The sequence below is a fragment of the Puccinia triticina genome, chromosome 3A (genome assembly GCF_026914185.1).
Source record: "Puccinia triticina chromosome 3A, complete sequence".
NCBI classification, from domain to species: Eukaryota; Fungi; Basidiomycota; class Pucciniomycetes; order Pucciniales; family Pucciniaceae; genus Puccinia; species Puccinia triticina.
Genome location: NC_070560.1, coordinates 291,478 through 434,616, shown reverse-complemented (window position 1 = coordinate 434,616; position 143,139 = coordinate 291,478). Strand labels below are relative to the sequence as shown.

General features: G+C 47.4%; 12 protein-coding genes across 12 annotated transcripts; 3 read left to right on the top strand and 9 right to left on the bottom strand.

The window, feature by feature from the left end:
• Window positions 1–43,490: 43,490 nt before the first annotated feature.
• PtA15_3A39 (uncharacterized protein) lies at window positions 43,491–44,140 on the bottom strand (the record flags this gene model as incomplete). The annotated part of the gene is made up of 2 exons (XM_053167364.1): window positions 43,491–43,637; window positions 43,952–44,140. 2 exons carry the CDS (start codon window positions 44,138–44,140, stop codon window positions 43,491–43,493), a joined length of 336 nt encoding a protein of 111 aa, XP_053018231.1.
• Window positions 44,141–49,904: 5,764 nt separating this feature from the next.
• PtA15_3A38 (uncharacterized protein) lies at window positions 49,905–50,221 on the bottom strand (the record flags this gene model as incomplete). The annotated part of the gene is made up of 2 exons (XM_053167353.1): window positions 49,905–49,921; window positions 49,957–50,221. The coding sequence occupies 2 exons, from the start codon at window positions 50,219–50,221 to the stop codon at window positions 49,905–49,907; spliced, it is 282 nt and encodes a 93-aa protein (XP_053018230.1).
• Window positions 50,222–59,942: 9,721 nt separating this feature from the next.
• PtA15_3A37 (uncharacterized protein) lies at window positions 59,943–60,776 on the bottom strand (the record flags this gene model as incomplete). Its single annotated transcript, XM_053167342.1, has 5 exons — window positions 59,943–60,031; window positions 60,125–60,233; window positions 60,310–60,554; window positions 60,639–60,667; window positions 60,730–60,776. The coding sequence occupies 5 exons, from the start codon at window positions 60,774–60,776 to the stop codon at window positions 59,943–59,945; spliced, it is 519 nt and encodes a 172-aa protein (XP_053018229.1).
• Window positions 60,777–75,809: 15,033 nt separating this feature from the next.
• On the top strand, window positions 75,810–76,296 carry PtA15_3A36 (uncharacterized protein; the record flags this gene model as incomplete). The annotated part of the gene is made up of 3 exons (XM_053167331.1): window positions 75,810–75,863; window positions 75,942–76,114; window positions 76,185–76,296. The coding sequence occupies 3 exons, from the start codon at window positions 75,810–75,812 to the stop codon at window positions 76,294–76,296; spliced, it is 339 nt and encodes a 112-aa protein (XP_053018228.1).
• Window positions 76,297–82,013: 5,717 nt separating this feature from the next.
• Window positions 82,014–82,382, top strand: PtA15_3A35 (uncharacterized protein; the record flags this gene model as incomplete). Its single annotated transcript, XM_053167320.1, has 1 exon — window positions 82,014–82,382. The coding sequence occupies one exon, from the start codon at window positions 82,014–82,016 to the stop codon at window positions 82,380–82,382; it is 369 nt and encodes a 122-aa protein (XP_053018227.1).
• Window positions 82,383–82,413: 31 nt separating this feature from the next.
• PtA15_3A34 (uncharacterized protein) lies at window positions 82,414–82,933 on the bottom strand (the record flags this gene model as incomplete). The annotated part of the gene is made up of 3 exons (XM_053167309.1): window positions 82,414–82,694; window positions 82,766–82,822; window positions 82,903–82,933. The coding sequence occupies 3 exons, from the start codon at window positions 82,931–82,933 to the stop codon at window positions 82,414–82,416; spliced, it is 369 nt and encodes a 122-aa protein (XP_053018226.1).
• Window positions 82,934–99,153: 16,220 nt separating this feature from the next.
• PtA15_3A33 (uncharacterized protein) lies at window positions 99,154–99,855 on the bottom strand (the record flags this gene model as incomplete). Its single annotated transcript, XM_053167298.1, has 3 exons — window positions 99,154–99,203; window positions 99,307–99,404; window positions 99,497–99,855. 3 exons carry the CDS (start codon window positions 99,853–99,855, stop codon window positions 99,154–99,156), a joined length of 507 nt encoding a protein of 168 aa, XP_053018225.1.
• Window positions 99,856–101,828: 1,973 nt separating this feature from the next.
• Window positions 101,829–107,771, bottom strand: PtA15_3A32 (uncharacterized protein; the record flags this gene model as incomplete). The annotated part of the gene is made up of 19 exons (XM_053167287.1): window positions 101,829–101,962; window positions 102,031–102,167; window positions 102,241–102,334; window positions 102,401–102,568; window positions 102,641–102,854; window positions 102,940–103,151; window positions 103,230–104,001; window positions 104,080–104,454; window positions 104,521–104,701; window positions 104,761–104,856; window positions 104,934–105,133; window positions 105,235–105,386; window positions 105,469–105,691; window positions 105,760–106,343; window positions 106,429–106,594; window positions 106,683–106,701; window positions 106,811–107,193; window positions 107,292–107,376; window positions 107,521–107,771. The coding sequence occupies 19 exons, from the start codon at window positions 107,769–107,771 to the stop codon at window positions 101,829–101,831; spliced, it is 4,446 nt and encodes a 1,481-aa protein (XP_053018224.1).
• Window positions 107,772–110,771: 3,000 nt separating this feature from the next.
• PtA15_3A31 (uncharacterized protein) lies at window positions 110,772–114,534 on the bottom strand (the record flags this gene model as incomplete). Its single annotated transcript, XM_053167276.1, has 11 exons — window positions 110,772–111,307; window positions 111,395–111,626; window positions 111,695–111,754; window positions 111,849–111,953; window positions 112,050–112,187; window positions 112,265–112,555; window positions 112,685–113,194; window positions 113,294–113,862; window positions 113,956–114,168; window positions 114,241–114,428; window positions 114,500–114,534. The coding sequence occupies 11 exons, from the start codon at window positions 114,532–114,534 to the stop codon at window positions 110,772–110,774; spliced, it is 2,877 nt and encodes a 958-aa protein (XP_053018223.1).
• Window positions 114,535–114,805: 271 nt separating this feature from the next.
• On the bottom strand, window positions 114,806–120,654 carry PtA15_3A30 (uncharacterized protein; the record flags this gene model as incomplete). The annotated part of the gene is made up of 22 exons (XM_053167266.1): window positions 114,806–114,939; window positions 115,003–115,139; window positions 115,198–115,291; window positions 115,363–115,530; window positions 115,591–115,804; window positions 115,892–116,103; window positions 116,162–116,514; window positions 116,593–116,677; window positions 116,752–116,856; window positions 116,916–117,144; window positions 117,203–117,577; window positions 117,649–117,829; window positions 117,898–117,993; window positions 118,067–118,266; window positions 118,344–118,495; window positions 118,560–118,782; window positions 118,866–119,449; window positions 119,525–119,690; window positions 119,770–119,788; window positions 119,883–120,265; window positions 120,348–120,429; window positions 120,503–120,654. 22 exons carry the CDS (start codon window positions 120,652–120,654, stop codon window positions 114,806–114,808), a joined length of 4,344 nt encoding a protein of 1,447 aa, XP_053018222.1.
• A 1,081-nt stretch (window positions 120,655–121,735) lies between these two features.
• PtA15_3A29 (uncharacterized protein) lies at window positions 121,736–122,224 on the top strand (the record flags this gene model as incomplete). The annotated part of the gene is made up of 1 exon (XM_053167254.1): window positions 121,736–122,224. One exon carries the CDS (start codon window positions 121,736–121,738, stop codon window positions 122,222–122,224), a length of 489 nt encoding a protein of 162 aa, XP_053018221.1.
• A 9,527-nt stretch (window positions 122,225–131,751) lies between these two features.
• On the bottom strand, window positions 131,752–133,962 carry PtA15_3A28 (uncharacterized protein; the record flags this gene model as incomplete). The annotated part of the gene is made up of 5 exons (XM_053167243.1): window positions 131,752–132,248; window positions 132,319–132,414; window positions 132,495–133,452; window positions 133,564–133,857; window positions 133,945–133,962. The coding sequence occupies 5 exons, from the start codon at window positions 133,960–133,962 to the stop codon at window positions 131,752–131,754; spliced, it is 1,863 nt and encodes a 620-aa protein (XP_053018220.1).
• Window positions 133,963–143,139: the final 9,177 nt, after the last annotated feature.

The window sequence follows — 143,139 nt, the reverse complement described above, 5'->3', positions numbered from 1 at the left end:
CTTCAAGGTGCAATGTGAAAGAGAAAGTCATTTAAACATAACATTGTGTGACCGTGTTTGCCCCAACCATTACACCACGGGCGCACTTTCTCGAATCGGGACCATTGGTCCCGCAGCCGAGCTCTTCGACCGTCTCGCCAACCCCTCAGGCGTTGGCAAACTGGTGAGAAACCCCGGTTGGTGGCTCCACGGTGGTCAGACCGTTGGTCAACCGGTTGCTTTGAAACCAAAGACCAAACAGATTGAGCCGTGAATTGCCACCGCCGCCGGCTGTTGGCAAATTTGCTTTTGCCAGCACCGAGGCTTGAACTGGGGTCGGCTGCCCCCAGTACATGTAGCCCTGGAGCAAGGCAGCTTGCCAAGCTCACTACACTCGTCCAGTGGCATCGGCACTGCTTGCAGCCAAGCCACTGGCAGGAACATGCGTATTGGTGCCTGCCGATTGGGCCCCGAGAAGGTGGCGGTGGCGGCCCGGGCCACCAGGCCTCCCGCGGTGACGAGGTGACCCGGGTACATTTTGCACCCGCTCCGGGGATTACCTCCAACGCCCAGCCAACGGCTTGGTTGGCCCAACGTTTACCCAAACATACAGCCATTCCGAAAAAGCTTGGCTTTTTTGGAGGGAATTTCCAGCAGAAATTCTTTTTGGAATTTCCAACTTGTGTGTATCCAACAACAAGGTTGGACAGATGGATATCCATCCCCACAAGCGCAGTCGCTTAGAGGACGCTACCGGCCAAGCCGTTCGGTAGTGAAAAAAAATGCTGGACGCGGGGGGACCGGCATCTTGACACCTGGGTGCGTCCATTGTGATGGCAGACCGGGGTAAAGATTGGTCAAGGATTCCAATTCTGGAATCAAAAATGGGGGGAAATGAGTACAATTCAGTGATTGAGCTCACCTGCTCGTGATATAGGTGTCCTGCATATACCAATGATGTAGGCATAGATATCCAAATGTCCAACCTTGATACTTCTTTGCATACAAGGTTGGAAAATCCCATTGGAAATTCCTTTCAAAGGAACCAAGCTTTTTCGGAATGGCTGTACATGTGTACCAATCTCCAACGGTTGTTGCCGCGGGCAGACAAACCATCAGAACAACGGCAGCGCATACCTCCAGATGATGTTCTGGTGCGCCTGTGGTGTAACTGGCTGGCATTGCTGTTTGACCAACAATGAACCGCTCACCAAACCTGATGGTCAATGAACTGGTCACGGCTCTCTGACGGATCCGCGGGGCTGGCTGTTGGTCGATTGGTCAGCCTTTGGGCGCTGATCAGCATTGCTGTCTGAATGACAATAAACGGTTCACCTTTTGTCTGAATTAAAATCAAGCGCTCGCCAAGCCAGACCATCAATGAGCCCAGAAAATGGAATAGATGCCAACACCAACTTACCCAATTCAGCCCGTGATGAAACCCCTAATCTAGCCAATGCTGCGTTAACCCACGTTGAGACACCTGATCTAGCCGAAGCCGAGTTACGGTACCCGCAAAATCTAGCCCATGCCAAGTTACCGTACCCGGCAAATATTCCTCCAAAATGCCACCGTTTGAAGGCTTTCCTCAGGTGGTGGCTCCGGATGGAGCCAAAACCATCGTCCTGCCGCACAGGATTTCAGCATGAGCGAGTTCCTCCAGTTGTGTCGCGTTGATAGTTCTAATGCTCAAATTCAAGGCCTCCTGGAGCGCCACTTGATATTCCATTGGCGCGCTTTCGTTGGACAGTCTGCTGAAAGGCTAGAGCAACTTGGCTTTCCCTTTGGTCCAAGTGTTTTGATTGTCGCGGGTACTTTACTGGCCATAAGCCAAACAAACTGAAAATTGCAGCTAAAAATTTGTTTTGATGTTTCAATTATTTGAACTTTTTATACAATCATTCACTGCCACTCATGAAATCTCCTTTACTAAATGCCTTGAGATTGGACCGGACTTTCACAATTTTTTTGTTGAATTGTAGCTAGATGGGATTAAGTAAAATTTCCTCTAGCTTATTCCAAAACAAAAAAACCAATGAACTGCCTTGCTCGCCATGACATGAACTCCCTTTCAGTGTTTGAGCTGTTTCACACACAATTTCCACATTATTGATACTGGTTGAGCCGTGTTTCAGAATGTTGAGTGGTGCTTCTGGACCATGAGCGGTGTTACAGGAGCTTGAGCGGCCAGAACCGGCTGGCCAGACCAGCCTGTTCCAGCAACGCTCAAGTTGGGGGACCTCGCCGTCGAGGAGAATTTTTGGTTGATGTAAACGTCTTTCTGACGTTCAATCACCCGTCCCAGCAACACAAGCATCCTGTCAACCATTGGGTTGCCACAAACGTCATTTGGACATTCGGAATGTTTGTTCTGGCAAACCAAGCATTACACCAACTGTGTGGCTTCGCCGAAGGACCTCCGGACGGTGGTGGAAACGTTGGGGGAACTCACGTATCCACAGGATGGCTGGGTTCTGGCTGTTGTCCACCTAACGTTTATTCATTCGTTAGAAGGACATTAACGTCCCAGAAACCCCAGATCCCGCAACCATTGCGGTTGATGAGGACGTCAATGAATACATTGCGTCTAAAATCTGTCCTGCGGCCATCAAGACAACCACAACGTTCCCCCGCGGTCCTAGTGGTTGCCAGGACGCGTGATTCCTGCGACTGTTTGGGCAACGTCCCAACTTCTCTTGATCGCTCCTGTGGTGTAGATCGAAAGAAAGAGCAGCGGTTGAGAGAAAAGCCAGAAAGGTCGGAAAAAACAAAGAGACTGTGAAAAAAAGAGGTGTCTGAAAAGGCCATAGCTTTGCGAGTAAGCGGCCAAGGATCTCAAATTTTGAATGTTTTTTTTTGGGCATGAGGCCAGGGTGATGGAATCCCAAAATTTGGAATACACAGTTTGATTCAGAAAAACACAAGCTTTGGATGATCCAGATGAAAAATGAACTTATCAAAAACTGTGGTCTGCAGGTGGTGTTGACATTGGCCACCACCCAAAGTTGCAAATTCTCTCAGGCCAAAAAGCCTGATAATTCCCAAGTCCTCTCCCTGCGGGAGAGATCTCGATGCTATGCATCTCAACCAGGCCAAATGGGTTCCCCCCAGCCGCTGCGGGGACGAGGGGCTTAGTTAGGTTCGCCCTGCCTGTATCTCAAGCTGACAGGGCATAGCACATCGAATTGAATCGATTTGAGTATTCGTATTCGAATTCGATTCGAGTCGAATGATGCCTGGGCAAATTTAAGCTTGAATATTCAAAAAAATTTGAATAATGGCTCAAAGGGGCGCGTAGAGGGCCAATGCAAGCTTCTCTGGGGCCCAAAGGCCCCAGATGAGTTTGCACAGGCCCTATACCAGCCCCTTTGATGCAACACAAAAAAAATCTGCCTCTGGCACTTTGAAAAGTGCGTCCGCCACTACAATAGGTGCGTCTGCCACTATGCAAAGTGCGTCCGCCACGTTGAAAAGTGTGTCCGCCACTTTGAAAAGTGCGCCCACCACTTTGAAAAGTGTGTCTGCCACTATGAAAAGTGATTCCGCCACTATCCATAGTGTGACCAGCACTCTGAATAGTGAGTCCGCCACTATCAAAATTGCATCTGTCACTATGAAAAGTGCGTCCGCCACTATGAAGAGTGCGTCCAGCACTATCAAAAGTGCGTCCGGCACTATCAAAAGTGCATCTGGCACTATCAAAAGTACATCCGGCACTATCAAAAGTGCGTTTGGCACTATCAAAAGTGTGTCCAGAACTCTGAATAGTGAGTCCACCACTATCAAAAATGCGTCCGCCACTATGAAAAGTGTGTTTGGCACTATCAAAAGTGCGTCCGGCACTCTGAATAGTGCGTCCGCCATTATGTGATATGCCTCTGGCAATATTATAAGCGCCTTTGGCACCATTATATGTTTGAAGGATGACCCCCTCAAAATTATATGGCCCAGAAATGGTCCAAAATAAGTCAAAAACACAAAAAATGTAATTTTTTGGTGTTTTCAATGTATTTTGGAAGTTTTTCCGTTGAATATCTCCGAATACTCGAATATTGGGCGAATCAGTATTCGAGGGGCCCAAAAAACGCGTCGAATACCACCGTGCTATGCCCTGCAAGCTGAGTCTATCTAGCAAAAACCAATACTTTGGTTGAAGCAGATCTACTGTGAGCCTGAGTCTCTATAGTGACAGCAGGACACAAGAAATGGGGGGGCAATAGTTGGATTTCTTGGGATAAAGAAAATACAACTATAAGAGAGAGAGAGAAAGAGAAAAGAGAAAACAGAACAGGATCAAGATGGAGAGAAGTACTAGGTTAATCTAGTAGGAATGCACGTCCACTGGCAATGCTACTCTTCAGAAGAGTGCTGCTAATCTGTGCTAAGAAGTGCTACAGCTTCCTCTCAGGAGGGTATCTGAATTAGATAAGTTTAATCCAGCCACAATTTTTTAGCTTCCTTCTGGATAGTCAAGGTTCTTAAAGGGAAACCTGAGGGACAGCCCTGAACCTAGATTTTGAGGCAAAGACCAAGTGATTATAAGGGACAGCCCTGTGATCAAGATAGAGGCAAAGGCCTGTAGAATTGGAGGGACAGCCCTGTGATCAAGAAGGAGGCAAAACCAGAAGAAAAAGCAGATCAAGCAAGACACAGAGTTGTACCTCTGAGATAAACAAGGTTCAGTGAAAGAGGTTACTTACTGTCAATATCCTAGGCGCCTGTGACGGTAGGTATACTGGGAGTATAGTAGGCTCTTTGGTGGTGATCCTGGAGTTATCTGGGTGGTGGTTCTGGTGTGCTGGAGTCTGTAGATCCGCCTCAGGCAAGGGGGATCCTGACTACGAAAATTTTCACAGTTTGCTTATGTAATTTACATATGTACATGTGGTTTGGCGCGCCTGGTAGCGCTGACACGTCACAACTGCGCATGCGCGCCACAACCTAATAACTCAGGGAAGGAGTATAGTTACAAAAAATTTGTGAGTTGTAACTAGGGTGAAAATTGCATGAGGAAACAGAATATGAAGTCAAAACAAGGTTATCACTTAAGATGAAAAAGATATGAAGTAATTCATATGTAAAAAGTAGATAAAGGCAGACTTTAGGTCAGCTGTGATGACTCTAAGGCTGACATCTACGGTCAAGATCTTCCCCTGGGACACCCGTTCTTCTTTGACCGTGCACAACAAAGATCTTGATCATCAACCCAAGCCAAGAAACCCTCCATGATGGCCAGGCCTCCGACTCACCTATTGTCCAGCCCAGCCTGCCAATCACATTCATCTGCAGCATATTCATGAGCATGTTTGTCTCTCTCTGATCTTTAATTCCTTGTCTTGGTGAGGACAGAGGTCTATATTAAAATTCATAATTCAATCTCTTGAATGCTGGATCTTCAGAAATGAACTCTTCAATGAACTTTGTGCTTCCAGATCCACAACCAAGCTCAATTCCACGAGAATGTTGTCCCGCTCACAAATTTTATCATTCAAATCACCTGCCACAAAGCTGTTTTTGCAAACGGAAAAAAACAAAACTAAAATAATTGTCAGCCTTAGAGATACATCAAGTATCCAAAAGACTGCAATAACTTAGTAAATAATAATAATAATTAAATTATTATTGCAGAATCAGATTCCTCATCATAAATTAAGGGGGGTCACCCACTCAAAGTAACCCCTTATTCCTACTCCTTCATGTACTAATTGTATAAATAAGAATTGGCCCCAGAAAGCGCCCAAAAATAGTATTACATTCAAAAATTTAGTAAAACAAACAAAGTACATAAAAATAAACTGTTGTAAATTAAATAGTAATATTACTCGTGTAAAAATACCCCGTGAAAGTATTATGTAGACTTCTACTGAAGCTCTTTCACATGACAATTGGTTATAAACATGTCATGTGACAGAGTCAGGGAAATTAGTCTATTATAATACAAATAATTTGCCCACAGCCAAGCCCTGTTCACGGCTACACCTCAGGATACTCCCATAGGGAGAAAAGGACTTAGTGGTTGCGCCCACTGAAGTCCCCTCTATAAATAGAGGCCTATTTGGCCCTCAGGAAAAGATCCCCCAGACCATTCACCACCCATAAACCGTAAGTTTGCCGTGAATATTCTCCTCTGCTACTACTGTAGCCCCTTTTCCCTTTAAAACCATCCGCAGCACGCAAAATCCACTGGATTAAACCTTTTAAATATCCAAAATCCCTTATTAGCATATTTGAAACCTTATCCTTATAAGTAGTTGCCGTAAGACCACCGCCTCTGTCAAGCAGCCAATCAGTTTAAGCGCTGACCACCTACTTTTATGCCAAATTAATTCACTGTAATTAATAATTACATATTATTAATTACATAATTAATCCCTCTTCTGTTACAGAGTGTTAAAACCCTTGTAGTGGCTATATTTGCCACGTAACAAGTTTGGTAATTTAAATTACCAGTGTTTACATCAGCACAGTTATAGTGCTAGGGCCCAAAACCCTTATTTTGACGGGGTTTTTGCCCTAAGCTTCATAAACACAGCTGTCAATAATAATATCACTGCAACTATCAACTTTTTGTACGTACATTGATTGCGGCCCTGGGTGGATACTGAGCGGAAGGTGCCTGCTATGCTGAATTTTTGACACTGGCTTGAATTCAAATTTCAGGTCATCAAGCAACATGATTGAAATCACTTGGTCCTCTATAACCATTTGACTTCCTGGCCAAGACTCTAGAATTTAAGTATTGCTATGGGAGTTTTGAGATGGAGACTATGCTGATGAAGTTTTGGAGCTATAAAATGTGGCTAGATTTCCAAGGAATCCTTAAAATAAGGATCCAAGATCACAGTCAAGATATGTTGTCCATTTCATCAAGTCACATGGGAGGCTCTTGCAAGTTGCTTTGTCGAGGTGTGATAACACATCTCTGGCAGAGTGGGTGATTTGAATACATGTAGCAAGGGGAGAAGACTTGGAATTGCTATTCTTCCCCTTGTCAGTTTATGTTTCAAGCAATCAAATCAGCAAGTACCTCAACAAAAATAAAAACCTATAAAAACCTACCAATCAGTATGATTGTGTGTTCTGGCCGGGGAATTCATGTCCCTCTCCTCCAGGATTCCGTTGTGGCAACCAAAACCACACCAACCATTTCTTTTGTGGTAATTTCTGACAGCGTCAGAACTTTGTCCCCTGCGGAGGAAATCAACGTTCGGGGGACGCGGAGGCAGGTTGTCAACAGAACGTTGACCTGCACCGGTGGTGTACCTCTCCCTCTCAGCGATAGAAAAACTCCGACATTGCTCTGAATCAGAAAATGTTTGTTGACCCACACCCAAAAACGGTAAAGATGCCTTCCGCCTCCCGGTAAGCTTCTCAACCGGGAGGGATCCCTCCAAGGCAGGGAGTCGAATGGGAGGGATTCCTCCTGGTCAACAACACAGTCTTGTCTCAATCGAGAGCTATTCCTTCCGGTCAAAGAAACAGTGTCGCCTCAACCGGAAGGGATTCCTCCCGGTCAAAAAGACAGTATGAAGTCGTCCGGGAGGGAGTCCTCCCTGTCAAGAAGAGAGTTTGACCGGGAGGGATTCATACCGTTCAATGTGACAATCTTGTTTTGAACGGGAGGGATTCTGGTCAACATACAGGTTGCGTCGACCGGGAGGGATTCCTCCCGGCAAAGAGTGAGTGTCAGATAGTGCTTCCTCCCGGAGTTCCGGTCAATCAGCAAGATTGTATTGTTGGCCGGGAGGGATCCCTCCAATATGAATTGCTTAACTGGAGGGATCCCTCCCGCCAACTCACTTACTGGGAAGAATCCCTCACGATTGACTCGCTTGGGTGGAGGGAAATTTTTTCACATGTTTGCAGTTAATCAAAGAGGTATGGCATTAATGGGTGTCAGGCTTGGTGATGCCAAGAGTATGAATACTCCTCTAGCTACACCGGCGCGCAGCAAATGCGCAGTAGAAGTGCAAAGTAGCTTAGAAAAAGCTACTTCTAATGAACCCAAAAAAAAGGGGTTAACGGAGGGGCCAGGGGCGCCTGGGGTGGTTTAGTGCCCTCCGCAGTTCTTACAGGGCCTGCGCACAAGATGCGCAGGGGTGTTTGTAGCCTGTGACGTCTGGGGCCCTTAACAAGGGGGTATTTATGCAATAAATCGCTCCCAGGAGATATGTGGGGATAGAGATCCCGATAGAAAGGAAGAAACGCAGACTTACTTCTTAAAAGGAAGTCTGCGGCAAAAAAACTCAATTGATCTGATAGAAACCGAATTCAAGGCGAGGTCAGGCTGGCGAACTGGTCGGTGATACGAGTGGCGAGACTGGCGAGGCGTCGAACTGGTTATATAAGGTATCTGGGGGACCTTTAATCACCCAAAGGCCCCCATTTATATAGACAAGCTACAACCGGTAGGGTTGTAGCTCTATGTGGTTACGCTTCCTTTGGCTTGTCGGCCGGAGGAATAGAGCGTGGACAGGAGCGTCCGAGGATTCTATGATCCAAGTCGCTCCTGTCATTCGTCTATTGGAGATGACGGGTTCTCTCCCTTGAACCAAGGGCGGTTTTTACTGTTCATCTGCGGCCGGAGATGTTCAGTAGTTCACTTTTACTACTAAATTCCTCCGGCCGTTTCACACTAGTTCTTCTGTTGACATTTCTCTTAGTTCGATCAAACTGGAGAATGTCTCGCGACCCGTTCTCTTAGCTTGAGAGCGGGTTTTTGACAGGTTCTATGCTTATTCTCCGGCCGATTCCTTCGGCTGGAGTTCTTCCACCTGCTCCTTGGTTCATAGTCGCTAAGGCCGGTTGGATTTAGCGACTTCTCGGCGCTCTGCGCCGCAGTTATCATGTAAGAGCATCCACCCTTGTTGCAGTAAATCTTTAGGTAGCCAGCGAGTCCCGCGAGGCTCGGTTGCTTAGCTAAAGAAAAAATCCACCCTCATCGCTAGGTAGCGGCTCGGTGGGCTATACAGATTTAGATAAAGACACCGCCGCCACCCTCGTGTCTACATAAATATGTATGTATGTATATAAGCACAACACAGCTCACATATTCGGAAGAATATAGGCCAATGACCCGATGCCCGGACTGTCATCCTTTCAACTACATAGGTCATCCCAATGACCGGTTGTGCTATCCAATGACCGGTCATCCTATCAATGACGGCCTGACCGTCTATTGATGGATCATCTTATCGATGACCAGTCATCATATTGATGTCCGGTTGTTCTATCCAATGACCGGTCTATCAATGTCCGGCCATCCTATCATTGACCGGTAATCCCATTGATGACCAGTCAATCAAGGACCGGTCCAGCCATCCTATCATTGACCGGTTGATTGATGACCGGTCATCCCATTGATGACCGGTCAATCAAGGACCGGTCAATCACTGACTGGTTGATCAATGACCGGTCAATCAAAGTGTTATATTTTATTGTTTGTTTGTTTTTCTGGGGGGCGGTGTGAGAATAAAAGCTGGTTAGTTGGTGAAAACTGTCGGCTAACCGCCTCCTTCAAGATATATTGATGTCCGGGCTGTGTGATTGTCGGTAACTCGGCTCCGCACTGCTACTTTCCGCTAGCCTTCAGCGCTCCTCTACTGAGCCTGATCTATAGCGTAATAATCCGCAGGTGAATAAAGCTCCGCACTTCGTAGCACAAACTCCGCAAGTATCTCTCTAAAAAGAATAAGAACACAGGTAATCTCCTAATACTCTAGTACGTCCGTCGTTGTAAGTACAATAGTGAGTAATCCGTAAGATGATAGGATTCAAGATAAAGAAAGGAAAGGAGAAAACCCTCAGCCACCCCATCCTTCCCTCCACGCATGTCACCGTTCCCACCCGATCCCGCACGTCTGACAATTTCCCGCACTAGTCCTCCAGCTCCGCCCGCTATCCCGCTCGTCACTCTCCCAGACTCCGCTCCTCTCCGACGCTTGTCCTCCCACCGTCCTCTGTCTAGCCCCCGTCAGTCGTTCTCTCGCCTCCGCCTTCACCCCGGTTCCACCCGCTAGTGGAACCCGCTCCGGCTGTCGTGGCTCACCCGCTGACGCGCCGCTGCTACCAGTCCACGTGTGTAGTCCCGCCGCAGTCCAGCCCTGTCTTTTCCGCTCCGATCCGAAACCCGCGATCCGTGCATTCCAATCCGCACGTGACTTTCCGTAAGCTTTCCTAGCGTGCTTTCCTGACCTAATCCTCAGTGCTTATGTCACCGGAATGCACCGGCTTTGTGCATTCCCGCCCGCGCTATCCCCGCGTGGACATTTCTGCCACGCTCGCCTATATAAATCACCACATCCGCCCCAGTTTTGAAGTCCTGCCCCCAGGATCTTCCCACACATTCATCCGCTCCCACACTCGTCACACATACCCCATACACATCATCCTCCTTTCCCACCCATCTCTTCCCGTTCAAACATGGTAGCTTGCGATCGCTGCACTCGACTCGGACTACCCTGCGTCTACTCCCGCGCTGGTCGTGCGTGTAACAACTGTAGAGATTCGAAGCGGCGCTGCTCCGCCTTCACTCCCAAATCCGACAGCTCCTGCAGAAATCGCGGATTCCAAAACCGTCCGCCGCCGTCTGGATCCCAAAGTTCTCGTGCGGAACGCTCCCCATCTGTTATCTCGGTTAGTTCCTGCACCAAGTCGCCCACCGCACACGGTGAAGACCTCATGACTCCGCCACCCAATCGCGCCGACTGTGCAAACGTCAAAGAATACGTCCAACAAGCCAAGGCGTGGGCTACTAAGCACGGCGTCAACAAGCCTTTGGTCAACGAGCGTCTCAAACGTCCTCAAGAACCTGCATCGACCTCAGCCGCTGGACCCTCATCGTCTGCCAGGCCTTTTCCCGCTACTGGTTCGAAGCGCCCCTCTGCGGATTCTACGGATCAGTCCTCTAAGCGCCCGTGCCCCTCCGGTCTGCAAACCCTCGGTCTCGCGGCCCGGTTTTCCGCTCGTCCGCGTGATCCAACGCCGATTGTTCTTTCTCCAGAACCCGCGTTTTCCCAGGCTCCCGGTAAGCAATCTTTCCGCTTCTGCCTGTCGCATTGCCGCTGACCATTGACCGTTTCTTTTCGCTCCAGCCACCCCAGCAAGGGACACCGAGATGGCACCTGAAGACCCGTCCCATACTCCTTCCGGCTCACCGCCCAGTTCCCCGCAATCCGCTCCGCACGCCGAAATCCCGCAGGCCAGAACCGCCCGCGCCGCCTCCGTCCATACGCTAGAGTCCACGGACCCACCGTATCCGCCGGCCGAGACCACCCCAAAGGCGCCTTGACTCCTTGCCCCGCCAGCCGCTACTGTTCGATCCGCGTCCCGTGACTCTCCGACTCCGCGTCCTCGAGCCTCGTCGGTACCTATCCATTTACCGCCGCCTAACGAGCCTGCCCCGGACACCGCAGCTGGGTCGCTTAATCGTGAAATCTCGGAGATTGCCCGCGACTTGCGCGACACCTTCCCCGAAAATCCCCTCTGGGAGGAAGCGGTCTTCCCCGCCGCCGCCGTACTCGAATGCGTAGGCGCTTTCTGCGATATGTACCGTGCTCTACTTCACCTCTCTGCGGTAACGCCCGCACAACGCCGCCGTAGGTACGCAGTCTTCATCGTCGGCATCAACCGGCTCATCGATCGCCTTGAGCTAGCCGTCATCGTTCCCACTGACGAACGTACTCTTCGAGCTCGACAGAACTTAGAGGAAACCTTGCGAAATGAGCCACACCCCGCGCAACCCACCGTCGCAGACTACGACCTCCCTATCCCTGCGGAGCGCCTCCAAACTGAGCGTACCCGCCGCTTCTCCAACACCCAACTTCCCTAGCTTCCCTTATTCCGCTTCCTCTTCTCCTCTTCTGTTGTCGTCTCCCCCCTTGTATATACTCCTATACGCGGAAACAATGCTCAAAATACACGCGCATTCTGAGCTCTGCACCTGGATGATTGCCACCTAGGGAGAGAAAACTACTGAGAATCCAAAGCAAAGTGAGCAAAAAGGTCCGCCTTCCCGAAAAAAAAACTATTTTTTTTTTATAAGTGCCTGGACCGCCCCTCCAATCCTGTCGCTACCGTTCCGCGTGGGTTTGGGCTGAGTAACCTCTTTGGTACTCAGCCGTTGTGGGTTTTCTCTTTGCAAACTTGTGTTGTATAAGATTGCCTAGGTGACCCGGGAGTTGCCCTTACAACTCCCCAAGCCGCCTGAGTATGGGAAAGGGGCCTCTTCTCATCCTCCTTCCTTTTTGCCGCGCCTCTTCTCTCGTGACGGAGGGCTTGGCGCGACGGAAATATGAGTTGGGGGAGTGGCCACTGCTCTTAGGGAGTATGGCCTCTCCTCCCATGTGAGCACTAAGATGCGGGGGTCTGAGCCCGAGGGCGGGCGGGACCCCCAACTGGGTGGGCGGGTGGGGGCGAAAATTTGTCCATGAGTTCTGGCGATATCGTGTTTGGCGTATCGTGCACTGTTGCCGGTTCTGGATTGCTGGCCCTAGCCGGTACCGGTTGCTCCTCAATCAACTAGGTTTGGGCCCAGCTGGGCGCGCCTCGGCTGCGGACTGCGGGGGGCCTCTGTGCGCGCGCCTCGCGCTGGCTCCACTACCGCTGTCCCTTGGACTCGGCCCACCTCCCGCTGCGCTCCCGGTAAGCGCACAAGAATGAGAACCACTTTAGTCCCCGCACTACGTTTCCTATTTTATCCTTCTTTTTTTTTTTTTTTTTTTTTTATATATCCACCACCCTTTTACCGTAACACAATCCATAAAGAAACCGCAATCCACAAGATAAAACCAGAGAAAATTCCGCAATCCACGAGAGAAATTCCGCAAGGTACCTGGTCCGCCCCAGAAGGATTTTCCCACAAAAATCCCCGTACCCCGCACCTAGAAATACAGATAGACAACAAGCCAGTGAAACGTATAACAAACTGATAACGAAAATTCTGGGGTGGCTATGTAACCTGGCTGTAGACCAGATAGCGCACCCCCTCACCAATAATCACTTGTGGCGTTTGCCTGCCACGGCCTTCCCCGCCCCAGCGGTCCGCAAACGCCGACTCCGTCGCAAAGGCGGAGGTGCCAGATCCGCATCTTCCTCCTCCGACACAGCTTCCGAACCGGAATCCTCGTCGCTAGCCGCCGCGCCCGTGTCCTCCGCACCTTCTGAGCTTGCTGAAGACAAGGCGTCCTCAGGAACCCGCACCTCCTCTTCAGAGTCACCAGATTCCGTGGTCTGATCGAAATCCGTAGAACCCCGCGCGTAAAACCGCTTGACGTGCGTCGCCGCCGCCCTCCGCTTCAGAAGCGTCCCTTCCAGTTCCTCCAGCTGATAACTTCCACCAGGAAATTGCGAAACGACACGATAAGGACCATTTCACCTGTTAGCAAACAGCTTGCCCCACTGAGACTCAAGGCTACGGTTGTAAAGAAGAACCAATTCCCCCTTGCGGAGGGAATCCCGCAAGCAATGGGAACACCGACGGTCCCAATAGCGGACCGCCTTAGCACGGCTCTCCTTAAGGCGCGCCGCCGCCTTCGCAATAACAGAATCCCGCCGCAACAGCTGCTCCGCTCGTGCCAAAAGCAAGTCGTCCGCCGATTTAACTTTCCACCAGTCTACCGCCAGATACGTGAACATCTCGATATCTATGGGCAAAACTGGCTGGCACCCGAATAACATCTCGTATGGCGAATACCCTGTTGTCCGCTTAGTAGAAATCCGATCTGCGAATAAAACGGCGGGCAGATACTGCTGCCACTTCTTACCATCCTTGCCACACAATTTCACCAGGGCGTTCTTGATCGGCTGATGGCCATGCTCGATCATTCCCGCACCCTCCGGATAGTACTCCGTTACTTTACCGAATATAGCGCCACATGACTCCACCAATTTCCGCAAGCCGCCACAAAATTCCGCGCCGCCGTCCACCGTGATAAGCCGCACGCTCCCGAACCGCGCAAACCAATCCTCTTCCAGAAACTGTTTGACTTTTGCCGCCGTAAGATTCATCAGAGGCTGCGCTTCTACCCAGCCGGAGAGATCATCCCGCGCTACAATTAGGTACTTGAATTTCCCTGCCTTAATGTGCACCGCATCCATCGATATCCTGCTGAACAACGTGTCCGTTTCCGTAGGTTTCCCGATCTCCTTAGGTAGACGCTGACTACGCCTCTGGCATTGCTCGCAACTCCGCACCCATTGCCGCACGCTCCTCGCAACACCCGGCCACCAAAATCGCGCCTGAACTCGCCGTCTCGTTTCCGCTTCACCTCGATGACCAAGTTCCTTGTGCAAACTCCGCAGTACAGCCTCCTGATCAATTCGCCGCGTTACTACCACCAAGTGCACCGGTGCGCTCCGACGCCATAGTTGACCCTCATGCACGAAGAAATTCGCCGCCTTACGCTTGATCCAGCGCTGAACTATCGGCCCAATCCCCACAGGGTAGCAAAGGGTCGTCAGAAACACCACCAAGTACTCGTACCTCAGCGTCTGAGTCACTGGCAAGCCTCCGCCCTCCTTCACGACCGCGTCCTTCGCCATTCGCACATCAAGAATCCGCCGCTCCACATCCAGCTGTTCCGCCAGCGCGAATCGATCCTCATTGTCACCAAGGGGAATGCGGGAAAGCACATCCGGTAACGTGAACGCCTTGCCCGGCACGTGCACCACTTCGAAAGAAAACAGCTGCAAGAATGCCACCCACCTCGTCATAGGGGCATTAGGCAACGATGGACAGTTGATCATCCGCACCAACGCCTCCGCATCGACCAGTAACTCGAAATAGACGCCCCACAGTATGTGTTGCAATCTCCGCACGATTTTTGTCACTCCGCACAGCTCCAACTTCGGCTGAGAATACCGCGATTCCACGTCCGTAAACGTCACCGATTCATACAGTACGGGCCGATCCTTCCCGTCCTCTTCCTGGGTGAGTACTCCGCCCGCACCAAACTCACTTGAGTCCACTGCCAAACGAATTCCGCCGTTATCGTAGTCGAGTTCCTTCAACAAAATCTGTCGACCCACGATGTCCTTCAGCATTGCAAACGCCTCGTCACACTCTCGAGTCCAATTCCATTCCGCATTCTTGCGGGTCAACCTCCGCATTGGGCTCGCAATCTCCGCAAACCTCTCGATAAACATGCGCACAAAACTACATAACCCGAGGAACTGCAGGATGTGAGACGCCGTCTGTGGCTTCGGCCAATCCAGGATCTTGTTCCGCTTCGGTTCCGCAACCCGCCGCCCGTCTTTAGACACTTCGTGCCCTAGGACCTCCAGCGCCGGTACACAAACCGCAAACTTCTTTCCGGAAACCGTAAGGCCCGCTTCCTTGATCCTAAACAAAACCCGCTCCAGAGCCACCGCGCATTCCCAGACAAACCAACAAATATTGGGATTCTCCGCCAAGTTCGCTCCGCCGTAGTCACTCCTTGGTCCTTTCACAGCCGCATCGTCAATAAATATCTGCGCCGTATGAGGTAACTCGTCCTGTAGAATCCAAGACATCTGCGCCTGATACACCGCCACCGAATTTGTAGCTCCCTGCGGAAGCCGAGTAAGCTGCAAGCGCCCCAGTCGCGTCTCGAACGCCGTCAGCGGCCTCGACTCCGTGTGCAATTCCCGCTGGTCATATCCGCCCATGACGTCCACCAGGATGTAGCAAACCCGCCCCGCCATAGTATCAATGAACTCTTCTAAGCGTGGCGGCAACCCAGCATCCCGTATAGTGACCGAATTAAGCCGTTGCAAATCGTGCACGATCCGCAGACTCTTCTTGTCCTGCTTAATTACCGCAAAGATAGGACTAGAATAGCTGGAGCATGATTGCTCATACAACCCCGCCCGCAACCGTTCCCGCACCAGTTCCGTCATCTCTCCACAAATTGCCGCCGGTATGGGGATGGGCCGTATCTGCCAAGGCTCGTGCGGAACCGTGGGTATTCGATAGGGGTCACCAATACTTCGCTTGAGTAAGCCCCGATCCTCCGGTCCGAACGACAACACCTTCTCCCGCAATGTGATGGCTTCGGCCAATAAGTGGAACTCCTCCTTGTGAAGCCATTCCGGTGGCCCAAAGTTGAGACTGGCCATCCGTTCCGCCGTAATCCGCCCCTTCGGCTCAAACCTCGGCGGAACCCGATGCAGAGGTGTCTTGAACGGGTCCCGACTCCACTTGATTTCCCTCAATGGCGGGTTGAGATCCTGCGGCATCGCCACATTCCGCGGCCGCACCTTCTTCGCCACCGGCTTATACCTTCCGCCGTTGACCCGGCCCAATCTCGCTCCACCGTCGTTGCCGATTGTCCTAGCCACAATAAAACCCCTGCGCGGACGTCTCATTTCGCTCACGACCGTGGCACAATGGTAGGGTTTCGTAGAAAGCCGACTCGGTAGTGCATACTTAGGAGGCACTGCTCGCCTCCACCGCGCAGTTTCCGATTTCCGCACCATTTATTCCGCTCTTGTCCATTCCCGCTTCCCGCTCGTCACTTGTCCCTGTCGCAGAGTCACGGCTCACCACAGTGGCGCTGTGGTAGTGCTTTGATCCTTCCGCACTCAGAGATGCACACGATGGAAAGCTCACTTTGGTATTGACCCGCCTCGCCGTACCTTTGCCAATACCCTCCCGCTTCTTAAATGTCGACCGTCCAGGTTGAGTCGAAGCTCCCTCCGCCCGGATAGCTTGGCCGACAACTAAAAATCCTCCGCGGGAGGCTCTGCACAGTGATGCGGTGCCCCATCGCCCACTTCCGTCACCCAATCTCCGCTTTGAGGCTGACAGATGATTGTCTCGTACTGCTTTCCGTGAGTCCCTTCCACCCGCATCACTTCCTCTTGCCTTGCGGGGCAGAAGCGCAGTTGCGCTCGAAAAGCAAAGAGTGCTGGTCGACCAAGAATAATCTCGTGAGACCTGGTCACCAAGAACGATAACTTCTTGGTCACCTTCGCCACCTCCACCGTCTCCGCCTCCGCTATCCCGTCCACTTCACAAGTAAACCCGCCCATTGTGCGGATTTTTATGTGAGTCTTCCGCAGCACCAAGTTAGCCTCCGACGCCAAATCCGCCGGGAGAATGTTGATCATGGACCCTGTGTCGATCATAGCCCATTTCGTGACGTTTCCCACCCTCATACTAACGTATCCCAGTGGACAGGACACGGCCGTAGACGGTAGAACGGGAATTGAATCCAGCGAGTGTCCAAACTCCGCACACTTAACCTCCGCAGCTTCCGTGTTAGTGGTAACAGCCGTCGCCGCTGGCCTCCTTTCCCCTGACGCCTCTTTCAGCACGCTGATCATCTCATCCGCCATCACCGGGGAAATTGCCGCCAGCTCCCTCAAGGTAAGAGCTACCGTGGTTTCCGCGCCCATTGCTCGCCGTGCAACTTCTGCCGCCTTTTTCTTGTTGCCCCCCACCACCGGAGCTGCCGGAAGCTGCTTGACCGGCTCCGGCCTGGCTTTAGGAGCGGGAACGGGATCCAAATCCATCTTCTCCAAACGCTCCCCCAAAAAGACTTCCCCCGTTTGCACGCACTTCACGCTGCTGGCCACTGCCGGCGGCTTCCACACCATGCCCTTAACCATCCCGATATTCACTTTCCCTTCCGCCTCTTTTCCTTTCGCCAAAGGTTGTCCGGCCCGCACCACATCTCTCGGGATCGGTCCATCTACTGGCGTACGATCCGGCCAAAAGAACGCGCCTGTCCGTTTTGAAATACTCGCACTGATTCCGCATGTGGCCAGTTTCCTTGCAATAGTCGCACACGGGAGGTCCTCGCCTCCACGGCGGCATCCCGCCAGCCTGCGGAGCAACATCCGCCTGAGGAGCCGCGGGAGCAGCTGCTGGTGCCACGGCCGCCTGTTGCTCCTTCGGCTTGTGCGCCGCTTTCTGCATGAACAGCTTCAACTCTTTCAGCGTATCTGCCAGGTCACTCAAGTCTTTGACCGTCACCGGCGCCTGCGGAGCCGGGTCCGCCTTCACGACCGCATCTCCTTGACTGTCGTTCATGAGCTCCAACACTTCAAGTTCCGCCTTAACGGCGGACCGCATCTCCTTCATGCTGGGCAACAGTTTTGGCCCGCCGAGTCGTGGTTTGACCATCAGTCCCCGCTCGTTAAGCCCCCGCAGTACCTTCTCAGTGAAAGTCCGGTCAAATCCCTTCAAGAAAATCCGCGTCGTTGTACCCATATCGGCCGTCACGATCTCGTTCCGCTCCAAGTACCATAGAACCTGATCGAAACTGGTAATGTAGGACACATACTCCGCTCTTGTCCGCACACCGCCCTTTTCCGCACGCTCCAAGGCCACTTTCTCCAAGTCACTCTCCCAATATCTGGGCCCGCGATCTTCCCACCTCTCAAGTATCTCTTCCTTGAGCTTGGTCCAATCCTTACTCTCGAACCCCTTCATGTCCTCCACTTCCCGCAAGTCCTCGCCTTCCGGAAAGAAGTTGACCACCTGATACGCTTTATCCGCATCCGTCAGACCTTCTTCCAAAGCCGCTCTTTCGAACCGGTTGATAAAACGCTCCACCTCCGCCTCTGAAAACTTAAGGTGCGGATAATCCCTGGGCCGTATCTTCGCTCCGCTTGGCGCTGGAGCCGCGGGTCGTTGCCCTCCTAGCGCGTCTTCCATGTTCTCGTCTTCCGTCTCTTCTGGTCGAACTCCGTAAGTTCCGCTCGTCGATCCTCCCGCTGGCACCGCTGGTCGATCGTTCAGAATGCTCCGCTGATACAACTGTCGCCTCCTCGATGCAATTGACTGATTGGGCAAAAACTGACTCCGCGCCGACGAAAAAGATGTCTGTCCTAATCTCGGTCCCCCCGCTAATCCCAACCACGATTGTCTTTTGGCTGGTCTTGAAGCAGAACCTTCCCCGCTTTCCGCAGTTACTGTGTCTCCGCTGTTCGAGCCGCCTGACCCGATCTGAGATTCTTCGTCGCCTGGAGTGAAGAATTCGTCTTCCAAAGGGTTCATTCAACGTTTCCGCGCAAGTCTAGTTCCCAAGTATCCAATAACGACACAAAGTTGGGTTCCCGGCCAGACCCCCACTTGTGAGAATAAAAGCTGGTTAGTTGGTGAAAACTGTCCGCTAACCGCCTCCTTCAAGATATATTGATGTCCGGGCTGTGTGATTGTCGGTAACTCGGCTCCGCACTGCTACTTTCCGCTAGCCTTCAGCGCTCCTCTACTGAGCCTGATCTATAGCGTAATAATCCGCAGGTGAATAAAGCTCCGCACTTTGTAGCACAAACTCCGCAAGTATCTCTCTAAAAAGAATAAGAACACAGGTAATCTCCTAATACTCTAGTACGTCCGTCGTTGTAAGTACAATAGCAAGTAATCCGTAAGATGATAGGATTCAGGATAAAGAAAGGAAAGGAGAAAACCCTCAGCCACCCCATCCTTCCCTCCACGCATGTCACCGTTCCCACCCGATCCCGCACTAGTCCTCCAGCTCCGCCCGCTATCCCGCTCGTCACTCTCCCAGACTCCGCTCCTCTCCGACGCTTGTCCTCCCACCGTCCTCTGTCTAGCCCCCGTCAGTCGTTCTCTCGCCTCCGCCTTCACCCCGGTTCCACCCGCTAGTGGAACCCGCTCCGGCTGTCGTGGCTCACCCGCTGACGCGCCGCTGCTACCAGTCCACGTGTGTAGTCCCGCCGCAGTCCAGCCCTGTCTTTTCCGCTCCGATCCGAAACCCGCGATCCGTGCATTCCAATCCGCGCGTGACTTTCCGTAAGCTTTCCTAGCGTGCTTTCCTGACCTAATCCTCAGTGCTTATGTCACCGGAATGCACCGGCTTTGTGCATTCCCGCCCGCGCTATCCCCGCGTGGACATTTCTGCCACGCTCGCCTATATAAATCACCACAGCGGGGGGTGGAGAGGGGTTGGCATGTACTTACAATATCTGTTGTGTAGTATGTATGTACTTGGGTTTGGCGAGGGGTTGGCAGGCCTCGTCAAAATTTTCCTTACAGAGGCTCTGTAGGGCTTGGTAAATCTAGCGAGTCTTAAAGATTTACCGAACAAACATTTAGCTAAAGAGCCCTAAAGAGGGCACGGGGGTGGAAAATCCCTTACCTGCTCTGTAAATCTGCCTTACCGAGCGGGTTTACAGAGACAAGGGTGGATGCTCTAAAGTTACTAAGACTGCTAGATTAGTTAGCCGGGCTCTAACTTATTATAGTAGCCCGGCTGACAATGGGCGTCAATTAATTAAAATCAATGAGGCAGAAGAGAAAACCATAAAGGTCCAATGAGACTTCAAGAATTTGATGATTTCAAAAAAAGATAGAAAAACAACAAATAATAATGGAGAGAAGCTACATATGTAGGAATGGAGACAAGATGCCAGCACTCAGCTGGGATAGATGAAGGATAGCAGAAAATGCATTGACTAGTTTATAAGTGAGGAGGAAGAAAAGCTACGGTTATTTTCAAGATTCTCTGTGCGCTTACCGGGAGCGCAGCGGGAGTTGGGACGAGTCCAGGAGCGCTAACGGGAGAGGCGGCACCCCGCGGACAGCGCAGTAGAGAGCACCGGCAAGAGCACGCAGACGACTCCCGCCCACAAGGGAGCACTGCGCTCCGCAACAGAGGTCGCAGCAGCCGAGCACTGAAACCTAGTTGATCGGGGAGCAACCGGTACCGGTCAGCAGTAGCCAACACGGAACCAGAACATCACCGATTCCCGCCGATAGCAGGTTGCCACCAAGGACTCGCCAATCAAGGACCAAAATTTTTGCCGCCGATCAAGGACCAATTTTTTTTTGCTTTGCTAGATTGGAAAGCGGAAGAGACTGACAAAATGTCCAACTTAATAGCAGCAGCTACCGCAACCGTAAAGCAGATCGCGGGGATCAACAAGGATCAAACCGAGTCGCAGGGGCAAGATGGTGAAGCGGAGCCAGGACCCACTCAGGTGGTGTCCGCCAACCAACGGAGCCAGCAGGAGGAGGTTGAACTCGACGAGCAAGACCAGTCAAAGACACAAGCTCCCCCAACGAAGAAGACAAAGAAAGTAACCATCCAGAAGGCCTCAACAAGGAAGATTTGGACTAGGTCAACATCGCGAGCCCCGGAAGGAGACGAGGGGGAGGTCGGAGACGGCGAAGAGGGAAGAGAGAAAGGGGGAACAAATGGACTGGAGGAAATCTGGGAGGTGGTAGAGAGAGGAGGAAAGGCAGGGACAAAAACGATCGAACTCAAGAATGGTAAGCTTATAGACGTTTCATAGGTTTTGGGGTTAGAGGAGAGAGGTTGTGATGCTGAGATTGTCTGCTACGCTTACACCGTTATGCAGATAATCCAGTAGGAGCAATGTGAGAGATAGGAGAAGGCTTGGTCGGCGCGAGGAAAGGGACGCTGGACCTCAGGGAAGCGATGCTAGTGGCGTTCAAAAGGGGATGGCGGCGGATGAAGAAGGGAAGGCAAGCCAGGCAGAAGTCTTCTATCAAATCTGAGCCGGCCTCGGCCGGACGGCCACAGATGGATCAGAACGTGCGACCGCAACTCCCACCCAGACCAGCACCAACACTTCGAAAGACTACCAAGCCAGCCGACCCCCCAACGCTAACCAACCTCATCCAACGCCGTACCGTCACCCGTCACCAACCCCCCTCATGGTGACCGACTTTCCGCCCATCCCAGGCTTCAAGGTTCCTGTCCCGACTCAAGCAAGTATCCCCCGGACCCGGGACTTCGACGAGATGATGGTGGGATAATACCACCTGGGGGCTCCCGTCATATTCAACGATGCCGCAATCCCCACCAACGACGACCTGGGCTTCACGCCTGTCTTCAAAAGGAACCTCCTTGCGTTCCGAGCACCGTTCCCCCTCACCATAGTCAACAAAGTCTGGCAAGACCGGGCGCTGGCACATCAAGCTGAGAAGAGGATCAAGTCGGATAGCGGGGACAAGGATTGCTACAGTGGCTACCCCTACCCGTGCGAGTCGATTCAGAAAGAACTTAAAGCCAAACGGATGTTTGGACCTTTCACGTACAATCAAGTGGCCAAGTGTTTCCCATTCTTCCGCACGAACCCACTAGGGGCAGTGATAAACGGCGATGGCTTGCTCAGACCAATCAATGATCTCTCTTTCCCTCACGGTAGTGCCAAGATCCCTTCGGTGAATTCCTTCGTAGACGCAAAGAATTTTCAGACAACATGGGACGACTTTAACATCGTGGCAAACTTCATTAAAAACCTGAAGTATCCAGTGCTCCTAGCCATCTTCGACTGGGAAAAGGCATACCGCCAGATACCCACGGCCCCGGACCAATGGCCCTATCTAATGGTACGAGACTTTGACGACGGCCTACTTCTAGATACACGAATCACCTTTGGGGGCTTTGCCGGATGCCGCTCCTTTGGCAGGCCAGCGGATGCGTGGAAGAAGGTCATGCTAGCGGAATTTGATGTGGTGAATATCTTCCGATGGGTGGACGACAACCTCTTCATAAAGAAGGTCAGCTCCCCAACCCTGATGACAGATGTGGTGAAACAATCAGACAAGCTAGGGGTGAAAACCAACACCACAAAATACTCCCCGTTCTTAGAAGAACAGAAGTATGTCAGTTTCATTTGGAATGGGACCAAGAAAACTGTGAGACTCCCGGATGAAAAACTCGCAAAACGTATTCGGCAAGTTCAGCACTTCCTTGAAATAGGCGCAAATTTCTCGTACAGCAAGGTCGAGGTCATCGCTGGACGCCTAAACCACGTATCATACATCTTACCACAGCTCCGATGTTTCCTTTGCGGCATATACTGGTGGCTAATGGATTGGGTCCACAAAGAGAAAAGGCGGCCAATCCCAAAGGATGCTGAGGAAGATCTGCACAAGTGGTTAACAACTCTCAAGAATTTCACGCCGACCAGACTGATCCCGCGACAAGAGCCGACAGAGGTCGGATGGGTGGGGGATGCCTCGACCAGCTACGGCATTGGGGTACTGATAGGCAAACGCTGGGCGCAATTTCGCTTACAATCCATGGTCGTCCTGGACAGAGGACTAGAAGAAGGTCCTGAAGAGGAAGAACGGATTGCCAGGCTAGAGACGGTAGCTGTCCAACTAGGCCTATTAATGCTTCTGAAACTCGGCACCAGGAAAGGGAAAACATTCATAGTGTGGATGGATAACACCACAACAGAAAGTGTGGTCCTAAAATGGCAGTTGAAGGACCGCTTTGTCAACAACGAGTGGAAGAAGATACAGAAAGTACTGATCGAACAGCAGATTAACCTGGTCGCGAAACAGGTAGTATCCGCGGAAAACCGCGCGGACACACTATCTAGGGGTCAACGGCAAGGCCACAGGAACCAAGATCAACTAAGGATTGAGGTCCCAAGGGACCTAGAAGAGCTGATCATGCAGATAACAGAAGCAGATTGAAAGGGAAAACAGTAATAGGTAGTAGTTAGGTGCAATGCATACTAACTGTTGCAGAGTTGCGCTAAGAACAAATTCCCCAGATGCACTCCAAGAGCCTAGAGTGGTAGGCTGGCCTCAGACAAGGAGCTTAGAAGGGATAAAGGGTCATTTAGGTCTGAGCTGGCTCCAGGCCCCTGGAGTTTTGGGACGGGCTCAGACCTTACGGCTGAAGAGCTCCTAATGAGGAGCTACACTACACCACCCGTTGAGGGGGTGCAAGAGCTCTTCCCTACTCACTATTTCTTCTCCCTTGGGTCACAAGAACCTAAGGGCAAGAAGACACAGAGGAGGAGGAAGAGGAAGGAGCCTCTTCCCTTTATCCCATACCGGGGTGACTTGGGGAGGTAGAGAAGATACTCCCGGGTCATCCCAGACTTAGCCAAGGAAGCCAAAGGTTCCATCCCGCCACGGAGGGCACGTGTGTCACCAATAGTGGCCACAGGATTATCCTTGGCTCTCATTACCGCCTAGGAAGTGTCAGTAGACTGGATCACACAAGAATCTCGTTGTTAGTCATAATCCCCGCTTATGTACACCTACGGCTCCGCGGTGCCGCGGGCTTTGTTACGCTCGCAGTAAGGGGGCAATCATGTTTGGGTGTCTAGTTGACTTCTCAATGGTCACAATAGATGTAAGCCATCGTGGTTCCGGAGCCTGATGCGGGACAGCCCATCCCTCAATTAGCCATCCGCATCCCTTATTCATGGCCCCTGGTTTACGGGGCTCTCAAACGTGAGAGAAGACAAGTACTGGAGCAATGAGGTCAAAAGCAGAGCCCTCGCGAGGGGACCACCCATTGGCAGGGCATCTAGATTAGGATGGAGTCATGAATGTTAAGTTCGGCAAAAAACGCAATGCAAAAGTTAAAGACCCCTTCATGTGTGCAAAACCAAAAATGCAATTGGGTCAATCAAATACAATACATGAAAAGTGAAATCTGGGCTACTTAGGATTACAAATAAATAAATTCTTCAATGAATAGTACTGGTGCACAACTGCAGCCCTTGACCAAGCTAACTAAACAGTGCTAATCACATTCTCAGATATGATTCATTTTTTTAGAGCTTGCGTTTAGCTTGATTGTCAGCCTGTGCAGTGTTCTTGGAGATCGCGTCCCTATAACCAGCAGCGTCTTGCTTGATACATCCATACCCAACCGGCTCCTTGAGCCTTTTGATAGTGTCTTCCAGTAAGCAGGGTCTTCAAGAGCCTGCTTGCTCGAAGAAAATGCAGGTAACTGAGGAAAGGATATTACACATTTCATCTTTTGACTTGGCGTCTTGACAAAAATTTTCATGCAGTTGGTTAACAAACTCCAGACACAGAGGAATAAGGGTGATGTAACGTGAATCAAAAACTTACAATTTTTGTGCATTAACTAAAGTAGTTCTTCGTGATTGGTGCTCATTGGGACCTCCATCCCATGCATAGGCAGCCACCCGCGCACTTGATTGTCTGACCAACTGACGTATTCACTTGACTTCAAGGCAAAATTGGAATACTTCTTTGAAAAAAGTCTAAGATCTCTTTCTTGGCCTAGGAGTCAGACTTCAGAAATACATTATCAATTAACCAATTGAAATGTAGAGAAAATAAGATTATCATTGTCAGTCACCATCCATGAACAGCGGGATTATTAAAGGCAAACCTGTCTCATTTGGCTTTTGCTCCATCTACCAGATGTTTAGCAATACCATGACATTCCAACCAAGATCAAAGAGAGAATTTGTTCCAGCTGGTGTAAGATTTGTTACAAGCGCTATAGTAGTTGTTCGTACCCAAGAAGAGATAACTACAAAACGTTCCAAAGATGATTAATTTTGTATTGCAGCTAAACGGATTGTTAACAGTGTTAGGACTCAAAACATATTTTTCCTTCTGGGTACCTGGTTTGATGATTCCTTTCCTCTCAAAGCAGCTGTGTAGTAAAAAAACCCCCAAGTGACTGGAAACAAGTAGGCGGGCAAGCGCAGCAGTGGCAAGTATTGACGGAAAGAAAGATGGTGGGAGCGCTTGGTCCATTGAGCTGATGGAAGGGGTGAGTTAAGAACAACAGGGAAAAACACATGACCAGCGTGGGCTTGTGTGTAGGAAAGCAACAATTGCGTCTAGAACGGGCGTGGGATGAGCAAGGCGGCGCGGGAGCTGTATGGTTAGAAAAACTGTTGGCCAAGGGGCACATTTGTGCAACCAATTTTTATTTCAGTAGACAGCTGTGGGGTGAAGACAAGGAACGCAGGTGAGGGGAGTAACCAACCGGCGGTGAATGGACAACAAGCTGAGTTGGTTGGAAAATTGGCTGGAAGGTGCTGGGTTGGTACGGTGATGGTAGCACTGGCAACTCGTAACAACCAGGGCATTAGCAACAAGCGGTCAGGGGTGTGCAGTGTTGAATGCTGGTGGCATAAGGCCCAGCATGATTATTTAAAGGAGAGGGAGTTGCACCGGTTTATCCCCCCAGGGGATCCGGTTTTGTCCTACCCCCTCCCTGGGAGCCCCCTAACCACTTGGTTAGGCCCTCAATGGACACCTTTAACAACCGGCCCACTTTTGCTTGTTGCTACGGCACAGCTTGAGGGTCATCCATAGGGCCTTTGGGCCTTTGGGGATTTCAACTTGTGCCTTTGTTTAACTGTTTTGTGTGCTATTTTTTGTTGTAAATTTGTAAAAAAAAAACACCCCAAAACTTAGATCCAGAAGTCTAGGATTTTGTGGATTTAAGAAAGTGGGATAAAGCAAGATGTTGTGGAGGGGGAGGGCTTCTTTCTTTTTGGAAATCTATTCACAATTTTGAATATTTATTTACTGAACTCATTACTTGTCAGACTTACCATTTCCTAATGAATATAATGAGAGGAAGGCGCTAAAACTTGTCTGCTGGTGAAAACTTGATCTTGATAAGTTTCAACAAGCCAGTCAGATTTAGCTATTCCCTCTAGATTGGGAATTTTAGCCAAACAGAAGTCCTCCAATCAAAATTTATGAATGTGTATGAGATAATCTTAAGCCTAATTTGGAGGCGCCTGGAAGGGAATGACTATGCCAAGGGAGAAATGGTGGGTGGGCCCTTATAAAGTTGACACAGGGTTTTGGGCCCTGCAGCGGCGCAGCCGCCTTGGCCTCTAGTTAACACATAAAAGACACAAATGATTAAAGGGGTATGTATGCATGAAAGGGGTATGTGCAGTAAGGGGTCTTTGAACATTAAAGGGATATGTAAACATCACCTGAATGATGAAAGGGGTATTGAAAGGGATGTAAAAACCTCAAAGGGGACATGTAAAAATCAAAGGTTCATGAATGCAAGATGAAAAGGGTATGTACACATTGTGAAAGGGATACATGAGGGTAGAGAATGTCAACCAGTACCCGGCACCCGTGGGCGGGTACCGCCCGCACCCGCCGCGCACCCGCCAGGCGGTGCCGGATGCGGTGCCGGTGTGGAACTACTCAAGGGGGAGAATAGAGCTTGGAAGGGAAATGGATAGCAACACTAGTACTAATGTAAGCTATGCAAGGGTGCTGATGAGGCTGCCTTCCTGACTAATGCTGAGGGGATGAGAGTAACACTAAGAAAAAGAAGAAAAAGGTGTGGCTGATTTCTGCTTGATCTTAGGAGCTAGTACTATGAGCTTTAACTACTGACTACTGAGGGTAAGAGAGTTGGAGGAGTGATGAGAGAGGGGAATGCAATGGCAAGGTTTAATGGCAAGGGGTTGATGAGAATGGGCACTTATAATTTCTGTATCTAAAATTATCTATAAATTCTGCATATAGTTCTCTGCATAGGGTACAAGTGAGGGGGGAAGGACAGTTCTTATATGAAGAAAGGATGAGCACAGACAGTGGAGGCATTCTGACTATGGGAATAAAGGAATGTACAAATGGGGAAGAGTGATGAGAACATAGTAACAGTATGTAATGATGAGCAATGCTGAAAGGGGAATGTTGGTTATGGGAATAAAAGAATGTACTAATGGGGAAGAGTGATGAGAACATAGTAACAACTTGTAATGATGATCACTACTGAAAAGGGTAAGCACAGATCCAATGATGTAATGTGTACAATGGGCATAGTACATGATGAGCAATGTATGTAAAGGATTTAGTATGTGAGAATAACTATGTAAAAGGAATGTACTGTAATGATTCAAGTAGGTTACTAATGAAATGATTATTGTAACTAATGAAGACTGTAGGGTTTCTGTAAGTCTTATATCCTCTATAACTATTGAACCATTGAATATAAGGGGGTACTAGGTATAAGTGACTATAGGTGAAATTTGGCGTAGAATCTGAATATGCAATAATAATGAGGTTTTTGTAAAGGGGTGATGGGGTAATAGGCAATGTAATGATGAATATATGTAAAGGAAAGCAATAAAATACTACTTATGGTTTGGAATGGAGCACCACATCCTCCCCCAACTTATTGTCTGTCCCCAGGCAATGCACCAAAGAGAAGGGTGATCCAGAAAGAGTTGAAGAATGTTGAGTCCAAGAGTCCAAAGTCCAAAGTCCAGTGTTCTTCCTCCAAAAGGTGAAGTCCAAAATCCTGAGTAGCAGTCCAAATCCAAAGTCCAGTGTCCAAAGCCAATAGAATCCAAGTATAATCCAAGTCCAGTATATCTGAGTCCAAGGTATCCAAGTCCAATCCAAAGTCCAATAGTCCTATGTATCCAAAGTATCCATAGTCCAGTATCCAATCCAAAGAGTCCAGTATCCAAAAGAAGGTCCAATTATCAATGAGGGGTGAATGTTTAAGAAGATCTAACTCTGCTGAAGGCAATATCCTTGAGACAGACACATATTAGACTAGATTCCATTCTGAAGAATACACTAATTTTCCTGCCTAACTGAGGCAAATGGAAGAATGCAATGATTGATGATGATTGATTGATGGGGTTGATAATTGTAATTTCTGAAGGTTGTGAATGATTTGAAGTTGAATGACTGAATTTCTGAGTATCTGAATATTTATTGTAGAGTTCTGTGAAGAGAAGTTGAAGTCCAGAGAAGTTGATAAGTTGTCCAAAGAATATTCTTGCTCAAATTGAGTGGTTTCTGAGCTGCCATGTGTTGGAAGAAATTGATTATAATGGTGAATGAATGACTGTTTGAATTGATGGTTCAATAATTCTTAGAATACATGGTGAAGATGATGAGGAAATTCCAGTATTGAGGTGGTTGGATGTCCAGTAATTGCTATGGGATGGTAAGGAATGATGATGGATGATTGGATGATTGATAATTGTCAATGAGGAATGAATGAATGATTTCTTCTTTTCTTTCTGATGATGGAGGGGAAAAAATCCCTCATATCCCCCCGGGAGGAATCATTGATAATGGTCTTTTATTTCAACATTTCTACGAAAAAAAAGCCTTGAATTTTGTCCAGATGAGGAATGGAACCTGGGTCCATGCGCGTGTGCTGTCGCAAGAGGGGTCCTGATGTCTGAGCAGGGGCTCCGTGCGGGAGGCGCGCATGCGGACTGACGAAAAGAAAAGTAGGAAATGGTCGACCTGTATCTTCGGAACGGCTCGATGAAATTTCTTGAAATCGAGTTCATTCGAAAGATACGATTCTCTAGATTAAAATGGTATATACTAATCATTTTTAAGGGTTGAGTATTGATTGTGTAGGGCCGGTTAAAGATCCAAGCGAGATCCGCGGGTGCGCGTAGTAGTAACACCGCGTCAATATAAGGCAAACTGTTTTCGGATATAACTCAGCTTTCAGTCGATGGAATTGTCTAATTCCGGATTCGTTTGAAAGAACGGAAAGGGAAGATGAATTAAGGATCACGGTATATTTAGAATTAATTCGACCGATAGGTCGCCGTGAATACTGAATGAAAGTTGTGAATGAGCCCGTGGAAACACTAGGGTGACTTTGAGCGCGTATAATTCCGAAACCGCTCGATATAATCGGCTGAAACCGAGTTCAAACAAAAGGTGAGATCGGGAAGATGAAAACTGGAAAGATTAATGTTAATTTTGAGGTCGGCCGAATCGTTATTGGAATGGTTCAAAGTTTCATTATGATTTCCGCGGTTTCCGCCGCAAGGGAGTTGAAATTAAAGGAATACATAATGAAATAAGCCAAAGGTACCGCCGAGAAACTGTCCAAATGGACTCCTGAAGCTGGCCATTCGACTGAAAAAGATTTTAGGAATAATGAATGACGTGTAGGCGATCCAAAAGTGATCCAAGGATTAATTAAACTGGGTCGAACACCAGAGTCAATAATAAAGAAATGAAAGAAAAACCGCGCCAAATGCTTCTGAAATGTGAAGGCGTCCATAGTGACGTCATAGAATGAAGAGGAGAACGTAAATATAAGGCCCTGGTCATTGGCCAACGGAAAGTTCCGTTATCCATCATTATCCGTAATGTTATTCTTCAACGCCTCCTCCCCGCCATCGTCGTCTCAAGAAAACCTTAGTACTCCTGTGAATCACCCGTCAGATACCTCCGTCTCGTCATCGCATCTAGACGAAGAGGCCGCCGTTAGACCGTCTTATGAAATACCGTTCTCTATTCAAAGAGCGCACTCGTTCGTCGACAACGTCCACGCGTACAACGCTGGCATGCGGGATAGCTTCAAGCCCGAAGAGGTCGATGCCTTGCGCCGTTACATACAACAAGGACTCCTTTCCTTTGCTCGCGAGGACCTGGACGACCCGGTTGCCGCACGAAACGCACGCCTTAGGTTGTATAGCCGGTTCCACGACGCTTTTGCACATGTATGTTGACTTGATTCTGTATGTATATGAAGAGAATTTTTAGAGAGAGAGATTTGATTACAATACTAATATTTTTTATTCCTGTTTTATTTTGATTTTTAGATGGATACTCATTCCATCATAGAGGCCATGGTTGAGGAAACTGAGGAGAGGAATGCCCTGGAGCTATTAAGGATGAGGGACCAAGTGGAAGAGGAAGAAGATGGTTGGAGGGTAGAAGCAGAAATGGAGAGGATAAGAGCTGAAGGTAAGTTCTAATATATTCTATTTTTATTCTTTATTGAGGATTTTTACTAATGTTATGCTTTAATTTTATTTTTATGTCTTTTGATTTTATTTTTTTATTTTTAGATAAGGAGAAGGGAAAAGAGAAGGAGAAGGAGAAGGAGGAAAGTGAAATGGAAGAGGGTGATGTAATGATAAAAGAAGAAGAGGTGAGCTTTTGATTCTATATTTAGTTATTTTATTTGAGATTGTTTGCAGCTGATTTATATTGATTTGTTTCTGATTTGTTTCTGATTTGTTTATAGATTTGATTTGATTTTGTTTTTATGTTATTGTGTAAGAAGATGAGAAAGAGAAAAAGAGAAGAGAAATGCATTGATTATTCCTTGTTTATTGTTTTCACCTGGAGTGGTATTCCTTGACATGAACTGCAGCAAACCTTCTGGCTAATTCTGTGCCATCTAATTCTTCCAAGATGTAAGATCCTCCTGGTTTTTGAGCCTTGATTCTGTAAGGGCCATTCCATTTGTTTTCAAAGAGTTTGCCAAACTGAGAGTCCAAAGATTTATTATACACTACTACTAATTGACCTTTCTTTAGTGGCTGTCTTGATGTTTTCTTCTTGTTCCAATAGTCCACAGAGTTCTTCCTGGAATCCATAAGCTGATGGTGTGCTTGCTGCAAGATGGTATCCCTGTTTTCAAGCTGCTGAGTCCTAGCCAATAAAAGATCCTGAGTTGATTCTACCTTTGACCAATCCACTCCAAAGAAGGTTTCCAATTCTAGGTCAATGGGTAAGATGGGAGGCTGTCCAAGAACTAGTTCATAAGGTGAGTAACCAGTTGATCTTTGGGTGGAAATTCTGTCTGCAAATAAAACTAAAGGTAAATAATTCCTCCACTTCTTGCCTTCTTTTCCACAGAGCTTGACCAAGGTATCCTTAATTGCCTGATGTCCTCTTTCTACCATACCATTTGCTTCAGGATAATAAGGGGTGGTGACTTTGATTTTGATTCCAGATTCCAGAAGGGATTTTTGAAATTGTTGTCCAAATTCAGAGCCTCCATCCACAGTGACTGACCAAGGGGCTCCATATCTGTAGATCCAGTTGTCCAAGAACCACTGAGAGATTTTCTTTGCTTGAATCTTTTCTAGTCCAACTGCTTCTACCCATCCAGAAAGGTCATCTCTTGCAATTACCAGGTATTTCCATTTGCCAGCTTTGATGTGAACTGTATCCAAACTGACTCTTCCAAAGATGGTTGCTGCTCCTGTAGGTTTCTTGGGTTCCATTGGCAATTTTGAACTCCTCTTCTGGCAAGCTTCACAAGACTGGACCCACCTGGTAACACCTCTCTTGAGACCTGGCCACCAAAATCTAAGTTTAATTCTTCTGTAGGTTTCAGCAATACCTCTGTGGCCTAAAGATTCATGAAGGGAATTGAGGATGGAATTCTGAGCTGAAGGAGAGGTGACTACTATCTGAGAGAATGGTTTGTTGATCCTGTGCAAGACTCCATTGGAAAGGAAGAAGTTGGCTGATTTATGCAAAATTTGCTTGAATTCCAGGCTGCTGCATCCTGGAGGTTTGTTCATGGTTGAAAGGTATTCCTGGAGGTGCTTCCAAATTCCTTGCTGCAAGTTAATTACCCCCTCCCCCAACTTAGCTGATGTCCCCAGAAGCAGGCCAAAAGAAGAATGTTTAGTTCCAAATCCAGGGTGAGGTTTGATCCAGGTTTCATCTTCATCAAAGCTAGGACAATCATCTTCATCAGAATCAGGGGGTCTTCTTGAAAGTCCATCAGGTAAGGTGAAAGTTTTTCCAGGAGTGTGAACAAGGTCATAGGAGAATAACTGAATAAATCCAATCCATCTGTTCATAGGGGCATTGGGAAGTGAAGGGTTGTTGATCATTCCAATAAGGCACTGGGCATCCACTCTGAGTTGAAAATGTTGACCCCACAGTTTGGTTTGAAGTTTCTCGAGGATCTTGGCAACACCACAGAGTTCTAATTTGGATTGTGAGTACTTTGATTCCCTGGGTGAAAAGACTACTGACTCATATAACACAGGCCTATCCAATCCATCAGAATCCTGTTGAGTAAGAACAGCACCTGCAGCAATAACACTGGAGTCCACTGAGAGTTTGATTAAGCCAGCATCAGGTCCATAGTCCAATTTCTTTAGGGTGATATCAGTTCCAACAATCCTTTTAAGGTCCTCAAAGGCATCCTGGCAATCTTCAGTCCAATCCCAAGAGGAGTCCTTCCTGGTGAGTCTTCTGAGTGGAGCAGTAATGGTTGAGTAATTTTTAATGAACATTCTAACATATACACAGATACCTAGGAATCCTCTGACATCTGAAGGAGTGGTGGGAGTTGGCCAGGTTTCAATTTTGTTGAGCTTCTTGATGGATATCCTTCTGCCTTCCTTACAAACCACATGGCCAACCAGATCCAGAGCAGGTACACAGCAAGCAAATTTCTTCCCAGAGATGGTGAGTCCAGCTTCTTCAATCCTGATAGAATCCTTTCCAGAGTAATGGCATATTCATAGATAAATCTTCTGATCTGGGGGTTGTCCTTTAGAGTTTCTTCATTGTAGTCAGAGGTTGGTCCCTTTATACCTCCATCATCCACAAAGATTCCCATATGTTGAGGTAATTCATCCTGGAGTATCCACATCATTTGGGCCTGGTAAACTGCAACTGAATTGGTGGCTCCTTGGGGTAATCTGGTAAGTTGAAATCTTCCAAGGGGTGTTTCAAAGGTGGTCAAAGGTCTGGATTCTGGAGCTAATTCTCTTTCATCATATCCTCCCATAATATCACCTAGTCCATAGCAAGCCCTTCCAGTGAATGATTCAATGAGTTCCTCTGTCTTTGGTGGTAGTCCAGCGTCCTTAATGGTGACTTTGTTGAGTTTCTGAAGGTCATGTACAATTCTGAGCTTACCATCCTGCTTCTTTACACAAAATATAGGGCTGGAATAACTGGAAAAGGATTGTTCATAGAGGCCAGTGCTGAGTCTTTCTCTTACCAATTCTATAACCTGGTCTTTGATGGGTGCAGGGATTGGAATTGGTTTCTGTTGCCAAGGTTCATGGGGAATGACTGGAATGATATAAGGCTGTCCATAGGTGTGTTTAAGAAGGCCTCTTTCTGTTTCTACAAAAGCCAAAGCACCTTTTCTAATCACAATTACCCATACCAGCAGGAGATATTCTTGAGGAGAAAGCCATCCAGGAGGTCCAAAATTGATGAGGTCCAGCCTTTCTTGAGTAATCTTGGAGGTAGGAGTGAATGGTGGAGGAAAAGGGCTTAAAGGAGTGAGGTAAGGATCTCTTGAGAGTGGTGGCCTTGATAATGGGGGATTGAGAGATAATGGCATTGGTTGGTTTACTGGTTTTATTTTTTTTAGAGTTGATTTATACTTTGCTGAATGAGTGACTACAGTTTGTTGCTTTTGGTTGTTTTCCAGGGTTGCAGTTGTAAGGGAAGGGAACTGAAAACCTGGTCTCAATCTAAAAAATTTACCAGTCCAGAATTGGAAGGTATGCTGGTTTCCCACTTCTGATTACTGGGGAGTATGATTGGAACCAAAAAAATCTGACCAGCTGAATCCATGATTGAAAGTGCTTCTCCTCTGGCTCCATTGTAGTTGATGTTAGCTGAGACATCCATCAAGAAAGGCTTTCCAATAATCATCTGAACTGGTCCTTTGGCTACCCAGAAATGAACTGTCCTGACTACTTTCCCAATGGTTACCTCCACATCTTCAGCAATTCCAGGTATATCAGTAAGGTGACCTCCAATTCCTTTGAGCTTCATAGATTTAGCAGTGAGTACTAATCCAAGTTTATGTGCAAGAGTTTCAGGAATAATGTTGACCATAGAGCCAGTATCCAAGAGTGCTTGATGTTTCTCTCCTCCAATAGTGATGGTGATGTATCCAAGGGGGCAGGAGTAGTGAGTAGTGGGTTGCTCCTGTGCTGGTTCTTCTCCATCCTCCATGTCTGTGAAGTTTGCTGATTTGACACCATCCAATGGGACCCTTCTGTTGGTTATCTTCTTCCTGATACAGTCAGTAACTCCTGGTGATATAGCAAAGATTTCTCCAAAGGCCAACTCCATCTTTCCTGCAGTCAACATCCTACTAGCCACTTCCTCCTCAATTCCTGGGTACTCCTTGGCCAAAGTCTTTTCCAAATAGGTCTTCTTAACTGGTTTGTCCTTAGGTGCAGTGGTTGAATCCTTGTCCTTATCCTGGAATCTGACTTGAGGGGAGCCTTTTGAAGTAGGGGATTTGGAAGCACTAGGAGTAGGGGGCTGTGTCATGTGAAGTAATTCCTCTGTATCCATGTCCATTAGGTCCTGTTTCTCCTTCCTGATCCTTTTGTCTGACTTGGCTGGTTCCTCCTCATCCTGATCCTTAGAGTTGTTTCTGGTCCTCTTTCCAAGGTCTGCTTCATAACTGTGGGTTTGATAATAGGCTGGGTCCTCCTCTAGTTGGCCAAAAAAAGATGTGAGCTTAGTTTTAGAGTACTCTTCCACTGGGGTTCCGATTGGTCTGCTTGGAATCCATGGAATAACTGATTTGTCTGGAAGTTTGTAATCTCTTCCATCCTTGATAACAGCACCACTAGACATGTCCTGGGCAAGTTGAGAGCAGCTGTTGGTTCCATGGGTTTCCTGATGACAATAATAGCATTTGAATGGCCAGGTCCTAGCAGGTTTGTCCATGTGGGGAGGTAGTCCTTTGCCAGCAGTGAGGGATGCAAGTTGTTTGGTAAGGAGTTCCACTTGTTTGTCCAGAGAAATAGAAGCAGTAGGAGCAGCTCCCTGAGTAGCAGGTGTGGGTTTGAAGGTCCTAGGTGAGTTGTCCAAAGTGAATTTCTCTTCTGCCCTCCATTCAGTCCTTCTGTTGACCACTGATCTTGAGTAAACTTCCTGGTGAATGTAGGTAAGAAGAGTTTCAGTGTCTGGCAAGATATCACCTCCATCCTTTGAGGCTAGCATTTGATTGTCCCTCATCAAGCTCCTAGTAACTCTTTGATCCAGATCCTTGTGAAGAGTTTCCAAAAGAAGGTGTCTGAATTCCTCCAGGCTGGTACTGAACCCCATTCTTACCAAGTAGTGAGTGATGGTTTCAAACTTGTTTCTGAATGTGTTGAAGGTTTCCAAGGTGCTGATTCCTCCATCCTGGGCAGATTTGTAGACTAGTTTCCTGAGATCCTCCCTGGTATATCTGACCAATGGCTGAGAAGTTCCAAACCTGGTGAGTAGCTGTTTCTTCAGGGTTTCCCAATCCAAGTTTTCATGGCCTGACATGTCTTCCACTTCATCCTTAAGGTCCAACCCTTTGATAAAAGCAATGATTTGTCCAGCCAGTTCCTTAGAGTTAGCACCATCATCTCTTCCAGCACTTTCATACCTTCTAATGAACTTCTCCACAGGCATGTTGGTTCCATCAAAGAAGAGCTCTTTGTCCATGGGTTTGATCTTTACTCCTCTGCTGACAGGATCCTCATACCTAGGCATAGCTGGTTCCCTATTTAAAAAGTGAGTGTTGGACCTGGTAGAGTGTGTTGAGTCATCCCTTTGGCGCTGGAACCTGGGAAAGCGGGGTGGTGGTGCATTTAAATCTTCTGAATCTTCTGAAAGCTGATTGGTATCTCTATATCCTGTGTATCTAGGGATACTGGAAGTCTGAGGTCCAGGTGGAGGTCTGTAAGAACTGGAGTTGACTTGTGGAGTAGAAGAACCCTGGGGATCTGGAGCATTGGAAGAAGGTTGATAACCTGGACCATTGGGAGGAACCTGAGTCTGACCAGTGTTGGAAGTGGTGGAGTCCTGAACTGCAGCATTACTGGATGGATCCACTGGAGGGTAAAGACTGGGAGCAACATTGGTGTTGGGAGATCCTTGGGCAGACATGATTGAAGCAGATAAGTTGACTCTAAATCTGAAGGGTGTTGAAGGTTGATAGTGGAGATGCTGATAGTGTTACTGTTGGTTGAAGTTGATTCTAAAAGCAGGGAGTTGATTTGTAAAGAAAGGAGTATGAGGAGTGTAGGTGAAGTAGTATGTAGCTGATGGTAAGAGTGTTACTAGAGCTGAAGATATCTGAAGTATAGAAAGGCCACTGTTGCGACACCACTTGTGGAACTACTCAAGGGGGAGAATAGAGCTTGGAAGGGAAATGGATAGCAACACTAGTACTAATGTAAGCTATGCAAGGGTGCTGATGAGGCTTCCTTCCTGACTAATGCTGAGGGGATGAGAGTAACACTAAGAAAAAGAATAAAAAGGTGTGGCTGATTTCTGCTTGATCTTAGGAGCTAGTACTATGAGCTTTAAATACTGACTACTGAGGGTAAGAGAGTTGGAGGAGTGATGAGAGAGGGGAATGCAATGGCAAGGTTTAATGGCAAGGGGTTGATGAGAATGGGCACTTATAATTTCTGTATCTAAAATTATCTATAAATTCTGCATATAGTTCTCTGCATAGGGTACAAGTGAGGGGGGAAGGACAGTTCTTATATGAAGAAAGGATGAGCACAGACAGTGGAGGCATTCTGACTATGGGAATAAAGGAATGTACAAATGGGGAAGAGTGATGAGAACATAGTAACAGTATGTAATGATGAGCAATGCTGAAAGGGGAATGTTGGTTATGGGAATAAAAGAATGTACGAATGGGGAAGAGTGATGAGAACATAGTAACAACTTGTAATGATGAGCACTACTGAAAAGGGTAAGCACAGATCCAATGATGTAATGTGTACAATAGGCATAGTACATGATGAGCAATGTATGTAAAGGATTTAGTATGTGAGAATAACTATGTAAAAGGAATGTACTGTAATGATTCAAGTAGGTTACTAATGAAATGATTATTGTAACTAATGAAGACTGTAGGGTTTCTGTAAGTCTTATATCCTTATATAACTACTGAACCATTGAAGATAAGGGGGTACTATGTATGAGTGACTATAGGTGAAATTTGGCGTAGAATCTGAATATGCAATAATAATGAAGTTTTTGTGAAGGGGTGATGGGGTAATAGGCAATGTAATGATGAATATATGTAAAGGAAAGCAATAAAATACTACTTATGGTTTGGAATGGAGCACCACACCGGGTGCCCGTTTTTTCCGAAAAAGCGGTGCAGTACCCGGGTACCGCCCCCAAGTACCGCTTTCCCCCGCCGGGTTAATTGGGTAACCCCCGCCCCCCCCGCCCCTTGGCCCGCTCTGAGCTGCCCTCAATGACTGACAATAAACTGGTCATTGGCCAGGACCGTCATCAAGGACGGTCCCTGGTGCAATCATCGAGGGTAGTTGTCACTTCCCTCAATGACAAGTGCGTGCTGGTTGTTGGGGGAGCACCCTCAATGACCATGACCAACCTGTTTGATGACCGGAACAGGTCGGTCATTGCTTTTCTGGTCATTGAAAGGTCCTCCCCTCAATGAACAACCTGTTGCGGTCATCGAGGGGAGGACCTCTTGATGACGCGTCCATTCCGGTCATCAAGGAAACCTCTTGGTGACCTTTTTGATGAAAAAAAGCTGGCGGGTACCGCTGGTACCCGCCTAAAAGACCTCTGGTACCCGCCAGGCGGTGCCGGGTGCCTGTTTTTGGAAAAAAACATGCGGGTACCGGCGGTGTAAATTATACCCAGGTCCGTTTTGACATTCTCTACATGAGGGATACACACACATGAAAGGGGTATGCGCACATAAAGGGGTATGTACACATTATGAAAGGGGTAAATGCATAAAGAAGGGAAATCTGCACATGAATAGGGTATGTGCACATGAAAGGGGAATTTTCACATGAAAGGGGAATTTTCACATGAAAGGGCAATTTTCACATGAAAGGGCAATTTGCATAGGTATCAACTCAGTATTTTGGAGCCTGCATGTACTCAGTTTTTTTTACCTCAGACTCACTCTTGCATAAATTATACAATGTGCATGGAATCAACCAGTGCTTGATTCTTGCATGAGGCACAGCTTACCTTGAGCTCTTGCATCTCAACTGCAAGCAGTTCCCAGATTTTTTCTTGCAGTGAATGGTGTGTGCTACTGTGAGCGCATGTTGGCAGGTGTCCTACTAAGTAACACCACCAAAGCCTTATCCAAACCCATTCCTAGGGTGTTCTAATGGATTTCAGCAACTGTGGGCCGCTATTCTATTTCAGCGCTACGCATTAGCGTAGCGGCAAAAAGCGCCTGCCAATTTTGAATAGCGTTAGCGCCGCTACGCTGCGTTAATTTTCAGTGGCGCTAACAGCGCGCCAATTCTTTGTTAGTTTTAGCGCACCGCTAAAGTCGCTAAGCTACGCTACGCTGCGCTACAGCTCTTTGAGCGGAAAAACAGGCCTTTTTTCCGCTAAAAGCGCTGTACAGTAGCGCGCGCTCTTTGGCGCCCTCTGTGTGTAGTGTTAGTGCAATTTCTTGCATCTGCGCTAACGCTACGCTAACAGCTAAATTAGCTGCGCACCCTGTGCGCGTAGGGTTAGCTCGGAGACGGTGCAATTCCGCTAACGCTATGCTAAAAGTTAGCACAATTCAGCTACACCACGCCACACTAATGCTACGATTAGTCTATCTGGCCCACCATTGCTTTCAGCTGATCATCATGTTTTTCCCAGAGCTTAATCTCTGCACTGTAAAATTTTTGGACTCTTTGGGGCACTGTTGTCAAGATAAAATTGTGTCGCCTGATGAGAATTGGCACTAAACCTCCCTCTAAGATAACTCCGGGTTTGAATGGTCACCAGCACTGGGTTTCTGCGACGTAAAGATCTCTTCAGCACTCCGCAATGAGCCTGATATGACCTGCCTAGTCTGTGTAAGCTTCATCTGTTCTGTCCGCAGGTAGCAAAACTCCGCAAGTAAGTAAGAATGTGTTTGAGTGGTAAAAACTCTCTGCGTTGTAGCAATACGCACAAGCTCCGCAAGAATTTCTCCAACTACAATAATACCGTAATATCCGTAGTAAGATAGTAAGATAGCAAGATCAATGATGATCCAAAGAGAAAAGCCCCCCAATGTCCTAGTTCCTCCACTCCCTCCACTCCCTCCACTCACATAACTGCGCTCCCAGCCAACATTGCCCCCCTCTTTCCTTTCCCGCCCTTGTCAAACTCCGCATGCATCACTTTCCAGCCTAGCACATCTCCGACGCTTGCTCTCCCGCACCCTCTGACTAGCCTCCAACCCCAGTCTCTACCTGGTGTGTCCACACCAATGTCATCCGCTTCCACTGCCCCAGTTCACGCAGTGCCGGTCCACACTACTCAGTCCGTCTGTGAGATCCCCCAAAGTCCTACTCCGACTATCCCGCTAAGTCCGCTTGTCAGCCTTAGAGATACATCAAGTATCCAAAAGACTGCAATAACTTAGTAAATAATAATTATTATTAAATTATTATTGCAGAATCAGATTCCTCATCATAAATTAAGGGGGGTCACCCACTTAAAGTACCCCCTTATTCCTATTCCTTCATGTACTAATTATATAAATAAGAATTGGCCCCAGAAAGCGCCCAAAAATAGTACGGACCTACTTCGCGCAGCAGCGGAAAACTCTTCGCGCACAGAATTGACCGTCCCCCGACGTTGAGCCCGCTGTGCGCGCAAGCCAAAAAATACTTTGCGCACAGTGACTTCCCCCGAAAGAAGGAGGTGATTTTTCCGGATTTTTTTTTGATTGATAAAAAGAGGGGGTCTTACTTGCCCCCTCCAAAAAATATTGGATTTTTTGAAGGTGTCCTTGTGATGCAAAAAAAAATCATAATATTAATCCAAAAAAAGGCACCTGCTACCCCAATAGCCCACCCCGGGGCCTTTGTACCTGCTCAAACTTAAGCGGTCGGGTACCCAGCCCCTCGAAAACAAAGTTCGAGGGGCAGCAGCTCCGGGCCCGGCTATCCCCCAGCCGCCGTGCCGATAGCCGGCACAGGCCATCGAGCGGAGTTGCACACTCCCCCGATGACCGGCCAGCACATGCGTGCATGTGGCACAAATTACCGGTCATTGAGGGGATTATGTATACCTCTCGATGGCCAATCTATCCCGGTCATCGAGTGGAGTACATACTTCCCTCGATGACCGGGTCCGTTCCGGTCATTGAGGGGAGTACATACTTCCCTCAATGACCGGATCCGTCCCAGTCATCGAGGGGAGTGTTCACTCCTCTCAATGACCGGAGCAATCTGGTCATCGAGGGGAGTATGTACTCCTCTCGATGACCGGGTCCATGCCGGTCATCAAGAGGAGTACATCCTTCCCCCGATGACCAGGTCCGTTCCGGTCATCGAGAGGAATGTTCACTCCTCTCAACGACCGGAGCTTGGTGACCTGGTTGCTCCGGTTGGCGAGAGGAGTGAACACTCCCCTCGATGACCGGAACGGACTCGGTCATCGAGGGAAGGATGATGTACTCCTCTGGAGAGGAGTACACTCCCCTCAGTGACCCAATTACTCCGGTCGTCGAGAGGAGTGAACATTCCTCTCGATGACCCGAACGGACCCGGTCATTGAGGGAAGGATGTACTCCTCTCGATGACCGGAATGGACCCGGTCATCGAGGGAAGGATGTACTCCTCTCGATGACCGGCATGGACCCGGTCATCGAGAGGAGTACATACTCCCCCGATGACCAGATTGCTCCGGTCATCGAGAGGAGTGAACACTCCCCTCAATGACCGGAACGGACCCGGTCATCGAGGGAAGTATGTACTCCACTCGATGACGGGGACAGAGTGGCCATCGAGAGGAGTACACAATCCCCTCGATGACCGGTAAATAGTGCTAGATGCACACATGTGTGCTGGCCGGCCGGTTATTGGGGGAGTGTGCAACTCCGCTCGATGGCCTGTGCCGGCCATCGGCACGGCGGCTGGGGGATAGCCGGGCCCGGAGCTGCTGCCCCTCGAACTTTCTTTTTGAGGGGCTGGGTACCCGACCGCTTAAGTATTAGCAGGTGAAAAGTCCCCGGGGTGGGCTATCGGGGTAGCGGGTGCCTTTTGTTTGGATATTAATTATGTTTTTTTTTTTACATGACAAGGACACCTCCAAAAAAACCAATATTTTTTGGAGAGGGCAGTTAAGACCCCCTCTTTTGATTAATCAAAAAAAAATTGAGAAAAATCCCCTCCTTCTTTCGGGGGAAGTCGCTGTGCGCGAATTATTTTTTGGCTTGCGCGCACAGCGGGCTTGACTTCGGGGGACGGTCAATTCTGTGCGCGAAGAGTTTTTCGCTGCTGCGCGAAGTAGGTCCGAAATAGTATTACATACATAAATTTAGTAAAACAAACAATGTACATAAAATTAAACTGTTGTACATTAATGATTAATATTACTTGTGTAAAAATACCCCGTGAAAGTATCATGTAGACTTCTACTGAAGCTCTTTCACATGACAATTGGTTATAAACATGTCATGTGACAGAGTCAGGGAAATTAGTCTATTACAATACAATTAAATTACCCACAGCCAAGCCCTTTTCACGGCTACACCCCTGGATACTCCCATAGGGAGAAAAGGACTCAGTGTTTACGCCCATTGAAGTCCCCTCTATAAATAGAGACCTATTTGGCCCTCAGGAAAAGATCCCCCAGACCATTCACCGCCCATAAACCGTAAGTTTGCCGTGAATATTCTCCCCTGCTACTATTGTAGCCCCTTTTCCCTTTAAACCATCCCCTGCACGTAAAATCCACTGGATTAAACCTTTAAATATCAAAAATCCCTTATTAGCATATTTACAAGCTTTATCCTTATAAGTAGTTGCCGTAAGACCTCCGCCTCTGACAAGCAGCCAATCAGCTTAAGCGCTTACCACCTACTTTTTACGCCAAATTTATTCCCTGTAATTAATAATTACTAGAGGCCAATGCGGCTGCGCCGCTGCAGAATTTACTTTCCACATTTACTCCCCAGCTCAAGTGGACATAAACCATTAGGTTGAAACTCATCCCACAATAATTTTACTTTGGATAGTCAGGGTATCATTGTTAAAGTTACTGCTAAGAATATCCACTTACTGGATGCTTTGAGTGACAGTATTGTTCCTGGCAAAATGGTTGAATTTTTTGGACATCTCACACAGAGGAGTTCAGAAAATGGTTTGATCAAAGTGGATGTTAGTAAAGTCCCCTAATACTGGTTATTACTCATTTAACTGATCCAGAAAGATTTTATGACTTGCAATATCATAAGTCTGCTCTGGATAATGCTTGCAGCTAGATAAATGAGAGCTATCAAATTGAATTCTCTGCTTCCACTTTTTTCATGTCAATTTTTTCATAAATATATCTGATTTTGCCTTCTTCATATGCTTGTGTTCTAAATAAATATTACTTGAAACCTAGCACATTTGATAAATCCCATGGTCAGAAAAACAATTTTACTTTTTGAAGAAAGAGTCTTTATAATTATGGCTCTCAAACTGGGTGATCATAAGGAGTAGCATGCTGATAATGCATAATAGATTATATTTGAAAATTGATGAAGTGAAGAAAGCACAAAGATTATCTGTTCAACACCAAGCATTTTTTTCAACACTATTTTCTGCTTCTCCATTGAAAAGCTCTCAAGAAATATTACAGAAGTGGAGAGTGAATAAAGCAATAAAACAGTATTCAGGAAAACCCTTTCCTCATCTCAAATAGTTGCACCTCAAAAAACCCATGTCAAGAGGAGAAGATTTCAGATGTTGGCAAGCTGGATCAATCCATCATTCCAACTACAAACTCTGGTCAAATATGCTTGGGGTTGGTGCACCCCAATCCACTACAATGGTTCTTTGAGGCAACCACATCACACTCCAAAAACTTCTGTTCCATGCAACCTTTGGAAAATATACAGTCTAGACAGTTTAAACTTGGAGAGCATTAACCCTGTGCCCATAAGTATTTCTTTACGTACAGTTCCACAATTTTTGTAATTCTTATTGTTTGTGCAATAAAAATCTCTTCACCTCTAGTCAAATGTTGGAACTGACATATTGGCACATGGCAGGGGTTTCCGTGTGAAATTTTGGGCCATATGCAAGGTGTTTGTGACCTGAATCAAACAAAATTCTCAAAGGCCACACAATTTATGGTGGTATGAGATTGTGAGGGCCTTGCTATCCCGGGGTTTGAGGAACTTGTGAGATATTTTGATGGAAGGATGAAACAATTGGACAACATGGATAGCCACTTTCAGCACCTTCCAGAGCACGAGAATCTGTCCCGGAAAAAGACAGATTGGGTGTGTTAGCAAGAGAGAGAAAGGGAGAGAGAGAGAGAGAGAGGTGTGAGAGGATGGAGACGGACTTCAAGCTGGCCACCCCAACAGGCTGAGCCTGCAACTTGGTCGCAATGCTCCTGGTACTCCTTCAGACTTATCAGCCCCACCAACAGCCCCTCATCCTGGCCCGGCAAGTAATGCATGAACTCATCCACATGACCCCGCATATAGCGGCTATCTTCCGACGCTGAACATATTAACCTTTTTGTTTTTCTCTCTCTCTAGCAAGAAAAAGTTGATGGTAAACTGACCTTGAAGATCTGCAGTTTTAGAGCACTGCAAGTCCGGAGCAGCTGCTTGTTTTCAAGATTCCGGAGGTCAATTTTGGGCAAGAGCTGGGAATGAAGTTGGGCGCCGAGCTGGGCCTGGAGCTGCGCAGCGTTTTGTTTGGTGATCTTGAGCTTGATCCTGTTATATTTCTTGCGCAGGGAGGTGGTCATTGAGAGTTTGGATGGGAGGGCGCGGAGGATGTTTTGTTGGGAGTAGAGACGGAGGGCGAGGCGGCGGCGGCGGCGGAGGAGGCGCATGAGATCATCAAGAAGCAGACGGCATGGGCCACCTCCTTGATTCCTTTGTTGAGCAACAAGCTACCGCCAGTCTTTGTGTGCTCTCAACTCGATCACCGGAAGAAGTGTCACAGAGCATATCACAAGATACGAGGATCACGCGAACGTGTGAGCTTGACATTGACGATCCCCGACTCCCCGAACTACAGGAATTGGAACATGCGGAGCATGTTTGGATGGCTTTCAGTCAACGCCAAAAGCAATACAAACAGCGGAAAGCGAACCAGCAAGATAAAAGCTCAAGGAAAGAGCTATCAGAGCATATAGACATGAATGCAAAGGATATCGCGAGAAAAGTAAAAGCGGCAATGAGATTAAATGCACGTAAGAGGAAAGCTCATTGGGCTGAGTCCGCGATACCCAAGAGGCGTCGAATAACGCTTGGAAAGTACAGGTTGCGACCAGTGAGTAGCACTGAGAAAGCATCTATACTTAAATGCTTTAATAGACGAGGAGGTCCTCGTGGGCTTGTGCATACCCACCAATGGTGGGCGTTGGTATAAATAGACACTGGCATGAAGCCAAGCAGAGTTGTTCCTTTCATTCATTCACTCTCATCATCATCACATCTTATCATTATCATCATCACATTGTATATACATCGCACAGTCTGGTAGCCTCAGCTCAACAGACTTAGTAAATAGAAATAGAAATATTCATCGCACAAATTTAAATATTCATATCATCAACTTAACACATTATCAGTACGGATCAGTACGGACCATCAAGGGTTATTCGCTTAGACCAGCTTATCAAAACAGCATATCTCAAACCAAGGTCCTCAAATGGAAGGCAACACCGAGACCAAGCGATACCGACTCAACAACAAGAACTACGCAACATGGGCTACCATGATGCGTGCGGAAATGTACAGTCTAGGGTGTTTACCTCTAATCAAGCGGCAACCGGTCGAAGGCGCTGCGGAAAAGAACATGAAGTTATACGTGCTCATAATGAAGCACCTCGACGAAGAGCATATCGCTATCGTCAACAGCGAGCTTGGGACCGATAAGGAAGGCGAAGGCCTCGAGCTTTGGGAGCTGTTTAAAAAGAAATACGCGGGCAGCGAGGCCCATCATCAAATGCTAGCACTAGGAGAATTCATAGACCTTGAATTCAAAGAAACTAAAGAATTTGTTAAAGAAATACGTAACGGTATCAGCAAGATCCGCACCTCAGGATTGGACGTCAAAGAACAGGTTTTGGCGCTACTAATACTAAAGAAATTACCAAAGGAGTTCGAATCATTGGTTCGCATTATCATCCAAGACAGCGGCACATTGAAAACTGAAGAAGTTATAAATAAAATCGAGAAAGACTACTTACAGTTCAAGTTAAAGAAAGCGGATAAAGTGGTGATGGTCGGCCAACAAACGGCAAAACGAGCGGGCAAGTGTTACAATTGTGACATCATCGGCCACTCAGCCAAGGAGTGTCGAAAGCCCTGGACTAACTATAAATATGCACCACCCAGAGCTAATGTTGGAGAAACAGAAGGTATCAGCATATCCTTCTTAGCAGTAAAGGACATCAGCGAAGAAGAAGATCAAGAGGAGATAAGCTTCTATGACCCAATTGCGATGGAAATCGAGATCTTTGGGGACCTAGGAGATGACAAATTCTACAGTCAAGAGAAAATCGATCAGGCCATGACCGAGCATCAAGCTATGACCGGGGTTATATCCGCCAACCACGTTATGGCACCAGGAGACGCGATCATTCTCGATTCTGGGGCTTCCGACCATATGTTTAATAAAAAGGAAGACTTCATTAATTATACAGATCACATTGGGAAGGTAGAAATCGGCGAGGTTGGAAGGAGCGTTGAGATTGTAGGAAGAGGAGACGTTGTACTTACTGCCGACAACAATACTATCACTCTTCGTAATGCATACCATGTTCCATCTTTGCCGTACTGCTTGATATCCCAAACTGCGCTCTGGAATAAAGGAGCCCAAATTGTGAAAACCGAAGGCGATAATTTTGAAGTCAGGATAAACAATAAGAACTTGTTTTTCGGAAAAATCAAGAATCGTTTACCTTTTCCGAGATTAGAAAGAAAACAAAACACCTGCCAGATATCCATGGAAGAACACCGAAGATTAGGACACCCGGGAGGTCAGCAGGATTGCCAGTCATGCCGACTAGGTAAACAAACACGACAGCCGTTTGCAAACCATAGAGAAAGGACTAACGTTGCCGGAGAAGAATTATCAGCAGATGTTGTGGGACCGATTGATCCCGTTTCGTTAGGTGGGGCCAGATATTTTCTCACGGTGGTTGACACAGCTAGTCAGTATGCTTGGTTAAGGATACTGAAGGTCAAGAGTCAAGCGGAACAAGAATTAAAATTCATTGTTAACCAGATAGAAAACAAAAACAAGAAAGGGGTCAAGCGCATCATCACTGAGGGAGGTGGAGAATTTTTGAATCAAGACATGAAAGCGTGGATTGGGGAAAAGGGTATATCTCACCTTGTTACTACTAGGAACACCCCCCAACACAACGGTACGGCAGAACGGATGAACAGGACCATCATGGAGAAGGCCCGGACCATCCGTATCGATGCTGGTTTGGGAAAGAACCTCTGGGCTGAATTGGTATCAACAGCCGTTTTTCTGTACAACCGTAATCAGAAGACAAATCCATACCGTCGCATGTGGGGAGTTGATCCCAAACTCGATGCCATTAAACCTGTTGGCACTGAAGTGTTTTATAGCATACATCATTATGCATCTGTCGGAAAGCTGGATCCACGTTGTCGTAAAGGAGTACTGATTGGGTTCGACGAGGAAATGAAGTCCTACCGCATCTGGGATCCCGAGACAAATAAGGTCGTTAGGTCCAGGGATGTGTCGTTTGAGCTAACTGGTGGCGATACCGGCGAGATATTCCTCGACGAGTTTGAAGCAAGCAAGGCCGGGGAGGAACAAAACACAGAGCAACCAGAAGAACCAACCAGAACAACAAGCAACGCAGAAGAGGAGCAGAGCACGGAACAGCCAGAGCAACCAACTATAAATCAAGGGGGGGAAGAAAGTAGTAAAAATGAAATGATTTATAGCCAACCCGTTAATCAAAACACCCGAATGAGTAAACAAGAAAAGAAACCAGTCGAAAGATATGGAAATTGGGTAACATACCTTGCTATCAAAGCAGAAATCGAGGAGGAAAACAAAGACGATCTGTTTTTCGAAGCGATGGCGTTACAAACATTTGTAAAAGAAAATGCAGTCATCCCAGACAGCTTCAAAACAGCAAAGAACTCGGCAGAATGGCAGTTATGGAGAAAAGCCATATTCACTGAGCTTGATTCTATCATCGAAAACGGAGTCTTTGATATAGTACCTAAAGAAGAACGGGATAAAACCAAAACATTGATCAATACTCGATGGGTATTAAACAAGAAATTCGACACTGAGGGGGTACTAAAAAGATACAAAGCAAGGTGCGTAGCTAGAGGATTCAAGCAAAAAGAAGGAATCGATTATGAAGAAACATTCTCACCTACTGGGCGACTCAGCACCATGCGCTACATACTGTACCAAGCGACTCAGAGAGGAATCAAGCCAAGGCAAGCTGATTTTGCCACGGCCTACCTTAATTCAAAGTTAGAAGACAACGAAGCGGTTTATATCAGCTTACCTGAGGGATTTGTCGAGTGGCTAAAAGAAACAAAACAGGAAGCTTACACAAAGGACTTGGCCAGATCGCTTATTGATGAACCCAACCGATTTGTCATAAAACTAAAAAAGACACTCTACGGACTGAAGCAAGCGGCAAGAGGATGGTATACCACCATGACTAATTGGTTTATCAAGAACGGGTACAGAATCAGTGATGCGGACCCTTGTCTATTGATTTCGAACCAAGGAGATTTAGCTTTTGCATGGGTTGACGATTTAATACTAGTCGGAAATAACACAGATGAACTCATCAGTAAGCTAGGCAAAGATTTCAAAATCAAAGACTTGGGAATAGCCCAACACATACTTGGTATGAAGATAGATTGCCTTGACGGAAACAGAATGTTCATAAATCAAGCACATTACATTAAGACCCTGGTTGAAGAATACGGCTTAGAAGATGGTAAGACAACCGGAACGCCAATGCAATCTAATGTCAAACTCACTAAGTCGTCACCAGAGGAAGCCGCAAGATTCAAAGAGCGAGGACTCGACTATTGATCAGCTATTGGTTCGCTGAATTATCTATCACAGTGCACCCGACCGGATATAACCTACGCTGTGGGAAAACTGTCACAGTTTTTGGAAGGTCCGGATGATATACACTGGGCCGCGTTCAAAAGAGTTGTCAGATACCTTAAAGGATTGCAAGACTGGGGAATATTGTACCAACCAAACAGCGGGCATGAAATAATTGGATATGTCAACTCGAGCTGGGCCGAAGACGACCAGAGTTTGTCAACCAGCGGGTATAGTTTCCATTGTGGGAGCGGACTTGTGTCATGGAGGAGTGAGAAGCTAGGAGGACCAAGCTCGTCATCAACGGAAGCCGAGTATCGAGCATATTTAGCAGCGTCACAAGAGGCGCAGTGGCTACGGAAGTTGACATTTGATGTACACGGAAACGTCCCCGAGAAAACAAGAGTCTGGTCAGACAATCAAGGGGCAATACAGTTAGCAAAAAACCCGGTGTATCATTCCAGAACCAAACACATTGGAGTACATTATAACTTCACCAAAGATCTTGTGATTAATCGAGAAATTAGTATTGAATACGTACCAACAGAAGATATGATCGCGGACATATTCACCAAGGCGTTGGATCGGGAAAAACACACAAAGTTCTCGTCAATGATGGGACTTTTGCCATTGTCGATGATCGAGCCAAGAGCAAGGGGGTGTGTTGAGCAACAAGCTACCGCCAGTCTTTGTGTGCTCTCAACTCGATCACCGGAAGAAGTGTCACAGAGCATATCACAAGATACGAGGATCACGCGAACGTGTGAGCTTGACATTGACGATCCCCGACTCCCCGAACTACAGGAATTGGAACATGCGGAGCATGTTTGGATGGCTTTCAGTCAACGCCAAAAGCAATACAAACAGCGGAAAGCGAACCAGCAAGATAAAAGCTCAAGGAAAGAGCTATCAGAGCATATAGACATGAATGCAAAGGATATCGCGAGAAAAGTAAAAGCGGCAATGAGATTAAATGCACGTAAGAGGAAAGCTCATTGGGCTGAGTCCGCGATACCCAAGAGGCGTCGAATAACGCTTGGAAAGTACAGGTTGCGACCAGTGAGTAGCACTGAGAAAGCATCTATACTTAAATGCTTTAATAGACGAGGAGGTCCTCGTGGGCTTGTGCATACCCACCAATGGTGGGCGTTGGTATAAATAGACACTGGCATGAAGCCAAGCAGAGTTGTTCCTTTCATTCATTCACTCTCATCATCATCACATCTTATCATTATCATCATCACATTGTATATACATCGCACAGTCTGGTAGCCTCAGCTCAACAGACTTAGTAAATAGAAATAGAAATATTCATCGCACAAATTTAAATATTCATATCATCAACTTAACATCCTTCTCCCAGATCATGCAGCTTTTGCGAGGTTGTGTGCTTTTGCGAGGTCGTGTTGCTCCTGGTATGGTTACCTCTATTACTACTCGGTCGATCGGTCTGGGTTTTCAAGGGTGATGGAGGGGGCAAGAGACTGGTCTGGTTTGCGAGCTGCTTGTTGTCAATTGTCTGGCCTTCTGCTCCTCCTGATTCCTCTTTGTCGACCCTGGTGATTGCTTCCTGCTGGGGTTGCTTGGAAGCCGTTAGTTTCTTCTTCAGTGGCAGACGCGGCCGAGACCAGATGTCCGCCGCCGTCTTGGCACCGGTCTTCTTCTGAGCCTGTTTGATGGCTTTCTCCTGATGGGCCTGTTCGTCGATGGCTCCGTTTGGGTCTCCTTTGGGGCAATCAGCGGAAAACATTAGTTCTACTTGGGTGTAATCAAACTAATCGCGAACTAAAATCGCCGTGGTTGATAAAGACTGGGTAGTTTGCTTATTGGCTGTGTAAATTCCTGTTTTTTTTCGGTCAAAAACAACGCAACAACTGCCCTAGTGGGGAATGGCAGGCCAAAGAAAAAAACCGGTACACGTTTACAGTTGAAATGTGGTTTGCATTGCGCATAGTTTTCATGTTCTACTTGAAGGGCTGTTCAGATCCATCAATGGATACTGGAGTACCGAGAAATGGGGATGAAAATGGCAATGGCCGGGGCGAGTTGGTTTGGTGACAATAGCGGCTGGGTCAATGTGATGCTTGAGCGCCCTAGTTTGACCGTAAGCTACATCAGTTGAAATGTGGTCCGGTTGCCTCCAGGTGACAAAATGTCCACAATGACCAAGGTACATAAAAAGGAAGCGGATACTGGAATACCAACGAATGGAGATGAGCGTGGCGAGTTGGCTTGGTGACAATGGTGGCTACATCAATTCAACAAAGGACTGGAACGGTGGCGCTGCCAAGATATTGCAAGTGTATGTGGAGCAGGGGTTCGGTTATAATGGGATGGCAATGGTTGCGGTGCAGGTGACGGGGATAGAAACGCGTGCACGAGACAGCAATGGCAACTGGAGTTGTGGGGAACGCACCACAGGAGCTTAAATAGCTGGATTCAACGGTTTTGTTTTCCCCAGGGCGATTGGAGATGCTGAAATTCCAGCTATCCATTGCCCTCAACCCCTCCGCTGTTGCACATGCGCAGTCTGAGGGGCAAAGAGTGGGCCCCCCACGGGTCCGTAGCCTTAGCTGCGGGCCGGGGGCCTTCACGTCCATCACTTTTGAACCGTGCGCTTGACACGGGCTGGGTGTTGCGCCTGTGGACACGGCTTTGCCGATGTTGGAAGGCTGGTTGAGAATTTAGAGTGCTTTGTAATTTTTTTTTGATGTGTAATATTGTTTGAGGAAAAGTTACAAATTTTAGATTGTTTTTTTGTACAACAAAACCCTTGATTTTTTTTCTTATTTTGTGTATTTACAGGGGGAACCCTTGATTTTTTTTTTCAGGATTCTGGCAAAACTGTGTATTTAATAAACTTGGATATATTGACAATTACATAATAAATCCTCCTCTTTTTAAAGAGTGTTTAAAACCCTTGTAGTGGCCTTATTTACCACGTAACAAGTTTAGTAATTTACATTACTAGTGTTTAAATCAGTACAGTTATAGTGCTAGGGCCCAAAACCCTTAATTTTGACGGGTTTTTGCCCTAAGCTTCATAAACAGAGCTGTTACCGCTTGTCCAGATTGTGGCTCAAACCCCGGCTCCCTCATCCCTTGACGAGTCCCCATTTGCAGACTTCCCGCGTACTTTCTCAGCAGTGCATTCAAGGTTCCACTCAGTCTACATATCAGAGGCATTAGCATGCATGCTTATCCCCGTTGTTTGGATATGTAGACTGAGCATTTGCTCAGCCGCCCCACTGCATTCCCGCACGTGCTGTGTTTGAGCGGACATTTTACGCCTCTAGCCCCATATAAATCGCCACACCGTGGCTATGGTTTTGGTGGTGCTCCTTAGTAGGAGACCAGCCAAAATGCACACACAGTAGTGTAAGAGCTGAGAGGCTCTTCACTCATCTGTTTGGCAGTCCGTACAACAAGGCTGAGGATCAGCCTTGAGGGAGAATTCTAGAACCTGAGTGTGTATTGCTAGCACGGTAGAATGTAATGAAGGCAATCCGTATCAGTATCTAAAAGAGCAGTCTGGAAAGAGAGGAGGAAAGGAAAGGGAAAGAAGGAACTGAAGTTGCTTACCTAGCATGGTAGAATGTAATGAAGGCAGTCCGGGAATTCTACCAAGCTAGGAAGGAGGGGGAAAGGCTGAGACTATGTAGGCTAGGCTTATGTAATCTTGTCTTGTGAAAGCTCAGGGAGGGCAGAGGTTTCACAAGTATTACACTCCATTCCTGGGGTGTAAAAATGCCATGCATCTGAAAACATTGACTTCAGGGCTTTTTCTGTGCACTTTAAAATTCTGGGACCCTTTGGGGCACCATGGCTATGGTTTTGGTGGTGTTCCTTAGTAGGACACTGGCCAAAATAGGTGCACAGTAGCAGACCACCTTCCTGGGGTGTAATCATGCCATGCAGCTAACCCTATTCTTTTCAGAGCTTAATATGTGCACTGTAAAATTTTGGGACCCTTTGGGGCACCGTGGCTATGGTTTTGGTGGTGTTCCTTAGTAGGACACCGGGCAAAATGCGCGCACCGTAGCACACCCCATTCCTGATGTGTGCTAATGCCATGCAGCTCACCATGTGCCCTTGAGATTTTTTTCTTCCCTCTGTAAATTTTGGCGGGGCTTGGGCGCCGGAGAGAGGAGTTACGATTTTTAATTTTTGCCACTTTTTCAAAAATTGTAAATCCAACTTACCTTTTGGTATTTCCATTTTCTACTTCCAACTATGGAGGCCCTGACGCGCCAATCTTGCCATAAGAAATCAAAAACCCTGATTTCCCGCCCCTTGAAATGACAAACTTGCCACAATTTTCTCATAACATGCCCCTGGCCCGCCATACTTGCCAGGCTGATATTGATCTCATCCGCCATACATGCCAAGTTTCAGGAAGAATCACTGTTTCACGGTGTTGGGCCGCCAACTGTGCCACAACCGACCCCCAAGATGCTAGACTTGCCATCACCCTTCCCCAATCGTCCGTCCCGCCCTGTGTCTCATCCCCTCCGCTCCCATACACGGAGCATGATACAAAATATACAGAATATAAGGCTATGCCCCATCGCTAATGTTACCCTCATGGTAGGGCTGGACCCCGACCAAGGCCAGTCGGGTATACCTGACTATCCAACTGAGTCAGTGAGCAGGAGGATGTTTATATATCTCCCCCCGCACCACAGATGCCAACGCCGGCGCCAGCGTTGACTGACGCGTGTCCCGCGGCCCATCCGACTGTGTCGCATAGTCAGGTATACCCGACTGGCGGTCGGGGCTCAGCTGTAAACCTGGCTGCCTTGTCAAGAAGTCCTTTCGGCGGAGTCCTTTCGACGAGTTGGATATATGTACCCAGCTCGAGCTCGCTGGGATCCTTTCGTCCCACCCAGCGAGCTAGAATGACATCCCTTGCCGAGGAGTCCCCCCAGCAAGCTGAATGTGTCCAGCTCTTCGGGAGTGTAGGAAATCAGGATCAGACCCAAACCCGCAGCAACCTCCTAGGAAGCTCGCGCGGCTAGACCAAGGCGCAAGCCCAGCTGCCATAAAAGGTTAGACCCCTTTTGCAGTCCAGACCAAGACCTAACCACGGCAAAGCTAACTGTTGTGTATCGCCCCGTCGACCGCAGATGCCGAGCAAGCGAGAACCTTAACGGTCACAGCCCCCAGACAAGCCCAAACGCAAACCAGAACCTTGTACGTCCCGAGAGTAGCGAAAAGCAGACTTAATCTTAAGGCTGACTTTATTGTGTTCACTTGTAGAACTCTCGCGGAACGACTTGGATCCAGAACCCAGGCAGACCTGCTCTCAAGACTATCGTCTGAGGCACCGGTTACGCGTAAGCACAGAAATAGCAAACAAACAGCACAGCACAAAACAAAGAAAAACTAACGTTGCAAAACTGCTCCTAAACAAACAGAACAAGAGCGTATAGACCCGTACAGACAAGACAAGACGAAGTTACTTCAGTAACTCGGCTTACACCCATAAGTGGGAATAGACCAGAAGACAGACTCATCGCATAGAGAGACTAACATTGGTTGTGCCCATTGGAGTGCAGGATTCAATAGAACACCCCTTAACGCACGAAGACGGCACAAGCGTGCACTCAACCCAGTACCCGGGCACCTCCTGCCCTGCCTTCAGGTACAAGCCCGGTCTTATCTCTCTACTCACATCATAATCATATGTTGTCAATGCGATTGTATATACAGAGCTCTAATAGAAATAAACCCTTCAGTTGCTCTAAAATTTTCAGATTTACAGTCTCGGCCCCGCTCAATTAAATCACCTCCACAAGCAACCGAAGGCAGGCCAGGATGGCAAACACTCGCAATCAAGGCCCAAGTCAAGGCGTCGTACGAACCCCCATCCCAGCTAAGAGCGACGCTTACAGCCCCGACAAGGACCACGTCAATGTCCCGAAGTTCGACGGATCAAACTTCCCACTCTGGGAAAGGAAGATCAAAATGCACCTCCGTCCCCGTCATCTTGAAACCTACATCGAGGAACCACTGTCAGAAGATCCCGACGACGACGAGCTGCAGGGAGCACTCAGGACTTGCGGAATTCTAAGCGAAGCGATATCCAACGCTATCTTCACCAGCGTCATAAATGACGATAACGAAAAGGACCCATTTGCTATCTGGACCAATATCAAGACGATCTACGCCTCCGACTCCTTACTCTCTGTGTTCCAAGTATGGAACAAGTGGCTAGACATTCAGTACAATAAAGACCTTAATTCGTACATAGTAGAAATGGAAGAGAGCTTAGCTGAATTCAGCTCGTTAGGCCTAAAAGTACCGGAAGTTCTGGTCGGATGCGGGATTGTCGGAAAAATTACAAAGCGACGCCCCATGCTCATGCAAGCCCTTTTCGCCGATCTCAAGGCGTTGGCGAAACCCAAGGAAATCATAGCCAAGCTACGAGACATCGGACGTCACGAGACGGCAACCAAGCGCAAATTCGTCGATGACACTGAACCAACCTCTACTTCGACAGCTCTTGCCACCGGACCCTCTCGAAAGCCTAGAAGACAAGGTGGGCCCCCCGGAGGCTCTGTGGGAGGAATCATTCGGTGTAGCCACGGGAAGCACAACCCAAAAGCTACCTCACATGTCAAAGCAGACTGTTGGACTATTCATCCGACCTCTCGCCCGCCAGACAAGCCCCTCATGCCTCAGCCAGAACGCAATCCAAAGAGGCAACAAACTTCCTACCACACAAATGCCAAGGAAGCCGAAGATGAAGAGGAAGAAGCGCATCATGCGTCGATAGCCAAGCCCTCTTTTACCTACAACACCACCAAACCCGGCAGCCCACTGTCAACAATCCTTGACTCGGGAGCGAGCAATCATATGCTCAACTCCCTGGACTACTTCAGCCACACCACCCCAGTCCATATCAGCATTGTAACGGGTAGCGGCAAATCCGAGCTCATCGCAGTAGCCAGAGGAAGAGCCCAACTTCACCTCTTGTCCGGCCAAACTCTAGACCTACCCGACGCCCTCTTCGTGCCAAAGCTCACCCGCAACTTGGTGTCAATGGTCCAACTCATGAGCCACAGAGCACTCATCAGCGAGCGCAACGGCGTCTTCGAGGTTCAGCTGGATGACAAAAAGGTGTTCCAAGTCAGTACAGACAACGACCTTCTAGAGATCGTCGGTGCTACTCCCTCCTCTAAGCCGGCCGTCGGCATGGCAACAGTAGCCGCACCTCAGCTTTCAGAGTTCCAGAAATGGAATAACCGGTTAGGTCATGCAAGCTCCAGTTGAATCGCGCAAGTCGTACCTGACAAACCAGACCTCACCAAAACCCACTCGTGCACCGCCTGCATGAAAGGCAAGCTGACCCGGATTCCATGCAAAGGTAAATTCAAAACAACAGATGCCCCACTCTCTATCATTCACTGCGACCTGGTTGGACCCATATCTCCCCCGACGAACGGAGGAGCCCAATACTTCCTCACCTTAGTAGATCAGTTCACGGGGTACATACACACCACAATCCTCAAAGAGAAAAGCCAAGCGAACCAGGCCATTCTTGACTTCAAAGCATTTTTCGAGAAGCAAACTGGATTTCAACTAAAGAAGCTCATATCGGACGGCGGAGGAGAGTTTGTCAACAGCACGCTGGGAGAACATCTTTGAGCAGAAGGAATCCAACACAACGTGGCTCCCGCGTACACTCCGCAAAACAACGGCATGGCCGAGCGCGCCAACCGCACGATCATCGACATGACAAGGTGTCTAATGATGCAAGCAAATCTGGCACCGGAGTGGTGGGCCGAGGCGGTCAAGACCGCAACAGCAATGACAAACTGCCTACCATCTCTCGCCAGGAGCAAGGCATCGCCGCTCGAGCTGATGTTTAAAGCAAAGCCCAACATCACCTTCTTCCGTCCATTCGGCTGTCGAGTGTGGATCGTCAAGCCAAAACAAAAGAGAGATACCAAGTTCTCCTCTATCGCTTGGGAAGGAGTCTTTCTGGGATATGATAATGATTACTCGTCATATAGGGTTTACCGGATTGAAGATAAAGCAATTCTGACGGCCAAACATGTACATTTCGATGAAGCCCACTTCCCCGACTGTCCGGCGCTAAACAAAAGCCATCTACTCATGAACTCGGATAAACTACCTAGCTTCAACTCACAAGATCCATTACCATTCAGCGAGGAGGAATCACTGCAAGAATACCTTGAGGCGGCCCGCGATGCTAGCGAGCTAGAAGAAGAAGAACAGGACATATCTCGGATCATCCAACGCATCCGCTCGCCAACCCCCTCAAGCCACCCTCAACCCCTTGACTCTTCTGCTCCCCAAGAATCACGCGAGCAACAACACCCTAGAACCCAAAGGTACGCCTGGACAACGGCGCCCCCACCAAAGGAGATATCTAGCGGAATTGACGCCGCTAACATAATTCACGGAAAGCGATCTCGCCAAGCATTTCTGATCGAGATTGAAGTTGACCCAAAAAATCATAAGCAGGCCATGAATAGTTCCGATCAAATTTGCTGGACCGAGGCCGAGCAGAAGGAAATCAAGAACATGCTCAAACATCAGGTCTGGGTAGTCCGTCAGCGGCTCGCATCAGATGAGCCCATCCCCTCCACCTGGGCATACAGACGAAAGTTAGGCGCCTCAAACGAGGTCATAGAGTTCAAGGCACGCATCTGCGCGCAAGGTTTCCGACAAATACACGGAAGAAACTTCAACGTGATCTACGCCCCGACAGGCAAAGCTGCGTCATTGCGACTTCTAATCTTGTTTGCCGTAAACCATGGACTGAAAATACACCAGCTAGATGTACGAAGCGCTTTTCTCACTTGCCCACTGGAAGACACGGTCACATTACTGCCTCCGCAGGGCTACCAATGCCCCCCCAACTCAGTTCTACACCTGAAGAAGGCCCCAAACGAACTTGAACAGGAGGTCTACAAACTGGACCTCCTCAAACAGAAGGATTTCAAATTTAAAGAGTTCGTCCAACGGGTCGGCGCGTGTTATGAGGCTCTCCCCAAGAAAACCGCCAAGAATCGCTTTGGCCAGTCATCCGGCGGTTCCCAACAAACCGCGAACACCTCGGCCGTTCCGAATCTGCCCAAGGAAGAGTACGTCTGGCGGATCCACTCCTACCTCGACTCGCTCGGTAAGTGCCATCATTGCAAGCAGCACTGTGGCTACGCAGCTGGCACTTGTCCCGTACCAGTCTACCGCGGTCCTGGCAAGATTCCCACCAGCTTCATCGTCCCCCCGAAGCCCGCGGATTATGTGGCCCCCAAGGCCTGGACGAAAGCACAGGCGATGGGACAGCGTTTGACTTCCGCACAGCCGGGCCGGCCAGTGGGGAAACCGGCAGGAGTAGCCGGAGTGGAAGAGGATCGTGGCTCTCCGACAGAGATGGAGTACGAGGATTACTATACGGCGGCGATCTCTTCACTTTCGGATATCGAGGCTACGCTACGGACGGATGTCGAGGCTACGCTACAGATGAACGACGGAGCGGAATTGTTGCCCACTCAGGCACAGGTAGCGGCCACGGCAGAGCTGCTCGACTTGGAGCGGAGGCTTTTCTGGCAGGGCGAAGCGATGGAGGCGAATGTTCCATTATTCGACACAGGTTTGTTCGACGAGTTGACTCAAGGCTTTGCAGTGGACGCTTCCGGAGATGAGGGGTATGTCCCCTCTCACCCAACCCACGATAAGAATCCAGCCCGAGTGCTCCATCAGTTCCATGCCGGTAGATGCTTACGCGGTACCCTTGACACAGTACGGAAGACACGGCTACCGACGCTCAATAACAACAAATTCCTGACCATCAAGCTACACTCCTCAGTGCCCACTTTTTTTGTTTGCCCCACGCCTTCCCTTCCCGTCCCACCGACCCCACCAGAGTCAACACTACTCCCGCTGTCATCTCCCCAACCTCAAACTTCTGCCTCTCCCGCCCTTTACATAAACTCTCCCTCCCAGCCAAAACTGCCCTCCTCCTCTGTTTCTTCTCACTCTTTCCTCCACTCTTCCTTATTTATTATAGGGGGGGAGACTGTAAACCCCCCGCGCCGCGGACGCTATGGAGTTCACAAACATGTCACCAGAACAACAACAGTTCCTTATAGTCCCGCCGTCACCGCTCCTCCTAGCTCAGCAGAGACCCGACCCCTGACTGACTGTCTCTCTGAGCTAGTTAAGTTTCTCTTGTTTCCATTCTCCTCTTCCTTCCCCTTGAGACCCATTGTATATAGCAGAGACCCAACCCCTGACTGACTGTCTCTCTGAGCTAGTTCCCCATTTGCAATCAAGCCCGACGTTGGTATCAGAACTCAGGAGAACGGTGTCTCCCCTGTGCCAACGCCATAGCTCAGTGAAGAGCTTCGGCTCTTACATTTACTATTAGCGCTAACGCCTGAGCGCAGTAACGGCAAGAGTTACGCTACGCGGATAACAGCGGTTATCGTAGCGTATCGTAACTACCCACCGCTGATCAAGTCTTGCATAAAATATTATTCAAAGAATCAGCCATTGCCTTTCTGTTGGACCTGATACTGCGCAGAAATGAAGCAAGTTGCCCTTCTCTACTCCTGGTAAAAGGAAGAGTGTGTCCACCTCCTTTCTCCCCTCACTTTTGGAAAGAATCTGTGGTGCAGCCAATCATGGCAAGCACCAGCCAGAATGGATTGGAGGGGAATGATCAGGCAGCAGCAAGTTCCCCTTTCTATGAATGCAGGAAGTGGAATTGGTGTCTGCTGCGATCCATTCAGCAGGGGGACAAGTACAAGGTCATGTGTCATGCCTGCAAGGACAGCCCTTGCTGTATTAGATTCATGTGAAATATGTCACTGGCATTCAGACAGAGTTGCAAGCTCACCGCTTCAGGCTGTCTCCCTCGGTGACCATCAGAGCATCATTAAACTTCCGGACAATCACACTGCTTCTAGCTAATATCACCGGTCCAAAAACAGAGGCAATGCCAATGTGTGCACATTGCCTTTGCTTTGGGCCCAGTGTATCATGAAAAATACTTGCTGGGGAGCAAATTTAATAACTACAAAAAAATCAGCCAGGGCAAAACATTCTCAACAGAGCCACCAAGTGTATGGCTTTAGCATGGACAACTGAGAGTTGATCATTGTATGGGATACTGGCCAGTTTTTTAGAAATATCCCCCTTTAAAAACAATCAAATTTCATGGAGAGTAATGAGGGCATCAGCAGATTCAACAATATTCTCTCCATTGTTTAAGCGTCTGCGCTATAATTGGTGACACTCTGTTGGCAGCTGGGTCAGCATCATTGGCCGCGGCCTTCTGGTATGCGAGCAAACAAGGCATACAATCAAATGTACTTACAGCAGCGACCCATGGTCAGCTTTCCCAGGGGTCAAGGCAGCCTTTTTGAGATCAAGCAGGCTTAGTGGTTGAGGATGCGGACTGCAAACGCGGTGCCACAGAAATATGAAGAAAAAATTTACATGTACCATAGCATCGCCAAAGCCTCCAGTCTTGGCTTGCAGCTCTTGTTTGCCTTCTTCAACACCCCATCCAGCAGCATCTTTCCTGTTGTTATTGTTATAGAAGCAGGAGATAGTATCAATTTGGCCAGTCAATTCCAGTTGAGAGAGCTCAAATGGGGTATGAAGAGGCGCTGACTATTTTCCAGTTGTGCTCTGGCGATTGGGATGCTCATCACGTCCTTTACCATGATCACAGCGGGGACCGCGGCCTCTAGCCCCACGTCTTTCACGGACACCACCACGACCTGTGTTTTAGGGAGGGATGATCTCACAGCATTCAGCAGAGGAACTCAGGTATGGCATGTGAGTCGAGGGACTAACGCTCGGCTTGGTCATCGTGTCCTTGCTTGGTTTATCCGGCAGGGTTGGGGCCGATGACTTCAGCATCAGCGCCGACAGGCTGGCCGCCGTAAACCTTGCGCGAAGCGTCGCGGGACGGGTAATCAGGTCCCGCTTTGCCTGCTGTCCAGGAATGGACTTCTTGGGTTGAGGGCAAACCGCGACGGGTGTTTTGGTTGATTTGACGGCGGCTGATCGGACGGCACCCCTTTCGTCGTATGAATCACCTGAAGACAATCGGACGCACGGGGCAATCATGAGAGAATCAGGGATCGGCAGCTCGCACAGAAGTTTGATGAGGGACAACTTACCACTGCTTGAGCAAGCAAAAGGGCTGGAACTGATTATAGACGTTGAGGTGGGGAGCAGGAGTGAGGGGAGAAGAAAACTTGCGCTGCTTACCTGAAAAGGTCAAGTTCAACCAACCACTGCTGTTTGCGTATGTACATAGCCGAGTGAAACAATAGGGTTGAATCAAATTTTTCCTGAAGCATTCTGTTGCAAGTCCGACCCCAACTCATGACTACAAGCCCCGCAATATGATACGAGAGGCGCAGGAAGCGTTGTCATGTAAGTTTATCTCTTCGCGTCCCTTTTGGTACGCACCCTCGAAACCAGTGTTTGTCGCCAGTTGAAAAAGCAAATGGAATCCAGGGCCGAGACGACCCACGCCTCCTGATGTCAGGTTACTGAGCCCGACGCCATAAATGGGTGTCGTATTTCTGAAGTAGGAGGGGCTTGTTTCATCCTTCCCATAGCGCATCAAGCGCAAACAGACCCGCGAAGCGTCTTGTGAGCGTTTTTCATCCAATCCAGCAAGGAATAACCCCTTCTTCGAGGAAAATACCACGACGCCGAAGAAATTGAATAGGGTTTGTTTATCAGCGTCGAGTTTCCTTGGGTGGCAACCCGCCGGCTATTTAATAGGGGAGGGGGAGGGGTGTTTCCCCCCCAGGGGATCCGGTTTCGTCCTACCCCCTCCCTGGAGCCCACTAATCATTTGATTAGGGCCTTCTTGATATCATTTTTGACCGGCCTTTTTTTGCCTGTTGCTCTTGCACTGGCTGGAAGGTCAATCCGAGGCTCCCTCCAGGAGTTTGGGGATTATTTTTCAACATTTGGGGGCTTTTTGCTAAAGAACACAGGCCAAAACCATGTACTTGCCCGTGGTGATTCTGTGATTTTAATAAACTTGGATTAATTAAAATCTATTCAAACTAGATACAGATATAAGAATTTAGAATGGAACCTCAACCTCCACCAATAAATTTATACGCTAATCCTGGTCAATTTCAAAATCCAGCTCCTCCGTCATCTGCCGCGTCCTTCCATCCCTTAGATCACGCGGAGGATATACGTGAATAGGCTAGAAGCCCTGACTCTGATGATGCCGAGTTTCTTCCTTTTTTGGAAAGAGAGGCGGAAATGCCGCGATACGAGGCGCCGGTACCTGGAGCTCGAATAGTTAAAATTAAACCTATTGATAAAGATTTATTTTTTGATGGAACAAACATACCAATCAACAAGTTTATTTCGCGATATGAGGAAGCCGGCCGAACGGATGGAGCGGGACCTAGAGAATTAGCAAAACAATTAATTAGTTTTATGAAAGGTTTAGACTTAAAAGATGAACTAGAAGCGATGACGGGTTATGAAGACGCCGACTGTGAATTATTGAAGAAGCATTTAATTGCGCGGTTTGGGAAATTGCAGCCTTTAGTTAAATATTCGAAAAGAGATTTGCGCAAATTAGTGAATTCTTCCGCGCAAAAGGGTGGAATTCGAACTCAAGAAGAATTTAATATATTCAAGAATAAATTTGAAACAATTACTCACTATCTCGTGCGGATGGGATATAGCTCTGATTTAGAAGAGTATCGGGAGATGTTAATGGAGGCTTTAAGCCCGGAGCTAGAGGAGGCTACGACAAAAGCGTTACTTAACAAAAATCAGATGAAAGCATCCTGTGATGGAGGCGACATCTTACTGCGTACTGTAGTCATTGTCTACTTTATTCAAAGAGAATTAAAATCAGCTTCTATTATGGTCAGGCAAGGATTGGCGGAATCTACCTTTTTTCCTGGAGATACTTCCATTAAGAAAGAAGAATCCAAAACCGCAACGATAGCGCAACCCATAAAAGCCTTTGAAAAGAAATTAGAAGACATAACAAAGCAATTAGCTTCATTGACCGCGGGAAAGATGACCCCACCTCATATGTCATTAGATCTTAAAGTTCCGCAGCCTCCCGCGGCGGTAAACATACCTTATAAAAGAATACCGGGGTTCAAGTGCTACTATTGTTTCCAAGAAACTCATGGAAGCAATAGGTGTGGCTTATTTGCATAGGATGAATCTAACGGATTGGTAAAGAGGGATGGAAAAGATTATAAGCTTCCAAATGGAGCGGTTATACCTTGGGATACAAGTCGACCATTGAAGCAAGAGGTAGATAAGTTTGCTAAAGCTTCGGCAGTGGTTACGGCTTCGGCGTCCTTCGGCGAACTAGAAGAATGCGAAGAGGAGGACCGGGTATTGGCTGAAGTGGATATTGGTAAGCAGTCTCGATCGGAAAAGGATCAGAATGGATCTATCGGGGTAAAACGGACCAGAAGCGGAAAAGAAACTGTTATGGATATCGACGCCGAGGACCTAATCAAAAAAGCCACGGCTTTGAAGCCTATTCAAATCCAACCTAAAGCAAAAAGTCAATCTAAAGTTAGGTTTGAAGAAAGTCAAGAAGAAAATAAGGAAAAGGAAAAGCCAGTGAGAAAAACTACCTTAGAAAAACCGCTAGCTAAAGAGTTTCCTGGATTAGAAGAAGATACGGCTAGAAGAATGCTTTTGGAAGGGAAAATGACCCTGAGCTATGGGGAAATATTCGCAATTTCGAGCGGCTTGGTTGATGTTTTCAAAAAGAAGATATCTAATCGTCGAATTCCGGCGGAAGAAGGTAAAACGGCGAATTATTCTTCATTCAAAGACGATTTAGTAGAAGTTCCAACGACGCATTATTCATGTCCGTTGGGTTATATTAAACTAGTAATTGAAGGTCAAAATAATGAAGCCTTGTTAGATACTGGATCAATGGTTAACCTGATGCCAGAACAATTAGCGCAGCAGCTTGGGTTAGTTATAACTGAAAAGCCGATGAATTTAAAGGGTATAGGTGGCCATCATACCAGTATTTTGGGAATTGCCGAAGGAGTCGAAGTCGAGATAGGGAAAATAACGAGACCTGTGCATTTCTGGGTGGCAAAAGGGCCAGTTCAGTTTATCTTAGGCAAACCATTCCTTATGGATTCAGCTGCTACAATTAAGTATAATGGTGATGGTGGCGAATCATTAGCTATTTTGGATCCAAAGGGACATACATATTTAATTCCAATTCTTTTGCCCACTCAACACAAATGGGAAACTACTCTTCCTTCAAATTCTTCAGCGCGTAATTTTTTAGAATAGACCCTGGGCTTTCAAAGTCAATGGATAGCCTGGGGAGAATCAATGTAGTTAATGCCGCAAAATATAAAACTGTTGCAAAAAAAAATCAAACCAGTAAATATTCCAATGCCAATCGCTATTCATCCCCCTCTTCGACGGCCGCCATTATCGCGAGATCCTTATTTAACTCCATTAACGCCTAACCCTCCTGAATTCAAAGAAACAAAGAAGGTCACATGGGAACGGTTAAAAATAATTAATTTTGGGCCACCAGGCTATTTAAATCCCGCTGAATTGAATTTATTTTATCATCTAATATCCTTACGGGAGAAGGCGCTGGCCTTCGATGAAACCAAACGTGGATTATTAAAGCATAGTTACGGCTTGCCTTACGTAATTCCTGTTGTACCACATGAACCATGGCAAATTAGGCCAATACCTATACCGGCTCCAATAAAAGCTACCTTTATCAAGTTGGTCCGTGAAAGATTAAAAGCAGGGCTTTATGAGCAATCAAGCTCAAGTTATTCGAGTCCTATATTCTGCATTAAAAAACAGGATGGGAAATTGCAAATTGTGCACAACTTACAACCTTTGAATAAGGTTACTATAAAAGATGCCGGGTTACCGCCTTTGCCGGAAGATCTAGTACAATCTTTTACAGGTCGAGCATGTTATGGGCTAGGGGATATAATGGGGGGATACGAAGAGCGTGAATTAGCGCTGGAGTCTCGTCCCATGACAACACTAGAGGCTAAGGCGGCTGCGCCGCTGTAGGGTTTGATTCCACTCTCAATTATACCCCTCTGTCAACACTGGGTCGCTACGCTAACCATAGCGGTTAGCGTAGCGTAGCGCAGCGCAAATGCGCTATTTTTTAGCGTAGTGTTAGCGCAATTGCACGCATATGCGCTAACGCTACGCGCACGCGGTGCGCAGCTATTTTAGCTGATAGCGTAGCGTTAGCGCAGATGCGCGCAATTGCGCTAACGCTAAACATGCAGGGCGCAAAAGAGCGCGCGCTACGCTGCGCTACAGCGCCTTTAGCGGGAAAAAAGGGCTTTTTTTCCGCTAAAAGCGCTGTAGCGCAGCGCAGCGTAGCGTAGCGACTGTAGCGGCGCGCTAACGCTAACAAAGAATTGGCGCGCTGTTAGCGCCGCTGAAAATTAGCGTAGCGTAGCGGCGCTAACAGCGCGCTAACGCTATGCAAAATAGCCGGGCGCTTTTTGCCGCTACGCTAACGCGTAGCGCTGAAATAGCGTAGCGTAGCGTAGCGACCCAGTGTTGCCTCTGTGTTTTTCTTGAAGTGTTATTTTTTAGAGAATCTCCAACGGAGCCGCTGTTGCGCGGTCTGAGTCCAACTTTGGCGGGCCGGAGTTTGATTTTGGCCTCCAGCGGAGCTGCTGATCAAAGCCGACCTCAGCTGCTTTCTTTGGCAGCTTGGGCCTGTACTGGCAGTGTGGGATACACCCCCGCCTGAATCAACAGTTTGTAATACAGACTGCTGTGACACATTAGTGACAGCTCAGGACATCTGCTTGCAGGCTGCTAAAGGCAAGCCAATCCACCCCTGGACTGTTGGAGATGCTCTTAGGGGCTTACTTTGCACACTTCAAATAGCTGTTTGTGCACTCTGCAGTGCACACAGTTTTCAAACACTTCACACACTGCGGGTGAAGGAAGCAACTTAAGAAGTTCCAAAATATTCAAATAAATATTTATCACAATTCACTAAATTTTTTGGATTTTTTGGCCTGTGGGAACATGGATTCCAGGTCCCCAAATGACTATCCTTTTCTTTTCTTAGTGGGCTTTTTAAGCATACAAGGAAGCTTCCAAAAACTCCCAAAACATTTAGAGACAACAATAAAAGGCTTGCCTATTGATTGGTCAAAAATATTGAAAAAGTTGCTTCCTACACCCACACTGCACAAAGTGTTTGGAAATTGAGTGCACTGCACAGTCACCAGTGTGTGAACAGTTTTCTGCATTGTCCAATTCAAAGTAATTTCAATGTTTTATTTGTGTTTGGGTTTTCCCAAGCTTTTAATCTTCCCCCCGTACCCATCTTGTGTTTGGATAGTTGGTCTAAAGGTATAAATAAATTTTGTTGTATACACAAGTTTGCCTGTTTCTCAACTCTGTTGCTATAGATACAGCCAACAGTATGGTGCTGTTGTTCGGGCTAAGCTCACAGTTCAGAAGTAACAATGCAACTCTGGCTAAGTAATGTCAGACTTGAGAGAGAAAGGCTAACAAGTTAAACATTGTTCTTCTTTTCCCAGATTACAAAAAATGATCATTGTTTTTTTATTCGCGTGCGAGCCGCTTGGATGCAATAGCCGTTCCAGATAAGGGGAAAGCATCGGCTTGGTCGTCGTCGAACTGAGGATAGAAAGATGAAGTTAATCAACAACTGGGGACGTGCCCAATGTGCCAGCGAGCCGTCCTTCGGCAAGGAGGCCGGGCCGGGTGACGCGCCTGCACTCTTGGACCTGGTGAAGAACAGTCCGCTCCTAAATCACAACCACAAGCCTCAGCCAGTAGCAACCATGAATGAGTTAATTTTCAGGGATGTTGCGTTCACTTTCACAGAGAGAGGTTTAGGGTGAAAAGAAAGACTCACTGATATCCAACCGCAGACATGGCAAGGGCGGCGGTGGTTGACTCAAAAACAGTCTCATAGCGGCCATCAAACACACTGAATTTGGTGCTTGTGCCGCCCATATCAAGGCCGATTTCCTGGATCTTATTTATGGGTTCAAAGGTGGTGTGGGTATAGCCAAGGAAACCAGGGGAGCGAGAGAGGACTGAGTAGAGGCCAAAGGAGCGCGCCACATCTGTCATCCCGCCGTCCTAGCGCATGATCTCCACTCGCTTTGTCCGCCACCCCGTTGGGCTCTTGGGAGAGCTGGCCGCACATTCTTGTAACTCTGCTGTCCTGAGAAAAAATGACCTGCCAGACGCGGACTTTAGGGTTTGGATGTGAAGACAAGCCGAGTGGCTCGCTTGTTGACCTGGAAGAGGGCCGCATATCAGAGAATTGCATCTCAGTGGCGGAAAAGACAGGGGAGGAAAGCACACCTGTTCTCAGGTTTGCCATCGGGGTTCTTGTAGATTCGGAACCTTTCTTTGGTAGCCCTGTGGCAAGCTGAGTGGTCAAAAGTTTGTCTTCACAATCAGCGAGCTTGGGGGAAGGGAATTGGACTGACCATATCAAGCCAGGGAGGCTTCTTTCGAGCAAGTGAAGTGAAGCAAGCGGATGTGATGGTCTCGTGGGAAAAGTTTTTTGAAGGTGAAGCTGGAGAGTTACCTTACAGGTCACGGTCAAAGATTTTACACAGTGGGCCCACGGCGAACAATTGGGGACACACCCGGAGTCGCCGCGACCCTCTGACAGGACGTAGTCAGTGCCGCGCAGGTCAAATGTACATCAGCGCCGTGGCGGTGGCGTTGTCCGGTTGTCAAGGATATGCAGCAGGGCAAATTTGAGGGGAAGGCTTGAAGCAAGACTGCTGGCAGATTTTGTATAAAAAGGGGTGCCCTTGTGTCCGGATAATCCCCAGGGTGTCCTCTGCCGCTGTACTTCCAGCGTGCGGTTCGTCCTCAACCCCCTCCGCTGTTGCACTTGCACAGTTTGAGGGGCTGAAGAGTGGGCCCCCCCGGGTTCTGCAGCCTTTGCTGCGGGATGGGGGCCTTCAACGCCCTTCCTTTTTGACCCGTGCGCTTGACACGGGCTGGAGGTTGGCCCAGATGCAACAGCCATTGCTGTTCACAACACCTTTGGTGTTGTTTGGGGGCATTTGAGTTTTCCTTTTTTCCAGTTCTGGTGTATCTAGATTAAACATTGTATTTTTTTTCTTGTGTTTTATAATAAGGGGAAACCCTTGATGTTTTTTTTTTCTGTTTTTATGTATTTGCAGGGGGAACCCTTGATTTTTTTTTCTCAGTTGTGGAAAAACTGTGTCTTTAATAAACTTGGATTTGAAACTCCCTTAGGAAGATTTCAGCTTACACGTTTACCTCAAGGCGCCACGAATTCCGTTGCGGTGTACCAAGCCCAGATGACTTGGATCCTACAGGATGAGATTCCTCATAATATTGGTATTTTTATTGACAATGGGGAAATTAAAGGCCCTGAATCAGATTATATTAATGAAGCATTAGCCGAAAATCCTCAAATAAGGCGCTTTATTTACGAGTATGCTGTAATTTTAGAAAGAATATTGTTTAGAATTGAAGAGGCGGGACTTACAATCTCTGTGAAGAAATTCGCATGTTGTGTACCGGCTCTCGACTTAGTAGGCCATGTTGTATCCAAGGAAGGCCGACATATATCGAAAAAGAAGTTGAATAAAGTCAAAAACTGGCCGACGCCGCGTAATGTAACCGAAGTTCGTGGTTTTCTAGGGCTTTGCGTATATGTACGCATGTTTATAAAGGGTTTTTCGACTGTTGCGGCGCCTTTGCGACGATTAACCTGGAAGGACGCAGTTTGGCATTGGTCAGCGGACTGTCAAAAGTCTTTTGATGAATTAAAAAGAATCGTAGGGAAAGATATTACCCTAAAGAAACTGGATTTTGGCGAAAAAGCAGGAAAGATTAAGCTATCCATTGATTCAAGTAACATCGCAGCGGGCGGGGTCCTTAAGCAAGAGGACGCGGAAGGTCGTGATAGGCCTGTTGTATACGAATCGATAGTATTTGCGCCTCGAGAAGCTAAATACTCGCAGTCAAAGCTTGAGCTTTGCAGCGTTGCTAAAGTGTTAAAGAAACTGCAAACCATGCTGTGGGGTCAGCATTTCGAATTAACGGTAGATGCTAAATGCTTAATAGGAATGATAAATAATCCCTCCCTACCCAACGCCCCGATGAATAGATGGATAAGTTTTATTCAATTATTTTCTTATGATTTGATTCACGTGCCGGCAAAAGAATTTCTGGGTCCGGACGGCTTGTCACGGCGGCCGCCAAACAACGACAAAGAAGCTGAGTACTTTGATGAAGATTATGAGTGGATTAAGCCGCATCCTGGTTTCGGCACTAAAGAAGCGTTGTAAGACTCAAAAGTGTTCCTGAGAACCTTTTGCTGAATGGAGAAGGGGATGATGGAGGTGCAAACTCTGCCCTTCTATGCTATCAGTCAACAAGACCCACCAAGCTATGCTTGGCAAGTTTTTATTCAAGTGATAGGGTAGGTTGGCTCAAGATGAGTTGTTTGATTGACAAGGTATAGAGCTGATGATTTATATAAGGGTTGGTTATAATTGGTAAAGGTGAATATTGGGGTGACTGTGATTGGTGAGTGATGAACTGAGGAGCTGACAACTGGGGAGGAGAGAGCTCCTTATATAGACAGAAGTGGAGCCCCAAAGTGCTTGTGGGTTAGGGTTTCAGCTGATCTGGACAACAGTGTGAGGGATTTTAGCTGGTGAGAGTAGATACAAATGATGTCATAACGTGTCAGGGGTGCATAAATGATGTCATAAGCATGCAGTAGGGCTGTATGAAGGCTGCGTAAAGTGACAGTAGGCTGCGTTAGTTGACAGGTGGATGCAGGGGGTGCATGAATGACGTCTGAAACTGCAGGATCCGTGCGGGATGACATCATAATATGGAAATAGAAGAGTACTTGATACTATGTGATGACTATAGTCTGATGGGGAGATGTATGCTTGTATCCTGTGATGTGTATAAGCATAATACTGTGATCCTTGACTTGAGGCTTGTGACAGGCTGGTGACTGGGTATGCTGAACGTGTGATGGGTGTCCATTGTCCAAGGGCGTGTAGGTTCCAATCCAGAGGGGCTCCAGTGACGCTTCCAGTGGTGTCTAGGGGTAAAATTGGCCGTAGAATCCATTTCTGGGGTCCATTTGATGGTATCTTGAGGCCTAGTATGAGTAATTATGTGGCATAGAAAAAACTTTTTATTTTTCCACTTTTCCGTCTACCACAGCGTTTTCAGTTCAGCTTGTGGGGAGATCAGCTAAGTTGGGAGGGGAGGTTAGAAATCTACAAGAAGGATTCTGGAAAAGTTTGGAATATTACCTTACCACAATGAATAAAGCGCCGGGCGTTAGCGCAGAAGATTTTAGACAGATTATTTGAAAATCTGCATTCTTTTTTATATCTAATGGGGTATTAAATAAGAAAAGTCAGCCCATTTCGCAAGTGGTCGTTACGGTACCCGCAATTCAAAAGAAGATACTTGAAGGACTGCATGAAAGTTTGGGTCATCGGGGAACGGAGGAAACTTACCGTTGAATTAAGCTTAGATTCTGGTGGCCAAATCTAAAGAAATTTGTAAAGAATTGGGTTCAATCCTGTGAATCATGCCAAAAAAGAAGCAAAATAATGCCATCCGAAGATAAGAAACCTACGGGTGAATCAGTAATTTTTGGACGAGTCAGCTTAGATACTGTACACATAAAAGCCGGTAAATGGAAGTATTTAGTAGTTGCGAGGGATGATTTTTCAGGCTGAATTGAGGCGGTTGGGATGGAAAAAATTCAAGCAAAGAAGATAGCGAGTTGGTTTCAGGAGAATTGGGTTTACCGATATGGAGCGCCTGTGAAAGTTGTTGTGGATGGAGGATCCGAGTTTGGGGCGCAATTTCAGAATTCCCTCAAAGATCTAGGAATTAAAATTCAAGTTACTACACCATATTATCCCAAAGCTAATGGGATGGTGGAGCGTGGTCATCAAGCACTGAAGGATACGTTGGTTAAACTCTGTGGCTCAGAAGGAAAGAAGTGGCGCTCTTTCTTGCCTTTGGTTCTTTTTGCGGACCGAATTTCAACTAAAAGAACAACAGGCTATTCGCCATTTGAATTGGTTTTTGGTCAACAAGCTATATTGCCGTTGGATTTAGAGCTAGAAAGATATTTGGGAATAAACTGGGGAGACATTACAAATTCACAAGAGCTGCTAGAAGCTACGGTATTACAATTGTGCCAACGCGATGAGATTTTACAAAACGCACACGCTCATTTGGTTAAAACGCGGCAACAATTGGTTAACTACTTAAATGAGAAGAAAAAAACTCGAGGCCCTTTAAAGAAAGGAGAAATAGTATTAGTATACAATAAAAGTTTGGAGTCCCAGTGGGGAAAACTTTTTGAAAATAAATGGAACAGACCATATCGGATTCGAGAACAGATGCCTGGTGGATCCTACGAATTAGAAGAAATGGACGGCACGGTATTAGCTCGGAAATATGCTGCTACCCATGTTAAAACATTTTATTCCAGAGATAAGGAGAAATCGGATCTACTTACAGTATTGGGTTCCATAATAGACAGGGTACCCGTTAGCGTTGTGGACCGGTAACTTGTCTAACTCGTCTATTTCCTTGTCATCCGGGCTTTCTTCCTTAATATTGTGAAAAAAGACATGTATGTTGGTCTAAATAAGAGAAGATATATATTAAAGTTAGCCAAATTCCATAATGTTAAAGGATAAATAAAAAGAAAAAAGAAACAAACCATGGCGAAAGCATCCCGAATTTCGCGATATAAGTCGATTTGGTTCATCTGTTCAGTGAAGTTGCAAGGAAAGTTCTGGTGGCAGTATTGGATTATCTGATGTAAGACGTAGTTTTCCAAGAAGTCGAATTTGACTTGAGAAAAAGAATCGCCAATAGTAGGGGCAATCCCATTTGGTGAAAGAAGTCGCCCTATCTCTTTGTTGTCAGCTTCTCGGGCCGATCTAGCGGTGTAGTGCGAGGGGATGAAGATAGGCGAGTGTTGTGACATAGATTAGTAAGGGTTGTTGGTTTAGTTGGTATATGAGATGAAGATTGACTTGAAGGGTTGGTTGGAGTCGAGAAAGAAGGGAAACGGCGGGTTTAAATACTCGGAAATGAGTGATCAAAATTCCATAGCGATCGGAGTCAAACAACGTGCTGTGAAGATAAGATGACAAAAGTTGGACCAATCTGGTGAAGTCCTGAAAAGCAGCCGTGGGTGAATTAGTTTTCAGATTTCGGATTATAATCAAAGATAGTTTGTCTTCTAGCCTGTTGAGAATGACTAAAGCAAAGGAAGCGCTGTACATACGTTGAAAACTTCCAGATTAGGCGCAACTCGCCTTAAGATTCGCGCTGGTCGACGGATCGCAAATATGTTCACTGAAAATATGTATAAAAAAAAGAGAGAGGAACGTGAATGTTAGCAAGTTGAAAATCGGTCACAGGAGGAATGGTTGTTCACCTTTTGATCACCGCAAATTGCTGGCAAAGTCGAGTACCCGGTTGATCAGTTAGAGGATACGGCCGAAGGTAGCGGAAAGCTGTGAGGAGTGATCGACAAGGATGATTGGACGAATTGGTAGGACAATCGTGCGATGAGCGGAGAGGGTTGTTTAGATTTGAAGATGAAAATTGAACTCGGCAGAATCAAAAGTTGATGATGAAAATTGTGAAATTCTGATTATCCTTCATAGTTAACATGGTCTATGAAGGCGGATATATTAAATTTGATGATTGTAGATTTGAACATTAAGATTCTGGCCAGCTCAATGATCTGAATTGGAACTTTATAACTTTTGGACCGCGAAGTGCGATTCCTCCGAACAAAATGTTTAATCATGCGCTCTAAGAACGCTACGCCGCAGCCTAGTCGCGGACTCGATTGTCCATTTCAATCAAAAATAAAAGACAAAAACTGAATTAAAATCTTCGCCGCAGGTCGCAGAAATCATCACTATCTTTATTGAGCACCTTCATTTACAAACATCACACACACTGAGGTGTAGGATCAGCCCTCAGACATTAAGAATTAAATTTATTTCTTTACACCTTCCTTTATTAAAAATTGGATTTTGTCTGAGGGCAGACAAATAAGTTGGGAGGGGATGTGGTAAGACCAATCAAAACCAAAATCTTTGAAAATAAGTTAAAAATAAATTTCACATACATTAAAGTTATGTACACACCGTCAAAAAGCGTGGAAAAATTCAGTTTACAAGTTATAAGGCTATTACATACAAATTACATAAGAACTGTTCACCTTAAAGCGCTCAAAAGCGCTGAACACCCTTGAAATCACATGTACACAATTTTGTTTTCACATGGTGTTTATTTTATCACAAGTTCACTTAAAAACCACTCATAACTTGGCAATCACCTGAATTAGGTCATATCTTCCCCAATAAGAAATTTCCCCACTTTGATCTTCAATCACATGTAGCAAATCACTTCTTAGACGTAATTTTCCTTCCCAATTAGTCCAAGCCAAGTGATCATAACCCAAAGGGGTAATTTTTTTCATTACATATGTAAATCTTTCCCAATTGGTACAATTATTTCACATTACATTGAACAGCTTTCCCCATTAGTACATTTATTTCATTCCATTGTAAATCACTCTCAGATGTGATTTTTCCTATCAAAGGAGGCCTCTCTTGCCCCTTCTTGTTTTCTTTCCCCCTCATGCTTGCATTAGTGAATGAAAATTGATATCATTCAGCAGACATCACATCAAAAATTGCCCCCTTCCAACATTGTCTTATAAAATTGCCCCTTATCAAATATTGCCTCAACTTCTCACTTGACTCAAAAATCTGACTTATTAATTTAAGTTCAGGAATCTCCCAGAGTACTCATCACACCAAAACTCTTCTAAAATCATAACATTACATCAAAATTACATATTACAAGGTTTAAAATAGTAACAAGATTTAAAATAGCTAAATTCAGTAAGATTGCGCCACACTAAAATAAAAAGTGTATCTCCTAGAGCTTAATTACAGGAGGGCAGCCCTTCAAGCACCCGTGTAACTTGTCATTTCACGTGATATTATGCATTTCCCCTCCAAGCTCTGCTTACGCCCTGCGTGATAGTTCCACACCGGACGGGTCGATGTGCCCTTACTTTTGCCAGCGGGCTGTCCGCTTGCGCATTGGCGGGGGTGCCGCCAAGTTCGGCAGTCCGCTTGACGGTGTGGTAGACGGAAAAGTGGAAAAATAAAAAGTTTTTTCTACGCCACCTAATTACTCATAATATGCCTCAAGATACCATCAAATGGACCCCAGAAATGGATTCTACGGCCAATTTCATCCCTAGTCACCACTGGAAGAACCCCTGGACCCCCTCTAGTGTGGAAGTTACACCTCATGGACACCTATCACACGGCCAGCCCCAGTAACCCAGCTGTCACCTGCTTCAACCCAAGTTTCACAGTAGTACCCATATACACATCACAGGATACAAACATACATCTCCCTGTCAGGCTACACGCATTACATATTAACTACATACACTCCTTTATATACATAGTATGACATCATTTACACTGTTTCTGCAGCCTCAGAACCTGTGTATACACTAATTACCCCTGTATGACAGCTCATGCAGTCTACTGTCACCTCATGCATGCGTTAGAATGTTCTGTTTTAGATTCTGACATCATGTATGCACCCCTGGCATGTTTAGAATGTTCTGTTGTATATTCTGACACCATTCATGCGCCCCTGAGGGGTTATGACATCATTTGTATCTACTCCCACCAGCTAAAATCCCTCACCCTGTTGTCTAGATTAGCTGAAACCCTAACCCACAAGCCCCTTCAGGGGCTCCACTTTTGTCTATAAAAGGAGCTCTCTCCACCCCCAGTGGCCTGCTCCCCAGTTCCTCACCCAGAACTCACAAGTCACCCAACACTCATCCACACTCAAATCCTAAAACCCTTATAACTATAAATCAACCCTTATAACAACAACTCAACCCTTATAACAAAGTAATTAAAACACTTACACGTTGCCAGTCAAACAGATTTCATCTGGAACAGACCAGACCTATCACTTAATAAAACTTGCCAAGCTGAGCTTGGTGGGTCTTGTTGACTGATAACAGAAGGGCAGAGCTTGCAACTCCATCATACCCTTCACCATTCAGCAAAAGGGTTTCAATACCACTTTTGAGTCTTACAACGGTTGACGGGAGGCCGGCATGCGAACGGTCAACACTGGCTGGGGGGGAACCGTCAAATTGACGGCCGAACTTTGGCCGGATTGGCGGCAATGTGGAACCGCTGTGTAATTCCAGCTCGGGGGTCGCCTCACCCCCGTTCGCTGTTGCATTTGCGCAGTCTGACGGGGGATATTTGTGGCCCCCCCTTGTGCTTTAGGGCTGGTGGCCTTCCTCCCAACGCTTTTTAACCCTGCTAGACAGGGATGGGCGTTGGGCCACGGTGCGTCAGCTTGCTGCGCTGGGTGGCAGGGAGCGGGGTTTTTTTTTCTCTTGTTTTTGGTTATTTGAATTTTATTTTTAGCTTTTTTTTGTGTGTTGTGCGTGAATTGTGAGGTCAATTAGAGCCTGTATTTGCTTGTTTTTTAAAATGGGAAACCATGGCATTTTTTTTTTGTAAATGCTTCATGTATAGGGGAAACCCTTGATTTTTTTTTCATTTTTTTTGTAATTTGCTCAGGTGTAGGGGTCGAAACCCTTGAATTTTTTTTTCTGCAAACCTGAAGCTTTAATATACTTGGATATATCCAAGTATATTAAAGCTTCAGGTTTGTAGAAAAAAAATTCAAGGGTTCCCCCTGCAATTGAACAAATCACAAAAAAAAAATCAAAGGTTCCCCCTTTTACAAAAAAAGCAATCAGAGGGCCAAATTCAACCTACAATCCTAGAAATACACAAAATAAAAGCAGGCCATACAAAAAAAAATGAGAAAAAAAAGGTCCCGCACCCAGCCACCCAGCGCAGCAAGCTGACACACCGTGGCCCAACGCCCATCCCTGTCTAGCAGGGTTAAAAAGCGTTGGGAAGAAGACCCCCATCCCTAAAGCACAGGGGGGTCCACAAATATCCCTCGCTGGACTGCGCAAATGCAACAGCGGACAAGGGTGAGACGACCCTCAAGCTGGAAGTACAGCACAAGAGTCGCCTGAGGAAATAAAGATGTGATTGCATTGGTATTTATAGACCAGCTCGCCGGTATTCCCAAACCCTTTCCTCTCCTTGCAACCCAACTTATGGCAACGCCCGCCACGTCTACGCCCCTCCTTTTTCCCAACGCCCGTTCCCCCTGCCATGACACTACACATCCCCCAAGCCATCACGCCACCGCCATTCCGGATCCAGTTTGTATCTTGGCCAACGGTTGCCGCGGCCTGTGTCATGAAGAGGATGTGAGCTGTTGGTCAACTCGGCCCTTACTACTAGGGTACAGCCCGCTTCTTCATCCGGTTTTCTGAATTGGTTGATTTACTTCCCCCTCGAACCGCAGTAAACTCAATCTACCAAGCTACCATCACTGCACTACCCACTCCACGTCACCCAGCTCAGTCCGACTCTCAGCACAGATTGGTTGAACAGCAAACTGGAATTTCACAAGAGTCAGTTTGGATCCTCACCAGATTTCCTGCATAGTCGATGGTTCTGATCTATTTGTGTTCAAAATCCTAGCATAAGCAATTTAGAGACCGTCTTGGGCAGGAAAGAGGAAGATCTCCATCTCCATGGCGCTCATTTTTATGAAGCGCTCCTGATCATGCAAACCATGAAGGCCGAAGACTGATTTCGTGGCAAGGTATTCAAACCAGTTCGGCTCGAAGTGTCCCCCAAGTATTTTTCATACGATCGGGCACTCGAGGCCTCCTTGCAAAAGTCATCCGTCAACCTCATCAATGTTCCCTGAAATGAAGTTCTTGCTCGCATTTGCAATCAAAGTCAACTCCACATGGTGGTATGTATCTCATTCCTTAGTACTTACAACCTTTTCCAGACAAAACATTGCCTTGATCTTGTTCTTCTCTCTCCCTCTCTCCAGCCTATAGCACACAGCCCTTGTATCCAGCTTGATGAAACGAGATTTCATGATTGGTTGAATCAAACATTGGATTCAGGCCACCCCAACGTTGCAGGCGGTACGTTTCACCACTTCGGCTGTATTTTCCCAGACACTTCTACAAATATTTGTGGCTGATGGCTGAACCCAGGTCAACTTGCTTCTCACTGATCAACAGTTGATCTTGGCGTTGCCATAATATATTGAACTATCCGCGGTTTCCTATCAGTCACCTTGTTATAGTCTCAAGTGGCTTCGCCGCAGTAGTCAAAGACCTAGTTGTATTTAGTCAAGAGCCCGCGGGCACATTGTACCGGTTCTCTTTTTCTTCATTCATTCAACTCGGCATTTCTCCTCAACTGATCCACGCATCTCGTGTCTCAGGTATTGTTCTTTCACTATCTCTTATCATCACCATGTTCTCATCACTGTTTCCTCTTAGGTTGGTTGTTGTGTGTCTCGCTCGTGTGCTCCTCATAAGTCGGATCACTTATCTCACTCGTCTAAAAGGTGTGCATGAAATAATGATTCATTCAACTTGGCATTTCTCCTCAACTGATCCACGCATCTCGTGTCTCAGGTTGGTTGTTGTGTGTCTCGCTCGTGTGCTCCTCAAAAGTCGGATCACTTATCTCACTCGTCTAAAAGGTTGGTTGTTGTGTGTCTCGCTCGTGTGCTCCTCATAAGTCGGATCACTTATCTCACTCGTCTAAAAGGTTATGAGCCCAGTCTAGCGCTGGTTAACCGACGTTTGTTAGATACCGATATCTCCGAGCTCGAACGCTATGTCGTACAAAAAGACAGCGAAAGACACCGTACCAAGCCTTGGCAAAACCACCTGGGCAGAATGGAAGACCCAGATCCTCGCTTACTGTCAAGAACTCAACCTTGACAAGTATCTCCTTCGTGACATCGAAGCTCCTCCTGAGACCAACGAAACGAAGTTTGAGATCTATGAAGCAAGGCGAGGAAAGGCTGCGGGTATTTTGGTACGCACCATGGGACAACTTAACAATAACAAGTTTGTTACCGACACCAACCGACGAGATCCACGAAAATTGTGGAAGCTCCTGTCAACGAGCTATGAATCCAATTCGGCCGAAAACCAAGCCAAGGTTTATCAGTCCTTTTGCAACCTCACCTTCGGCAAAGATTTGCCTACCTTCTTTGAAGACCTCAATGCCCACTTGGCCACCATCTCTTCTGTTGGACTGATTATCGGAATTCCTAAAGATGTCCACCTTCACGAGCACTTGTTCTCCAAACAAATTATCGCAAAGCTCCCTGATTCTCTCATTTTGTTCAAGGATCGACTGGCCGACAAACGCCCTTTGACGGTCGAAGAAGTGAAGGAACTCATCCAAGGAAAAATCAACAGCTTATCGGGGGTTTCAATCTCAAGTGCCGACTCCCAAACAATCAAGACTGAATCCGCTCTAATGGCTACGGTCCCTTTTTGCAAAGGTGGAGTTCATAATCCAGCAACTTCTCATCCGGCCAGCAAATGCTGGCAGCTTCACCCTGGCCTCAAGAAAAAGAAGAAGGGAAAGAAACAAGCTAAGGCAGCCGTAAACGACGATTCTGATTCCGCCAGCATCTCGAGCGACGGAGCGTATAGGTGTATCAATCCAAAGAAGGCCCTGTCAGCTCACTCAAACATGACAATGTTCCTTGACTCCGGATGCTCCGATCATCTGTTCCCAAAAAAGGAACACTTCTCATCATACAAGAAGCTCTCGTCATCCCTGGAGATCGCTGACGGTCAATCTATGAAAGTTGAAGGTACCGGCTATGTACACATCGACAACGGCCTAGGAGCATCAATCCGATTGAAAGCTCTTCACGTCCCGCGAGTTGTTCAACCTCTGATCAGTTCGGGACGTCTTTTCTGCAAGGGATGCGTTGTTCAAAAACCAGCCGGAACCCTCAATCCCAATTCCCCCGAGTTTGTAGTCATGGATCTTCACCTTGACTCGCCGGTTCTCAAGGGGAAGGTGCAGGGGAACGTGTTTGTTCTTGACGGCAAGCCGATGAACCCTCGAGGTGAGCAATCTCATCTACTCGTCGCTAAAAGCGCAATCGCTGATAGCTCGCTCCTCCACAACCGCGCCGGTCATCCTAGTCGAGAAGCCTTGAAGATCATGTTCGGAGTTGACCATTCAACGCTAGAGTGTAGATCTTGTCGTCTCTCGAAGTCCACTCTGCTTCCTTTCTCTAAAACACTCCCTCCTCCGACTCGTATCCTAGAATTTGTTTACATGGATCTCAGTGGGAAAATCACTCCTCCCACCGTTGGCGGAGGCCTCTACTACTTTAAATCACAGATGCGTTTTCATACTTCAAAGTAGTCTACATTCTTCGATCTAAAGACGAGGCGTTTGAGCAATTTAAATCATACTATCGTGCAGTAACCAACTTACACCAATCCAAAGTCGTCAATGTTGTCACAGACGGAGGCGGAGAGTTCAACTCAAATGAGTTCAAAGCCTTCTTCGATGCTAATGGTGTTACTCATCATGTCACTGCTCCATACACTCCTCAACAAAACTCGATAGCGGAGAGAGGCAATAGAACCACCAGTGAAAAAGCTCGAGCTCTCCTCAAGGAGGGCAATCTCCCAGCCGAGCTCTGGGGCGAGGCAGTGACAACAGCGGTTTTGTACGAAAACATCACACCGACTCGAAAGATCAAGTGGAAAACTCCCCATGAGCTTTGGTTCGGCAGGAAATTTGATTACTCAAGGTTACGGGTCTTCGGCTCAAGGGCTTATGTCAATATCCCGAAGGAGCGCAGGCAGGGGAAATTTGGTGACACAGCGAAAGAAGGGATTCTCGTAGGGTACCGGCTGGGTATTCCAAACTGGAGAATACTCATGCCAGGAAACAAGGTGGAGTTCAGTCATAACATTCGATTTGACAAGACTGTTTTTCCAGGAATCTCCGCCTGTTCTCCAGCTGGTACATTCCCTTCTCACTTCTTTGAAGACTCTGTCGACTTCCTACCATCATCGGAAGAAGGCACTGCGCCAGTCAATCCGGAATCGCCACTGCAAACCGACCTCAATCCGGGTGCGGATCCCATATCCGGACAGGCAGACGTATCCGATACAACTGCGGAAACATTTGTCACTGCTCCCGCAGCAAGCCCTAGGTCCCCGGAAGAACCGATTCCCCCGGGGACAGTCCCTGGCCGACCCGGGTGGGATTGGACGCCAAGAGAGCAGCCACCACCAAAACCGGTAACTGCCGATATCGACTCCTCGAATATCATCACCACCAAGCGCCGTGCTCATATGGCGAACTCAATCTATTCCAGCGAACCATGGTACAAGCCCATGGCCATGGCAGCTCTGGCACCAGCTCACCCCCTGGACGACGTCCCTCGCACCTATCGGGAGGCGATGCGATCGGAGGACTCCGAGAGCTGGCTAATCGCAATAAAGGACGAGCTCAAAGCAATGCAACGGCTCGAGGTATGGGAAGTCGTCCGGATCGAACCGGGCTTTCATCTCATTGGCACAGTCTGGGTGTTTCGCCGCAAGCACGACGCCGATGGAATCCCGATTAAGCTCAAGGCCAGGCTATGCGCGCAAGGAAACGCTCAGGAGGAAGGCGTGAATGTTGGCGAAACCTATGCACCAACTGGTCGTCAGTCTGCTCTTCGGACGGTCATCACAGTCGGTGTGAATGAAGGTATGGAAATCCATCAGATGGATGTCAAGAACGCCTTCCTAAACGGCATTCTCGAAGAAGTAGTGTACCTCCGCCCTCCCGCTGGTCTTCAAATCCCACCGGGCTACTGTTTGAAGCTGAAGAAATCAATCTAGGGTCTTCGTCAGGCTCCTAGGGTGTGGTATCGGGATCTCAAAACTTTCTTCGACTCCATCAACTTCGAGTCGTCTCCTGCGGATCCATGTCTGTTTGTCTCGAATGTCCCTGGATGGCGATGCTTCGTCCACGTTTACGTTGACGACATGGTAATAGTCAGCCACGACGTTGACCGATTCAAAAAATTGATCTCCGAGCGATACCTAATGGAAGATCTCGGCAAAGCCTCATCCCTCCTCGGCATGAAACTCACTCACTCCCCAGGACAAGTCACCCTTTCTCAACAATCATACACTGAAAAGCTTGTCAATGAATACAACCTCACCAACGCATGTAGAACTCACACTCCCATGGTCCCAAACACACGACTTCAGGCGGCATCGGAAGACGATCGCGAAGCATTTCTCCAGCTGGGCATCAACTACAGGAGGGCAATCGGCGCAGTCAACTACCTCGCCGTCGCAACTCGCCCTGACATTGCATTTGCAGTGTCTCAACTCTCACAGCACCTGGAGCGTCCCGGCATCACCCACTGGCGGGCGTTCATCCATCTCATCCGCTATCTCTCGTCGACTAAAACCTTCAAGCTAGTTCTTGGAGGCGGATCAGGTCCACCGCAAATGTTCACCGATGCAGACTTCGCAAATTGCGCGGACAGTCGTCGGTCTTACACAGGCTACCTTCTCCGTTGGGGACGCAGTATCATCTCTTGGAAGTCAAGAAAGCAACAATCTGTGTCAACATCTACAACCGAAGCAGAGTATCGAGCGCTCTATGAGGGCGCCCAAGAAGGAGTGTGGTTCTCTTATCTTCTCAAATCCCTGAAGGTCATCGATCAAGCCTCACTCAACATTCACGTCGATAATCAAGCAGCCATCGCCCTTGCCAAGAATCCAATGTATCAACAACGGACCAAGCACATCGACCTCAAGTATCACTGGACCCGTGAAATTCTCGAATCCGGCTCAATCTCACTCAATTACATCTCCACATCAGAAATGCAAGCAGACGGCCTGACAAAATCACTTGCCCGACCTAAACACCAAAAGCTGGTAAGTGTTTTGAACCTAGCAAGCTAGTGAAAGAGGGGGGGTATTGAACTATCCGCGGTTTCCTATCAGTCACCTTGTTATAGTCTCAAGTGGCTTCGCCGCAGTAGTCAAAGACCTAGTTGTATGTAGTCAAGAGCCCGCGGGCACATTGTACCGGTTCTCTTTTTCTTCATTCATTCAACTCGGCATTTCTCCTCAACTGATCCACGCATCTCGTGTCTCAGGTATTGTTCTTTCACTATCTCTTATCATCACCATGTTCTCATCACTGTTTCCTCTTAGGTTGGTTGTTGTGTGTCTCGCTCGTGTGCTCCTCATAAGTCGGATCACTTATCTCACTCGTCTAAAAGGTGTGCATGAAATAATGATTCATTCAACTCGGCATTTCTCCTCAACTGATCCACGCATCTCGTGTCTCAGGTTGGTTGTTGTGTGTCTTGCTCGTGTGCTCCTCATAAGTCGGATCACTTATCTCACTCGTCTAAAAATCAGTACGCCGGACTCCAGTTCATGAATTCTTGAGACCACAACTGTTGACTGCCCAAGTTTTAAAATCCAAACACCTCCGATGTTCTTGCCCCAGCGGACTGGCATGGATGTTAGGCTGGTGATTTCAGACCAATTCATCAATTTGTCTCCCGTCGGAAAAGCCCCTTGCTGGCAGACCAAGTATTCAAGGGTACAAAATTGTTTGAGCAATTGGGATAGCGGTGTCGCCGCCAAGTTGGAAAAGCTGGTCCGGATGATCAAGAACCGTCTGCGGATCGAGCAGAAAGTGTTTGAGGGCAGGAAACAGACCAAACAGAGCCGGGAGCCCCTCATCCCCAGTAGCACCTCTCAGCCCGCCCAAGCTGCACTCGGGACTGTGACCGGCTTCCTTGGCACCGCTCCGGGACCCTTCGCAACCGAAACTGACTTGAGTAGCTCCGCCTCTTAGTTTCTCTTTGAGGTCAACCATTGGGGGGTTTTTAATAATTAGGAGGAGGGACGAGATCACGGGGGTGAGCGCAGTGGTGGTGATGATGGGGGAAGTCGAGTTGGTCGGGCGGGAGGTCGTCAGGATGGAGGTCGTCAAGCGGCTCGGGCGGGCCGGAGGGCCAGAGGAGACGGTCGGTGGCCAGCTCGGCCCAGTCTGCCTGGCCAGGGTCGCCGCTCGTCGGCGGCAGCAGCGGCGCTTGGACTGACGTGTGGCTCGGGTAGTAGGGGTTCCCGGATGGGTAGGATGGATGCGAATGGGACGGCAAGATCCCTGGTCATATTTTGAAAAACATCACTGAGCCGTCTTCCCATTGCGACTTGATTTGTGTGCAGAGAGCTCACCCTCGTCATCCTCGTTCTGGTACGGTGGAATCATGTCCCAGGCGGTTTGTTCAACCCCTAAAGCACCACACACAACCCAAAAAATCGTCAACAAAAACCAGCAGAATCATGGAAAAAAGAGATGGTCTGATTCCTACAATCTTCAAGGTCTTCCAGGGCCCAATCCATCTGGTTATCCGCCTAGCTCCACAGCAAGGTTTCTGACCTCAGATGGATATACGTGAATCAACCTGGAAGCCCATGCTCAAAATGACCCGGCCGAGTGTACGCGGGAACCAAAACTCAAAAGTAGTGGATCCAAAGCTGGTCGTTGGGGGCGCTGGTGGGAGTTGACTCTCCGGCTGTTGTTTGAGGGTTGGCAGAGCTCTCTGGACTTGCGCAAAGGAATTGGAAAAAGACAAATTCTAAACACAGGTGAAATGTGTGTATGAGGCCTAAATCCCAACCAAAGTCTCCAATGGAATGTCGTAATTGTCACACTAAGCCCTTATTTCCTGTCTTCAGATCTGACGTTAATACTTTTGGATTGCTTTACATTGGTCGTGGCCGCCAACTAGCGCATTATGCGAATCTAGAATTTGATACAGCCGCCTTGGTCACCGCAAATCAGACTGAAAGTTTCATGTGTCCTATTGGTGAAAACGCGTTGGATTCCGCTGCTTTTCATTATTTGATCTATAGATCTTCGGCTGGATTATTGGGTGTGGATGGTAAACTCAATTCTATATATGATATACCGGTGGTTGAAGCGTGGAGGAACAAATTTGTGACCAGTGAGTGGAACATTTGATTCATGGCGAGCACACAGGCGCCAATTTTTGAGACATTATTGACATCGGTTCTCTTCACAATGTTTTAGATGATTTGCTCAACCCGCAAACTCAGCAGCTCATCCCCGGCATCTTGACAGCACGACCAACCAAAACAACTTCAGATGGGCCTCATGAATCAATGCAACACAGCGGTTTCTCTTGGGCCAATTAGTGACCAACTTGATTATGCCTGGTATTCCTTTTGGCTTTTATGGCGAAGAACAAGAGCTCCACAAATTTGATTCCCGAGGTATGGACATGTTCATCATTATCCCTTTCTTCGCTCTTCATACTGAAAGATATTCAAATGGTATTCTACATTCCAGAAAACAATCATCTCTGTGGTCGGCAGCCGATGTCTTTGAATAAGTCTTGGCAAGCCCATGGATGCTACAAACTCGGAGCCAAAGAGTATCTCACCATGTCGCTTGGCAAGGTGCTGAATCAGGAAAATGGTAGAACAACAAGTTCAATATGCTTTTAACCTTTGGAATACATTATCTTATCATCAGGCCTGTATCAGTACATGACATTGCACACATTGTAGAAGTTTATTTGAGAAATCCTGTCATTTCTTTCATTTACAATGCCTCCATGGATGGTACCGTGGTCAACACACTTCCATGATGTGCCTTCCATAACAAGTATTGGCACTCTTGCGTTCTGTGACTCACCACAGTGCGTGGACTGAATGTCAAGACACCATTCAACTTTTTTTCAATCATTCTTGAATCGTGAGTCACAATGTTTTGGAGTATACTGTCAGACCAGTCCTACTTTTACCAAAGCCCCAGGTTAAACATATATTGACAAGGAAGAATTGATTGTCCAGCCTGGGGTTGAATTTCTTTAAAAGCTCCAGTAGCTTTTGATAGATTTCTCCAAATAATCAAGGGAGGTTGAGCCTATGAGTGGGTTGATTTAGATAATAATTTTTTCATCAGTTTGACTTGGAGAAAACATGATATTCAAGGCTTTTTCCTCAAGGTTCTGTCTGGGCAAATCATTTGCATTTGAATTTTATGCTTAACATGAACTTGGAAGTAAATTATGATCCACCTGATCATGTCACCTTTCTCCTCATGCCTGGATAATGGTTCAAATCCACATTTCCAAAACAGACTACTGATTTGGCATTTTTGTTTTTCAAATCAATTCTGTCACTGGTTTTTGTTGATTGTGAAAGCTTGGCCAAATTAGCAATTGTAAACAAGGATAAATTTTCCCAAAGGAGCTATAGTATAGTGTGATAATTAGATACAATTGCTTTTTACAAGATGATAAAGATTGAGAAAGAGCTGTAAGCATTAACATCAAACATTTTTTTGCATATATAGTGAGTTCCTTAACAACTACCTGTGATGATGAGATGCTCAATGGATTCAAATGAATTCAAATTTGAAACTATAATGGCTTGAGTTGAACCTAATGACAAATCTCAAAATGTCTTCAAGAGAGTATTTGAAAGAGAGTATTTGATAATTAAATTTAAAGCAGACTTTTTTCTGAATCTTGGAGGAATGTAGAGTTTAAGAACCAGGGAGTGGTGTTTTGTTCATTGTGGGGGTTTTTCCCCTGCAGCGGCGCAGCCGCCTTGGCCTCTAGTTGAGCAATAAAAGGCCATTTCAGGGCTGATTTGGTCTTTCACTGCTTGATAAAGTGTTGCTCTGCTTGACAAGGGCTAATTTGGCCCTTAATTGCTTAATAACATGTTACTTTTCTCAATAACACATTACTTTACTAGTAAAGGCTGTACAAAAAACGGGTCAGTTACGATAACCGTGATGCGGCTATCCGCGCGCTAGCGTTAACAATAACTGTAAAAATGCTAGGCGCAGCTTGCTACTTTACTCAACAGCCCCGGTTATTGTAGAGTAAAGTAGCGACCCACCGTTGACTGCAAACAAAAGAACATATTTTGGGAGACAAAAGAAACAACTGGAGGAGAGGAGCAGATTTGGAGCAGGAAACCTTGAATATCAGTCAGGCCAAACCTTGAATGTTGAACACTGTGAAAAAAACTCAAGAAATCTGTGTCAGTTGACATGTGATGACTTTGATATTACTTTGATTTGTACCTGGGATCTTGCCTGTTCAGTCCATGAGTCTTCCAGACTCGCTCAGCATGGCCTGGTGCTAAGCCCACCAGATCCTTGCAGCTCAGTTATTAGTGCTGATGACTGCTCCCCCTAAGAAATCCTCAGCTGGACAATGGACTATTATTCCCTCCTAGTCCTTCAGTCAAATTCTCTCACACAGTCCGGGTCAACAGCCACAGGCATGGTCAACAGCCCTAAATAGAAAGACACCCTGCTGGTGAACATCAACAACAGAACACCCCTTTTTGACTGGGAGGACAACCTGTACACAACAGTCAACCGGGAAGGACTGCCTCTCAGTCAATGGTCACATACCGCAGCCGACCGGGAGCAGTCCCTGCCGGTCCACAATCACCTCCAACAGGCAGCTGGGAGCGGTCCCTCTCAGTCCAAAACTGTACACAACAGTCGACCCGGAGCAGTCCCTCCCGGTCGACAATCACATACCGCATTCAACCGGGAGCAGTCCCTCCCGGTCAACAACTGTACACAACAGTTTACTGGGAGCAGTCCCTCCCGGTGTGGTATGCTTTATGGTTACCCATCTAGCCCATTTCAAAAATTTTCATTTTCTCATATGTACACTCACAAATCAACCAATACGGCGACACCATTGGATTCTACAGCCAAAACTACACAGGACACCATGGACAACACACCTTACACCCCTCTGGATCAGAAGATACAACCCCTTCAAGACACCATCAGCCAGTTTCACGCACACAAACACCATACTCAGGTCATGTAATCCGTTACATGAACCACCCTTACCCAGGACCATGTAATCCGTTACATGGTCCGCTCTGACACTTGTCTACCCTTTACATATGCTTTACCTCATCAGCTGCACTCATTACATTGTGTTATGCACGTGTCATGCAGTGTCATGCAGTGTCATGCACACTAGATGCAGGCTTATGCAGGCTTATGCAGGCTTATGCAGGCTTATGCAGGCTTATGCAGGCTTATGCAGTCTTATGCAGTCTTATGCAGTCTTATGCAGGCTCATGCAGGTGCATGCAGACTAGTGTAATAGGGGCTGCAGTTCATGCAGGTGTCAAGCTAGCAAAAACCCCTCATGCAGATTACACACAACATCAGTTGACAGCTCAGGCTAGCTAAATTCCCTTGTATGACATCATTTGACAGACAGGGGCAGTACAGATGATCAGATGACCCAATGACATCATACGTCAATGACATCATAGGCCAAACTCAAATCTCTCACCTCCACTTTCTCACCAGCCAAAATCCCTCATTTGACAGCTCAGGGCAGCTAAAATCCCTCATTCCCTGGTTCCCCTGGAGCTAAAATCCCTCACTCTTTTCTATTTAAGGAGTGTCAGCCTTAGAGTCATCACAGCTGACCCAAAGTCTGCCTTTTATCTACTTTTACATATGAATTGCTTTATATCTTTTCCATCTTAAGAGATATCCTTATTCTGAATTCATATTCTGTTTCCTCACGCAATTTCAACCCTAGTTACAACTCACCAATTCTTTGTAACTCTACTCCTTCCCTGAGTCCTTGAGTTGTGGCGCGCATGCGCAGTTGTGACGTGTCAGCGCTACCAGGCGCGCCAAACCACATGTACATATGTAATTACATAAGCAAACTGTGAAAATTTTCGAAGTCAGGATCCCCCTTGCCTGAGGAGGATCTACAGACTTCAGACCACCCAGAACCACCCCGTAGATAACCCAGGATCACCTTACAAGAGGATACCACGCTCCCAGTACTCCTACCGTCACAGGCGCCTAGGATATTGACAGTAAGTATACTCTTCATTTGAACCTTGATTATCCAGAGTGATTCTCTGTGCCTCCTGATTGCTCCTCTTTATTGCTTTCACCTCTACTATTCTCAAGATCAAAGGTTACTCTGTTAATCCTAGACTCAGTCTAAAAATCAGAGCAGATTAGTATTACTATTCTGTGTCCCCCCACCGTCTCCTTGGTGCGCGCGGAGGCTGTAGCCCTTGTTGGTCTGGCACAGCTGTCCTTATCACTTTTCCAGGTGATTCAAGTAGACTTTTGAGGATCCTCCTACAAGGAGTAGATAGACCCCCTCCAGATCATTATATTCTCTGTCTCTTTCTCTTTCTTTCTCTTTCTCTCTTCTCTCTGATTGTAGTTCTTTATCCCAAGAAATACAACCAGTGCCTCCCACTTTTCTTGTTTCCTGTAGCCACTATAGAGGCTCAGGCTCACAAGGAGGCTCTCCTCCCCCAGTTGTAATTTCTCTCAGCAAACTACTTGCACTCAGCTTACCCCATAACAGTACAACACTTGCTCACTCTACAGTATTAGCCCCCACTATATTGTGGTTTTACCCTTATTACATAACAATTACATACATACAACAACACTACTACATCACTCAATCATCATCAACCCCTCTGTCAGGGTGTTCCTCAACCTCTTTGCGGCAACACACGGACCATATCAACTCACAACTCACTCAGCACCGGCTACATCACCCATATCCCCTAAGCCACTTGTTTGACGTAGGCTATCTTTTGATACACCTCCACTATCACTACATAAACCTTCCAATTGTAGATTGGGGGGCTTGTTTTAGTGTCTAGTGACCCAGGAAAGGCAGAGGTAACCTCATTCATCCCTTTCCGCACTCAGCAAAAGGTTCTCAGGAGCACTTTTGAGCTTTACACCGGTTGACAATCACCTCCAACAGGCAACCGGGAGCGGTCCCTCTCAGTCCAAAACTGTACACAACAGTCGACCGGGAGCAGTCCCTCCCAGTCAAAAATTGCATACCACAGTTGACTGGGAGCAGTCCCTCCCGGTAAACAACTGTACACAACAGTTTACCGGGAGCAGTCCCTCCCGGTTGAAGATCACCTCCAACAGGCAACCGGGAGCGGTCCCTCTCAGTCCAAAACTGTACACAACAGTTGACCGGGAGCAGTCCCTCCTGGTTGACAATTGCATACCGCAGTCGACCGGGAGCAGTCCCTCCCGGTCAACAATTGCATACCACAGGAGGTGATTTTCAACCGGGAGGGACTGCTCCCGGTTGACTGCGGTATGCAATTGTTGACCAGGAGGGACTGCTCCCGGTCAACTGTGGTATGTGATGGTCAACCAGGAGGGACTGAGAAATATGGCCAAGGGCCTGAGACTGAAGAAGATCAGGACTCCAGGAGCACAGAATGCTCAGGGACTCAGAACAGCAGATCAGAAGTCTCCAGAGGAGCAGGTCTGACTACTATGGGCTCGGAACTAAGTGTGGTATGTATTTCATGAGGGGACAGATGAAATACATATGGGGAAAAGGGGCCTAAAGAGGGCCTAGCTGACTATAGGGCCCTGATGGAAAGAAAGAGAACAAAAAAGAAATAAACCCTCTTCTGGGCATGGGGCAGAATTCTAACAGACTGCTCCCGGTTGACTGTTGTGTACAGTTGTTGACCGGGAGGGACTGTTCCCGGTCAACTGTGGTATGTGGTGGTCACCCGGGAGGGACTGCTCCCGGCAAGGGTGAAAGCGCTGCGCTTCAAAAAGCGCAGCGCAGCGGTTTTGGTGGCCGCTGCGCTGCGCTGAAAGTAGCGGCCCCGCCCGCTGCGCTACCTCCTTTTAGGTCTGGCAAGAAGCGGGGACCCGGTACTTTCAGCGGTAGCGCAGCGGAAACATCGCCGCGCTACCGCTTTTTGAGCTGGCCACGTGGTGCTCCCCCGCTGCCAGCCAAAAAAGCGCAGCGCAGCTGCTTTGGTGGCCGCTGCGCGGCGCTGAAAGGAGCGGCCCTGCCCGCTGTGCTACCGCTTTTTGGGTTGTGGAAAAAGCGGGGGCCCGCTATTTGCAGTGGTAGCGCAGCGGGACTGGCGCTGCGCTACCGCTTTTTGGGATGACTGCGCAGCGGTTCCCCGCTGCGCTGCGCTAAAAGACCGCTGTTTTGTAGCGCAGCGCAGCGTTTCAGCCTTGCTCCCGGTCAACTGTGGTATGCAATTGTTGACTGGGAGGGACTGCTCCCGGTTGACTGCGGTATGCAATTGTTGACCGGGAGGGACTGCTCCCGGTCAACTGTTGTGTACAGTTTTGGACTGAGAGGTACTGCTCCCGGTCGCCTGTTGGAGGTGATTTTCAACCAGGAGGGACTGCTCCCGGTCAACTGTTGTGTAAAGTTGTTGACTGGGAGGGACTGCTCCCGGTTGACTGGGAGGGACTGCTCCCGGTGTGGTGATCAAAATGGTGGTCGAGCTCAGGTTTGGTTTCCGTACTCGCCGGCATCAGTCCTCAAGATTCTCAATCCCTGGAATATCAAGATCCAACCCTCAAGGCCCCTCTATCTTTTTCTCTTTTCTTCCCCTGCTTTCCCTTTCCCTTCCTTCTTCCACGTTTCCAGGTACCTGCTATCTGTTTCTGGGTACCTTGTTTTGAAAACAGGTAGAAGTTGCGGGTGCAGGTGTCTACATTTGGGGACAAAAAACGGGCAGGTAACTGCCATACACCCGTGCATTCTCAATGGTCCAGATGGCAGAGCAATCTACCTGCCGTGAGTTCAGTGCACCGCAGCTGTACTGTTGGATTACACGTAATCCAACAGTATGACTGCGGCGCGTATGAACCCAGCTCGCTCTGGAGCAAGCTGGCTGCCATGAGTTCAGTGCGCTGCGGCTGTACTGGTGGATTACGTGTAATCCAACGATACAACTGCGGCGCATACACAATTCTAGTTTCTATGTTCTTAATGGGGTAGTCAGGAAGTGTTTGATGTTGATAATACCAAGATATGAACCAATGGTGAAAGCGCTGCGCTGCAGATAGCGCAGCGTAGTGTTTTTTGGCCCGGATGCGCTACGCTAATTTGTAGCGTTTTTGGGCTATGCTTGCGCTTTTTTGCACAAGCTTGTAGCTTTTCTATTTTTGTAGCCACTGTTTATAGCCATAACATAGCGCAAAAGCACTACGCTACAGCTATAAATAGCGCGCTAAGCTATTTTGTAGCGCTTTTGTAGCGCTTTTGAGGCACTTTTTTTTGGGATGGGGGGGAAGTAGCGTTTTTTTTTTTTTTTCAATATAGATTTTATCTAGAGGAGAGAGAAAGTAAGAAAATTTTTGAGGGGGAACCAATAACATGGAAGATAAATTTGAGTGGCCATTAGTAAAAAGGATCTACTTTGAATTTCCAGGATCCATCTTGTTTGCAGTTGATTCAAATTTGGGGTTCTTGAGCGCCCCATCAACAATGGTGGGCCGCTACACTACATTTATCCTCTCCTCCAAAACACTCCCACCTTTAGTCACTAATTTTAGCAACCGCCGGAAACGGCGAAGGGGGAGAAAGGGAGCAAGCCACCTTTATCCTACACTTGGATGGCTTGGGGAGCTATATGGATAGTTCCCGGGCCACCCTAGGTAGCCAATGTACTAGAGATAAATTAGTTACATACTTAGTTACTGAAAAAGTAAATTAAAAAGAGGAAGTCACAACATTCCTCACCTCACATTGGTGGCGGAATCATGTTAGTAGATTGGATGCATATATGTGCACCATGCGCGCGGGCTTGAGCTCCAGGCAACAGATCACGCGGGCTTGGGTGCGCCACGCAACAAATAAAGCCATCTTCTAAACTGTACACAACACCTCATTTTTGTCACTGAAACTGGGTGTAAACATATGTATTTAGATTAGAGATGGCCAGCGGGTACCCGTCTGGCTGTACCCGGCACCCGCTGGCGGGTACCCCTTGCTGTCCAGCGGTACCCCCCTGCGGGTGCCGGGTACGGGTACGTGTCTGTGAAATGTGGCTTAAAATTAGCAAGTACCCGTGTCCAACACAGGTACCCGTTCAGGCAACCGCTGCTGAGTTCTCCTATCCTGGAGAGTGACAACACGGAGAAAACACCTGACCTCAACCTCATACACCATGACCCAATCAAGAAAGAGACCGCTGTGGTGCTCCATTGGCGTGACAATGCCAAAAGCACATTGCAGAGGTATTGGGACAGCATAGATACAGCTATCATTCATTATAAGAGGAGGAAGTTATATATAATACAAGCAGTGTATGTGTTGATGGGAGGAATGGATTCATTACAGATACAGACGGATGGATGAGGGATAGTGTTAGCACGGACGGAACGGCAGACTAGGATCATGTAGGATGGACGGCGTGATCAGGGATGGAATGGAGGACCATGACTAGGTAGGATGGCAGGGAGGTGGAAGGATGTTATCAATAGAAGAGGTGGAAGGTATTGGGAGCACATGTCTCAACCAGGAATGAAAGGGAGGATGGTGTGGTGTATCAAGTAAGGCAGTGTTATAAGGGTATATTACTTGTGTAAGGGTATATTATCTTTATAAGGGTGGTATATTACTTTATAAGGGTCTAGGATTCAGTATGATGGGATATGGATGTAAGTATTAATTAGGGAGGAGGAAGAAGGAAGGATGGAGCAAGGTGGGAGGAGAGGCTTTGACCCCCAATATTCTGGATGGAAGAAGGCAACAGCTGGACATGCAGGCATATGGTAGGTTACGGAAGGTTGTTTGGGTCACCTAGCAACACATGATATCATGCAGTGCAGCATATGCAGGCAGATAAGGTGTTCAAGGAGCCTGCCTGCAGAATCAATTACATCATTGTTTGGCAGGCAGTGCAACACATGCATATATTGCTGTGCAACTGATATCCCCTCCTGCAGAATCCATTACCTCATTGTTTGGCAGGCAGTGCAACAGATGCATATCTTGCTGTGCAACTGATATCCCCTGCAGAAAATAGCCCTCACAAGGAGTTCCCCTGGAGCTAAATTCCCTCACCCTTCAATATATAAAGAGGCCTCTTTCCCCCCCTCATCAGATCTTTTCCCCATCAGCCTACAGAGGTTTGGTCACAGTGGTTAGTTTAGTTACAGTGGTAGTTTAGTGGTAGTTTAGTGGTAGTGGTAGTGGTAGTGGTAGTGTTAAGTTTGAGTCAGTAGTAGTAGTAGTAGTCAGGAGCTCTAGTAGTAATTAAAGTGCCTTATCAAGAGATTGTTAAGGAAGAGATTATTACCAACTTCATCAACAACAATTATAACAAGTAGTAGTAGTGTAGTAGCAACCAGGAGCTCTAGTATTGATTAAAGTGCCTTATCAAGAGATTGCTTAAGGAAGAGATCCTTACCAACCTTCTCATCAACAACCCAACATCAACAACAATTGTATTTTACATAATTGATCCCACTGGATTACATTATCCCTCCAGCATCAGAAGTTGTAACAGATCTGCAAGAATAGTGATTTGAGGAATCTAGGTCTGATAGAGATTACTATACAAAAGTAAGATCTATCTTGGAATCAGCCACATCTTTATAAATATTGATTACAAGACTCTTAGTTATTTGCATAGTACCATTAGAGGGGCAGGTCTTTCAAACCACCCGTAAGTTGTAATAGCCTTTCAACCTATTAGCAATTTATTTCCCCCTCAGAGGATATTTTCACCAAATAAACCTTTAGTGTCCCACAAGAGTCCCTACACCGCGCCGGATCTTGAATTCACCAACATCCTTGCCTCTGGGACCATTGGATGGTCAGACCAACCCAGATCCAACTGATGTCATTGATACGGATATCTTGGTTGCAAATGACAATGTCACAGATACCACCTCTAGCTCTCGGAAAAAAGCTCCTTGGACCAGCCGGTCTAGTACCAGTCGCGAACTCACTGATCATGATGAGCTTGGTAAGCTTTCTTTCTGCTCTTCCACTCCATTCATATCACTGACTTGGGCATCCAATATTTTTCCTGAAAGTTTGAGCTCAGAAGATTGCCTCGATGGCAATCAGTGCCGCCTATTTGAGCTACCACAAACCGGAACTCTCAACACACCTTGACAAAAAGGGACAACACATGATCGCGTATCCATGCAAGACGTTAGCTATCCGGACAGTCTTTCTGGATGGTTTTTTACTGACATTTTTCCTCTTTCAGATGCAGCACAAAGATACACAGGCCAACATATGACTCCTCGTGCAGTAATTTGCTCAAACATGCCGCTGGATGTCTCAAGAAAGTTTGTGATGTGAATAGCAATCAAAATCCGGCCAGTCTTGGCGTTTTTGGCGGTCATATTGACTTGGAAGAGGTGAGTGATGCACATTCAGTTTCTCTCTCTTAATTCTCTGATTGTCTCTCGTTTCTACAGGTAAACCAACTGTGCTCCATCTGGTGCGCAGAGGCTGCACGACCCTTTGCTGCTTTAGCGGACAAGACCCACAAAGCAATTCTCCATCCAATGGTTGTTAAACATATGCCTTTGGCAAAGATTGTTTCAAGATTGATTCACATGCTGTATACTGCGGTTCAAGACAGTTATCGGGATGTTTTAAATGTAGACATTTCATTTCATCTATATTCCCTTTGATTGATCCGATAAAACTGACTCTCTAATAATATTTAAAATATTTTGTTGGACAGAAACATGTAGGTGCCATGTACCTTGGGGCTGATGCATGGCAGTCACCCAATGGTCAGGATATCCTGGGGGTATTGATTTACCACTAGTTGAGAAGGATGGCGGAAAAATTGAGCTTGAATCTATGTCATTGGATTTTGTTTCGCTCACTCGGAGTCACACTGGAGAATATCTTGCGGAAACAATACGGTTGGTAGTCAAAAATTTTGCTGTTCAAGATAAAGTAGGTCAACTTGAGGCTCTCTTATTCTTTCTAGGCATCTGTGTGACCTGAGTTATTCGATTTGTTTCAGATATGTGGAATTGTTGCCAACAATGCCTCAAATAATGCTTCAATGGTGGTGGCCATGAAAAAGTTCAAATGGCCTCGATTCAAAGGCGAACCGCAGTGGATCAGATGCTTTGCGCATATACTCAATTTGATTGTGCAATTGATCCTGCGGCATTTCAAGAAACTCCAAAATAAACACCCTGAAAAACTGGCGTCTACTCTTGGATCCGATGAGGAATCAGATTATGAGGATGCTGAAAATCAGATCCGTAGGAAAGTTTTTTTATTATTTAATAAAATTGAATCATTTTTGGATCATTCGGTCTTCTAATCATTTGTTCGGCAACATAGATACAAGGGCAAGGGTTCCATCTGCGGGGAAGATGATCCTGATGAAGGCAACCCTTCTGACAGTGAAGATTCGGAAGCATACATTGGCGAAGATGGGTCAGATGCTGAGTTATCTATGGCGGACATCCAGGATTTAAGCGATGAAGACAAAGATAATGACATCTACACTTCGGTATTGTGCAAAGAAAGCTTAAATAAGGTAAATGTCTTGACTTTGTGTGTCTTCAATCAACTTATATCACCTCCTTCTAGTTCCGTGCCATAGCTAAGCTTCGCAAATCTCCAAATTCAAAGGCCCTGTTCATCGACCTCTGTGAAGAAATGGAATGTACAAAACCTCACAACATCGTGAGAGATGTCCAAACGCGATGGAACTCCACCTTTTCTCAGCTTGAAGGGATTATTCGATGTGAGAAAGCGATGTGGGTGTTTTATCTCAGATCATCTATGTACATCGAAGCTGATGATAATGTTCTGGCCAGCTTCATCTGGCAAAAGGACCAAAAATTCGGCCTGCCTCGACGCTATCACATTGGCGAGGTCGATGTACACTTGGCTCGCGATCGCGTTGCCATCCTGCAGATTTTCTATGAACAAACAGTCCAAATCTCTGTGTCTGGATCAGCTCGACTGACCCACATCATTGTCTTCATAGATGAGATAACCAAACACCTCGCAAATGTGATCAAGGGAGATGGCGAAAAATACCCACCTGTACTCCGAAACGCATGCCGCCTTGGCCTTCAGCTCACAAATAAATATTACACGCTTACTGACTGCTCGCCCTTGTATCGCATTGCCATGGGTATGCCCTAAAACTCTCTCAATCCCATACGCCACTGATTATGCTAAACAAAGCCTATCTAAACTCCTTTTGAAAAGTACTCCACCCCTCCTTAAGTTCAAAGACCAGTACTTCGAGATCGCCGGCTGGGAACAGAATTGGATTGACGAAGCTCTTCGGCTGACACGAGAAATGTTCAATACATTCTACAAGCCTCCCGTCGAATCTCTGCCCTCCAGTCAATCAACAAAGTCAAGCAAGGTGGGCTTAGTTAGATAAACCATTGGCATCCTCACTCTCTCAGCTGACAAAAGATGATTTCAGCCCAAAACAGGACATATTGCACAGCTCGCATTGGCTGCCTAATTGGGTCAGTCCTCAAACGATCCGCTCACATTATGGCTATCTTCTGGCCTCATTTTAGACAATGGCTCCCCAATCAATGCGCTTAAGTGGTGGATCCAACAAAAGCGCGCTGGAAATAACCACGGTGGACTTGTCCAAATGGCCCTTGATGTCCTCAGTTGCCCAGGTTAGTAATTGTCATTTTACATATGTTTTGGCTGCATATCTGACTCTGATTCAATCTAGCTACCTCCGTTGATGTTGAGCGGGCTTTCTCATTTGGACGGGATTATGTATTGGAAAAAAGACACCGCCTCAGTCCAGTTTCTATCAGCAGGGGGATGTCTGTTGCTTTTTACTCAAAAAACAACTTGATCCCCTCCGGTATGCTCAGAAGGTGGAAGGAAGGGCTCCAAGAAGAAAAAATGTGTAAATCAAAGAGCAAAGGTAAAGATCAACTGTGATCGATCCAATTTTTATTACAAATATGTATTCATCTACAAATGCAAGAAATGTGTAGTCGATAATCCGAGGTAATTTTTTTCCTTGGATTTTGTTATCTAACAATATTGGGCTTGGGAATTGAAAAAAAAATGTGCTGACTCAGTTGTTTCAAATATAGTGAGGGTACCCGCGGCACACGCCGCGGGTACTGGCAGTACCTGTCCGCGGGTGTTGGCGGCGAGTCCGGGTACCTAAATTTTTACAAAATCATGGTGGGTACCCGGACACGCCGCGGGTACCCGGGTCCCCATGGCCATCTCTAATTTAGATATATAAGCATCCAAGTGCATTCACACAGGATGTGATGCACTTGCTTAAACTTTGAAGTTAGTTTACACAAGGAAGGGATAATATTTAAGGGTACATGTAAGTGAGGTACCCTAGGTTATTTTACCTGTAGATTCAGAATCTTCTCTAACATTTCACTTATTAATTACACAAAGCTAATTAATTAATTATTTATATATGTATTTAATGTTTTTTGCGTAGTTTTAAATATGTAAGATTAATAATTTCTCTTTCATATGTAACACTGCTTTTGATATTTTATTTTTATATTTTTATGTCATGGTGGCTCTGCCATAGTAGCCAGCTGAAAATTGCGCTAACACTACGCTAAAAAATAGTGCATTTGCGCTGCGCTACGCTACACTAACATCTATGGTTAGCGTAGCTGACCCACTGTTGCAATGACTGAGCTGTTGTTCAGTTCAAAATAGGTTAGGTTGAAGTCAAAATCCTCATGTATTTGAAAATAAACAGAGGTTATGGTTAATATGAAATACACATACATTGTATAAAATTACAGCCAGGCACTCTTTGGAGAGTGCCACAGATTCCTCCCTGGTGTTTGAGATGAAGATTGTCTTTTGTTCAATAATAGCAAACTGTAAGATAAAATGTTGGAAATTGGCTCTTTTAATGCAAATGTAAACCCCCCTCCTCCCTTGGGGTTCACAAGGAGTCACAAGTGACTCCCACATGTCACATACTTACATATAGCTTGACTCCTGTCCTTCCCTGGTTCAGCAGAGAACTGACTAGCAGTCTCTCTGAACCAGGTAGGCCTCTTCTCTTTCTACTCTTGTTGTTTCTTCCTTCTCATACTTCTAGCAGAGAACTGACTAGCAGTCTCTCTGAACCAGCAATCCAAGCCCCCCCTTTGGTTGGTCCTAGAAACCTCTCCTCGTGCCCCCTTTGAGCCCGTTTCCCGGTTCATCTTGTCCCGTCCAGTGAAGGGGATTCTCACCCCTTACAGCAAACCTTCAGCTGTTCCAGTTCATTTATATCCTACTTGACTAGATCCTTTGGCCCCTATTGTCCAGCTTGTTGGGCTTCAGCGAAATGGTGCAGAATTTGCACAATGTTAGCTCTTTAGATAAACATTGGCATAAGTCTTTAGCATGTAGTTTCTTTTGCCTAGTTTCTTAAATCGCCAGCTCACCTTTTTCCGTTTCTTCTCTTTGAGTAGATTCAACAGTTTGCTTGGTCTTTTCCTGTGCTTCTTTGACTAACAGGAAGGGAATGATGCAATTAGAAAATCATCTTTACCATATAGTTAGAGAACACACTGCTCACCTTTGGTGTTGGCTGAAATTCTCTCCGCTAGAGGTACCTGACCAGGATTCACCATGTGTTGGTTCTGGCGGCTCATGGATGCATAAACTGTATTCATCATTCAGATGACGGCACTGCTTTGGAATGTGGAATAAGGTTTGCTTTGCTTACCTTTTTCTGCAGCTATATGAGCTCCCAACACCCTCCTCAATTTATGAGGATGATGTTGTTCACCTTGACTGGTAATCTCACACCAAAATCTTGAATTCTGCTGTCTTGAAGGAACCATGATACTAAATTGGCACCGGTGTGAAGAAAACAGCAGGTACCTATTGTTTGATGTGAATGTTGGGGAATGGCTAAAAAAGGCTGCAGGTATCCAAACATGCACGGGTACCTGGATGCAAAGTGACCATCTCTAGGACAGAATGCAGACCCAAAAGATGAGATTTTCTTCTTGATTTTGATTTTCACATTGATTATTCAAAACAGAAAATGGGGATGCTTGGGCATTAAAGGGGGGAATTCCTATGTATATAGCCTGTCACATGCATGTTACAGTCTACACAGTCCTAGTTTGAGAGGCTGGAGATCCAGACAGCTTCCACAACCAAAGGCTACAAATTCAATCTACCAAATTAGGATCCAGAACCCCAAAACCTGCCTTTCTCTCCTCTAGACTTGAATTTAACAGGTAACCTGCAACACTGATGTTAAAGATTCTTATCTAACCACAAAACACTTGCAATGAAACTGGATAGAGAGAAAGGAATCCCAATAAAAAGCAACTAATTACAGCAGTTGATGTCCTTCTTCAGATTTCTCTGAGGATGATTGTTTGAATTTGTTTTTGACCAGCAACATTTGCAATTATTTACTTTTTCTTCCTTCAGCTCAATCATTTCAACTGAGATTAATGCAGGAGGAATGTTTATACAAGCTACCAATTAAAAAATGCAATGATGAAAGTTTATACAGGTTACTAATTAAAAAACTATTTGTCCTTTCTCAGCTTTATAAGCTGAGTAAATCATTTTGTAAAGGAGCAAAAAAGCAAAATATTTTTACTGCCAGGAAAAATCATGAGCCTTTTTGTAAATCTTGTGGGGAAAGCTAGAGTATTCCCAGGTGAGGCCGGGTATCATAATACACCAATCCAACTTTGCCTTCCTCCCTGAAAAGAATTCCAGCTTTCTTGCCTGATGGATCCTTGAGTACAGCAACTCTCCACGAAAGGACTATGCAATAGTTGTGTCGGAAGCGCCCTTTTTCCTGATTTCCGCGAATTCTGGAGATAACAATAACATGTACCAATACGGAGAAATAAACATCATTTTTAAACATAGAAAGGATCCTATCGGCGATCCTCAGGGCCAAAACAAGCAACTCACGCTGTGCGGCGCCAGCCATTTGCGTCCTCACTTGACCGACGTAATAAGTAACCAGGGCAGGAATGGGCCAACAAAAACTCAAAACGTAAAGGTTGTCCCTGGTTTTTGCACATGTCAGAACCCGGTCGGCACCACAGACATAAGGGTCAGTTGCTATAAAAGGGGTCGAATTAGAGCCAAACGAACTTACGCAATCGAATCGTTATCGCTTAGCACAGTATCTCTAGTGGCTGTAAGGTCCTGGGCAATTAGAGAGTCTGTAACTCTGTTTGCATTGTTTGCGATGGCTATCACAACCTGATCTAGCGTTGGTATCAACTTGCGCAGATCTACTGCGATGTCTTTGATAACAAGTAGATTCCCTGCGTTATTTGCAGCTTCGATTTGGTTAAGTCCAGTGTTGAGTTTTGTGACGAGTATAGTCAAAAAACTATCATCGGTGGCACCATCAAAAGCCGGCTGCGGCGTTCCGAAGCCTTGCGGACGTGCGATGTTAGATGTAAGTTGTATGAAAGAAATGAAGACCACCAGGAGCCAATGAACAAACATTTTGAACGAGATAGTTTTGAAAATTTGCGACTCGTAATTTATACGGAGAAGATATGCTCTATGATTCTTGGTGTGATAAAAAAAACTCAATTGATGGGAAAGACTAATTAGAATCTAAAAATTTGTGAGTGATGTGGATAGGAAGATTATGGGGTGAAGGTTCGGGAAGAAGTATGTGAGGATGCACAATAATCGCCTCTGCAAAGCTCATGGGCTTTATGTTCTGGCACCGGCAGGAAACAAGAGACGATCACAATGCGTTTCCAATTTTCAGCCAATCTAGGTGAGGAAATATACAGCCTACGGGTGGCACCGACCGATGCCGAAGTCAAGTGATGGTTGCTTGCTGGCGAGACTCTCGACTCTCGAGGTTAATTCACAGAATCATAGCCAAGGATACTATCGCGAATGATCAGCAACTTGTAAGTGCACTGCCATTGAGTGCTGACCGACGATTAATTCCTACCCTTGCGCGTAATCATGTGTTGTGGAGAAGAAGAGGGCGAGAGGCAACAAAAACTAGTTATCGATAGTTGAAACCAGAGTGACCGAGCCAGATAATGATATCCATCCGATCTCCGAGCCGTCCAAATCTTTGGTATCCTAACCAATCGTCGCCCTTATAGTGCTGTCGCAGATGATTCAATCAAGTTCAGACTGTAGCATAGTTACTTCTTGAACGACCAGATTCAAGTTCGCTTCAATAGCCTGGTACCAATGGTCACCGAACTGACACTGGGTGGAGACCATGAGTGGATGGAAGGGGCATCGTCGGCCAGGAGACAGCGGTGTCAAGTCTGATCCCCCCCCCCCCCCCCTAACTTAACTAAGTCCGAAGTTGGAGGCGCGAAGCGCCTCCACCGGAGGGAGGCCTTCGGCCTCCCTCGGGAGGGACTTAGTTAAGTTAGCCCCCCCCCCGGCGGCGAAGGCCGAGCCTGGAGCCTCTCGAACAAAGCGTCCCATTTAAAGAGACCGCCTTGCGCCGAATGGGACGCTCTCCATGACACATCATCGGGGGAACTAGGGCAGAGGCGCGGATAGCTTTTGTCTTGATTGCGACGAGACTCAATGTCGTCAGACTGGATGACTTCCCGTGGGCTAAAAAGCTAGATCAGCGGGCGGGCAAGGTTTAAAAAATGACCGAGACCGAGTTTTCGCCAGCAAACAAGGTGTAGTGCCTCCCGCTAAATCTAGCCAACCATGAGGCTACGGGAAGTCAGCCTGTTGACTATAATCCTGAATTGCTGTGGAGCATTCGGATTCGAAATATTGTGATTCCAGGAATGCTTGGACAGATTTTTGAGCTGTGAGCTCAAAATCATGGAATCCTGACATTTGAGTTCAGGTTTTCAGCCTTCCTTCTGCCACTGGGAAACAATGGGGGGCTGACATGACAAGTTTGCAGCTGTGTTGGTCAGAAAACCAAAATTTTACTGGTGCTGTGGCTCAAAGGCCACAACTTTAGCCCACTGAAAATCTTGAATTGTTCAAGCTTAAGCGGAATCACAATATTTATGCATCATAAATATTGTGATCACCGATTTTAGGTCTCAAAAGTGGACCAGCAAGAAATTTTTTAAGGTCCGACCAGAAGTGTTTTAAGCTATCGTGAAAGCCCCTACTGTACGCTTAGCCTAAAAGCCATCATCATTGCTCAGAGTTCCCTTTCCAAAGCGAAAAAATCAATCAAGTAGTCACTCACGAGTTGCAATCAATGATTGATAACATAGAAATGATAACAACCAACATAATTAACCAGCTATACTTACCGTACATTACTTATAAAAGAATAACTAGTAATTAGAGTAACATATGCGTGTAAAGACAATCGCTGAGCAACAAAAAAGTATTAAAGGTTTGGGGGCGGAAAGTTGGGATAAAGATTTGTAAATCAATACATCTAACATATTGTCTTGAATCTTTCGCTCATTTTTTTTCTGTAATTTCGCTGGCCCTATCTAGAGATCATTGGTTTATCGCTTGGCATAGATGTGGGTCAGAAAGCGGGAGCCTAAGACGATCACCACCAGGTTGGCAGCAATATAAACCACGAAGATTCCAAAATCCCTCCATCGGTCTTCAAATCTCATGTCATTAATCCTCAAATCTGTGAATTAAAAAATGGTAGTTAGAATGCGGATGTCCTGGTTTCTTGGCAAGACTTCAACTGCGTACATTCATTTCCATTGGAGAATTGACAGTACTTGCAATCGGATCGGACTGTATCGTCGAGTAAGTATCCACCAAAAGAATTTACAAATGGGCCCGCCCATTGTGCGCAAGTCTGACCACTGGGCGGTTGGAAAGTCGTGCTGGGGAAATACTAATATTCAGTCAATAGCTATCCAATCAGCCGGTTCAGGTTCAGCACTCATGAGTGCTTACTATTCTTCGGAGCTACAGATAATGGGCAAGTCGTGCATCTCGTTGGAAATCGTTCCTGAGATGAATCGGGTGATGGGGTTTAATTCATACAACCCTGAACAAGTTGTGTTCTGAATCAGAATATGCAATTGGTAATGGTTGAATTGGAAGGTACACTTACATACTCTCCAGAAACCAGGCAGTCGAGCCTTCGGCACAGTGACGCCGCAAAACAAGGTCAATATGACGATCACGGGGGGATTGGCTTTGGCGGCGATAAACATGCTCGGAGATAGAGCAGCGATAGCTTGCCCCAAAGTTACTGCATATGTCTCGAGTGCGACGACCACTGTAGATTTTATAAGCCAAATCAAACTGGGTAGAAATTGGGTTTGGGGAGAGGCTCAGGAAGACGACTTACTGAGAAATGCGTAACCTGCTCGATCACTATCGCTTTGAAATCCCACAAGAAAGTACCATAGAATGTAGAAGACGATCGCGCACACCAAAGAGTATGGCATTTCAGCCAAAAACTGGGCAACCCCGAACGCCACAGGCGTATACATTTTAGACGAAGATTCTCTCAGATATATATCCCGAGCCATTATGAACGTGGGCTCCACTTGAGCCGTGATCTGGAATATGACGAAAAATCATATTTATCATAAATACACGTAGCAAAAAGGTTTCCGCCGTAAGCTCCACCTCAAAAGCCCTTACCAGGGGAATCAAAATGACCACTTGGAAAGCGGCAAAGATGCGATTCTGAAGATCTCCCACTCCGTCGGATAGGCGTAAAAACGTAAGGCCTGTAATGAGGGCTATGGCGACGTGATTAAATACCCGCGTGACTTCATAATCTGCATTGCGATAGAAGCTCAAATTAGTCCGGTCGACAACAGTTTTTAATTGATAGGCGAATGAGGTAGCATCTGCTCGAATTTTACGAAATCAAAACAAACATCAGTATACCGCATTGTTCCCCTCGGGGTAGAAAAAAACCGTCTAACATTTCATTTCTTTGAGGGAGGGCCCTTGATGAGTTTGTTCTTTCAGCGACTCTTCCTTCAGACGTTTTATTTCACGCATATTCTCAGCATGTTCGAGGGATTCCACCCAGCGATCTGCCCAATCTTTCGTACCGCCGTGTTGAGCAGACGTCCCAGCGCCAATAGCCTCAAGCATAAACTCCGCAGGATTGCCATCTTCTGGACATTTCGCTCCGTTTTTCTCGAAATAGGACCGGATAACGTGTGAATCACGTCCGATATCACCAAAGTAAACGCATCGACCACCCTTTTTGAGCAAAAGTAAACGATCGAAATTTTCAAATAGCAGGGCGTTTGGCTGGTGGATTGTACACAGGATAGCCTGGCCCGCGGTAGCCAACTTGCGTAGAAAACGGACAATATTGTAGGCACTTTGCCCATCAAGACCAGACGTAGGCTCGTCCAGAAACAAAAGTAGCTGTGGTTTGGCCGCCAGCTCAACACCAATGGTCAGTCTTTTTCGGGCTTCCACTCCAAGGCCAAACCCGGGAAATCCAATCATGGCATCAGCGAGATCCTCGAGCTCGAGAAGTTGAATCATCTCTTCGACGTATTTGTTTTTTTCTTCAATTGATACCTCTGCAGGTTGACGAAGATACGCCGAAAATCGCATGGCTTCACGCACGGTGGCCGTCCACTCATGAACATCTTGCTGCTCACAATACGCAGTTCCTCTCTGAAAGTCTGCACCGGGCTTTTGGCCAGCTATGCAAATCTCACCGCTAATGACACCCTAAGGAATTGAAAATAACAACATTGGTAATGTCAAGTTCTCGAAACTTTCTTGTAGATAGTGATTAAACAGGCTTACTGTCGTTTTGCGATCTGCCAATACATCTAGTAAGGTGGTTTTGCCGGCTCCGGAGGATCCCATCAAGGCGGTCAGAGTTCCCGGCTTGACATATCCGTAAATGTTGGTGAGCAATTTCTTTTGGCCACCAGGAACGGAAACGCTGTAGGACAAGTCTTCCCATGTGAAGGGCTTGCGAGTCTGTATCAAACCTGACAAGTCTTGCGTGGCCTTTCCAGAACGAAAATCTTGCTTTCGTTCTTGTAGTTTTGCGTTCAGCTTCTTGCGTTCTTCGTTCTCTTGTGCGAATACATTGATGGCTGGACTTCCAGACCCAAGCGCCAAAGTTTCGACTGCGATGAAGAGAAGGATGAGGAAAAGAGCAGCGAAGGCGCACTAGAAGGTAGAATGGTAACGTCAGCGTGAGATTGAATGCCGATTTTCTGCTCAACCAGGACATACCACAATAACAAAATTTCTCCAAACATGCGATTCAGAATATGAGAAATTGCTCCGGATGTAATCTTCACCGATAACGATTGGGCTTCCAGGCCTCGAACCCAGGACAGTGCATGCTTGATTCGCACCAATGCCTGCTGGATAGCCCGGACCACGCGGGGCAATTGAATCGCCTGTGCAAGCTCTAAAACAAATTGGACGTTAAAAAAGTGAATGATTCCAAGGAGCACGGACTGTACCTACAAACTAATTCGGCCAAACTCATTTCCCATCAATGCTGAAAATGCGTAATTGACTGGGTTCATATAATAAATCCAAATAAGCCAATCCTTCATAGAGCTGTGACAAGCGACAAAAAGCAGTCAGTTAGGGGGGGATGCGTTCAAATCGTAACTGCGCAAGGAAATTGAGCTGACCGTCTTGGAATCATGTATCCACTATAGATTGTCATTAGTATGACCAAAGAGCTGGCCAATCTTGAAGCCGTGTCGAAGCTGAAAGAGATCGCTCCCAAAACTTTGAAAAAACAGCTGAGCGTGTAGTAACCCATGTAAACGATCAAGCAGTAAGTAAAGAAGGCTGAAGCAGTACGAGTCAAGTTGGTCATCAGGTAAAGCTTGTCGAGGTAGCAAAAAAATAACAAAACAACAAGTTAAAACAATAATCCAGTCTACTTAATTGATTTCTTCAGTCAAGAAGGGGAAAAAAAAGACTAACAATGAACGAAAAAACGAAGACCTTCGGTAATGAAAATGGGATCTCCGCTATAGCACCGGCCAACGCACGTGCTCCAGGACGATAAAAGCAAAAAGAGGTTTGCCGCCACATGATAGGCCGCCCTAACATTTGTTTGGGAAGTTCTGAGAAAGCTGAACAAAACGAGCAGAAGCCCAAGTCAGACAAAACATTATTCTTCAATTGGGATAGGGCGAGTGGCAGAGTAATTCTCACACATAAAGACATTGAATAAAAGTCCCATAAAAATCACTCCCCCCCTGGTAAAGGCGCCAGCAGTCGTCATCGGTTGATTCAAAAAAACGCTACCGATCACGATAGCTAGTAATATCGCAGTCGCCCATTCAAAGACAAGACTTTTCCTATCTTGCAGAGTGAGCTGGATATCACGAACGATCAAGGCTTGTAGCTGGGTTATTAGGTTAACTGTGTAGGGTGACTTCGATAAATAAAAACAATGTTTTCAGTAACGTATGTGGGCATTTCGCATGCAAACAGTATGCCCACCTTCTTTCGAACACCTTTCCCCTGGTCTTGCTTAACGGCCTCCTTGAAATCATTTTGGTGCCGCAGCTCTTGTGCTAGATATTTTTTATAATCAACTCTTTCTTGTTCAATCCTTTGATAAATACTGCTGCTGAGGTAAGCCAGGTTCATTTCTTCGGGTGATTGAGGGATCTTTTGAGTATCGATTCCATCCTGAAACTGTCGCTCATTCGGGTCTGTGCAGCCAGTGAGATAATCTGCTGTGGTTTGTCGAGGTAAATTCTTGTAGCCGAGACCGATCAAGTAGGGGCGTGCTTCTTTAGCTGGACCGAAATAAGCCATTCTTCCCTCGTTAAGTAGCAGAACTTTGTCGAATTGTTCGTAGATGCCTTCACCAGCTTGGTACAAGGTAACAAATATTGTGGCAGAAAATAGATTTGCTAGAATTCGAAGAGATTTTGCATATTCCAGGGCAGTCGACGCATCAAGCCCCCGTGTGGAATTATCCCATGACAATACGCATGCACGTGTGGCCATCATTTCGGCTATCGAAACGCGCTTGCGCTCACCTCCAGAAACCCCTCGCACGTGCGCGTCTCCGACCACTGGAGATTCAAGTTTAAAGAACAAATTTTATTAGCAACGAGCAACGAGAGCCTAGAAAGAGTTGAAACTGAATTGTTGTCTTACTGGTGTTTTTGGTATGACTGATTCCTAGCATCTGAAGAAAGATATCCATGACTTTCTCAATGAATGCATCCTTGCTTATGTGGGGTAAGAGACGTGCTGGAGCTTTCGTGGATAGAGCGAACTTAAGTGTCTGTGCCACAGTTAGCGTGGGGAGGTGTATATCATCCTGCATTTAAGTTCGCGAGGATTGAGGTGGTAGTAGACAAGTCAAATCAGCTAGTCTCCCGGAATCCAAAAGTACAAAATGTGCTTACCTCCGGATTATAGACTACCCTATGTGAAGCAATAATAAAGATTTGTCAATTTCCAGTCCGTGTTTGTTTAGAGATGATCCGCTGCGTTTTGATTTATCGCAAAAGTTAGAAATATGTCTGCTGCTTACTCTCCCTTGAACTGTTTTGCCATTACGCCAGCAGGTAGACCGCCGTAAGTGACATCTCCATCAACCCGGATGAAACCGATTCTTTGATTAGCGATCGCCTTCAAAAACGTCGAGCATCCACTATTGGGCCGCCCCAAGACTAAACACATCTCTCCGGGTTTCAGGAAACCGCTCATCGGATGGAGAATCTGTTTTGGTGGAAAGCTTTTCAATCTCATCATAACCGCTACGACCGGAGCCATGAAAAGGCCCATAAGGGCATCTGGAAAAGTCCTAATTGGAAGTTTCATTCCCCCGGCGCCGAGGACCCCGAGGTTTTCAAAGACGACACCTAATGTTTTGGGATGCACGCTATTTCCATCTTGAGTCTGGGAAGGTGGCCGCTAAAAGAATGATGTGCAAATGCATGTCAGTGATAGCAGAATCGAACAAAGGAAAATCAAAGTATTGTGCTGCTTCGAAATGGAAGATTAAGGCTAACGAGATATTCCAACAGGTCAAATGCCACATGACCGGCTTGCTTCTCCAGATCTTTCGCTTTTCCCTGGACTGATAAATGTGCGGAACTGGATTACAAAGCGTGGCAAAGCGAGTCAGCGACCAATTGGTTTCTCAACTGCTTTCGATAAGTAAGTTCAGTTAATCAACTGGATCCAGAGGACAAAAGAAATCATTGAATCGCTACTAGAATGGAGGAGTTTGAGATTTACGAAGCTTGTGTGAGCTGACGCCGCAAGTCGGCAAAACTTTTCTCTGCCTGCTCGACATCAACCTTGGATTCGACTGGAGGATCTTCGTCTGGTCGAAGATCTTTTTGGCTTCCACCCAGCTCGATACGCCCGTTATGAGTGTCAATGGAACTTGAGTGAGAGCTGAGCGTCAGATTAGAGTTCTGCGCAGTGGCATCCACGTCCGGGGTCTCGAGATGAATTTCGCCGGCATCAGGCTGATCCAAAGGCATGACAATAAGATGGTTGGATCCTCAGAGAATTTGGCAAATCACCCGGATTACGTCTCTTCGAACTGGAACGGGTCCGGATGGGGGAGAGAGAGGAAGGAGATGTTTAAAAATAGAGTAGATTCGTCTTCAGGTTGCCCGGAGTGAAATGAGTGATGTTTTTCAAAACCACGTCCTAGTGCCTTTCGAGAAATCGGGAGCGAGAAGTCATAAACTTTGTTGGGAGATGTCAGAGGCGGATGAACCCAAGCAACGAAGTGGTGGATGCCACAAAGGACCAATAAATACAGCTCGTTCCGATACCAATGACGCGACAAACCAGACGGGTTGAAGGGTTTTATGGAATCAATTCGGTGTCACCTGAAACATAGAAAGTAGACAAAGCCCACAAGGAGAATTGTACAGATCAGCAATCGAAATCATCATTCACTGTGAGCCTGTGAATGCCGGGAGTATGTAGGGTTAAGATTTGAATGAGATCGGCAGTGGAAATATAACACCAAGCTAGATAAAGCTCCATCATCACAGTGTGCACATGCCACACGGTGCGGTACTGAATTATTGATAGGGGATCAAGGGTGGACCTAAGATGTGTAGCAACCCGGGCGGTGACTGGGAACAGCGATCTATCAGTTGAGTTTAGGCCAGAATGTATGACTGGGAGTTTGTTGAGGCTCGGCACACATAGGGACAAGAAAATAGTTGCGCGAAAGGATCGGCATCTGTTTCCTATGTCGATACGTATTTATTTATTTCGTGCTTCTCGACGATTGAGGGTCGAGGGACATGGCCGCTCCGTATAGACAGGATATAGGCCCCCGCTCAGGAGCGAATTTTAACAAGAATCTTTGGATGAATTAAGTTTGGTGTGGCGGCTGTCACAACGAGTCTTGTTTTGGTATGTATGTGAGGTGTTCATCTGCTCAATTCATATAATCCGAGCTTGAATGCCCCAGAGGAAGTCTTGCAGTTCCGTCAGGAGAGAAATCGCTATGTGGACATCTTGGATTTGGAGCTGCGGCCAAGTTGCATAACAAATGTGTCGAAGGCAATTACATATGTTGCCATGTGATTCTTTATTCTCTTCCCAAAACACACATCAGCCGTGATCAGGGGAGCTAGCCGACCTGTGGTGCGGGGGTGGTTACTCAATCGGTGGGGCCTGGATGTGGTCAAAGACAACGGGCAGCAGCCTAGTAGCAGGATGCGAGTCTTCAGGGGACGAATATAGAGATGAGGTTCTGTGGTCTAGCTTGATCTCATGATTCCGGCGATGGTGTTTGACTGGTGCGCAAGTGATATCTCTGGCGAAGAAAACTTGTAGAAGCTGTTCAAGAATATGACGAGACCTACTTTTCTGAGGAGACACTTGAGTCGGAGGAGGTTCGGGGTTCGGATGGGTTGCGGCTGAAGTGTTGAGGCTCAAATTCAATCAATCTGATCGAGAGTAGCTGGAGGAGGTCGCAGAGAAGAGGACACAATTGCTTGAAGGAGGATGAAGGCGAAGGAAAGAGATGGAGGAAGCCAGCTGGGATGGATGTTCAGCCAGCCGAAGCAGAGAGCTGGGCCAATCAAGCCGAGAAGTTACATATCTGTTTCGGCCATCCAGGAAAACCAGGGAAAACCTTATCCATAAGTATTATTATGTATGAAATTATGAAAAACTCCGAAAAAAAAAAAAACAATCGAATCGCCCAAGACTCATGGCTATCGACCTGAGTTGCTGAGATCCCTCGGCCCGGGAGGGGCTAGTGGGCTGATAACAGCATCGCAGTCTGGTTTTGGTGCTGCTGAGTCCTATCGGCGATCTCTGCAGACTGCGATCGACGTTACGACCTTAACACCGGCCACCGGTCAGAGTTTTTCTGCGCCTGAGGAAAGGCAATCACCAGAGAGGGAGAATGCACTTGGCGCTAATATCTCTCATTTTCACGTGATCTCTGCGGATTTCATGGTCTCGAAATTTGCAAGTCCGGAACACATCTCAGCACGCGTTAGTCCCGCTGCAGCACCTTAGCAGCCCGAGCATTTCTATCACCGGCCGGGTCCGATGGGGGGCATTACTGATATGAGTTCATATTCTTCAGCCTTGTCGTGCTGTTCATTCCACTGGGACCGTGTATGAAGCTGTAAATGTCGATACATACAAGACCAGATTGAATCGAGCAATATGTTTTCATGAGATATGCATACAGCAGTCAGGACCCCCACACTGCACAGCAACCACGGTCGTGCGTATTTGCACCATTTCTTAAACCGCCTTCCTGTTTTGCCCTGTTTCGACCGAAGCGTGCACCGGTGGAAGCGTGAGGGTTGTCTCAAGGGAATGGCCACAACTGCCAACCGTGTCTGGTAAGTCTTGATGGCAACGAGAGGGTGGTGTCCTCTCGATGACCGGTCTGTACCAGTCATTAAGAGGTATGTGTCCTCTCGATGACCGGAATAGACCGGTCATCAATGTCCCCGTGTGCAGAAAGTTGATTGGGGGGAGTCGCACCTGGACCACCATGGAGGACTTCCGGTCACCTGTACAACACTTTCTACCCCAACACCTCAGACTAACAATGCCCCCAACTGGGGTTGAAAGAAAAAATGCAGGCCAGGAGACACATATGTCTGCAAGGAAAGAGTAATGAGGAGCGTCACCTTTGTTCGAGAAGACTCTTCGCAATCCGACAAAACACACACGCGCAATCCACATGTATGACATACATACAAGGATTTATATTCTTTGGAAAGGAGGAAAACAGAGCGGAACTCCGGCAAAAGGAATGGGGTACATAAAAGATAGATGGGACATCAATAAAATAGCGTGTGATAGAGAAAGACAAGAATAAATAGGACAAAGAACGATTAATAAGAGTAGCATAATATTACTATATATATATATGTATGTATGTACGTATGTATATATAGGAGATAGAAGAACACTATGGTCAATCAGTACCGAACTGGATACAGAGAGAGGGAGGGAGAGGGGAAGAGATGTCAATCGATGAGATCCTAATTCTCGACGACGCTCAAGACCTTTTTGTGGGACTGGTTGTTCCTCGCGGACCTACGAACGGGGAGGTTATCCAGGGGGCGATCAGGCTGTGCGTTATGGCCGGCCTGGTCTTTGGTTCTGCCGGCGGCAGAGTGGCCGGGCGAGGCGTCGAGAGAAAAGTGGTGTTGGTGGCGGAGCGGAGAGGGGGGGTGGCCGAGGTGGAGGTTTTGGTTGGCGGCGCGCTGACTGGTCGTCCGTTTACGCGGCTGGGAAGACGCCGCGCCGCCGTCGCCGATGACGACCGAGGGCTTCGAGGACGGAGGAACCGGCTGGGATGACTGCGCGAAGCGCACATGGTCCGAGGAGCCCTCGCGCCGGATATTTAGATCCTCCGGCGCCTCGCCCCGTTTGCTGTGGTCGACCGAGCGCGAGCCTGACCGGGGCCGTCCGTTCTGCTTCTTCGCTCGAGCGGATTTCGACCTGATCGAGTTCGAACGCGACTTGGATGTCTTCTTGGTCTTCGAGCCCGCCGATTGATGGCCACCACCCTCGACTCCCTCGTCTTCTTCGTCTTCTTCTTCTCTATCGATCTCCCCATTCACCGTCACCTCCGAATATCTCCTCATCCCGTCTTCATCACCATCATCGTGTCCTCGTACTCCAGCCACTGCGAGCCTCGAGCTTTCTCGTAGTTTTTGTTCGAGAGTCGCAATCAGTTGCGATTGTAATGACAGCTGTCTTTCGTGCTCTTTCCTCTCCCGATCGGTTTCTGACCTCACTCGTTCACTTGAGGCTTCCGATTCCCGTAGTTTACTCTCTAGTTCGCTGATCCGATCTTGCTGTTCCTTCACTTCTGATTCCAACGCTTCAACCTGGGCGTGTATATAAGAATGAACTCCGTACCCTTTCTTCGCGATTTTTGGCAGCTGATATGACTGACCTTCTCACCACTAGTTCGCCTGAGTGTCTCAAGCTCATTGTCCAAGTTAGAATCGGTGTGCTGAGGTGATTTAGATGGATTCACAAGAAAAAAGAAAACATTCGAGCAAATCAGTTTGGGGGCGTTGGCAAATAGAACAGGTGGAAAGACGTACCGATTTAAGTGTTGAGCCTGCGGGTGGATCACGCTCGTCCACAGTGCGCTGGAGCTGAAGCAGCTGCTCTTCCAACGCGGCAACTTCAGCTCTCAGTTCGGAAATCTTTTAAAATAAGTCAAAAACGATGCAGGTGGATTGTGATCAGCGAGACAATAAAATAACCATCCGGGGAAAATCAAAACAGATAGTGAAACTGACTTCTCCGAGATGTGTGTCTTCAGCTTCGGCAAGAGTGGCTTCGAGCTTCGCAACCGTCAAATTCAACTCGTTGATCTTTTCCGATTTGTCGGCGCTCTCCGAATCTTGGACAAGTTGAGCATTCTTATTGGCAGCCTCCTGCGCAGGTTATTTGGATGTGGATTTAAGTTTACAAAAACACGTGGAAGCGGTAGAAATGAGGGATAAAAACTGACATCACTGGGATGAACATCAAAGAACAACTCTTTCCATCCAACTCTTTTGGTAGGAGAGTCCGTAGCAGGTCCAGTGGCGGCTTCAGAGAGCCTAGAGGGCCGTTTGGTCCCGATCGACTTCTTGCGAATCAAGCTGTTCGTCGTGTTCTGGTTAGTTGTGTGAAGCTCTAGTGTATTCGCTGTCGCGTAGGATGAGCGTGGTGAGCCTGTGAGGATTAACCGTTTGAGATGATCATGCTGTTCCTTTAGGGGTGTCCGAAGAGTTTGTAATTCAGCTAATTTGGATTCATACTATAAACAGGAGAAGAAAGAAAAAAAAAGTTAAAGGTTTGGATGAAAGATCGGTGAGTATGCATGTTTGTTTTTGGAGTGCCCTGGTATGTCGAGGAGGTTTGTTGGAGAGGGTGATGGGTAGCTTACGTCATCGCAGATTTTTTCAGCCCCATCGGCCCGCTCGATAGCTTCATCCCGTTCTCTTTCGAGAGCTTCGGTGTAATCGGCATTGGTCATGAGAGCGGCCTCGAGCTCGAGTACTTTTGATTCGAGGGCCTCCAGGAGCGTCGCTCGATCGACCACCTGGCCCATCTCTGCCCTCGTCTCGACCTTCTTGGCTCCGGCTGCAAAGCGCAAGGTGCTCAGCGTCTCCACCTCGCAATCCGGGTCGGGCGAGATCGTACAGAGGAAAGCGACCTTGGCGTTCCCGGATAGCGAGGTTTGTAGGAGTCGAGTGAGCTGTGAGTTTCGGTAGGGCACATGCATCAATCGCTGCTTGTTGTTGGATTGGTTGGAGGAGGATGTGCTGGTTCCTAGTTCGGTGAGGCTGGAGACGACGCTTTGTAAGGCTAGCAATGATTTCTTGATGTATGAGGCTTCTTTATTTCGCGCTTCGTTGTCAGTGAGCTTCTCGGAGCCTGCAAGATCAACCAAGTTCTATGATGATAAATTAGACGGATTTGAGCACGTCTGGGATTTCCGGGTTTGAGTGACGACAAGTGTTGTGAGAAAAGAGAGAGAATGAAGTGAACGTACGAGTTGACTGATTCGGATGCTGCCATCGGGGATGTGCCCGCTTGATTTGGAGGAAGCAGTGGAAGATTTGAATCTGGTCACGCTTGGGGTGATCGGCATCTTCCCGATTCCGGTACCGAGGAAGACTTCGAAGGTTGAGGAGGAGGGCTGTGGTGGGGTGGGTAGGGAGGGGGATTCGAGGTCGGAGCGAAGTTGGGAACGGGAGCTCTGCCGGGTGACCTGGCGCATGGTGGAGGAGGTGATTGGGAATCCGGCAGGTCCGTTGACGGGCCTGGATTCGAGGGTCAGGGAGAAGATGGTATGGGAGCGTGAGCTGTGTAGGTTCCACTCGGTCCGCTCCACCCGTCTCCTCGATTCACCGCTGAGCAGGAGTCTCATGACTTCCTCAGAGTCGGCACAAGGGGTTGAGACTAGGGGTCTGACAAAGATCCTTCCCTGGCGGTCCTCATGGACTTTGGGGATGTTTGGGTGGGCTGATCCGTTTGGGGGAGGCCGGTCGGTTGCGAGTAGATCGCGGAGCTGTTCGTTGTAGATCTCTAGATAGGAGGCTCTGACGACGTATTCGCGATCTTGGTCCTGAGGAAGAAGAAGATGATGATGATGATGAGGTGAGTGTTGTGAAGTGGGTGAGTGAGTGAGTGAATATCTGGATGGATACATACATACCTGTTCGATCAGATCAAACACGTCTTCGATCGCCCTCTGCATGATTCCATCCTCCTTCTCGGATCCGATCATGCTGTAGCTCTTGCCACTGCCGGTGGCCCCGTAGGCAAACAGGGTTGAGTTGTAGCCCGCGACGGCGTCCTGGATCATCGATGCGATGTGGGACTGGTAGATCTCGGCGGTGGAGGCGGAGGGTGGATGGACGCCATCTGTGAAACGATGGGTGGGCAGTCAGTATGTAAGATGTATGGATGCTGTTTGGGTGGGGCTGGCTGGCTGACCAAAGGTGAACCAGCTTCCGCCGGCGCAGATCGAGGCATTCTCTGGCTGGAGGGTGTAAGGGCAGGATGGGGGGGAGTGTTCGCTTGGCGAGTGGAGGGAGTAGAGGCGTGGCTGGAGGCGGGGGACGTAGTGGGGCTCGGAGGCGGAGGAGTCGAGGGGCTGGATGATCTGGAGGGGGGGGCGGAGTCTTTGGGACAGGCTTGAGCCATCGGGCGTCGGGGGATGAGGGTGGGGATGGCTAGGGAGGGGAAGACTGACCGGACGATGGCCTTGACGTTCTCTGGGTCGGCCATCCTGAAGGCGAAGACGGCGAGTGTTGGGGGCCAGCTGGCTGGGAAGAGGCGGATGGGTGTGCGGGCAGGACAGCTTACATAAAGGCGCGTCACTCTCCCAGCCTGAGCCAGGCCAGCCCAGTGCGTACATACATAAGACAAAAGTGGATATTTTGATTGCAAGCAAACAGTTCGTAAAATCCAAGAAAACAGCGACATGTGCTCTCATAACATTAAAACGGGGGAAGGTATTTAGATAGTGGACTATGTACAGTCTGAGACAGGCGGCGGCTCATCGCTTGGCATAGAGATGGGTCAGATAGCGGGATCCGAGGGCGATGATGAGCACATTGGAGCAGATGAAGGCGACGAGGATGGCGAGGTCTCTGTACCGGTTGGCGAAGTCGAGGTCGAGCGGGGCCATGTCTGTGGGTGTGTGTGTGGGGTGGTCAGTTTGGGGCGGGTGGGGAGTGGGGGGGATGGGCGTACACTGGTCGCCGGTGCGGTAGGGGCAGTACTGGCAGGCCGAGGTGGCCTCCGGCGCGAGCAGATAGCCGCCGGCCCGGGCGACGAACCCACCCGCATACTGCACACACGACTGCCCGCCCGGCGGCTGGAAGAGCGCACTGGAACACAACCGAACCACTCAGCCGGCGCACTCCGACACAGAACAAACAAACTCACTACTCCTCTGCGGAGCAGGCCACCTCCAGGCCATGCAGCTCGTTGGCAACCAGCCCCGAAACAACCCGGGTGATCGGATTCAGCTCATACATCCCTGCAGCACCCCAGCCTCAGCAACACAGCAACACAGCCCAGCCCACACACAACACCAACCAACCCACTCACATGTTCTCCAGAACTGGGGCAGATTCGGCTTCGGCACGGTCACCCCACAGAACAGAGCGAAAAGAACAACCAAGGGGGCGTTGGCCCGGGCCGCAACAAACAGACTCGGCGAGACCGCGCCAATCGCCTGCCCGCCCGTCACCGCAAACAGCTCGACGACAATCACCACTGCAAAAACAAAATCAATCGCTCCGTGCATGGCTTCGCCCAGGAACAGAAAAGACTTACTCATGAGAGCATATCCCGCACGCGAACTGTCGCTCTGGAGACCGGGCAGATAGTACCAAACCAAGAAAAACACCACCGAACAAACCAGCGAATAGGGCACCTCGGCCAGCGTTTGCGAGATCCCGAAAGCAACCGGCGTATACATCTTCGCAGACGCTTCTCGCAGATAGATCTGTCGGGCAAAGATGAACACCGGCTCGACTTGCGCCATGATCTGCCCCCGAGCCAAGAGACAACAGCAACAACAACAACATCAGCCACCACTCGCAGCATGTACATACGGCTGGTCGGTCTTATCTACCAGGGGGAGCAGGACAACCAGCGTGAACATCGAGAAGATGCGGTACTGAATCCCAATCACAGAGGCTGGAAGGTGCAGGTAGGTCAAGCCGTCGATCAGGGCCACCGCGAGGTGGTTGAAGAGACGGGTCACTTCGTAATTCGCATTCCGGTAGAAACTCAAGTTGGTCCTCTGGATAACCACCTTGAGCTGGTAGCTGAACGGCGTGGCGTCTGTAGATAAGAGCTCAGTTTCCATCAAAAAATCAATCACTAGAGAGTATCTACTCACACGTCAACTCCTCGGGCTCATCATCGTCGTGCGGATACTCCCGCAACGCCTGCTCTTTGAAAAGAGTGATCTGCCGCTTGTTCTCTTCATGTTCTGGAGACTCGAGCCATCGATCAGCCCAATCTTTGCTCCCGCCCATCGGCGCGGAATTCCCAGAACCGATGGCTTCGAGCATGAACTCGGCTGGATTGGCGTCGTCGGGACAGACGGCCCCATTGCGTGCAAAGTACGAGCCAATCACCCTCGAATCCTCCCCGATGTCTCCGAAATACACACAGCGCCCGCCTTTCTTCAGCAGCAGCAATCGGTCGAAGTTCTCGAACAGCAGAGCATTGGGTTGGTGGATCGTGCACCTATGCATCCACGATCCGGACGTGTTGGCTTTAACGATGCGCGGCTCGTGGCTGGGCAGAGACAGGCTGGCGACTTACAAAATCGCCTGGCCGGCGCTGGCGAGCTTGCGCAAGAATCGCACAACGTTGTAAGCGCTTTGGCCATCAAGTCCGGACGTCGGCTCTGGGGTGAAATCGGGGCGTGATGATGAGCTAACCGAGTCAATATCGGCAGGAGGATGAACAACGAGAATTTACCGTCAAGGAACAAGAGTAACTCAGGACGAGCTGCAAGCTCCACGCCAATCGTCAGCCGTTTCCGGGCTTCCACTCCCAGCCCAAATCCAGGAAATCCAATCATGGCTGCGAGACAGAATAAGCTCAGTCAGAGCCCCCCAGAGGAATGAAAACGAGCAACGAACCGTCTGCTAGGTCTTCCAACTCGAGAAGCTGGATCACTTCTTCAACGTAAGCATTCTTCTCCTCCACAGAAACGTCATACGGTTGGCGCAAGTAGGCTGAGAATCGCATGGCCTCTCGGATCGTAGCCGTCCAGTCATGCACGTCTTGTTGCTCGCAGTAAGCCGTGCCACGCTGAAACGCTGCACCGGGCTTCCTCCCACCGATAGAAATCTCTCCCGATATGACACCCTAGCGGACCCCCTATTAGCACTCACTTGGCAAGCGAACCGACAGAAAATAGACCAACGATTGTTTTCCGATTGGCCAAGACGTCCAAGAGCGTCGTTTTTCCGGCACCCGACGAGCCCATCAGCGCAGTGAGTGTACCAGGCCGAACATACCCATAAATATCGTTTAGTAACCGCCGCTGGCCTCCAGGCACCGGCACGTCGTATGAGAGCGCCTCCCAAGTGAACGGCAGACGCTTGCCACCGCCAGCAGCGATGCTCAGTTTTTTCTTTCCCGACCTCGAGTCAGCCTTCTCCGCTTGAAGCTTCTCATTCAGCGCTTTCCGTTCCGCGTTTTCCTTCGCAAAAACATTGATGGCTGGCGCCCCGCCCCCAAGCGCAAGATTCTCAACAGCGACAAATAGCAAGACCAAGAAGAGCGCAGTGAACGCGCACTTTGATCGGAACGGGGGAAAACACAATTGTTAGTTATGGGAAGCACAGAATGCTAACTCTCGCTACGCACGACAATCGCGAAGTCTCTCCAAATATTCCCGTATCGAAATCCCAGAGCAGCTTCCATGTAGTCCACCCCACGAACAATTTGAGATCCAGCGCGCGCTCCTGCCACAGTACAGACTTGATTCGGGCCCACGGTACTTGGATAGCCGTCTCCGCGGGGAACGATCGAGTCTCCAGAGCAAGTGCTAAGAAAAACATTTTGTTGGCATGTTTAAATGCTCCCGGAGATTGTAAAGTAGTTAGAAAAACTCACAAATCGACCCGCCCGAACTCATTGGCCATGAGGGCCGCGAATGCATAGTTGACCGGATTGATGTAATAAATCCAGCGGAGCCAATCTTGCATATTACTACCGGAACAATTCAATGGATTAAAGAAGGTCTCATGGGCTTATCAGCTTGGGGGGTGTGGCGGTAACACACCTTTTGCTGATCATGTAACCCGAGTAGGTTGAGATGAGGATCGTGATAGATGCCGCGAGACGTGATGCGGTGTCGAAGTCAAAAGAGATCGCACCGAGGAACCTGTAAAGCGTGCTCATACAATAGTAACCCATGTAGACTACAATGACATAGGTAAAGAAAGCCGCGCCGCTTCGCGCAAGGTGTGGCATCAAGTACGACTGGTTCAAGAATCATCAGCTTGGCTCAACGTCTCATCACTTCAGAGTGGTTGTTTGCACCCGAGGGAGAAACTCACTATCACTGAGAATATGAAAATTCTCGGGAAGCTGAAGGGGATTTCAGCGATGGCGTCAGCCATTGCCAGCGCTCCTGGTCGATAGAAGCAAAATGATGTTTGTCGCCACATGATTGGCCGCCCCATCATTTGCTTCGGCAACTCGACAAAGGCTACGGACGGCAATCATAAGTTAGAGCTGATGCTTCCTGAATATGGAACGTGGAGCCGACCTACCCAGGAAGACGTTCATCAAGAGCCCCAAGAAGATCGTTCCTCCCCGTGTAAAGATTCCAGCAGTGGTCGTGGGTAAGTCCAGGAAGACAGTCCCTTGCACGATCCCGACGACGATGATAGTTGCCAGGTCGAAGAGCAAGGACTGCCGGTCTTGCCAGGTAAGTTGCATGCAGCGGATGATGAGTGCTTTGAGTTGAAAGAAGATTGAAACCGTGTATGGTGACTGCAGAAAAAAAAGAAAAAAGAGGGTCAGACTGAGAGGGATGGTGGAAGATTTGATGAAAGCAGTATAGGAACTCGACTGACCTTGGGGTTGACTCCCTTGCCCTGGTCACCCTTCACGGCCTCCATAAAGTCGTTCTGGAATCGCTGCTCTTGGGCCAAGAACTTCCCATATTCGATCCGTTCTTGCTCCATCAGTTGGTAGGTCTCACTATTGAGATATGCTTGCTCCATCTCCTCGGGCGTTTTGGGCACCTGAGAGACATCGATGCCGTCTTGAAACTGCCGCTCGTTTTCATCCGTGCATCCGGTGAGATAGTCGGCCGTAGTCTGGCGAGGCAGGTTCTTGTAACCCAGCGAGACCATGTAGTCGCGTGCGCCTTTCACTGGACCAAAGTACACACAGCGTCCTTCGTTGAGTAGCAAGACTTTGTCGAACTGGTCGTAGATTCCTTCGCCCGCTTGGTACAGAGTAACAAACATCGTTGTTTGGAAGATGTTCGTCATAATGCGGAGCGATTTGGCGTATGAGAGGGCCGTCGAGGCATCGAGACCTCGGGTAGAGTTGTCCCAGGAAAGAACGCAAGCACGCGTTGCCATCATTTCCGCAATCGATACTCGTTTCCTCTCACCACCAGAGACACCTCGTACGTACGCATCACCGACCACTAAGATGCCAGAATGCCTCAATATGACTGCAGACGGCGCAAGTTTTTTTTATATACATGAAAAAAACAGCTTACAAGTGTTTTTGGTGTGACTGATCCCCAACATCTTCAGGAGAACATCAAGAACTTGATCAACAAACTGCGCCCGAGTGACTGATGGAAGTAGTTTGCCCGGGGTTTTGGTGCGCAGAGCAAACTTCAAGGTCTGGTAAACCGTCAATGTAGGGTGGTGGACGTCGTCCTACGGCAAACAAATGACCAGTGGAGAGGGGGATTCAGCACCAGCGCCAGACGCCCAAAAACGAAAACAAGAGACTCACCTCCGGATTGTACACGACTCTAATTGATGCAGTGAGGGGGAAAGTGAGAATATTACACGGCGTCAGCGTTGAGGAGGAGAGCGACGATAGATTTGAGAGGAACGAGTACTCACTCTCCCTTGTATCGTTGTGTCATCACATCGGCTGGAATACCGCCGTAAGTCACATTGCCATCGACGCTTTTGAAGCCGACCCGCTGGTTGGCGACTACTTTCAAGAATGTGGTACAACCGCTATTAGGCCGCCCGAGGACCATGCACATCTCCCCAGACTTGACGCAGCCACTCATCGGGTGAAGGATCGTCTTGGGCGGGGGCTTGGTCATGCGGATGATGATGGGCATCACCGGCGCCAGGAGCAAATTCCGGAGGGCATCGAAGAAGGTGATGATGGGTAGCTTGATACCTCCATTCCCGACCACCGTTAGATTGTCGAAGATCACACCCAAGTGCTTGGGACGCATGCCGTTTTCATCCCTTGATTGAGCGGTGCCGCGCTGTTGTTCATCATTATCCAAAGGGCAATAACACAATATTGAGACAGATGCACCAACGCTAAGGAAAATAAAATACACTTACCAAATAGGCTAACAGATCAAAGGTGGCATCCGGGTCTTGCTTTTCACCATCCGTCTTACCCTCCTGGGCTAAATGCAAAGAGCTGATCAAGAGAATTAAGGTCAAGCCTGTCAGGATCGTGGAACCACCAGGTGGAGGAAAGAGAGGTTATTTACGAAGCCTGAGTGAGCTGGCGACGGAGTTCAGCAAAAGTCCTTTCAGCTTCCGCAACGTCCACCTCTTCTTCATGCAGGATTTCTCGCATAGACTCATGGCTACTTCTCCCTTCGTCGTGGTCCTGGAGGGGCGGCTGGGTTTCATCACTCATGTTCGTTTTGGAGTGGCTGGATCCGCTCAAGGGCGGACTTGTTGGTTGGTTGGCAGGCGAGGAAGCCGCCATGGATCGCGAGTATTACGTCTGTCTCGAGATCGACAAGTGAGGTGGCAAAAGTCAAAAGTCGTAAAAGGTGTTTCCCACTCAATCAAAAGTTACAGATGATAAACCGTGTGACTGCTGTATGAGTGTGTATCGTAAGTGTATCTGTGGCCTAAAGATTTTTTTGTTTGATGATGTCGAGAGTACAATTGCGGAGGAGGAGGGAGGTGCTGCCGCCGGCGCAAAGGCGGTTTAAATACTCAAGGCTTAGGGGGTTCATGAGGTCATCTCGAATGAGCACGATAGGGGCACTACTGGACTTAAGCGATCCAGACGCCAGTCCGCCAATGGTCTACATGGACGGAGTATGGAGAAGAGCTGAGAAACGAGCCCAGGGCAGGTCAGCGACGTTTGTCTCGGTTGGCCCGACACCTCCGTCACAATATTGTACAATCAATTTTCTCAGACGCTTCCGTGCACCACAGCGAGTTGCGACATTGGACTTGACAATCAACAATGGAACTTGAAAGTGCACGCTAATCACGCTTTTTTTGGCATTGGCAACCGGGATGTCGATGACTGGCAGAACGGCGCCGGGTCCCGGCCGGAATAATTGGTGTGAGACTGGGTGTTCTCCATGCGTGTTGCAGTTGAATTTTAGGTAAATAACATCACCAAGCCTGGCTATCATGGTTATCCGGACTCCGGAGCGTCTGCGGCCGGCACCGGCCGGCTGAAACCCGGTGTGGAAAAATGGACATCCAGTTTGGGAGCACCGCATAGAGTAAAGAGCCCATTAGTCAAACGCCTCCCCGAAGACCGACCAGACGCATGGGTCGTCAGAATCGCTGGACGGACATCGTTCAGCCTTGTCCGTTGCTGGTGAACATCTGGACAGCAATTTTATGTGGCGGATGGCAGCAGGATGGACTGGCTCGTCCGGCCACTCATCTTGCGAATCCCATGTACTGTCCGTCCGGTCCCACAGTGTAGTTCGGCCGGAAAAGACCCACACGGGAGCAATTAGTGCTGCATGCGAAGCAAATCCATAGTGAAAATCCGAGAAACTCATTCCGCACAACATTACCACATCCATACATATCCCGTTCTGGGAGAGAAGACGTGGATGCAGCAATTAAAGAACAGCGCCATACCAAAAGGGATTGCATCAGAACTCCTATCTGCTCCAGCGCCACCGCCAGCATTACCCGGCCCAGCAAATTGGTCCGGCCGGTTTCTGGACAGGTGTTTCCCTCCCGGTATCTGGACAGGTGTTGTCCACCCGGTATGTGGGCAGAAGTTGTCCATCCGGTTTTTCTGGGCAGGTGCTGCCCACCCGGTTTCTGGGCAGGCGCTGGTTTTCCTGGATAACGGGCTGTCCAACCGGTTTGACGGGAGAGTCGATCGGGTACAAAGGTGTACCGGGGAGGAGTCCTTGCCGATCCGGGACTCGGTTGACCGCTTGCCGAAGAGAATCTCCCTGCCGAGCCGGTCAAACCGGCACATACCAGCCTTGCACTAGGTCATCAAGGATGATTCCTCTTAGCCAGCCGATACGTGTTGTACAAGTTTGCCTAGGGGGAATCTTCACGGCAACCCTGTCACTGGCGAGGCAATCCCCACAAGGCACACATCGTAATCAAAAAATGGCCTCATGAGCCTCCAATGACTTGAGCAGTCTCTGGAGGCTTGCTGCAGAGTTACATTCATCTTGGACACAGCGACCCTGCGAGGCTGCCCTTCAGGCTCTTACTGAGAGGCTCTTGTCAGGCTCACATGAATCCAAACCCAGAAATGTAGCTGACATCCATCCCTGCGGAGACTGAAGCCCATGCCAGGGCATTAACGAGCAACCCGAGCCGTCTGATCTGCAAGGGTGTGTACGTGTGACCGAGGGGGCAGCCAGATTCATAACCTTGAATCAACTCTTCCACTTCTTGAATGTTTTTACTGAGACACTCAACTTGATTCTAGTTTTTTGAGCGTAAGTTACCGAGGCCTCTTCTAAAGTGATTGATCAACAGAGAAGAGAGATAGTCTTGGAAAAACAACTCCCAAAAATTGGGAAAAAGACCCCCATTTCCCAATTTACGTTGCCTGGACCGGGTTTGGAGTTGTTTTTCCAAATATTATATATATATATTTTTGGGAGTCATCCCCACAATCTTTTTTTGTAGTTACCCCGTATGAAATTGTTACGCAGCATGTAAACCCTGTACAACATTGTTATGCTGCATTTAACCCCCATATAACTATGGTATTCAAAATTGCATATGCCACTGGAGGACTTCTCGTTGATCTGGAAATCCAGATCTGAGCCAACAGATTTCAGATTTTGCAGTGAAATCCTGGTCCCCGAAGCTCCCCAAAGGGATCCAGAGTTCCAGATTCCAGATTCCCCTGCAAAATCTGGAATTCCAGATTTATTCAAAGTTGACGGGAAGTCCTCCACTATTTACACAAAATCATAAAGCCAATTTTGGCTGGGAGATGTCAGCATGCATAAAACTTAAAGTGACATCTCCCAGCCAAAATTGCAGTTTATGATTTTATGTAAAAAAATATTATGCAATTTTGAACACCATAAAAATTGTTACACGGCATGTAACCCCTGTACAACATATTTCTGCAACAGATAGAAACCATGTAGGTATTTCAGCAACAAGTAACCCCATGTAAAATTTACAACAAGTAAACCTGAACCCATTTATCAACCTTGCGCAACATGTAACATGTTCCCATATCACACAATCCCCATGTAAATTGTTTCTGCAACACACAACCCCCATGTAAGATGTTCCTGCAACATGTAACCCCCAAGTACCCCACATGAATGTCCAGCTATTGAACTAGAAGCACATCAACTGATAAGAAGTGGTACTCCGCCTCCTTTCTAGATAACTCTGCGTTTGTATGGTTATCAGCGCTGGGTCTTTGCAATGTTTGAACCTCTTCAGCGCTCTTCTTTGAGCCTGATATGGTCCGTCTGGTCTAGGTAAGAGTCAGCCGCTCCGCACGCACACAGTAAACTCCGCAATTAAATAAGAATGTTGGGTGGTCAAAACTTTCTGTGATTTAGCAATACGCAAAAGCTCCGCAAATATAGCTCTACCTGCAATAATACTGTAAGATGCGTAATATGTAGAATGATAGGCAAAGAAGTGGGAGAAAAGCCCCCCAAAAGGTCCCTGTTCCTCCACTCCCTCCACCAGCATAAATCCGCTCCCAGCCAGCGTTGCCTGCATCCTTCCTTTCCTGCACTCACCAAAATCCACATGCATCACTTCAAAGCCTAGCACCTCTCTGACGCCGTTCTCCCGCACACTTTGACTAGCCACCAAGTTCCAACCCCAGTATCTACCTGGCATGTCCGCCCCAACATCATCCGCTTTGTTGCCATCTGCTTCTGCTGCCCCAGTTCACCTGGTGCCAGTCCGCACTATTCAGTCTGTCTGTGAGTCCCCCCTGAGAAATTTGGAAGAACTAGAAGTTTCATTTCATTATGTTCTGGTCTTCTCTATTTGACAACTAGTATTTGTAATACTATTTATAAACAAAATAGAGAAAGTAGCAGCAACAGTGCTCACCTAGAAGCAGGTTGCTTGGCCGTTGTCTGGTTTAGAGATAAAGAAGTGCGCTGTGTTGAGCGCTGGTTGATGCTGGTTTTCAGCTATTGATCTGGGGTCAATTGTAACACTGTTAGCATCTCTTTTTCTTGGTAAGAAAAGCTTACTTAGCCGGAGGTCCTCTCCTTCTTAAGGCGTACTTCAGTCGTTGGATCAGGTTGGGAATTCCAAGTTTGTCTACAGTTTCAATTTCAACTGTTAGACCCTGGTACTTGAGACCTGGCTTCTTACCTCCTTCAAATCCTCTTGGGTTTGAAGTGGTTTGAGCTTGGGTCTTGCTCTTGTTGACTTTGCCTACAGAGAGATGGGCATGCTTGTTAGCTATGCCTAGGGCTGGATCCCGCGGGGTACCCGGCCACTCTGAGCTAGCCCGGCGCCCGTCCCGCGGGCATACCCGTCACTCGGGTACCAAAATCAAGTAGCCCGAGCCGTACCCGCGGGAATCGGGAACGGGATCAGGGTACCCGCGGGATTGACGGGCGACGGGTATACCCGCCGTCCCGCGGGTATACCCGCATCCTGTTCCCGATTCCCGCGGGTACGGCCTGTAGACAGTAGAGGCGCAGGGGGAAATCGAAGAAGGTCAGGACTCAGCACCACGTGTACGACCTTCTTCGGCTTCCCCAATACCACAGCAGCATGACTCAATTCATCGAAGATCAAGAAGAAATCGATGTGATCAAAACACCTAAGGAAGACCGCTCTAAAAACCAAAAAGTTGATTCGGAAACCACCACTCCCTCGCAGAGAAGTTGGGTTTGGGCGCACTTCAAGGTTACCAAGGACGGCGAAAAGGTACAATGCCGAGTAACTACCAAGAAGAAAAACTCCCCGTGCGATCAGATTTTGCGACGAGACCCGACTGGAAGTACGAAGTCCATGAGTGAACACCTTCGACGGCTTCACCAAATATTACCACCTACCCAGGAAAAGACGAATCAGCTGTTGCTCCCCAACTTATTGAAACGTCAACGTGTTGAGCAGCGGGTAAGTTTTATTTTTACCGCACTTGAGCCTTTTTTGGGTGGTTGAAAGTTATAGCTTGTCTCTCTCCTATAGCCTGTACTCACAGGTGATCTGCTGAAACAAGCCATTGCATACCTCGTTGCCGAGGCTGACTTGCCGTACTCAATCGTTGATCGGAAGTCCTTCAAGCATCTCTTGGAGTTGCTCAATCCAGCGACATCCAACATGGAATTCGGAAGGAAATGCATTGCCAGAGAGGTTGACATGCTTTATGTTGCCCACCGGAACCATCTCCAGGACCAGCTCCAACAGATGAAGTATCTCTCCTACACCGTTGACGCGTGGACCTTGCCGAATGCAAAGGCTTTCATGGCCATCACGGCACACGGAATTACCTCGGATTGGAAGATTTTGGATGTTCTTGTTGGAATGCCACCGGTGACTGGTGAGTATTTTGTTTACAAATGATAATAAAAGAATTCAAATTGATATGTATGTGAATGCAACCTAGGTCGTCACACTGGCCAAAATTTTGGCGATACTTTTGCTGATCGCCTGCTTGAAATGGAAATTTCTGATGCTTTGAACTGCATCACAGCTGACAATGCATCGAGCAACTCCACACTAGCGACACAAGTTGAAAAACAACTGGGTGGGGTTTTCTTTGCAAATGAACAGTTGTTGGGCTGTATGGCCCATGTCATCAACCTCGCCGCCCATGATGGTCTCAAAGCTTTTGGGAATGTACCTAGCGAACACGATGCTGAACACGAAGTTACACTCAATAAGATGGATCTCAACTCGATCATGGATCGCCCGGATGGATCTAGTGTTGACCTTCAGACAATCATCTCTCAAATCCACGGTCTTGCAACCTATGTCCGAGGATCACCTCAACGTTGTGAAGGGTTTCAAGCTGTCATAGATTTTGTAAACAGCCAATCTCGACGTGCTCGCCCCATCAAGAACATGACTTTGGTGTTGGATGTTCGCACTCGTTGGAACTCCACCTACTTGATGCTTGAACGTGCACTGAAACTCAGATCGGTCTGCACAACATACTGCGGTTCGAAGGGCGAGGTAGCCAAATACACCCTCCTCGATGTTGAATGGGAAAAACTCAAGCAGATGACCGAGTTCTTGGCACCACTCCACGAGGTTACAAATATACTCTGTCGCTCAAAGTACCCAACACTAACGATGGCCCTTCCAATTTACATTTCACTGATAAAGACCATTTATCAAGTCCGATCGAAGTATAACTCGGAACAACTCATTCCAGCTGCCGATGAGATGGTGGCAAAGCTATCCAAATACCTCATCCTAGCGTTAGAGAAACCGGCCCCAATCTGTGCGATGATTCTCGATCCTCGAATCAAACTAAGCTACTTCGAAAAAAACAAAGGTTTCTTTGCTGCTCATAACATATCAGACATTACGCCGGAGAAAGCAATGAAAATCTTCCGGGCCGAGGCCAAAAGCTATGATAGAAGTCCCAGTCGGACTGGTACTGCTAAAGACAACGCTTCCAGTGCCTGCAAATCAGCCAAGTTGGCAAAGACCCCGAAACTGAGCGTGATCGAGGCAGACATATTTGGCGAAGCTTTGGTTGCCAACGACTTGACGGCCGAGATCAATCAGTACATTGCCGAGGTAAATGAGAGGCCAAGCTGCGACATCCTTGCCTATTGGTCCCGAAACAAAAAAATCTACCCTTCTTTGGCTTTGATGGCCACCTGTTTCCTTGGTATCCCGGCGACAAGCGCACCTTCGGAACGAGTCTTTTCGCGATCAAAGACAATCATCGGTTCTCAAAGACATAGTCTTGGCAGCTCTTCAATCGAGCACCTTCTCTGTCTGAAGGAATGGTACCAGAAGTTCGACGAAATGATGGACTCCTCTACCGTTACCCTCCACCCAGAAGACGACACCGCTTTGCATAACTCCAATGGAAACGATGCCAACGATGCGAACGACGGCGATGATGAAGATGGCATCAATGATGACGAGTACAGTGAGGATGATTGAACATCCTAAATCTTATTACACATTACTGTAGTTACAATCATTCACCTCATCCATTATGGATGATCGAAATTAAAACTTAAGACTTTATGTGTGATACCCGATATACCCTCGGGTATCTCTGAGGGCGCCCGTGGACCGTACCCGCCGGGTAGGCCGGGTACGGTCCAGGTAAAGAGGCTTCCCGGAGCCCTATACCCGCGGGGCGGACCGCGGGTATACCCGGAGAGGCCGGGAACGGGGGCCAGCCCTAGCTATGCCTGGTTGGTTGACTGGTTGATTCAAGATTATCTCACCTGCGGTTTTTTCCAATAATCTTTCCAGTAACAACGATCAACAGGGTTGTCCTGTTTTTTCAATCTTGCTATCCGCGGCAGCTGGTCCTGCTTTCATCAATTTGATGCTCTCAGTTATCTCAGCCTCGCGGTTAGCTAGGGCTGCGGATAGAGGCTTGCAAAGCTTACCAATTTCCGCAGCTGTTGCGGTTAGCGGCACTCTCTTCACTTTGTGAGCAGAGTACCCCTCCCCTAGGCTTGTATTCTTACACCGCCAAAGTCATACTCCAACTGTTCCGCCAAGTCCGTGCGTCCGGAGCGTGGCTTGAACCCCAGTTCCCTTGTCCCCGTGACAAGTAACCCGTTTGCTGACTTTCTGTGTGCTTTCTTAGCTGTACTTTCAAGGTTTTCCCTCAGCCTACATATGAGACGCATAAGCGCGCTGTTGGAGACCGGGGTAGCCAAGGTGGTAAACTTAACCTATCTAAAGTTTATTCATCTACATTATGCATGTACCAAAACATTGTACATACATGCATACTGCGGCTGCGCTTGTACTTAGTCTACCTCAGCTCGCCCGGTACCGGATCCTCTCTTTCCTCACCAAGATTGGATTCAATACCGTGCGAGGCTGACCTTACCGCGACGCATTCCTTTTCGTCAGGTTTGCATTCACTCCCCTGAGTGTCTTATACGCGCATGCTTATCAGCTGTTTGGATATATAGACTGAGCATTTGCTCAGCCACCCCACTGCATTTCCGCTTGTGCTGCAGTGAGTGGACATTCTACGCCGCTTGCCTATTCAAATAACCACACTGCACCATGTATCCTCAATGCAAGATGTTTACAAACAGTGTAACATGTACACACCACCCATGACATGCACAAACACCATGTAACCTGTAAGCAACATGTACACACACCGCAAAACACATGTACATATGCAACATTCAACATTAACCCAACATGTAAAATGTAACCCAGCATTTAAAATGTACACTTCATGTAAAATTTCACACCCAATATACCAATTTGTTAGAGTTAGGTAACTGGGGGGTTTGTACACAGCCGTTGGAGCAGAAGGCTTGTCAGAAAGCACTGTAAACCCTGTGCACATCAGCAGAACCATGTAAAAATTGCTTCATTTGAAAGGAGAGATTTTGGTGGTTCTTTTGAGCTACTAAAATTGATATATAAAGTTCAGTGGAACCAGGTCTACAAGAGGTTTGAAGTTGGTAATGCATGATGACTAATGTGTAGCCCTCATATTTCATGTTATGATGACATGCTATTGCAATAATTTTCATAGCACAGATCATATGAAAGATAGGAATATGCCAGAAATTCTTAGACTGTTTGGTTGTGTAACAAAAACGTTATACAGTTAGCGGTAATTTCCTACTGAGCCAATCACACCCCCCTTATCTTCTTTTATGATTACACACTATTTGTTTGGGTCTGTAACAAAAAAGTGGTATATTTAGCAGTAATTTTTCCTAATCCCACTGCACACCCCTCATATCTCATGTTCTGATGGCACAATATTTCTAAAAATTTCAGAAGTATCATTTTATGAATATTTCTCTGTGATCTGAAATTTTTATGCATGTGGTGCGTGGGAAACAGAAGTTTTGAATATGGCAGATAATAAAATGTAAGCCCCTCATATCTCATGTTCTGATGGCACACTATTGCTATAAATTTAGGGACTTGATTAATTGACTACCAAAAATTTCATTTCCAACTACCAAACACCATTTACGTCAAGAGGACTACTCCTTGAAGTTGCGCCCGGGTCGCGCCGACCAAAAATTGACCCGGGCGCGTTTTGGTAGTTGAAAGTCAAAATTGAAAATACCAAAAGGCAGACGGACATGTAATTTTTGCAAATTAAATGGCAAACAAAAATTATAACTCCTCACTGCCACACCAAGCCCCGCCAAAATTTTACAGTGGGCAGAAAACCATCTCAATAGCAAGTGGTGAGCTGCATGGCATTAGCACACCTCAGGAATGGGGTGTGCTACTGTGCGCGCATTTTGGCCGGTGTCCTACTAAGGAACACCACCAAACCCATAGCCACGGTGCCCCAAAGGGTCCCAAAATTTTACAGTGCACAGATTAAGCTCTGAAAAAAATATGATGATTGTAAACCCCCACCCCTTGTGGGGTTTCACAAGTCCTGTCACCTGCTTACATCATCCCTGACCTGCCACAAGTACTTAGACTTGTCTCCTCCCCCTCCTTCCTAGTCCGGCAGAGAGCTCTCCCTCTCTCCGGTCTAGGTAAGCCAGTCACACTTTCCCCTTTTCTTTCCTCCTTCCTAGTTGTACTTACAGAGAGAGCTCTCCCTCTCTCCGGTCTAGATACATGCAACAAATCCCACCAACGTTGGAACTAGAACGTTTCATGGCCCTTGTGCCACTCCCCGTGCCCCCTTTGACAAAGTTCAGTGAAGGACTCGACAGAGTCCTTACAATGATCTGCATGGAATTATTGCACCCCAGGAATGTGGTCTGCTACTGTGAGCCCAGTTTGGCTGGTGTCCTACTAAGGAACACCACCAAAACCATAGCCACAGTTAGGGATGCTAATTGGGCGGGTTTGACCATGGGCCACCTACGGGCCACTTTTGCGCCAATTAAGATTTCAGGACAGAGACCAGTTAAGTAAAGCCCCAGGTGGTCAGAGGATTGGCCTCGCCAAGGGGCCCGCTCAAATTATGTCTCAATAGCCTTGCCAGGGTGAAGCCGGGCAGCCCGATTGTCATCCCTAGCCACAGTGCCCCAAAGAGACCCAAAATTTTACAGTGCACAAAGAAAGTCCTGATATGGTTAGCTGCATGGCATTAGTACACCTGAGGAATGGAGTGTGCTACTGTGCCCACATTTTGGCTGGTGTCCTACTAAGGAACATCACCAAAACCTTAGCACACCCCATTCCTCAGGTGTACTAATGCCATGCAGCTAACAATATTGATTTCAGGGATTTTTCTGTGTACAGTAAATCTTTTGGACTCTTTGTGGCACTGTGGCTATGGTTTTGGTGGTGTTCCTTAGTAGGACACCGGCAAAAATAGGCGCACAGTAGCAGACCCCATTTTTGGGTTGTAATAATGCCATGAAGCTCATCATATTTTTTCCAGAGCTTAATCTGTGCACTGTAACATTTTGGGACCCTTTGGTTCACCGCGGCTATGGTTTCAGTGGTGTTCCTTAGTAGGACACCAGCCAAAATGCGCACACAGTAGCACACTCCATCCCTGGGGTGTACTAATGCCATGCAGCTAACCATATTGATTTCAGGACTTCATCTGTGCACTGTAGAATTTTTGGACTCTTTTGGGCACCATGGCTATGGCTTTGGTGGTGTTCCTTAGTAGGACTCCGGCCAAAATGGGCGCACCGTAGCACACCCCATTCTTGGGATGTACTAATGCCATGCAGCCAACCATTATTATGTGTGCCACGTTTCACGGGTTTTGGGACATAAGGGCGGGTGTTCCAGATGTAATCAGGGAAGAGTTAAAATGCTCACAGGATGTTGATTTCTGCCCGGTTTCCTGCTCCTGGACCTGATCTCCTGGAGCCTTTTTCAAAGAAGGAAATCAGCTCCGCAGGAGAGGTTCCAGGTCCAACTTTTTTCCTGATTTATTGGACCTGTGCGACCTGATTTTCAATTTTGAAACCCCCTGATGTATAACAGGGTGTCCAAACAAGTCCTAAACCCACCTACCCACCCTACCCACTTGGATAGATAGAAGTAACAAGAATAGCCTCAAGCATAGCAGCATAAAAATACACAGATGACTTAAGTTCAATCACAACATGACACAAAGCCTTTCAACTACTATACAAGTGAATTACTACTTAAAGCAAGATTGAGCCAGGTTGATTTAAAAACAAACACAATAGCTCATGTATGTTTGGAATAGAATGTAGAATGATTTTGTCAATCTGAAACTTAATAAAATTGATTGGTGTTTTGATGTTCGTTTTTAGAGAAAGAGGAAGGAAGAAAAAAGGGAGGCTTTCCAAAAAAAGGTTACTCTTTTGATGATCAGTTGAACCTCCCCCCGCACACAGTTATGAAACAGGTAAATTATAAAATACAACAAAACAAAGTAGTTAAGGGAAGGTAAGGGAGATGACGGAGCTTATTCCCAATCGGAATCGTCGTCGTCGTCGTGTTTGTTATTATCGGCCGAGACGGTGGCAGACTTCTTCGGCTTCTCGTCCGAGGATTGCTGGGCACTGACAACGTCGAAGCTGTCGTTGGTGTCCGGTTCAGAGGCCGAGTTCCGTCGAGCCTCGTTGTTCGAAGTCGATCTGGATTTGGTGGTGCTACTGGACGCGGCCGGTTTGGCCACCGGCTCGACCGAGGCCGCTGTAGCATCAATTGGCGAATTGCCCCAGTCATCCTCAGTCGGCAACTGTTCATATTTGTCGGTCGTCGCCGGTGCACCCAACTTCGGGTTCGAGAGTTTCGATAATTTCGGTGTCTCCGCTTGCTCATCTCTTTGCCCTCTTCTCTCCTCTACTACCTTCCCACTAACTTCTTGGTGTGATTTGACGATCACTACCGGCGAAGGAGGCTCACTCTCATCTTCCATGTCCCACGAGAAATCACCTTCATTATCTTCTTGCGCAGCACCTGTGATGCAGTTTGATGACAAAGCCGTCAACCTTCGCATGATTGGCAATAGAATCATTGGATGACTTACTCAGGACGACTCTTCTGGCTGCTTCCTCTTGATCGATTCGGTGAATGCGGAAGAAATAGCGAGTCCAGAAAGTTTCATCGGTTATACAGTTCGGAACTAAAGTAAAAAAGCCATTCAGTTGTGTAAAAAACAGTAGAGCCACAAGAATGAAACAAGTTGTTCCAGATAAAACTGACCGAGCTTTTCAAGTAAAGCTTTCAGTGCTACTTGATCAGAGTCTTCTGATTCTAGTTCTGCCAGGATTTTTTTCTTCCAAGCCTCGCCTTCGAGCCCACCGGCTTGCTGTACACCCGTCATGAACTCATCGAACGCATTTTGGAGATTCTCATCCTCTTCGCGTGGATCAGCTAGCAGTTGGGATTCGTCCCGACGTAATTTAGAGAGCATCGCCTCTCGTTTGACGTCTAGCATCCTCCGTTTCTCCGTTACACTAACAGTGCCAGATGGTGTACTAGCGCTTGGACCTTCCTCCGGCTGATCGGCCTGGTCTGATTCTGATGGTGGAATGACTTTGACAGCATCCTGGACGAACTCCTTTAATTCTTTACCGACATCTTGTAAGTAGACTTCGCCCTTGGCTAAGTAGCCCTCCGCTAGTTTCTGAACTTCTGAAAGATCAAATTTGCCAGAACTTGTCAGTCGAGCCGGTACGTGAGGTGGATGGGGTAGATGAGAGATCTTGGATTGTAGGGTGGCCGTTAATGATTCGCTATCTTGAGTCAGCTTGCTGAAGAATGAGCCGATACTACTCGCATCGAAAGCCAAGATAGAGTTGGGTGATGCGTTTCCTTCGTTAGTAGCTTGATTCTGATCTGGGGCTCGTTCCTTTCCCTTTGGACTGGTAGGTCCTTCTTTATTATCTTTGGTGATAGTAATCGAGGACGATGATGATGAGATATCTCGAGATGGCGCTGGAAGTTCTACACCGTCAACATTCACGATCCTGCCTTCGGTCGATTCAAGATCGGGCCCTTTCTCGATTTCAGATGAGATGACCGCATAGCCTTCTTTGGCTTGATCGCCTAGTCGTTCGACCTCTTTCTTTGCCTTTTCGATTAGGTTCAACGAAGCGAGGTCCTTGCGAGCAGTATTAATCTGGGCGGTAATGTTTGTCGCTGCGAGTGCTTCAGCGGACTATGTGTCGTACGGGTAAATAATATTTGTTTGATTAGCGCCTTGGTTCAAATCCAGTTCACCTTTGGGTTTGATGGACGGTTAGGAGATGGCGGGAAATGAGAATCTTGCCTGCTTTTGGACTTTTCCCCACCAACCGCCTAAGCTAGCACTGACGCCACCGAGGGTCTTTTTGAGATCGATGATTTCCTGGTCAAGTGATATGAGATTCGAGCCTGTTGCTTCGGAAGTAGCTGGTAAGTTTGTGATGGTTTGAGCTGACGATTCGATTGAGCTCGGCGTGGTTTGATCTGAGAGTGGATGACTGTCTTCGTTTGGGCTCTTAGTATTTGGTTCGGTTATCGTTGGAGCAGTCGTTGAGCTTGCTGTTGCAGTGGCAGTAGCTTCTGCTTGTGGATGGTCGTACTAAGTAAACAAATACAAAATCAAACCAAGCCAGCAGGACAGTCAGTCACATTGATCTCTCTGCTTTGTTTGTTAAGGGCGACTTACTACAGAAGGGATGTCCATCTTGGTTGTTCTGATTGAGTTGGGATTGGTCCTACATTAACATCACGACTTCGGTGCTACCCAAACAAAGCCACTCGAACGGAGGGTCCGGGGGACCCCGCGCGGAGCGCTCTCCAGTGAACACAAAAACAGCCCTCTTCAGTTGAAGTTGATCCTGAAGGGGTGACTTCCCATCAAGATCTGAGGGACTCGATTAAAAATACATCAGATATAAGGGTACAGACCCAAGGGGCTGTGGGTCGAGCTATGATAAGTTGAAACATCTTACATCCAAATGGTACTTTCTGCTCCCCAAATTTCGGCGATATATTCAAGTTCCTCCCGGCAAGAGGAATTGCTTTGCTGCCAGCCAGCAAGCCCCCACCAGGTGAAATTGTGTTCAGTTATCCCCCTGGGAATTTTATATCAAATTCCTGGGATTATGCACTTTTTTTTATACAAAACGAGCCTTCTTGAGACTTCCCAGATTTGAACTTTTTTGGGACTTCATACATAATTGTTTTGCTTTTTTTTTTTTTTTTTTTTGGGGGGGGGGGCACTGAAAGAAAAATTCAGGCAAGTGACAGCAGTTGACACAACACTGGGTCGATACGATTCGATACGATATTGAGCCCAATTTCGTATCGAATCGATCCCCGTTATCTAAACGGACCGTTACCGTTAGCAGTAACGGCTGTTTCTGTGGCCGGGGGGTAGCGTAACGAGGGCGGAATTTTTTTTGGGCTGAGGATGCGGTAACGAAACGCGCTGCAACGCGTGGTAGCGCCCTGTAACGCGTTTGACCCCTGTAACGCGTTTGACCCCTGTAACGCGTTTGACCCCTGTAACGCGTTTGACCCCTGTAACGCGTTTGACCCCTGTACCCCCCTGAGTTTCAGTGTCACCCCTGCAGTTTAATGGAATGCATTGTGAATAACTGTCCAGGATAAAGTCTATTACCCGACAGGATCTCTCAAAGCAGTCTGTAGTCATTTGATTCTCAAGAAGCCTTGTATTTTCTGTTCGAACTTCATTTTTGCCATTGCCCATTATAATCAAACTCATCAACAATGCCACCAAAATCGAACAATCAAACTAATAGTACCGAAGACGCGAATGCCAGCGGATACGCGACGGACCAGTCTCAACTCCGTCGCTCCAATCGAGCTTCTTCTGTGACTGTCAAACCAGGCATGGTCCCAACTGGCTCCGACTCCCGGCTCAAACTGACCAAACCAGCTAGAAAGGTGGCGGCCCCTTCTTCGGAATCTGGCGCTTCAACAGCCCCGGGCCCCAGGGTTAGGCCGAAGAAAAAAAGGGTAATTGAAGAGGAGTCGTCTGCGACGGAAGCCTCCCCTGCTATTATTGTCAAAAAAAAAACAAAGCCAAAGAAGACAACCAAAAAGATTTCAGCGGGGCAGGACAAGGTGCGTGTAGAAGGGTGATCATACATTAAAAATGATGTTGACAATGTTTCTTGCGTGTTTGTTAGTTGAACTCAAACGGCGAAGCCCATGACTTCAGTCAGGATACAGATGCGTCGATTGAGATTGGTCCGAGGGAAGCTAAAAAAAAATTAGAAAAAGAGTATGACGATATCTTGGATTACTTTGAAGAGCCGTTTCGGAAGAAAAACAACAAGATAAACACTCCGATAAATTATAAATGTAAATGGTGCGGAGAAATTTATCGGGCGCATGCGACTTCTAGAGGGAACTTGAAGGTACATTGTGATGGTTCCAATCAGTCCGAAAAGAAGAGCCACGGCTGCGCAAGGCGAGATGAAGCAAAGAAGAGAGGTGCAAAATTACCTCTCTCAGTGGCTGAGCGCAATCTTGCCCAAGCCAATGGCGGGGGTGATCCTAAGCAGCCCGCCATCAGCGGTTTTCTTCAGAACAAGCAGATCTTTGTCAATCGGGTTCTAAACCAATTGATAATGATCTGGCAGATCCGACAGGCGCTGCCATGGTCTCGGATTGAAGACCCAACACTTCGTGCGGCCTCTCAGTACACAAATCCAAAGGCTCTTCTATACGGTCGAAGGTGGTCGGCTGATGAGTCCAAAAAGTTGTACTCAATGCTCAAGAAGACAGTTTTTGACGAGTTGAATGTAAATTTTCTACACTTCCTTCTTGTGAATATGAGTGTATAACTGTCACTGTTGTTTTTTGATGAAGAACCTCGACACCAAGTTCACCCTGATCCATGATGTATGGACAACAAAGGGGAACCGGTTTGCCTTCATTGGTGCCTCAGTGGCTTACGTCAATTCAGACTGGGAGTATACAGTCCGACATTTGACTCTTAAAATGATTCCATGGAAACATTATGGTCATTTGCTTGCGCGGCCCATCGCAAGCCTCCTCAACAAGAAGAAGTTATTTCAAAAGATGTTGGCGCAGACTACCGACTCTGGCTCCAACAACAACACCATGGCCAACAAAATGTATAGCTTGTTATATGACAATGAGCAGCCAAACACAGACTCATGGGATCCAATGACTATGCACATCCGGTGCTTCTGTCACAAGCTGGCCTTAATAGTTAATGCCGGCCTCAATGCGTTATCACTGAAAACTCTTCCTCCGGAAAAAACGAAGGAGTCTGTCTTAGGATTCTTCCCCATTCTGGGGAGAATCTCCGAGGAGGCTGAGGAAGATCTCAATGGCGCGGCTGGATTAGCGGCTCCTTCAGAATCACCGGCCCTCGCACCTTCCCTCATAGATGATTGTGCTTCTGAAAGCGACTACGGAAATGCCGATGATGAACTCTCTGATACGGATACCGGCAACTCTCACGATGCTCTCAATGGCAATCAACCTGCCGCTGCAGCAGCTACGGCAAAGCACAATAAGACTAGCAAGATTCAAGTACTCATCAACAAGCTTGATACGGTGATCAAACAGATCACCCGATCTGCCGCTCAGCGAGGCAGTTTTGATTGTATGGCAGCAAAATTAGGCGTAAAGGTAGCGCCATTGATTCCCGGTTATGGCATCCGATGGAACATAAAATACGAAAGCCACCGCAAAGCCATTGATGCCAGAGAAGTAATTGACCAACTTCTTAAGGAAGATCAACAGCAGAACAAAGCTGGAATATTCAATGATGTATTATTTTCTCCTCGAGATTGGAAAAAGATTGACGACTTGAATCGCGAGCTTGAGGTATGTGGGTTTCACGCTAAACATAATTGCTCTGCTATTATACTGACACAAAAAACATCAACAGGTCTTTGTCAAACTAACCTTCATGGAAGGAAATCAGGGGACCGGCGCGCATGTGATACCGAAATATCTAGAGCTTAAGGAGCAGCTCTCTGGAAAAGTGGACCGGTCAAAAGAGTCCGACATGCTGTATCCAATGTACTGTTCAATGCTGGTGCGTGTGGAGAAGTACTTGGCCGAAGCCATGGCGTGTGAGACACTCCAACTGGCGACTATTCTGCATCCGTGCTACCGGATACATATCTTCAAACTTGTGTTTGGACCAGACAGTGCCGAGGTCAAGGAGTGCGTTGAACTCCTCAATCACAGATTCAAGGAGTACAAGGAAAAACCAGGTGTCTCTGTCTCAACATTGGACGCCCCCGAAACAGAGGTCACCCTCATTGAAGAACCACTGGACTCGGAGACAGAGCCGTCCTCACTCATGGCTTGCCTGGCATCTTCTATGGCTCAGAAGCCAGCAACTCCGCACGAAAACGAGGTTGAGACATTCCTCAAAGCGGATCTGACCTTCACCAGCAAGGAAATACACGACAAATCCACTCCGTTGAGGTGGTGGAAGGCCAACTGCACCACCTATCCGGCACTCTCTCGCATGGCCCGCGCATACCACGGTTGCTTGGGGAGTTCATGCGCAGTCGAGCGATTATTTTCGGCTGCTTCTGATGTTTGCAGCAGTAGGCGAGCTGGCCTACTCCCTTCAACCATGTCTCGCTGCGTCAGCAGCTTGATGTGGTTGAGGGAGCAAGTCCCTCTCACCGGTGACTTTGAGGAGGCGGGAAGAGCATTGGCAGCTCTGGTTCCTGCACCCAAGAAGAATGTGGGCGCTTGAATGCCAAATCCTTCTTTTGTACATAGATTTCGTTACCAGTAACAATTCATAAACACATCTCCCGATATCGTATCGAATAAAATTCTAACCTCTGACGCAAAAAAATATTGTATCGCGCCCAAAAAAATAACGTAAAAATATTAAATTAGTGGTAGCGCAAAGCCGTTACCAGTAACGGCAACGGTAACGCACCAAAAACCAATACGGTACCGTTACGATGCCGTTACCATTATCGTAACTACCCAGTGTTGGTTGACATGAGGCATTCTCCTGTGTAACTTCCATTCTAGCTCCACTCAAGCAGACATTGGGTTTTTTGGCACAATCACTGTGTATTGAAACTTTGTCAAAGGCAAACTATGACAAAGGCTGAATTTGATGAGAAAAAAGCAATGAATGTAGATGAATTGGCAGAGAATAAGCTCTGCAGCTTATTCTCTGGGTGCCTGAGTATGGTCTTTGGGGTAGGCAAGTGTCACTGATTGTAACCTAACTGGTTAGGTTACAACAGAAGTTCCATCACGTACCAGATTCCCTAGAGCTCTCACATGTCAACTGGTGGCACTTGCTTGAATTTTTCTTGTAGTGGGGGGGTATTTTTCTCTAGGTGAAATTCAAGTTTTTGATAGCTTCTCTTACCACACTTTTGAAATTGATGAATTTTTGAAACAGTAGGGCTGTTCCAAGTTAAATTTTTCAAATCATAAAATCATAAAGCATAACAATTTTAAGTCGAGGACTTCCTGTTCAATCTGGGACCCCCACAGATGTTGGTTTAGGCCTGGAAAGTTTAGATTTTCTCAGGGAAATATAGCTTTTTGGGCTCTAGATCACTTCTGGGAGACCTGCAGATCTTGAGGGGAAGTCACCCAGTGATAGGTTTTTAAGTACCATTTCAGAAATATTTCTCTGTTTTGAGTGTTTGAGTGTTAATTTTTTTGAGCTTCAAAATTTATGATTTTATGGTTACTAGAGGTCAAGGCAGCTTCGCCGCTGCAAATTCAATGGCCATGCCGCCACTTTCAATCACCCCCCCCTTGACAGGCTAGCCATATTAGACAGGCAAAAATGATTTTAAATCTGGCTAAGTAGACTGTTGTGAAGTATCTCCCATTCCCTGCTAAGGAACATAGACTCTGTTGCATCACATGCATGCAACAAATCCAAATTTCTCATTCAAATCAATTTCATGCAAAACAATTGGATTGCACAAGTATTTAATTAATCTGAATAATTCAAGCCCTGATGATTCTGTGAGACTGCTTAATATATAGAAAAAATGATCAAGAAAATACAAGGACACTTTGATTCTGATTTGTCTAATCACTTCATACTCCTCCATATCCAAGAAATATCTGTCCATGATCCCCTCTGTCTGGATGTGTGACCCAGTCCATCTGGAGTTTGATCAATGCCGCCGCAAGGAGGGCCCCAGGGAGAAGCATCTGGAGCGGGTGCGGCAGGAATTGGCATTGAAACTTGCCAGTTGGTCTGTGCAAGTTCCACCTGCGCAGAGGCAAGGGTGTTTGGTCAGAGGGGGCTGAACTTAACTAATTCCCTCCTGCCGCCTCCAAAGGAGGGACTTACAAAAAAAGTTTTTTTTGACATTACAGGTTTGCTCAATGTACAGTGGGTCATCTAATGTTTTTGGCACCACATTTTTGAATGAAGAAGCTCAGGCCACAGCCATTAAGTCATGAGATTGGCTACAGGGGTGGAAAATAAGTTCCTAAGAATGATTATGAAATAAAAAAATGAAAAATGTGGAAATTTTTCAATTTCTTGCAAATTTCTCAGAATGTTCATTACCGTTCAAACCAAGGGGGAGAAATTAGAGAGCAAAGTATGGCATACGACAAGAATGATAAAAAATGAAAATTTTTGAAACCATTTTCAATGATTTTTTGGGTGGATGGGTTATCAACCAATTTCATTTGAACTCAGGGACTGTAGCCCAAATCACCACTAATTTGACTCAATTTATTTTATCCAATACAAAAAATTGGCAATGGTTTCAAAAATTTTCATTTTTTATCATTCTTGTTGTATGCCATACTTTGCTCTCTAATTTCCCCCCCCTTGGTTTGAACAGTAATGAACATTCTGAGAAATTTGCAAGAAATTGAAAAATTTCCACATTTTTCATTTTTTTATTTTTACTTTTTTTTATTTCATAATCATTCTTAGGAAATTACTTTCCACCCCTGTAGCCAATCTCATGACTTAAAGGCTGTGGCCTGAGCTTCTGCATTCAAAAATGTGGTGCCAAAAACATTAGATGACCCACTGTACATGAACAGGCAAGAAGCCTGCTGTATCAGTATTTGTTTTGTTATATATCACCTCAACTCAATTTTTTGAGAAATCAGCTAGCAAGAAGGCCTCATAATTGGTAAGACGTGCCTAGGAGAATTGTCTCACAGATTGCAATCTATTTGATGTCAGTGTTATCAAAAAGAAAATTGATTTTGCTTTTCATCCTCTGTGCATACACCTGTCAGAGCTATGGAAAAAAAAACAGACAGATGTGTCACTTTTTTTGCCTCAAAGGAACTGTATGTACTTCACTGTTTCAGGGTACCTGGCAGAGTGTCTCACAGGTCAACTTCTGATTCTGATTTTTTGTTGAAGGAGGGGTGGTACAGCCCCAAAATTTTGTGAGGTTGTAGGCCAAGTGTAAACCTTCATCATGGTCTTTATGGTGCCACAATAGCTATTGTTGAGAAAAGTTTATTGCAGAATTCCAATTTTCTCTTCAAAATCTGAAAAATTCCCTCCTTTGGAGACGGGCGTGAAGCTCCCAGGAGGGAATTAGCTCAGTTCGGGAGGGGGCCTTTGCTCACAAGCGGTATGGCAGGGGAAGGGACCAGGCGACCTGATGTGTGGGGGAATCTCATTCTCACATATACTCTTGATGACCGGTCTGACTGGTCATCAAGAGGTGGTGAGTCCCCTCAATGACTGGTCTAACCGGTCATCAAAAGGAGATGCAAGTCCCCTTGATGACTGGGAAAGGCCGGTAATCAAGAGAAGTGAGTCCTCCCAATGACCAGTCTGTGCCAGTCATCAAGAGGCAATGAGTTCCCTCAATCAATGGTGGGTAGTTACGGTACGGTTATCGGTAACGTACCGATATCGTAACGGTTTTTCTCTCGTTACCGTTACCGTTAACCGTAACGGAAGGGCGTTACGATATCACACACCAAGGATCTTTGAAGTTTGACATCCGTTACGATATCTGCCCGCACAGAGGGGCAGATATCGGACTGAATATGATCCAGAGGGGGCCATTTGCCCCTCTTTATCTCGTTAACCGGTGGTTAACGCGTTACGCTACTAGTAACGCGAGTAACGCACCAAAAAAATCAGGCCCGGGGTTACAACTGGTTGTTACTATTAGCGCTAACGCCTGAGCGCAGTAACGGCAAGAGTTACGCTACGCGGATAACGGCGGTTATCGTAGCGTATCGTAACTACCCACCGCTGCCTCAATGACCGTTCAGACTTGTCATTGAGAGAAGATGTGAGTCCCCACAATGACCGGCACAGACCAGTCATTGACAGCTGTTGGTCCCCACAATGACCGGCACAAACCATTCATCAAGAGCTGTGAGTCCTCTCAATGACCGGCACAGACTGGTCATTGAGAGGTGGTGAGTGCCCTCAATGACCGTTCTGTGCCGGTAATCAAGAGGTGGCAAGTCCCCTCAATGACCGGTGTGGTGATTTATATGGGCATGCATGGTAGAATTTCCACTTGGAGATAGTGTGGGCAGGAATGCACAGAGCGGCTCAGGCAGAGTGCATTCCGGTGACATAAGCACTGAGAATGATGTCAGAAAGCTTACGGAAAGTCGCGCGCAGTGAGGGACTCCTGTCCGTACTAGGTGGCGGCAGTCGTGTGAGGGGATGGGTGCTGTTTAGGCTGCCCTTGTGGCGGTGGTCCGTAGAGATGAGATTGCAGATAGCTTGTGGTTGGGGTGGTTTTGAGATGTTTGCCGGGGGTTTTAGATCCTTGGCAGTGTGGAAATCCTACTGTGCCAGGCGGTAGGCAGAGCGTCAAGGGGATGGGTGCTGTTGAGGCTGCCCTGTGGTCTGGCAAATGAGATGAGGATCAGAAAGTGATAGCTCTGGGGGGGGGATTTTTGAGAGACAACGGGGATGGAATACCGTTGGGGGTGGTTGGTTTGTTGAGGATCAGATGATGATAAGGGATCAGGATCAGGGATAAAGGATCAGGAATAGTGCTGGGGATACTGCCAGCGGATCAGAAAAGGGTGATGGAATTTCTCTTGGATCAGAGCCAGTCCCATGCCGTCCCATCCTCCAAGTTTGAACTCAAACTTGGACTCTGGGGAGTGGCATGTCACAGGACATATCATCCCATCCCCAACTAAAAACATCAAACAGGAAAAGAGGAAAAAAGAAGAAACAGAAGAAAACACCACAACAATCAAAGATAAAGAAAAAAACCAATCAGAATAAGAGGAAAGGGAACACAAAGATAAAGAATCTAAAAAGAAAACAAAAACAAGATAAATGAAACAAAACAAAACCCACATGACACATGTGTTAGGACCAAGAAAGGAAAAGAGAGAATCTGGGAGGGATGGGAAGGAGAGTAAAAGGGTATTAAGAGAGGGGGGAGTTGGAGAGATGAGCAGGCTGAATCTTGAAGATCTTGATGCTTCTTGAGGGTGAATTCTTGAGGCTTGAAGCAACGGTAGGTTGCTACGCTAAACTACGCTATTTGACCAAAATCTCTTAGTGTAGCGGCTATTTTTCCCTCCAGGATTCATTTAGTGTTAGATAAAGTTAAAAACCGCTATGCTAACGGTCAGTGTAGTCATACACCCCGGGAGTACCTCCACGTGCACCTAACTGAAAATCTCCAAGGATTCCTCGGGAACCCGTGCGCGAGGTCGGACCTGCAGGTGACGGTCCAGGGTATTGCAAGGTCACCACCCATATCTCAGGGGTGGCCTCGACGGGATCACCCCGAGGAATCCATGGAAGCCATGAGCTTTCCGTGGACACCTCGAAGCCTCCCCGTTATACAAAACATTTGCAGCGCCCACAGGTGCCCCACTATCCGACAAGTTGTTGGTTCCACGTGGGTTCATGGTGCGCTCCACTAAT